This window comes from Sturnira hondurensis, unplaced genomic scaffold (genome assembly GCF_014824575.4).
Source record: "Sturnira hondurensis isolate 20B ecotype Veracruz unplaced genomic scaffold, ASM1482457v3 Scaffold0024805, whole genome shotgun sequence".
In the NCBI taxonomy this organism is placed as follows: Eukaryota; Metazoa; Chordata; class Mammalia; order Chiroptera; family Phyllostomidae; genus Sturnira; species Sturnira hondurensis.
The window spans coordinates 800,708-922,603 of record NW_028097436.1 but is presented as its reverse complement, the minus strand read 5'-3'; the positions used below and the strand labels follow the sequence as shown (position 1 = coordinate 922,603).

The following is a 121,896-nucleotide window of genomic DNA, read 5'->3' as shown; positions in this document are numbered from 1 at the left end:
GGGTTGTAGTCCAATGACTATAAAATGAACATTGACTGGTTGCACACTTCTCTAAAAAGCTAGACAACGTAGCAACCGGCTGGCCTCCATGTCTAAGAGCAGTTGCAGCCACAGCCATGTTAATCAAGGAAGCTGCTAAATTAACTCTCAGGAAAAAGTTAGAGGTCTTAACTCCACATCAGGTACAGAGTATTAGAAATAAAAGGGTACCTCTGGCTAAAAGGAGGTAGATTGACCAGATATCAGGCCCTTCTGGACAATTCTGAAGTAAGTGTAAAAACCTGTAATACCTTAAATCCAACCTCCTTAATGCCTATAGAATCACCTCCAAACTTGGCCCATTCCTGTTCAGAGATGATTAATTTTACCTATTCCATCAGGACTGACTTACTGGGCCAACCCTTAGAAAACTCTGAGAATAGTGGTTCACTGATGGAAGCCACTTTGTATAGAATGGACAGTGAAAGGCGGGATGTGCGGTAGTTAGTTTACATGACACCATTGAGGCACAACCTCTTCCATCCTTGATCTCAGCTCAAAGGCTGAAATTATAGCCCTTATGCAACCTTTCATTCTAGGACAAGGAAAAAGAATGAGTATGTATATGGATCCCAAATATTCCTTCCTTGCTTTGTGCACTCATGCTACTATATATAGAGAAAGGAGGCTCCTTACTGTTAGGAATTCCCCCATTAGACATGGACCAGAAATCCTAAATCTATTAGAAGCAGTTAAGCTTCATGAACAAGTGACAATCATACATTGAAAAGGTCACCAGAAGGATATATCCCTTATCTCCCTGGGAAATAGAAGGGCACACTAAGAGGCTAACAATTGTTGGGTTTGCTATTGCCAACCACAATACAGTGGGTCAGGTCTACCCTTAACAGTACTTATGGGCCAATAATGTTTTGCCCTTGTATCTTTAACCTATTTGTTAAATTTATATCTTCCAGACTCAAACCAGGATGCCACACCAAGATGATGATGCTCCAGGGTTTTCAACCAATCCCTAAGGAATCTGATGCCAACACCTTACATGCAGCATCCACGCTGGTCTCAGGAATTCCTCCTGAACAAGTGATGAGATAGGGTCAGAGTTTCACGGTTCTCAGAGGGCAAGGTCTACTTGCCTGTTCCAGCAGGAAGTAGATATAGAAGATTGGCCACCCTCCCTCAGCAACCCCAAAAAATAATTTTTGAGAACTCTGTCTCTCAGAGGGAAGTTGAGGCAGGAGATGGAATAGGAAACCCTGAGACACTACAACTGTCAGCATCCTGGTTTCTGAAAATTGCCTTGTGACAACTGATAATTATCATTGTGGTTTCCCTCCTGAATGGGCAGTCAAGGATTGTGGGAAATCATATATGCAGAGGCTTAAATAAAACCCCTATAAAGTCTGTAGTTGTTCAGTAGAAGAGAGCCATTCTCTGGCCAGGGAATGCCTGTTTCCATGTCTCAGGAAGTGTACTTTTCTTAATAAATTTCTGCTTGCTTTCCTTTACAATATCTGTGTGGTCAGTCTGTTTCTTTGTGATTGCCAAGAACTTGGACCCCATCTCCATCTGCAGCAGCAGCAGCAGCAGCAGCAGCAGCAGCAGCACAGTAGGTATGTTTACACCCAGATCACCACATACACACCAGGTGACATGTTGCACTGTGGTGCTATGACAGCTATGATGTCCCTATGTGATAGGAACCTTTCAGCTTCATTATAATCTCATGGGACCACCACCACATATGTGGTCTGTTGTTGACCAACATGTCATTATGTGCACATGACTGCAATAAAATAAGAACACAGATTAATAAAATAATGTTAGAGATGAAACAAATCCCAAAACAGACTCTTTGAAAAACATCAGTGAAATAGCTAGAATTCTCAGAATATTAACCCAGAAAGAGAAAAAAATCCCCACAACTAATTAATATTAGGAATAAAAAAAGACATAATGATAGCAACATTGATCATTTAAAACGTCTGAAGGGAACACTAACAAATGTGCTTATGTATTTGAAAAACTTAAATAAAATGAAAAAAATTAGAAAATCTGACCTGCTAAAATTGATGCCAGAAGAAAATTGAAAACCTAAATGTTCCCATTAACATTGAAGAAAGCCAGTCAATAGTCAGACGTTTCTCACCAGTTGCCCCAACCACCCACATTGCTAGCCACCTCCAAACATTTTCCAGGTTCAGATGATTTTAAAAGCAAATTTTTACTAAACCTTGGCCAAACAATCCCTATTTATCCAGTGGTTTAAAGATATTATTGCCATTTTTGACCTCTGTATTTTCTTATGGTAAGTCAGCAGTAATTCCTATCATTTCTCTGCATGTAATATGCCTTTTTTTCCCCTATGGCTGGTTTCAAGATTTTCTTAGTCTAGAGCAATTCATCTTTAGTTACAGCAGTTTGAGTATGATGTGCCTCTATGTAATTTTCTTCATATGTAATTCACTCTGTTTGGGATTGTTGTTACTCTGCTGGGTTTTGTTCCACTCCTTGCCTGTTTCTAGGTTTTAACTTCTGTTGCTCTGTCCTTTGTTTCAGACATAGGTTGGAAATTGAAGGAGTGGGGGTAGATAGGTAGGAGGCACCCATGGGCTCCTCTACATCTCTCCTTATTCCTTAGTATGTATCAGTTGCCAACCCCATGCCTATGATGCCTTTATCTACTTCATAAGCAGATGCCCAGTTCAAGTTAATCTGCCCATTCTTGGCAAACACCCAGCCCACCTGGAAACAGAGAAGGAGATGCACCCAGAACTTATCCTTCGCGTTACAACTTTAGTGGATTCCTAAACTGAGCCTAAAATATTCTAGTTACCAGTGGAACGCATTTCAGATCCATGCCATCACACATTCTGAAGTGGCAAAGAACTTTTGGAGGGACAGCTCCCAAGTACTTCTGCTGCTGATAAACACAGTGTCCTGGTGAGGAAGTATGACCCAGAGATTCTGCAGTTCTGCCACGTTGCCCCTTTACAGATCTGCTGAAAGCCTATCTGAAGCCCTCACCCCACATTGCCACATGTTGACCATAAAACCAAGCCAGTGACAGGGCTTGGGAGTCCAAATAATGACTGCCTCAGTTGTAGACCCATCCATCAGGCTGATGTTGGAAGTGGCCCTGACAGCCCCAGGTTGGTAGCTGTTTCTCTCAAGCTGCAGTGCACCTGGCCCTGGATGTCCACAGTTGCCTTAGGCTTCTAGCCTTAGGCTTCTATATCCACATAAAAGCCTTTTCTAGTTAAAACTTTGAAGTGTCCACTTGCCTCTGTTTGCAACGGCAGGGTCCCCAAGCTCAACAAGTGTCACCAGGGGCCAATATGTCATATGGGATGTTGCCAGGGACGGCAACATGATGGCCAGTTAGCTGAACTCAGTTCCCTTATTCACCAACCTGGCTTCCACTGACTTACCTGTGTTCACTGACAGTATAAAGTTGACTTTTGTAGAAGGAAATCCCGCCATTTGTGACAACATGGATGAGTTTAGAGGGCATTATGCCAAGGGAAGTAAGCTAGACACAGGAAAATAAATCCTGTATGATTTCACTTACATGTGGAATGCAAAAACATCACATTAATAAAAGCAGAGGGTAGAATGGTGGTCGCTAGGGGCAGGGGTTGTGTGGGAGAAGTGGGAAATGTTGGCCAAGGCTAACAAACTCACTCATGCAGTATGAGCGAGTTCTGGAGATGTGATGCACAGCACGGTGACTATAGTCAACAGTACTGCGTTGTGTACTTGAAACTTGCTTAGAGAATAAGTGATAAGGATTCTCAACCCTTCTCTGCTCCCCATTCAACACACACAAAATGGTAACTATGTGAGGTGATGGGTATGTGAATTAGCTTGATTGTGGAGATCATTTCACAATGCATACGTACATCAAAACATCACATTTACTTTTAAATATATATACTTTCATTTCAAGGAAGCCTATTTCAGTAATTGAGTTTGTTGGCCAAGCTGTTGTACCAGGAAGCTAGGAAAGGCTTTCATTGGCTCTGCCGTCAGGCTGTGCAGAGCAGGGGCAGGCCTGTGACGGGATGGGGTGGGGGGAGCATCCCCTGTCTCCCTGGGACTTCCTGCAGTGGCTCTCAGCACCACCACACCATCTGAGAGACTCCTCTTTTTGGTAACCTGTCCCTTCAAGGGCAGGTGGGGGAGGGCATATTGGAAAAAGTCTCAGCTGTTGCTTGAAACAGTCCAGACAATTAGTGGGCAGCTCCAGCTGGTGTCCTGAGAGACTGACATTCTATACCTTTTTTTTTATTCTGATGGAATTGATTTTTAAGAAAATGTCTATTAGACGTGTCAAGAACCACATGGGCACGCCAGAGAGGTGAGTGGATGCAGCTCTGGATGAGGGACAACCCAAGCCTGCTGCAGCGGGTGGCTGGCTCCGGAGAAGCCCATCTGGAGGCAAGTCTTCTACCCAAGAGAGCTTCTCCCTGGGGAACCCAAGGAGCCCAGCCCACCCTGACAAAATCGGATGCGAGAGATGTCTCCCATGATCCTGGGCCTTTACACTATCCCAAGACTACGTGGGTGGTCAACAAAAACAAACCTTTGGCATGTTGGACAATCTGTCTCAGATCCTTACTTCATGTCGATGTTTCATTATCAGGCACCACCCCTTCAAAAGTCTGACTTCTGACCCTTTGCTCTCTGTCTTGACTTGCAGAACTCTTGAACATGCTTTATATTCTTTATCTTTTTCTTCCTACTCTTTATTGCTTTAGATGACCCCAGCCAGATTCAATTCTTTATGGGCCCCTCATTCACTGTTGCTAATGCTCTATTAAGGCTTGTTGGGACTGGCCCACAGTGAGGGGTGGTTCTGAGCAGATAGGCATGTGCCAGGAAGGAGTGACTGTTTGCAAACGGGGAGGTAATGATGGTGGCCCCAAAGAAATGCTACTGTCACCCCCTCCATCTCTCCTGACACGGGGAGACTGAGTAGCTTCCATTCAAGGGACGTGAAGGCAGCAGACAACCAGGAGAACCAACAGTCCATTAAGGAATATGAGGGCAGGATATTCTGCTCACTGAAGTCATAGGCTAGTTTGTTTAGGGCATTTGGACTATCCGGTAGGCATGTTGGAGGTTCTCATAGGCCAGCACTGGTGAGTAAGCACAGGGTAGCATGAATATGCCAGGGAAGTGAGAACTGATGACCAGAGTCTTGCATTTAGGATGGACAGCAAAAGGAAACAGGAAGGGAGGCTTGGCAGGACTGGCTGTTGCAGGTGGAGATGTTAGGTGACACCTGAGGCCTCTTCGAAGAGGCTGATGGTCCTGGTGAGAAGTTACTGCAATAGTGGGCTGTGTAACCCTAGGGGCCTCCCAAGGGTTGGGGCTGGAGATGTTCAGTACAAGGTGAGTCCAATGTCCCAGGAGGTTTTTGCTCAAATCATTGGGAGAGAATATTGGGTATTCCTCAGGACACTCGTCTTGTAATGGGTCAATTGCCACTGTGTGCTGCCAATTGAGGAATGCTCCCCCACCGTACTGTAGAAAAGACGAAGGGAAACAATTTCAAGGGGGCCAAAGGCAAAGAGAAATTTTTCACCCTGCACATCTATGTAGTAGAAAATGACTTCATCCAAGAAACACATTATTTCAGCCTTTGATCATTTCACTGCTGGCCGAACACAGGCTGGTGAGTTTGTCTGCACAGGTCCTTGTGTAAGCGAACGAATTGAAGGTTTCTGAGGGACCTGGCCTCCATCTGTCATTTCTTGTATTTTAAAAGAGAAATTGATGATGGGGGGACTGAGGCCTCTGTCATCCCTGGAGACAAAGCCCAAGTGTTCTTATTACAGCATTTTGCTCTCAGGTTTTCATGTCTACCAGAGTTCAAGATCTTTTGGCACTGGAGTGATTTTCTAACTTTGCCTACAGAATTATTATTTTTTTTTACTAATAAGACCCCTGAAAAGTAATAGCTTAGACAAAATCACACTGCATGAAACAGAAAAAAGCTCAGACTTTTATTGTCATGTATTTATTTTATAACTTCACACTTATAATTTTATCCACAGTATACTTTATTTCATATACTGTGGATAAATGGAAACAATGAGGGCACTTCCATGAACACAAAAACACATCAAGCGAGGGTGCACTGGATGATAACTCTATCACTGTGGTTGAACAGTACTGAAAAATGTAACTTAGAAAGATAAATAATCACAATGATACCTTTTAAAAAATACCTTTCTTACAATCTCAGGATATTCTTCAATTAAAATTATCCATGATCAGAAAGAATAATATATTGTTTCAAAGTTGAATTACTAGGAATAGGCAGCCATGGCTGGAATATTTGTTACGGAATAACAAACATGAAATATTCAAACTTACCATAAGAGCTAAACTGGTTCCTAATGCAAAGTTGTCACATTTGACTGACAGATTATATATTTACTTGTTACGGCACAACTGTTAGAACAACGAAGAGAGACTGCATTGGGCTGACAGTACGCATCAAGAAAATAATGTCTCAATGTATTGAGGGCTTTCTGTATTCTACACATCATGCTAAGCACTTAAAATATATTTGATCTTAATGTAACGACCCTATTCTATTACCTTACAGTTCTGATGAGGAAACTGATGTTCAGAGGAGCTAAGCAACTTGGATGTACACACAAAGCTCTCATGATGTGCTGCACCAGCCAGCACTTTGATGAACGGTGCTGACTCCTCTACTTGCACACTTGACATCAAGGTCGCTTATGAGCCCAATTAAACCCCCTTGAGGAGCTATAGGCCCCTTAATCTACGGCCTTCAAGAGAAGGTCTGCTGCCTGCTCCCATAGTGCCAGGGCACCTTTTCCCAAGGTCTGCAAACCGCGAGTCAGTCCAAAAACAAAAGTGAGCCTGCTGGGGAATGCCTAGGTGTTCAGCAGTGACTGTCACATTTGCCTCTACCTGTTATTCATTAAAGATATAAAGGGTTTGAAATACATTTTAAAGATGGAACTGCTGAAAAAATCTCTGCACAATTTGAAAACCATGACTGTGGTGGAGGGCAGATTAGCAAGAATCTGAGAGTGCTTGACCCCTGCCTTGGCCCTGCCATGTGTTAGCAACTTGATACAGAGGAGACCACTGAACTTGAAGCATCCGTTTTTTTCAAAGAGCAAAATTATACTGCACTGGGGTTGCTGTACACAGTAAATGAGACTTGGACTGTAGACCTGACGCCTAGCAGAGAAGTAAGGAGGAAAGAAACCTGCAGATAAAGATGGCTGTCCTAGTTGGGCAGTGACACTTTTAGGGGCATCATGAACTGATTTATGCAGAAGGTTCTGCAGCTCCTCCAGAGGCTGTGGCTCTCTGAGAGTGGCCAGGCTCCTGTGACTGCTGCCTCCTTGAGTGGTGCCTCAAGCCGCTTCGAGCGCAAAGAATTGGCTGATTTGACAAAGGAAACACCTGACAAGTCAAAAAGCTTGAGGTTTTAGGTCAATTACAAAAGATACTTTTTCTCATGTCAATTCTTTCTTCTTTGGTGTGGGTAAACTTTGGTCTATTGGGGGTATTTACAGGAAACCTGAAGTTTCCTTTCACATTTAAAATCTAATCTTTTAGAAAAGATTTTATTCATTTATTTGTACAGAGTAGAGAAGGGAGGGAGAAAGAGGGACAGAGACATTGATGTGCAAGAGATACATCTATTGGTTGCCTCACCCACCCCCGACTGGGGACCCAGCCTGCAACCCAGGCATGTGCCCTGACTGGGAATTGAACTGGCGGTCTTTCAGTTTGCAGGCTGGCGCTCAATCCACTGAGCCACACCAGCCAGGGCAAAAATTTTTTTTTATCTTTTGTTAATTAGTAGTCTAGGTAGGGTTCAAGAAACTCTGATAATTTTTTCTTAGGAAGAAGAATCAAGGCCTGGCTTGAATGCCTTGACCTCTATTGCATTCATTAGAGAAAATAATATGGAAAAAGTCTTCACCTGGTAAAACGAATGTCCCTAGATCACTGCGGTAGGTCCCACTCTGGGTCAGCTTTTAGTCATATGTCTCATTGTCCCAGTGGCCCCAGCTGTCGCTTGCATCCAGCTCTTCAATGGTCTCAGTTTCAAAAGAGGTCTCTTCCTCCTCCTCCTCCCCGCCATCACCTTCATGAACTCAAGGAAGTTGAGGGGGGGGGGCCCTGGTCTTTGAGCTCCCTCAGCCTGCACCACAAGACCACGCTGGGGCTCGCGCCGGCCATGACCTTCTCCAGGCGGACCTGATCTGCAATATTCCTGGGAATGGCTCGTTTCTCCACCGCCCTCCGGAGCAGGGTCTCCAACCGCAGCATGTAGACCGAGATTTTCTCACCTTCTTCCTGATAGGTCTTCAGACACCTCACCTGGGAGGTCCTGCGGCTCTCCAGGCTTCCGAACGCTAGCTTAAATGCCTCCATACACTTCTCCACGTTTACAGACTGGTCGTCCGCCTGCTCTACAGGGCAGGGCCCCGCAGGCTTTCCATCAGCCACCTTTTCTTTTCTGCCTCTGCCACTGGCCACTCTTTAACTATCTCCGTGGACTTTTCCCTCCAGATTTCAAAGGGCTCTTCTCTGGGCCGGGCACGGCGCTCCCCGAGATCACTGTCAGCTTCCGGAACCTCACGGGGAGCAGGGCCTGAGGGGTGCGGGCGGGCGACTGCCAGTTCCAACATGTGGGCCAGGAACTCCAGGGACACGTAGGGCGCTGCGTCTGGAGACACTCCCTCATGCCCAAGGGCTCAGAACATACCTGGGGCTGTCCTCCCCTCCTTTTCTAGAAAGAGGTTCAGTCTTTCAATAAATTCAGTGTCCTGGTTAGGAGTCTTAAAGTTATCACTTTCAGACATCCCCCCTTCCGTGAACCTCACTGGGGATCACTGAGACGTCGGTGATCTCCGGGAGCCGCAGCAGGACAGCACTGGCATTCTCCTGCTTCTGGAATATCTTGCCCAGCAGCCTGCACCCGCCCAGAGGCTGCAGCGTCTCCTGGAGCACCTGCTGAACCTCAGCCCTGTCACGCTCCACGGGGATGCCGGTCACCATCAGTGACTTGCGGTCATCTGTGCTCATGATCCGGCACCAGTCCTCCAGCAGCGCCAGTGCCAGCGCCAGCATCATGAGACTATATTTACTCTAACTCTATGGGTACAATTAGTTCGTGGGGCAGGTAGGTGTTCCCTGAGGATTTCGAGTGTCCTGGATAAACTCCTGAACTTATAACTCAGGAAGTAATGGGTTTCAGGTCAGCTCATGCCAACTGCAGTCACAAAGTCTTCTGGTCCAGTTACCCTTTGGGTCAGTGTACAGACGCCTCCACTCTTGCCCCCAGATGTCCTGGAGGGAAGTCTCAAGGCAGAGTGGCTGGTCCTCCTAGTGAAATAAGGGGCAGTTACCACACTGACCTCTCCTTCCCAGGAAGCACCCACACTCTAGTTAGTCTGGGTAGACTGGGGTTCTACCCTACATTGTAGCTGTGCCTCTCTCACTATATCAGATCTCTCTGCCTAGAGTGACCTTTTTTCCTATTGGGTCACTGCAATCTGGCTTCCCTACCATTCCCTCATCGGACATATCAATTGATGTCCAGCCCAGCTGTGGCCAGGGCTCAAGGTCCACCCCATGTGAAGCATGAAATCAGGACATGTGGCTACTTACCTGTTTCTGTGCTCCCAAATGTTCTGGAGAGTCAAGGAGCTTGTTTATTCAGCTTGTAGTGCAGGCAGAAATCACCCAATTCCACACAATGGCCATGCCTGGGTCCTCCTTAGCTCCACCAAGCCACACTGCCTCGTTATATATAAATAATAATGGTGTGTTTTTATGGCTCAATAATATCCAGTAATGAAGACTGTTAGTGCGCTTATTCAAAAAATATGACAATCCTTCACAATTTAATTAAATCTACTAAAAATATAATTGCTTCAGTTCTTTGATTAAAAAACTTTTAGAAATTATTCAAACATTTACACCCACTTTAATATCAGTGTAACAATATAACATATACTTTAACGTAATAATGTAGGCACAATAATTTAATAGAAGGTTAGCTATTTTTTAAAATCTCAGGGCCAAATAAACTTGAAATTCTGAATTCATTCTCTTGTTATGTCTGGGCAAGCTTCGCAAATGTACAAGGTGTTTCCTTTGTTACAAATGTTAAGTTACTAACGTGACACCTTCTTCGTAGCATTTGAACTTGAGCAGGGTCATTTGAAGAAAAAGGAACCGAGAGGTAGGGCCAGTGGAGGACGGGTCAGGTACACAGGGAAGAGTGCTGACATCCCAAGCTACTGCTGTGGAGTGGGGTCCACATGCCCCAGATGCAGACCTGCAGCCACACAAGCAACTACTCCTACAGCAGGTCTCCAGTCCTTCTGGAAGCTTCTCAAGGTGTGGCATGTGCCAAGGGCCAGGAGGGCAAAATGATGGGTTGTGCCCTGGCGCAGCAGCCCTAGGAATCTAAGCCCAGTGATCTCTCCATGCCTCACTTTCCCCTTCTGAAGACCGTTACAGGGTGGGGGGGAGAGTTTGGCGGGGGCAACCTTCTTCTTCCTTATAATATTTTGAGGAAACATGAGACATAAAAAGGCATCAAATGCCCAGGAAGAAATATCTCCAAGGTCCAAGTAATGACCGCTATGCTGAGGTTAGGCTACTTTTAGATGGTTTCTTCCTCCAAAGACAATCCCTCCCTGCAAGGCAACCTTCAGATACAACGATGGTAAGTGATCTACAGCCCTTGATACCCTAAGTCTATGGATTGAAATATTTGGATAAGAAAAAAAAAGTATTTTCTAACATAAAGATTGGTAAAAAAAAAAAAAAAAAAAGAACTAGCCCTGGCTGGTGTGGCTCAGTGGATTGAGTGCTGGCCTGTGAACCAGAGGGTCACTAGTTTGATTCCCTGTCAGGGCACATGCCTGGGTTGTGGGCCACAACCCTAGTGCGGGGAATGCAAGAGGCAACCACACATTGACCACACATTAACCACACATTGGTGTTTCTCTCTCTCTTTCTCCCCCCTTTCCCCTCTCTCTAAATATAAATAAATAAATAAATCTAAAAACAAAAAAAAAATATCAAGGATTGGTTGGACAAGGAACCAGATTTTCACATGGGGATTGGAAGATTCCCACTGGGTTTGCTGGATCCTTTCATAAGATAGTGACCTTGGAAAAAGCTTCTGGATCTCTCATTCTCAGATTCCTACCCCGGAAAGAGGTGATGGTAAAGCACTCATCTCCACCAGCAGCGGAAATGATGCAATTCGTGTGGAAGCACTTGCTTCAAATGCAAAGCATAAAAGGTTCCGGTCTAAGTCTTCCACCCACCTCTGGTTCTCTCAGCCCCAACACGTGCATTTCTCTTCCTCCTCCTTCTCCCCATCTTGTTTGGAGACTCTCCTGCCTCCAGCCCCCAACCTATTGTGGCGGGCTCATCTGAAACTGTGACTGATTGTCCCCCAAATTTAACTCCATTTACCAAACTACCACTCACAATTGCGGGAGGGAAGAGTACCCGAACTCAATCCTTCAAGGGGCAAGGACTGACAATGGGACAACATCTTTGATCACACTGTCTGGAGCAACTGCCCAGCACTAAGCAGCCTTTTAGCCCCAAACCCTCCTGTTACTGAGCATGCCCAGACCTCCCTCTTGAGAGGCCAAAGGATGGGCATCATCTCTGCAGAGTTTCGCCACTGTGGGAAAAGGGGTGTGGCTGTAACCAAGAGGAAGGAGGGACTGATCCAAGGAAAAACGTGGGGACGCGAGTAAGCAGCGGAGGACCCTCAAGGTCCACGTTGCAGGCACAAGTCAAAATGCTTCCTGGATGCCCAGCAACCCTGTGGCAATACTGATCTAAGCGCACATACAAAACAAAGCCCCACAATTTTGCCTGCTTTGCCACACACAATTCAAAGCACCCGATCACAGCCTGCACTCCATCTCCTACCCCACATTGGACACGTGCGCCCGCACTTAACGCCTCTGCCACGCGGCTCTGGCGCAGTGCGCAACTGTGGGGAGGGAGCACCAGACCGAGAAGGGCTGGAGATTTGGGGATTGAGCTTTTTCTCTCCTCTTTTTTAGGGGGGTGGTGGAGAAGACACCAAATCGAAACATTCTCTACGCCCTTCTTGGGGCAGAGGCGCAGTTCACGGTACGTAGCGCCCTCCAACACTATGTCTGCACCCTCACCCACTGTACGTATGTATTAGTGGTCGTGCTCCGCCGGGCTCTGCAGGCTGTACTCTTGGCCACACTCCCGCGGGCCGGGCCGCAGACCTGTGTCTCTCTCGCCCACTCCACACCCATCATTTGCTATGCCCCTCTGCATTTCTCCCTGCCATGCTGTGGGCCCCCCACCTCTGTGGATGAACTTATTAGAGCCTTCCTGTTTCAATCTCTGCTCCCAGGAGCCCACCAAAGCCAGTAGGTAGACCGAAGCTTTGGTGTCTTGCGCGAGATACGGCCCCCACCTCTCTGCGAAGCCTGCTTCATCCCTTCCCCATCCTCAGCAGGGCCCCTTCCTCTCTCCTCGGGTGTCCTGGCACCAGCCAGTTTGCCCCCCTTTCCCCATCCATCACCCCACGCTCCGGTCAAGGGAAGGAGCCTTTCGGCCCACCTCCAAAATGCTGTAGGGAAGAGGCGCCAGGGCCGGACAGGTGGGAGAGAAGGGCGCTGGGCCCGGGGCTGCGCCCTCGAATCCCCGCCCCCGCGTGCCTGCCGCGCACTCACCCTGGAACTGACTTCGGCCAGCGGCCCCTCGGCTCCACACCCCTTAGTCGGTGGTCTGGCCGCTTCACTTCCGGAGCGCGGGGCTCTGGGCGGTGCGGCCCGCCCTCCCTCTCCCGCGCCCAGGCCCCTCCTGGGCGCCCCGCCCACACCCCGCCCGCCGCTGCCGGGAACTAGCAGCCTCGCGCTCCCGCTGCCGCAGCGGCCGCCCTTCCAGACCCAACTTTGCAGCTGCCGGGAGCTCGCGCGGCAGCGGGGGGCGTGAGCAGGGAGGGGAGATAGCGGGGTCAGGGGGAGGGACTGGGAGGGAGGGTCGCCCACTCGCCAGCTCTGCTTCCTCTCTGTGCACCTTGCGGTAGGCAGAGAGCGGCAGCTGCCAGGGGGTTGTGCACAGAGGAAGGCGGACTTAGGGACCGCAGACGGAAGGACGGACGGAGGGAACCCTCCCCGAGCCCCCGCACCATGGCCGAGAAGAAGCAGTCTGGGAAGGCGGCAGAGGACGAAGAGGTCCCTGCCTTTTTTAAAAACCTGGGTTCAGGCAGCCCCAAGCCTCGGCAGAAATTCTGTGGCATGTTCTGCCCAGTGGAAGGGTCCTCGGAGAACAAGACCATCGACTTCGATTCGCTCTCGGTGGGCCGGGGCTCGGGGCAGGTGGTGGCTCAGCAGCGGGACATCGCCCACTTGGGCCCCGACCCGCAGCCGCCGTACTCCCGGCAGGGCCGGCGCGCCGGCGGGGAGCCATCTGTTGAATCGGGCCGGAAGGTGGAGATTCGAAGGGCCTCGGGCAAGGAAGCCCTGCAGAACATCTACGACCAGGTTGGTTATGGGGGGAGGGGAAGACTTGAGAAGGAGGAAAGGGCAGGGGAATCGCCCCTCCCTCGCATCCCAGCCTGCCCACCGCCCTGCCCCTCCCCACATCTGTACGAGCACTCCACCCTAACCTGCCCTTCTTCGAGCAGGGTGCCGAGACGCTTGGGCTCGGCGGTGGACGGCTGTGTGCCCACAAAGGCTGCCCGCGCCTCCCCGGGCCTGGGAGGTGGAGGATGGTGGGGAAAAGATGGGCCGATCCCGGGCGGGAGGTCGCATGGTGGGGGGTGGGGATGGGCGGCGGTTCCATTCTTCTTAAATCCTCCCGGGCGGTTTCCGATTGCAGCTACGGCTGTGTCCCACCCTTTTTTTGATGCAGCTCGGAGCGTGCGGTGGAGGGCTCGCATAAGGGCCTTTGGGCTCCCTGGGGGTCTGGAGGGCGGGGGGGGGGGCTCCGACGGCTGCTCCCCTCCTCGCGCTGCGAGTCCTGAGCGCTCTATACTATCTCGCTTCCCACGCGCTCCGCGCTCGCGTCCGGAGCTGGAGGCCAGTACCATGGTCAGCTCCTCCTAGAGCATCTCACCACCCTGACTCTGGCTCACAAAGTGAGAAGAACCAGGGAGGCGGTGGAGTCACCCGAGGAAACCCAGATTCTCCTAAATAGCCCATGTGGAGAACAAAGTTCCGCTAAGTATCTCTCTCAGCAAGGGCTTCCCAGAGCGCGCCCGCCCTATTTGGGAGGTGCTTTGGAGATGGGGACTAAGTGGATTATCTTCAAAGGGTAAAAAGAAAAGGAAAGAAAAGGGGAAAACCCTTCACATTTGAATAGATTGGTAAAAATGGATGGGACTCCCAGTACTGGGTTGATGGGTAACAAAGGGGATCAACTTGGTAAACCTTGATTTTAGAAAATGCTCTTCACCTCTGGCAAATATGAATAGTGTGCATTTCAAGTGCAGTTGTCTTCTCACACCACAGTCTTTATTCTTTATCAAAGAGACCCTCATACTTGTGCAATGCCCACCCCCCACACCCTTAATTTTTTCAACTGATGAATTGCAGTACACAATGTTTCATCACTTGTTTGCTGTTTCTCTCCCAGGGCCATTGCTGAAGATGAGAAATCAGATTATTCATTGAATACCTATTGTGTGCCTTGCCTTGCAGGGCTGGGGGAAGGTTAGCTATATGAAAAGTTTAAGGCAATATCTTCCTAAGGGGCCTCCAGAGTAGTAGGGAGTGGTCTAGTGATGCCACAAGCATTTTGTGGCTCAGCGGTCAGGCTGTGTGCTCACAATGAACACAGCAGAAAACCGTGAACAATTGGCGATTGATGGCCCAAACGTGTTTCCTGATGTGGCAGAGGGTTTTGCAGCTTTTCACTCTTACAGAGTCAATTCTAGGAAAGGTAAGCCACTTGCTGTCATGCTCAAAGATGGGGCAACCGATTACTTAATTGATTCCTCTTCCCTAGCCCTGTCCTGAGATTTGTTTACGTAGGGGCTACCTGATATTCATATTTCACGCAGAGTCAACCAGAAAAACCTTAATCCAAAAAAACTCACTTTGCTCCAAGTGATTAGACAAACTTTTACAATTGAAGTAAAAGTTTCTAACAATGTAACTAATACTGAAAGCAGAGTGAGGGTGAGATAACCTCCCTACAGGAGTAGGTAGGGTGAGGCCACACCACGATCATATATGTGATCATATATATAGCATCACTGTTGTGAGTACTCTCACCAACACGCTGTGCTTGCTGGTGATTCTAAGGACTGCAAGGGAGTGGGAAATGCTGTGAGATAAGCAAGAGATCCTTTAAAACATGGCCACTCGGGCAGAGATGAAAAGTGGCCACCTCAGTAATGATGGCAGTAAATTAAAACTCAAGTTGGAGAGGCAAATTTCACTGGGTTGAATCCCACATCTTTTTTTTCTGTTCATTTAGAATCTTAGTCATGGTCATCAGAGCCAGTTGCTTGAACACACTCTGAATTTCATAGAAATTCTGAATTGTAAGTCTGGGGCACATGGAAGAAGAAACTTTATTTTTTAAAAGATTTTATTTTATTTTTATTTATTTTTTAAAAGATTTTATTTATTTATCTTTAGAGGGAAAGGGGAGGGAAGGAGAGAAATATCAATGTATGGTTGCCTCTCCTGAGTCCCCTGCTGGGAACTGGCCTGCAACTCAGGCATATGCCATGATTGGGAACCTTTCGGTTCACAGGCCCCATTCAATTCACCGAGCCACACCAGCCAGGGCTCTCTCTCTCTCTCTTTTTTTTAAAAATTGAGGTAAAATTTATGTAATGTAAAATTCTTGTTTTAACCATTTTAGTTGACAATTCAGTGACTTTAGTACCTCACAGTGTTGTGTAGCCATTGTCTACGGTCTCATTTCAGAACATTTTCATCACTCCAGAAGGGAACTCCATGTCTGTGAAGCAGTCATGTCCTGTTGCCCTCCATCCCTCACCCCCACCTTTGGCAACCACGATTCTGCTTTCTGCCCTGCCCCCCCGCCCCCCCCTCCCCCCCGCCCCGCCGCGGAGGTGCCGGTTCCGGACATTTTGCGTAAATGGAATCATACCTTACATAGCCTTTTCTGTCTGGCTTCTGTTGTGTAGCGACATGCTTTCAAGGTCCATTCACATTGCAGCTGTGTCAGTCCTTCCTTCCTCTTTATCCTGGGATGGTATGCATTGTTCGCATACGGCACATTTATTTACCATGCACCAGTTGATGGACATTTAGATTGGTTTCACTTTTGGGCTGTTATGAATAATACTGCTATTAGCATTCTTTGAAAAGCTTTTGTTTAAACTAGTGTCTTTAGTTCACTCAGCTATATACTAAGGAGGGGAATTGCTGGGTCATATGACAATTCTGTGTTTACCTTTTGGAACAAGTGCCAAACTGTTTTCCACAATTTTGCCACTATTTTCCATCCCTGCCAACAAAAGTTTCCAATGTCTGCATATCCTCCACAACACTGGTTATTTTCTCCTTTCAATCATTATACACATCCTAGCGAGTGGGAAACGGTGTCTCATTGTGGTTTGAATTTGTATTTCCTTAATGACCAGTGCTGTTGAGCATCTTTTCATGTGCTTGTTGGCCGTATATTTTCTTTGGAAAAATATCTGTTCAAGTCCCTTGTGAATTTTTAAAATTCAGTTGTTTGTTTCTTCTTGAGTTATAGGAGTTCTTTATGTATTTTGAATACTAGCCCCTTATCAGATACTTTATCTGCAAATAATGTTATCCCATTCCATGGGGTCTCTTTTTGCTCTCTAGAGTATCCTTTGATCCACAGAAGTTTTTAATTTTGGTGAAGTCCAGTTTCCCTATATTTTCTTTTAATGCGTGTGCTTTTGATGTTAGTTATTCCTGGCTGTTCGAGGACTGCTGGATCATCTATCAGGGAAGTTCCAGAACTTCATTTCCTAAAATGATGTTCATGTAACTAAATTCTATTGTTTTATGGAGACTTAAATTTATTAGGAATAGCACTTGTAGTAGGTCGGTGTTCTCGAGTGCTTTGGGTACTGCGTAGGTCTGTTTTTTCTGTGTCAGGAGCCTATTCACGCAAAGAGAATGCAATCCCTCCGCGTGTGTATGCATTCACACATATCTGTGGTATTATATAGTGGCACATGTATAATATTTACAGGGCAGTGATTAACAAGCTGAATTTAGGAAAATAAATCTAAGAAACTAATTGAATTCAGTTTTTCATTTTGTTTTATAATGTTTAGAGGTAACACGACAAAGTACCATGTTTACTGTGGGTTATCCTGATAAGCAAATTTTTTTAAAAGAAAGAAATCGCCGATGATCTTATTATCTAGAAATGACTCGTGGTAGCATTTTGCCGTGTTGTTTTTTCCAGTCTCTGTAATTCCACCAAAAGTTAGTGCTTTTTCACATCCCTGACATCACTGGGTATTGATAGTCTTACAGATATTTCCCAAATTTGTAGATGACAAATGGCATCCTTCTTTTTGCCCATTTCCTATTGATGTATTCATACATTACACATTGATTCATAAAATTGTATATTAAAATGTATCCACTTGAATGTCACTTGTTATAGAGTTTTTTAGTTTGCTTCTAATTTTGTATGGCCTTTTTCTTTTAACATCCACATTTAAATTTTACACACAGTTAAGTCAATTTATGTTTTCTGACTTTTTTTGCCTTTCAAGATTATTACTTATATATATATTTTAAATATATTTTATTGATTATATCATTACATTTGTTCTATTCCCCCTCTTCATTCCCCTCCACCCTGCACACCCCTCCCCCACCATTCCTCCCCTTTAGTTTATGACCACGTGTCTCGAGTTCTTTAGATTCTATATTTTCCCTACTATTCTTGCCCTCCCCCTGTCTATTTTGTACCTACTGTCTATGCTATTTTCTGTACTTTCTCCCCCCTTCTCCTCCTCCCACTCCCCTGTTGCTAACCCTCCATGTGTTCTTCATTTCTATGGTTCCACTCCTGATCTAGCTGTCCTCTTGGTTTGCTTTTGTTTTAGGTGTGGTTGTTAATAACTGTGAGTTTGCTGTCCTTTCACTGTTCATATTTTTCATCTTCTTTTTCTTATATAAGTCCCTTTAGCATTTCATATAATAAGGGCTTGGTGATGATGAACTCCTTGAACTTGACCTTATCTGAGAAGCACTTTATCTGTCCTTCCATTCTAAATGAAAGCTTTGCTGGATAAAGCAATCTTGGCTGTAGGTCTTTGGATTTCATGACTTGGAATACTTCTTTCCAGCCCCTTCTTGCCTGTAAGGTCTCTTTTGAGAAATCAGCTGACAGTCTGATGGGAACTCCTTTGTAGGTGACTGTCCCCTTATCTCTTGCTGCTTCTAGGAGTCTCTCCTTCATTTTAATCTTGGCTAATGTAATTATGATGTGCCTTGGTGTGTTCCTTCTTGGGTCCAACTTCTTTGGGACTCTCTGAGCTTCCTGGACTTCTTGGAAGTCTATTTCCTTTGCCAGATTGGGGAAGTTCTCCTTTACTATTTGTTCAAATAAGTTTTCCACTCATGGCTGTTCCTTTTCCCCTTCTGGTACCCCTATAATCCGGATGTTGGAATGTTTAAAAATGTCCTGAAGGTTCCTAAGCCTCTCCTCAATTTTTTGAATTCTTGTTTCTTCATTCTTTTCTGGTTGGATGTTTCGTTCTTCCTTCTGGTCCACTCCATTGATTTGAGTCCCAGTTTCCTTTCCTTCCTTTCCATATTGATTTCCTGTGCATTTCCCTTCATTTCGATTAGTTTAGCCTTCATATGTTCCTCTAATTTGTGACTATAATCAACCAGTTCTGTGAGCATCCTGATCACCAGTATTTTGAACTGTGCATCTTGAGAGGTTCGCTATTTCTTTTTCGCTTAGAGTTATTGGCTCTGGGGCTTTGAGTTCTTCTTGAACCGTATTTTGGACTGTTAGTGCCTGTTAGGTATGAGGAGTGGAGTCCTAGGTGTTCACCAGGGCGGGGCAACTAAGTCACTGGGTTGTGACGCTGTATGTGGGGGCGGGGTCAAAGAGGAGCAATGGCGGTCCTCATCCGTCTCACTGCTCCCTCCTTCGCTGGGTTTATCTGCACGCGGGAATGTGCAGTCATGCTCAACCTGCCCCGCATCCTCACCGGGTCCATGATGCTACCCCGGCTGCCTGCGCGCCTGGGTTGCCTGTCTTGCCTGGGTCGCCTGGGTCGTCTGGGTTGGGGGATTCTTCCTGCCCGACCCTGCTCTGCTGCTGGCTCCACCCCTCTTACCCGTCCTGGTTGAACAGTTCCTTGTGGTCGGACTTCCATATAGTTCAATTTTTTGTTCTTTGGCTGTGTCTTTGTTTACTAAACCTTTGTTGTATTCAAACTTGGTTGTGGGAGAGGGCACAGTGTTTCCACTTATGCCTCCATCTTGGCGGAAGTCCATTACTTATATTTTTTTAAAACTTTTTTTGGTTCTATGTTTATATTTAAATTTGGCAAGTAATTTTGGTTATAATTTGAAGTGAGGTATAACATTTTTTCAAGTAGTTAGCTAGTTGCCCTAATGGTTCATTGAATAATTGGTGTTTCTTATTTCTTATGTACTCCACTGTCTACAAACGTCTGGATGTGTTTGGCTTCCTGCTCTCCTCCATTGAGCTGCCTTACTAATTTCATAATTGTTCAATACCACTTTAGTTACTGTCATTTTTAAATATCTTTGCTCTTCTTCATTTTTTCCATCATTCACCTGCATTTTCCATGAAAGATATATTCAATTATAGAAACCTGATGTGATTTTTACCAGATTATATTCAATTTATAAACTGAATTATAGGAAATATTTTTTAAGATAGTGAGCCTTTCTACCTAACTTTGTACTATATCTCCTTTTCTCAGGTACCTAGTTCTAGTCTTCTAAATTGTTTTGTTACATTTATTCCTAGATGTTTTGTTGGTATTGCGAATGGGAAATTTCCCCATTATATTTTGAAATTTCCATTCTGGCTGACTCTTGCATTTTATATCAATTAATAATAGATTGCTTTATGGAACTACTCTTGGTTCTAATGATTATCAATATATTCTCTTTTTAATTTATTATCTAGTGTTACTTTTATATCTTTCCCCCAATTCCTTTATTCATTATTTCTCTTCCTTGGCTTATTACATTGGCTAGACCTTCTAGAAATGTATTGGATGCTGGTGGTAATATGAGGTTCCTTGTTTGATTTCTGACTTTAATGAAGTCTCTCTGCTTTCATTATTGTTTGAGAGTGACACTCTCAGTCCTGTCAGATAATCATTCAGTTCCTACCTGTGCACAGTGCCAAGGCCGCCAGGACTACCAATGCGGATGGACAAGTTGGGCTCGTGACTTGCTGCACCGAGGGAGGAACCATGTGGGGGAATGGGGGCTGTCTCTGTGGGAGGGTAGGTTCTACAGAGAGGCCTGAGCTGTGGTGACTTTGGGGAGGGTCTGAGGAAGGGAGGGTTTCCTCTGCACTGGGTGTTGTCGTGATGTAGGGGACCTTCTGTGACTGGCTATCTGGAGAGGCCTGTCCAAAAAGGGTAATTAGACTGCAGCCCAGGCTGTGACTGGCAGAAGCAGTGGACACTCATGTGAGTGAGGACGGGCAGCATTCAGTACTTTGTGTTTATATTTTATTGGACATGGCCATGGAGTGGTCTCATCTCTGTCCTGATGCACTCTGGTGGCCACTGAGCGGTCTTGTCTGGTGCTGATGGGCTGTGACACTTAGTGTCAACAGGAGAAAGCCAGGCGTGCTCTTGGCAGCGATTTCCTGTTTCTCACTGCACTCTGAAAATCAGGGGTTGATGTGAAAAGATTATATGCTGTATTGTCTTATATCTGTTTCTGCCACACTGAAGATGTCAAATAGTTTTCTGAACTCCACCCCCACCCTTACCCCCACCCCAGGGATAGTATCTCCTATCCCTTGTTCTGTAATTGTTGTTCCTAAGCTTGCTACTGTCTCCTGTGTATTTACTTTCAGTTCAGGTGAGATCCCTTCAGAAGCCACGTTTTGGGCGGAGAAACGTGTGATTGCCATTTTCCTGGCTCTCTGACGCACAGCTGAGCCTTATTTATTAGGCTCACCTTTGAGGATTGATTCAAACACCAGCTCCTGTCCAAGTCTCATCGCTTGGTGCCAGGTTGCAGACTTTGGCTGCACTTAAGTTAAATTTCAAAAATACATTTGGGGAATAACTTCAGGGTTGCCGAAATTTTCTTTGTTACCAAAATAGGGACACTGAAAAGAAATGACTACGTAATATGATCTCATAAAATGAAAAATGCTTTATCACCAAAACTGTTAAAGAGAAAATAACTCTAGAATTGAAAAATATGCTTAAGTTGAACTTTATGAAAAATTAAATGCATTGACATAAGCTTCTCATTGTGACCTACATCTGTGAACACTTTGCCCAGGCGGCTGCCAGATTAGCCTCAGTGCAGCGGCCTCTTTCTGAGCTCCCCTCGTCCGCCCTGCTGCACAGCCTCTTTCCAGGAGTTGATGTCTCTGTGGGACAAAGAGATATGACCCCGCCCAGGCCAGCAGGAGCAGCCTGGTGTGGGTTTCAAGCAGGTATGTGAAGACACACAGACTGGAAATAACTGTCGTGAGGGAGGAAGTTTTTGTACTCACAGATGCCTAGAAACGGGAGAGAAGATCACTGGCCAAGATGGAGGTGTAGATAGATACACTTTTCCTCCTTGCACAACCAAAAGAAGAACATTAACAAGTTTAAAAACAAAAAACAACCAGAACTGCCAGAAAATTGAACTGTAAGAGAGCCCGACAACCAAGGAGTTCGAGAAGAAACATCATCCAGACGGCACCACAATTGATCGACGAGGGTTGCCCCACCCTGGCAAATACCTAAGGCTCCGCACCTTACATTGTAACAGGTGTGTTGAGGCAAAGAAATGTGGCCCAAATTGAGACCAGATCAAAACTCCAGAAAAAGAACTGAGTGATAAGGAGATAGCCAAACTATCAGATGCAGAGTTCAAAACACTGGTGATCAGGATGCTCACAGAAATGGTTGAGTATGGTTGCTAAATAGATGAAGAAGTGAGGCTATGAAAATTGAAATAAAGAAAAATATACAGGGAACTTAGAGTAAAGGGAAGGAAACTGGGACTCAAGTCAACAATCTGAAACAGAAGGAAGAAATAAACATTCAACTGGAACAGAATGGAGAAATAATTCAAAAAAATGAGGAGAGGCTTAGAAACCTCTGGGACAACTTTAAATGTTTCAACATCCAAATCTTAGGGGTGCCAAAAAGAGAAGAGGAAGAGCAAGAAATTGAAAACTTATTTGAAAAAATAATCAAGGAAAACTTCTCTAATCTGGCAAAGGAAATAGACTTCCAGGAAGTCCAGGAAGCTCAGAGAGTCCCAAGGAAGTTGGACCCAAGGAGGAGCACACCAAGGCACATCATAATTACATTACCCAAGATTAAAAATAAGGAGAGAATATTAGAAGCAGCAAGAGATAAGGAGACAGTTACCTACAAAGGAGTTCCCATCAGACTGCCAGCTGATTTCTCCAAAGAAACCTTGCAGGCAAAAAGGGGCTGGAAAGACGTACTCAAAGTCATGAAAGGCAAGGACCAACATTCAAAATTACTCTATCCAGCAAAGCTATCATTTAGAATGGAAGGGTAGATAAAGTGCTTCTCAGATAAGGTAAATATTAAAGAGCTTTATCCAAGAAAATGAAGATCAAAACTATGAACAGTAAAATGACAACAAACTCACAACTGTGAACAACTGAAAAGACAAAAACAAAAACAAACTAAGTGAACAAGTAGAATAGGAACAGAATCACAGAAATGGAGATCATATGGAGGGTTATCAGCAGGGAGGGGGAGGGAGGAGAATAGAGGAAAAGGTACAGGGAATAAGAAGCATAAAGGCTGGTACAAAACAGACAGGGAGGTTAAGAATAGTATAGGGAATGGAGAAGCCAAAGAACGTATATATGAGCCATGGACATGAGCTAATGGGGGCAATGCTGGTGGAAGGGGGGCCTCAGGGAGGAGGGGGGTCAAGGGGAGAAAAAACACGGGACAATTGTAATAGCATAGTCAATAACATATACTTAAAAGAAATAGAAGACAGACCAAGCATGCAGGACCACATGGAAGCACCAGGGTTGGCCAGGAGGCAGAGGGAACGAAGGGATTACCAGGAAAGAGCCTTTCCTGTGGATTCTGGGAAGGAACAGGCAAGGCAGGGGCCACAGTTTCAGGACTGGCTTGTTTGGGTAATTTCAGTGGGCTCTGGGGCATAGGGGCCCTCCCTGGTTGTCTGGTACCTAACCCTGGGGTGTTTAGGGCTGGGGGTCGTGACCCTAAGTGTAAGAGCTTCAACAAGGAAGTAGATGGGGTTGTGGGCTCTGCCTTGATTGGTTTGCATAGGAATGATGCACTCCCAGGAGAGTTTAGCAGCAGAGCAATTGACTGGCCCTGGGAGGGGCAGTCTGTCCAGAGTCCGTGGAGCCTCAGATGTCCAGTGCCAGAATTACAGAACATAAAAAGGCACAGGTAACATTCCAAAGCTAGCTGGTGACAGTAGACCCACGATTCTTACGAGAGTCTGGCCTTAGATGTCTGCTGGTCTTAGGTTTTCAGATGTATCGGGCACTTTTTGTATTTGTATGCGCTTCGTGAGTATTTTCTTTGGGATATTCTATCTGGGGTCTTTGGCCTAACACCTTTACAAAGCTAGAAATCCATAATCTGACTTTAAAAAACTTGATACATATTCAGACTTACAGTCATAGTCTCTAAAAGCAACAGAGCCAAAGCATGTCCGTTACACTGCTGGGCCTTTTTATTTATTTATGTAAATGAACTACATTTCTTACATGACATATGATTGTGCCAAAGCTGGTAGGAAAGATGGGTAGAAAAAAATCAACTGCAAAAAAATGATCCTCAGCAGCTCGGCCCACAAATTCTCCTTCAACTTCAGTGACGGAATTAGCAACAGTGGGATTTCTGGGAACCCTGACCGTGAACTCATCCACTAACATGAAGCACTCTACTCTCACTATGCTGGTGTAGCGGCCTTGGTAATAGCAGTACATGAAGTATGGCTCTGAAATGATCATGCAGGGTTTAGTCATTAAGCCCTGATATGCATGGTAATTCCATAAATATCTAAGTTTGGAACCAGATAAAGCCACGCAGAAACATTCCATGAACTTCTCAGGCTCATAGGACTGGGCTGTCCGTAGAACCTTCGATGTTTGACGCTTTCACCAGTCTGTTCTTTGTCCTTCCTGTGGGCTGTTTCCTTAGGGAAGAAGATGTGCTTCTGGAGAAAACCAGTCCAGTGTTGTGTTTCACACCCAGTTCTCCAGGCTCCCTGGAATGCCACTGGAGGACTTGGGCTTATAGAGAGCTTGTTGATTATACCAGGTGGTGACTTGAGCAAATCACCTCTTTCTTCTAGATCTGCGTCCTCACTGGGAAAGTGGGCTTCAGGACCGTGAGGACTGAGTGGGAAGTTGTCTGGTGAACGCAGGGCTCAGCAACCTGAGCTGCTCACATTGTAAAATGAGTAGGAGATGGATGTGTGTGTGAGTCAGCGATTTTCACCTGGTGTATTGTGAGAATTTTTAAAACACACACCTGACCATGTAATCAGGGGAACTGACCTCTTTTCCCTTAGATGGGCAAATAGAAAAAATAATAACAGCAACCCAACAATAGCTTCCTGGGGTGAATGAATCAATATTATACCTTTATTTTTGGTCTGCAAAAAATCTAGTATATTCTTTTGCTGTGCCACGCCAAACAGTAATTAGTTTCTGTGTGCCCAGAGATGGAAAAGGTTGAAAATCGCTGGTCTAAGTAACTGGAGCACGATTTGGTGAGGTTTGTGGCAAAGTTATGGGAGCATTTCTGTGGGAGTGCTGAGCTGGGATGAATTGATTTTCTTCTACTGATGGCCACAAAGTACAAATGGACATGTAGCCCTTTCTAGAATGAAGACAAATGCTCCACATATTCTTTCCACTAAAATTTCACACACCCTTCCCATCTACCTTCTCTCGTTGGAAGATTCACTGTGTTCCCAGCCAGGCAGCCTGGGAGGTTGTGGGGGTGGGGAAGCAAGTCTCCAGACAGGAGCTCCCTTCTCACCTCCCGGATTACCGTCTTCCCTCCCAGGTACTGCCTTCCCCTCCTTGTGCTCACAGCGGAAGGAAGGGCCCCACTCTGCCTGTGCTGTCCCCTCACTGTGCCCTGAATCCCCTGCTTTCTTGCACTGGACACTGTGCACCACCAGCTCCCTCATCTCCTAGCCCAGGGGTGTCCAACCCCCAGCCTGCAGGCTGTGTGTGGCCCAGGATGGCCGTGAATGCGGGCCAACACAAATACATTTACTTAAAACACTGTGAACTTTTTTTGTGATCACACATTGCAATGTATTTCATGTGTGGTCCAAGACGACTCTTCTTCCCGTGTGGCCCAGAGGTGCCAAAAGGTTGGACACCCCTAAGTCCTAGACCATTTCTGTCAGCACACCAAGGTCCTTGAGCATCCCCGTTAGAAAACATCACAGAACAACAGCAACAAGGAAACTCACAAATTCCTTTCTTAACCCCACAATCCATATTTCCATCTACATTTCTTCTCCCATTCACTGCTTTAAGAAATGAACTTTATATATGTCACAGAGGATTATGTTATTAAACAGAGATATGGCTAAAGCTCACTTTGACCCCTCTCCTCACCCTGGTCCCCTCCCATGACCAGAGGTAACCTGGGTCACCTGTTCTTTGGTATCCTTCCAGCCCCTTTTATGTTTTAACACGTGTGTACATCCTGGGAGGAAATGTGCAGTATTATTTGTGTGCATGCCTGTGTGCACACGTGCATTTATATGCTTTACCTACAAAGGGTCACTCTGCATCAGCAGCTTGGTCCTTCTCCCTCTCGGTGCTTCCAAGGTTTATGTTAGTGTACAGAAATTACATTAGTTCATATAAACTTACATTCTCTGAGCTGCAGATACTAATTGCTAATATTTATTGTGTGTTAAATATGTCCCAAGTGCAATTCTAATTGTTTTACATGTAGTTACTCATTTAGGCCTGTCAATGACCCCATGAAGTAGGTCTTGTTCTCTCAATTTTAATGAAGAAACTGAGGCAGAAAGACAGCAAGTACCTGCTTAAGGTTGTGTGCTCTGTAAGTGACATAGTCAGGATATAAAATCATGCATTTGCCTCCACAGTATGGGCTGCTACTCAGTCCATTGTTCTATAGCTTGCATATCTAATGGTCATATTTAGCCATTTTTTGTTATTTCTCATTTTTGTTGAGAATAAACAAAACTTCAGGAAGCCTCTTGTACATGCACGCCTGCTGGCAGGATGTGAGTGTTTCTCTTGGGAGACACTGGAAAGTGGAACATCTAACACGTTTAACATTATTATAGATATTGTCAAGTCTCCCTGGGAAAAGCCTGGCCATCCTATATTCCTACTGGCCAAATAGAGGCATACCTGTTTCCCAGACCTTCACCAACACTTGACAGCAAATTCTAAAAATTTTCTGGTTACGTAGGCTAAGAATGGTACCTCATAATTTCTGTTTGCCTTTGAGTGTTTGTGGATGGAGCATCTTCTCCTGGCATCGCTGGTCATTTACAGTGTTTCTTTTGTGAGCTGCCTGTTAATCATCTTGACCCATTTTTCTGTCGGGATGTTTGTCTTTTTCTTTTGGTTTGTAAGAGTTGTTTATATATTTTGGAAACCACAGCTTACACTCGATATGGCTTCTATCTCTACGGAATCTTTCAGGGTCATAGCATCCTTCCTGCGGTGGGTTCCCGGGATCCTTCCCTGTCAGTATCTCACTATATTACAATCTCCACCATGGCCCTGAGGCTCACAGGCTCACACAGAAAAACCACGGCCACTAGATGGCAGTAGCACACAGCCGACTTGACCTGAGCAGCACTTTGACAGTCGCCCGAGTGCAGAAAGTCTCTGAGGGTGGTAGGCCTTACAGGGACGGAGGTGTGGGCCGCCACTCAGGAGGGAAAGAGGGCAAGGGGTCTCCTGGTGGAGAGAGACATCATACAGGGTGGCGATTTGGGGCTTGTGTGTCTAGGTGACCGTTGCTCTGCAGCACAGTAGGTGATCTTGGGTGAGGAAGGCAGGCCCAGGGAAGGCCCTTGTGCGTTTGTAGTTCATTTGCTTTTGACAAAGATGGGGAGCCCTGGTCATGTCTGTGCACTGCGAGGAAGGCCTGGTGGGAGAGCAGGGCTGGTGGAAGTGGAGTGTGGATCCCCACAGGACAGAGGGACTGGCTTTAGGTGCAGAGGGGCACGCGGTTGCTTGGGAAGGTCTGAGCTTCCTCTAATAGGTGGGAAGACTACGTGACCCCAGGGGTGAGGTGGAAGGTGAAGGGAGGACATTTCAGGGAGTTGATGGCAGGTGGCCTTTCTTTTGAGGTGAAAGAGGAGGGGAGTGTATCTGCCAAGGATAAGCAGGGCCAGGGTAGGATTCAAGAGAAGGGTGAGTTTGGGTAAAGCCTTTTTTTTAATTGGACTAATTCAACATACCATAAACTCTCACCCTTTTAAAGTCTTTGAAGTGTGCAATTCAGAGGTTTTAGTTTATTCATAAGGTGTGCAATGATCACACTGTCTACTTTCAACATACTGTCATCATCCAAGTGACCCTCATTAGTCAGTCACTTTCCTAGTCCTCCACTTCCAGGCACAGGAGCCACTAACTTTCTTTTGCTACGATTTGCCTCTTCTCAATATTGAATCATATTGTATGAAGCCTTCTGTGACTGGTGTCTTTCCCTTAATTTTATGGATTGCATGATTGTGTCCCCCCAGGTTCATAGTTTGAAACCCTAACCCCCAGTGGCATTCCAGTAGGAGGGTGGGGACTTTGAGGTGATTAGGTCAAGAGGGTGGAGCCCTGTGACGCTCTCAGTGTCCTTATGAAGGAGAAAAAGAGCTGGTGCTGTCTGTCCACCACATGAGGATGCAGCGGGTAAGTGGCGCCCTGCCAGCCTGGAGACCCCTCACCAGAGCCCAGCCGCACTGGCACCCTGCTCTCAGACTTCCAGCCTTCAGAACTGTGAGAAATAGATGTGTGTATGCCTTCCAGACTAGCATCCTCCTAGAGCAGCCTGAACTAAGATACTTTGTGGAGTGTTTTCAAAGTTCAGCCGTGTTGCAATATGTTTTAGAACCTTTTTTTTTTTATGGCTGGATGGTATTTCATTGTGTGGATGAACCACTTCATCTATTCACCAACTGATAGACATTGGGTTGTTTCCACTTTTTGGCTAGTATAAATAATGTTGCTATGAATATTTATGTACAGATTTTTGTGGACATATGTTTTCAATTTTTTTAGGTATATATTTAGGAATGGAGTTGCTAACTCTATGTTTAAGGAATCATCAAACTGTTCTCCACAGTGGCAGCCCCAGTTGACATCCCCACTGGCGTTGTACAAGGGCTCGTTTCTGTGCGTCTCACCAGCGTTTGTTATTGTCTTTGTGGTTATCACCATCCTAGTGTGCACGGAGTGCTGTCTCACTGTGGTTTGGATTTGCATTTCTCTAATGACTAACTACCTCAGTTTTTCCATGGGCTTGCTGGCCATCTGTTTATCTTCCTTGGAAAAATGTCTATTCAAATCCTTTGCCAATTAAAAAAATGAGTAGTTTGTTTTCTTGTTTTGGAGTTGTTGGAGTTCTTTATATCTCTTGGATACTAGTTCCTTATCAGATGTAGGATTTGTACATATTTTTTCCGTTCTGTGGGTTGTTTCTTTACTTTCTTGATCGTGTCCTTTCGAGTTGAAGATCCCCGGACTAACACCAGCAACAGCACTGGTTGTTGTTGTTAACAATCAGCATTTGAGTCCTTACTGGGTGCTAGACACCAGGCTAAGCCACTTGTGTGTATGAGCTCATTTAGTCCCTACAAAGGTCCATGAGGAAAAGTGTGAGCTTCCTGGCTTTGGATCTGCAGCTGCCACTGCTTCCCCGCTGCTGGACGCTGGCCGACTTACCCACCCTTTCTGTGTAGGGTCTCCAGTGTGAGCGAGGAACATGTAGGGCACCCAGTGAATTTTAAAGTTGAGATAAACCTCAAATCACTTTAACTTGGTTTAGGATAAGTATGTCCCATGCCATATTTGGGATATACTTATACTGAAATAATTATTCCTTGTTTATCTGAAATTCATATTTAACTGGGCACTCAGTATTTTATCTGGTAATAATATTTCTGTGACTGTTTCTTTACTGCCTACATTAGAATGAGGACAGTGCCTAGGTCTTTAGGTATCTCAGTTTGGGCTGCTATAGCAGATTATCATAGACTGGGTGACTTTGAAACAAATATTTATTTCTCCCAGTTCTGGAGGGTGGAAGTCTGTGATTGGGGGTCAGCTTGGTCGGGTTCCAGCAAGAGCTCTCTTCCCAGGTGCTGACAGCCGATCTCTGTGTGCGCTCACGTGGCAGGGAGGACCAGGGAGCTCTCTGGCCTTTCCTCAGGGCACTGACCCCGTTCAGGAGGGCTCTACCCTCGGGACCTAATCACCCCCCAAAGGCCCACCTCCTGATACCATTGCAGTGGGGCTTACGATTGCAACATGTATTTGGGGGGTGAGGTATAAGCATTTAGCCCATAACATTATGGTTGGTTAGGGGAATCAGATAACTAACACATACGCAGCTTTTAGAGTATGATGTGGCACAAAGGAAAACCCAAAATCTTAACCTCTGTTGTAGTGTTACTTTGTCTAGTTTGCAGCCTGAATTTATTTCTCAGAATGCAGATATAGAGATTGTGTTGGTAAATGAAAGGAAATGATAATGATGTTTCAGGCTTGTTGGTGCAAAATCGAATTCTGAGATTCGTGTTCTTTTCAGGGCAGGGGTCGTGTAGGTCAATATTACGAATTGGGATGTGAACTAATTATTTGCCTAGCTGAGCTGGTTATGACGAGGTGGTTAACATGCTGACCTCACCTTGGGATAAGTGTGCCGGGACACCGGACCTGTGCAGGCCTCTCCTGCAGGGACGGGAACCTCACCTCAGCACACAGTGTTCTTCCCTGGATTGTTGCAAGTTCAGAAAGCTTTCTCCCAACCTTGGCAGCAAGTGCTCTGCCGGTAACATTTGTAAAAAGTAAATTATTAAGTGAGCAAGATGTAAAGAGTGGACTTGCAAAGGGGAGTTAAATTTGTATTTGGATCCAGAGGAATCTGGTAATAAGCCTAAAAGAAGCAAAGCAGACACAAAAGAGAAACATTTGTGCATAATCCGAGGTGGGGAAGGTTTGCATGTGGCTTTGCTGACCGGCAAGGCAATGGGAAAATGTTGAGGAAGATGTGACGCCTGACTCCGGCCACCAAGCAGCTCTGTGCAGCAGTGGTGAGAAAATGTCCTTTCATGGCTGGAAGGCTTGTACGTGGAGGTCATGATAGATAATAAGGGTGTGTTTATTTGATAGAAAACTCTTAAAATTGATTTTCTGATGAGTGACTTGAATGGATTTGTTCACAGCTGTGGGAATGAGAATAATTCCTGCAGAAAGGATTAGGTAATAGTTTCCTCACTACTGAGTAAATATCTGGGTAATTAGGGCAAAATCAGGTGTTGCAGGAGAAGCCAAGGAACGGCCTTGATTCCGCACTTGCCTGTGAGCGGAATGCGGCTGGGCTAGGCCGCCCACCCCGGCTTCGCAAAGGCACGGCAAGCTCAGGAGCACGTAGGGTGGCTCAGTGTTGGGCCCCTAAATCCAGTCACTAGCTTTTGCCGTATCTGTACCCAGTCTTTCCCAGTATGTGTTTCATATTTTAGAAAAATCTGCTTCTGCTTTTTAAGCTTATTTTTAACCTTACATTTTAAAGTAAATTAAAATTCAGTTGCAAAAATAGTACAGATTTTCTGTATACTTTTTACTCAGTGGTCTTATTTGGGTATTTTACTACATGTCTCTCTCTCAACATACACACAACTGCATATTTTTTCTGCGTTGCTGAGAATAAGTTGCAGATAATGATGCTTCATTTGCCCTTAATACTTAAGTGTGTATTTCCCAGAAGAGGAGGACACTTCTCTCCAGAACCAAAGTGTAACCATGAACTTGGTTACAGTTCTAACCATGAACATTGATGCAGAGCTACCACCTCACCCTCAGACTCCATTCAGATTTTGCCAGTTGTCCGGTAATATCATTCTTCAGTCCAGCATCCAAGTCAGATTTCCATTTGGTTTTCATGTCTCTTTAATATCCTTCAATCTGAGACAGTTCATCTTGCCTTGACTTTGATAACCCTGGCACTTAATGAAGATTACAGAGTACTTATTTTGTCTCTCAGTTTGAATTTGTCTGGTGATTTTTTTTTCTTTTTATGCTACATGGCTTTTTTTTTTTTTTTGACATGACTACCTGCATTGGGAATTAGAATTTAACACATGACTTTTCCAGAGTTACAACCACTCAGTCCATAATATTTAGCTCCTGACTCCCCCAAAGTCATGTCCTTTTTACATGTAAAAATACATTTGTTCATCTCAAAAGTCCCCAAAGTCTTAATTTATTCTAGCATCAATGCTGAAGTCTAAAGTCCAAAATCTCATCTCAGTCGTGTATGGGTGGGGCTTGAGGTGCTAGCTGCACTCATTGCCTCTGAGTGGTCTGTGTTTCTAGGCCCCCTCCTTGCACAGGACTGGGAAGTATATGTGCACATGGAAATACTGACCAACATACAGACACACATCCATATGGATTTATCTTTTGTGTCTCTATATATTAAAAAGCAAGCCCTCAATTCCAACTCAACACTAGAGAATTTATTCTAGCTTCCTCTTCCTTTTTTGACAGTAAGAAACATGATTTCCCTTATGCTCAATATTCTTACNAATCGTGTATGGGTGGGGCTTGAGGTGCTAGCTGCACTCATTGCCTCTGAGTGGTCTGTGTTTCTAGGCCCCCTCCTTGCACAGGACTGGGAAGTATATGTGCACATGGAAATACTGACCAACATACAGACACACATCCATATGGATTTATCTTTTGTGTCTCTATATATTAAAAAGCAAGCCCTCAATTCCAGCTCAACACTAGAGAATTTATTCTAGCTTCCTCTTCCTTTTTTGACAGTCAGAAACATGATTTCCCTTATGCTCAATATTCTTACTTATTGTCTGTAGCTTATTTCCTGGTCAGGGGAGCCATCTCCTCAGCTTGGGCCTCGCCCCACCTTCCCACCTCCTCTCCTGCTTGTGCACAGACTGCGTGCTCACCAGGGATGTGTCCTGAATGAGGGGAGGAAGAGGACGGGGAAGTAATTTGCATGTATATAACTTTTACACAGTTCTGGTCTAAGCAACAATGTCTGTAAAAAAATATGGGGCTGACATGCAAGTTGTTTTTCCTCACGCATAATACACGTATAACTATTCAAACAAAAGTGTTTGTTTGGGCGCTGCCCTGGGCATGTCCACGCTGGGTAACAGTGGTCCAGGGGTCTGCCCAGGCTTAGCGTCCTTCATTATGAAACCACTTCACAGAATTAAGGGCACAGGTCATGTCAAGGGCTTCCAAAGAGGCCAAGTCAGCATCGCCTGGGAACTTTTGAAAAATACGTAGATTTCTGGCCTCAAACTCTTGCCACTTCACCAAAATAGTTGCTAATTTGAAAAACCCCCATTGGCTCTTCCCATGTTGAAAAACCCTTATTTCCAAGGCTAATAGTAATAATTTTTTAAAATAAGAGTGTTTTTTAAAAAGATTTTATTTATTTATCTTTAGAGAGAAAAGGAAGGAGAGAAGGAGAGAAATATCTATGTGTGGTTGCCTCTTGTGAGTCCCCTGCTGGGAACTGGCCTGCAACCCAGGCATGTGCCCTGACTGGGAATCAAACCGCGATTGTGTGGTTCGCAGGCCCGTGCTCAATCCCCTGAGCTACACCAGCCAGGGCTTAATAGTAATAATTTTTTTTTAAAGTTTTATTTATTTATTTATTTATTTATTTATTTATTTATTTTAGAGAGAGGGGAAGGGAAGGAGAAAGAGAGGGAGGGAAACATCAATGTGTGATTGCCTTTCATGTGTCCCCTACTGGGGACCTGGCCTGCAACCCAGGCATGTGCCCTGACTGGGAACCAAACCGGCAACTCCCTGCTTCACAGGCCCGCGCTCAATCCACTGAGCCACACCAGCCAGGACAATAGTAATAATTTTTATATTTCATGTTTTTACCCTACTACTGCTATTATTAATAATAATGTGTTGATTATCTGTTGGTGCATCCAAAATTACCTCAAAACTTAGTGGCTTGGCCCTGGCCAGTGTGGCTCAGTGGACTGAGTGCTGGCCTGAGAACCAGAGGGTCGCCAGTTGATTCCCAGACAGGACACATGCCTGGGTTGCGGGCCAGGTCTCCAGTTCGGGGTGTGTGAAAGGCAACCACACATTGATGTTTCTCTCCCTCTTCTTTCTCCTTCCCTTCCCCTGTCTCTAAAAGTAAGTAAATAAAATCTTAAAAAAAACCAACTTAGTGGCTTAAAACACTTTTTATCGCACAGTTTTAAGGGGTCTGGACTCCAGACACAGCTTGGCTGAGTTTCTGCCTGGAGATCTCTTGCAAAGCTGGGTGATCAAGGTGCCAGCATGGGTTGCAGCCATCTCTCGGTTTTTCCCGGGGAAGGATCTGCTTCCAAGCTCCCTGACATGGTCGTTAGAAGGGTGATTGGACTGCATGTCTCACTTCCTCACTGGCTGTCCCAGCATGGCAGCTTGCTCCGTCAAAGCGTGCACGCAGAGGAGGCTATTGAAAGAGGATGCTAGTAAAACAGAAGTCAGAATCCTTGTAACTTAGTCACTTGATTGGTCAGGGTTCTCCAGAGAAACAGAACCAATGCGATGTGCACATACAGAGAGAAAGACTTATGTTACAGGACTCATGTTACAGGGCTCGTGGTACCATAGAGGCTGGCAAGTCCAGCCACCATCTGCTGAAGACTGGAGACCTAGGGAAGAGCCTGATGTTGCAGTTCATGTCTGAGGTGGTCTGGGGCAGAGTTCCCTCCTCTTCCTCAGGGGGAGGCTAGTTCTTCACTCTGAAAGCCTTCAATGGATTGGACGAGGCCTGCTCACATGATGGAGGCTGCTTCACTCAAAATGTACTGACTTAACTGTTACTCTCATCTCAAATGCCGTCACAGAAACATCTAGACTGATATTTGATCAGATATCTGGGTACCGTGACCCAGCAAGTTGACACATCGAACTAACCAGTCCTGGGAGCTGGTGAGCTTTGCAGTGGTTGCCTGCTGCGCAGCAGACTTCCAGACTTCCAAAGGCCCTGCGCTCTCCCCAGTTTTGGGCAGTGGCCGCCTGAGGAGTGCGAGTGTGAGGGTTGTGGCGGGGTTGTGAAGTCAAAACGTATGTGCGGAGTAACGCCCTAAACTCCCGACACCAAGTTTTGTTAAAAGTCAGGGAGAGGTGCCCGGCTGGTCTGGCTCAGTGGATCGAGTGCCAACCTATGAACCAAAAGGACACTTTTAATGCCCAGTTAAGGCACATGCCTGGGTTGTAGGCCAGGTCCCCAGTTCAGGGTGTGTGAGAGGCAACCACAAATTGATGTCTCTCTCCCTCTCTTGCTCTCTCTCTAAAAGTAAGTAAATAAAATCTTTAAAAAAAACTCAGGGAGCGGGACTTACAGTCACATCATCAATCAATCATACCAACGATTGCTCGGTCATAGTTATCTAAGCTAATGAGGGGGGAGAACGCTGTAGTGGGTTGTGACCAATTTTCAAAAAAGGAGATATTTTGTCTTATTCCAGTTGTATGGACACATGTATTCCAGGTCATGATGTAACGTATATTGTTTTTACTAAGGAACCTAGCGTGTCTGTGAAACACTGGTCTGAAGTCCCTGCTAGTTACAGTGTAGGGGACACAGCCCTTCGTGGAGACGACAGGGGTGCGAGGCTGCAAGAGCAGTTTGAATTTGACTTTGAAATGCTTTCTGTGATTTTATCCCCTGGCTGTTGTGCATTCCTACCAGTTTTTCTTAAAGGCGGCATCTTGGTTTATTTGTGTTATTACAGGAGTGGTGTATACTCGTGGGAAACCCGGACATTGCAGAAAAGTGTAGAGGTGGCCTTTGCCTCCATCCCTCCCCAACAATAACACTGTTACCCTTCTGTCACGTGTGCAGGTGGATGCTGCCGACGTTGCCAAGGTCCAAACTCACTTAGGCGAGTGACTTGACCTCGCTGTGCCTCAGTTTCTTCAACTGTTAATAAAACCAACGATCTCTAGGATAGTTGGGGAAATAAATGAAGTGTTTATTTATGTAAGCAGCTATTTAATGGAATGCCTATTTAAACAGTTACTTAAATTATTAAGCAAATTACTTACATCAATTATGATCAATAATTATGCAGTAATGTATTATAACAATAATGTAATAACTACTGTAAACAGCTTGAGACATCTGACAGTAACTGCTCATTAATATTACTACTGCTAATATTTTGGTACACATCCTTCTACAGGATATGGAGAAGGATATTATATATATATACATTTAAAATTATGATATATATTAATTTATTTACATTTATTGCACATATACCCTGTGAACATTACATTTGAATAAATGGGATAAGAAGGCTCTCTGTTTCTGATCTGACTTGTGAGGAGCTGGGCAGTCATGACTCCTGGTCTCACAAGAAAAAAACTGAATAAACTGAAAATCAACAGCTCTTCTCAGATCCATTAGATAAGTAAGGTCACAGGGCAGACTGCTTCCCCTACAGTGGAGAGACTGGCTGATAGGGAGCCTCAGAGTTCACTTGGAGCAGCAGTCTACCACGTGAGCAAGGACTGGGCACTTTTTACTCAGAACATCACAGCCAGCTCTCAGCAAATTTGCAAAGCATAGTCTGTCTCCACTAAAGACTAAAAACCACAGTTCGAAGATGCAGGGCATGACCAGACTCATATCCAGCATCAGATATGACAGAATTTCTGAAATTATCGAACAGGAAACTTAAAATAACTGATTAATATACTAAGTGCTGTAATGGAAAAAGTGGAAACAGGGGAGAAAAGATGGATACTGTTACCAGAGAGATGGAAATTGTAAGAAAGAATGAGAGAAATTGTAGAAAACTAAAACACGGTTACAGAAATGTGAAATGTCTTTGGTTGCCTTACAAATTAGCTCAACACAACCAAGGAAAGAATCATTGAACTTGGAGAAGAGTCAGTAGAAGCTTTCAATACTGAAATGCAGAGAGAGAAGCAAAATGGAAATGTAGAAAGAATGAAATACAGTTCCCTACTGCCCTTCTCCGTTCTGACTTGGAGGTCGTCATACAAATACACAGACCTGGCCTCCCCAGCAGACAAGGACACAGGACAGCATCCGCATGAGTCTTGCCCTTTGTCTCAGCTTTGGCCTTGACCCCAAGGTGGCCAAAGGGAAAGGGCTCACACTGTTGGCTCCCCAGGGGTCACCTGCAGTTTTGGTGACAACTTTGGTCATTCACTGGACCATGACTGTCTTGGGCATCCTGTAGCCTAAATGGCCAGATGACTTGATATAGCCAAAGAAAGAGGAAAAATACTGGGAGGGGCAAGGTAGGGAACCATTATCTCCAACACTGGATTGAAAGAACATTGTCCAAGGTGAACTCGATCATCTTGCCTTCGCTGAGCTGAACTCCTCCCATACCAACCCAGATGGATATTTGTCGCCCTGGAGGATGCTTGCGCTGTAAAGATGTCCTTTGTTCCAGCTGTCCTGCCCCAACGAGGAGGAGTGGCTGGAGATACTTCTGCAGATTCTAGCAGTTTCTGTAGCACAGAAAGTCAGGGCCTAATCCATCTATGGCTACAAGGTGGTGCTGGTAGCAAGTGAGAAGCGCCCAGACCTTAATGATGTTTCTACACGCTGCTCTGGTAGGACAGAATGGTTGTCATCGGTGCCCATTGATCCTCCTGGGAACTTTTGCTAAATGGACGGATCCTACAACACCCTGGTTGTGAATTTTATGCTCTGAAAGATCATTTTGGACTCAAATCCCAGTGTAAATATATTTGTAACTATAACTTTTGTTCAAGGATCTTACTCATTTATTCATCTATGCATTTATCCACCCACCCACCAATCCATCCATCCATTCGTCAATCCATCCCTCGTTCATTCTTTTAGAATTTGTCATGTGCCTACTGTCTATGAGGCTTTCTGATCTCATAAAGCTTGTGGTCTGGGAGAAGGAAAGGATGTATAAAGAAAGAGTGCAGGGAATGGTGTCAGGTGTTTTTCTAGAAGTGTATACAGGGCCCATGGTCCCTAACAGAAGGAGTGGTCAGCTCCACCTGCAGGCTTAGGATTGGCTGCACCCAGGAGGGGATGCATGAGGGGTCAGTGAGGATCAGTGAGGAGATAGGGGTGCTGGGACAGGCGGAGATGTGATTATAGACATAGGTTACAAGCAGCTGACACATCCAGGGAACTGGGAGGCTGATGTGGCTGGAGCTTGGGGTGAGACACAGGCACGCAGAGAGCACTTGAAGAAGGCAAGAGATTTCACAGAGGCTGGACTATTCACAAAGCCTGGATACCCTGCTCAGGATTGGGACTTCATGACGTAGGTGTCGCGGGGTCTGTAAAACATGAGCAGGAGAGTTACAAGGTCAGATTTGCACTATTGAAAAGTGCCCTGACTTCAGGACCGAGTAAGTCCCAGAAGCAGGGGCCCAGTCAATTAACTGGGAAAGATAGAGACCCCTCAGACAAAGGCAGTGGCCTGGGGCCAGGAGGGGTGTGGGGCAAGGTTGAGGGGTGGGGAAGAAAAAAGGAAGGGCACTATGTCCCCCTTCTCTTCTTAATTCCTGAGAAACAGCAGGGTGCCTTGAACCTTGTAATGGGTGCAGGCGGGTGGACTCCTCCCACGATTTGACTGCCATCGTTGGCCAAACGCTGCCATCAAGGTGGAATCCAGTTTAAAGACCCACATGTATGATGGACAGTTCACTTCCAGCTCCACCCCAGTTGACTCTTTATCCTTCTGGTGACTTCCTTATCCTCATGTTCTCATGAGGTCCTGCTCCGTTTCGTTGGGTGGGTGGGTGAATCTGGGCCACAGAACCCCCAGCCCAGGTCCAGAGGAGCACAGCTTCTCCAGATCCAGTGATGGATTCAGCATGCACCTGTCCCCACCCTGTGGCCATGGCTTTGCTATGCACAGCACCCTGTCGCACACGTGGAGGGGCCCCACGGGGAGCTTGTGAGCTCACCTCTGGATTACCCCTTGGTCTCCTCGGGCTGGCACTCAGTGGATAAAAGGCTCTCACTAACTTGAAAACAAATGGAGGGTGGGCAGGGAAGAGGGGAGTGGGGAAGTAGGGGGAAGATCAAGATCAATATGATTAAGGGAAAAGTCAGCGTTTTAAATCTTTACAATATCCAAACAGGACCACTGCTCTAAGAGTTCAGTGATGAAGATAGTAAATCACTTCAATGAGGTCTCTAGGGAACCTGTCTGAACAAATAGACAAGAGGCATGGAGTGTTTTTTGTTTTTTTTTTGTTTTTTTTTGATATATTTTATTGATTATACCATTACAGTTGTTCTATTCCCCCCCTTCATTCCCTTCCACTCTCACACTCCCTCCCCCACCATTCTCCCCCCCCTTAGTTTATAACCACATGTCTCAACTTCTTTAGATTCTATATTTCCCCCACTATTCTCGCCCTCCCCCCTATCTATTTTCTACCTACCATCTATGCTATTTTCTGTACCTTCTCCCCCCTTCTCCTCCTCCCACTCCCCTGTTGCTAACCCTCCATGTGTTCTTCATTTCTATGGTTCCACTCCTGATCTAGCTGTCCTCTAGGTTTGCTTTTGTTTTAGGTGTGGTTGTTAATAACTGTGAGTTTGCTGTCCTTTCACTGTTCATATTTTTCATCATCTTTTTCTTAGGTAAGTCCCTTTAGCATTTCATATAATAAGGGCTTGGTGATGATGAACTCCTTGAACTTGCCCTTATCTGAGAAGCACTTTATCTGTCCTTCCATTCTAAATGAAAGTTTTGCTGGATAAAGCAATCTTGGCTGTAGGTCTTTGGATTTCATGACTTGGAATACTTCTTTCCAGCCCCTTCTTGCCTGTAAGGTCTCTTTTGAGAAATCTGCTGACAGTCTGATGGGAACTCCTTTGTAGGTGACTGTCCCCTTATCTCTTCCTGCTTCTAGGATTCTCTTCGTCATTTTAATTTTGGCTAATGTAATTATGATGTGCCTTGGTGTGTTCCTTCTTGGGTCCAACTTGTTTGGCACTCTCTGAGCTTCCTGGATTTCCTGGAAGTCTATTTCCTTTGCCAGACTGGGGAAGTTCTCCTCTATTATTTGTTCAAATAAGTTTTCCACTCGTGGCTGTTCCTTTTCCCCTTCTGGTACCTCTATAATCCGGATGTTGGAACGTTTAAAGATGTCCTGGAGGTTCCTAAACCTCTCCTCATTTTTTTGAATTCTCGTTTCTTCATTCCTTTCTGGTTGGATGTTTTGTTCTTCCTTCTGGTCCATTCCATTGATTTGAGTCCCAGTTTCCTTTCCATCACTATTGGTTTCCTGTGCATCTCCCTTCATTTCAATTAGTTTAGCCTTCATATGTTCCTCTAATTTGTGACTATAATCAACTAGTTCTGTGAGCATCCTGATTACCAGTGTTTTGAACTGTGCATCTGAGAGGTTCGCTATTTCTTTTTTGCTTAGAGTTATCGGCTCTGGGACTTTGATTTCTTCTTGAGCCATATTTTGGATTGTTTGTGCCTGTTACGTGTGAGGAGTGGAGCCCTAGGTGTTCACCAGGGCGGGGCAAGTCAGTCGCTGGGTTGTGATGCTGTATGTTGGGGCGGGGGTCAAAGGAAAGCAATGGCGGTCCCCTCTGCTGCCTCCGGCGCAGTCTGTCCCACTGTGTGTGAATGTGTGACCATGGTCAGCCTGCTGCCTTGGGCCCTCACTGGGTCCGCCGCTGGGGCCTGCGCCGCCCATCTCACTACTCATTCTTCTGCTGGTTTATCTGCGTGCGAATGTGTGACCAAGGTCAGCCTGCCCTGCACCCTCACTGGGTCCACGATGCAACCCCGGCTGCCTGCGTGCCTGGGTCGGGGGTCTTTCCTGCCGGACCCTGCTTGGCTGCTGGCTCCGCCCCTCTTACCAGTTCTGGTTGAAGGGTTCATTGTTGTTGGACTTCCGTATAGTTCAATTTTCTGTTCTTTGGCTGCATCTTTGTTTACTAAACCTTTGTTGTATTCAAACTTGGCTGTGGGAGAAGGCACAGTATTTCCACCTATGCCTCCATCTTGGCGGAAATCGAGTTTTGTAAGTTCTTTATAAATTTTGGATATTAACCTCATATCAGATGTATTGGCAGATATGCCGTCCTATTCTATGGGTTGTCTTTTTATTTTGTTGATGTTTTCCTTTGGTGTGTAAGTGGTTGATTCTTTTAAGAGACAAACTCCTGAAGTATCATTGACTTACTCTCTGAGCACATGGTTCTCACATTTTCTTGGCTCTTTTTGGAATGGACACAGCTTCTGAATTAAGATGGGTCCAGATTGGCAAGGACTTGCTATATTTTCTGGGTGTGGTGCAGCTCCAGCCTGAAAAGGGGACCCCAACTGCAGTTGCCAGACTGGATCAGCAGGGGGCACTGAACTTTGTGGTGGTCAGGCTTGATGCTTTGGGGGCAGGTCCCAATGAGAAAGGATCCTGGGTGCTCTGCAGTGGGTAATTGGACCACAAGCTGGGTGACCTAATCTGATGAGGCAAATTCTTGCCACCTGGCATTTTGAAAATCTGGGAGGAAAAGATGGAAGGTGAGCTCCTGGTCACCTTGGCAGCAGGTTGGCTCAGGGTGGCAGGGCCAGGAGGAAACCTGCCTGTGGTCACTGGAGAGACCCTGCCTGCCGTTGGTTTGCTTACTCAACTTGTGCTTATTGAGTGTCCTGGGGGCGTTGCTAAGTAGAGTGGAGAAGAGGGTGACTTTGGGACTTTGCAATTGAGAGGTAGAGACTAAAATTACCCAGGTAAACAGATGCACAAAAATACTTTCAACTTGTGATCATTGCTGTTGAGGAGACAGTGCTGAGATGGGGTGAGTGGAGAATCTGCTAGCCAACTTCAGATGGGGCGGTCAGGGCAGGTTTCCCTAGGAGGGTGCAGGTTGCGAAGGAGCCAGCCCTGCAGTGAATGGGAGAAGAGGAGGCAGCAGCAGGGGCCACTGCAAGAAAATTGAAGGAGAGCAGTTCTGGAGGAAAACAGGTTTGCTGTGTTTGGGGGAAAGCCTAGAATGAGGCTGGGGAGGAAGGCAGTCTTGGTAACCGGTTTCCATTTGATTCCTGCAAGCAGCCTGCTTCGTTATCTGAAATTCTGCCAGTCAGGGTCTTCCCCTTTAAGCGCAGTCTTTGCTCTTTTAAACTTGGGCGTTAGTCTACCATGTTTCTAATGAGAGGAGCACTGGGCCACTGGAAAAAACTGAGTCCTGTTGAGTGATAAGGAGAGACAGACACAGAGCATTAATTTGGGGACAAGGGGGAGCATCTAAGGTACTCATGCAGGTGTTAGGGGACCGATGGAAGTTCTAGGAGCCTCAAGTGACAGGCAGGGATTTTGAAAAGGGTAAAGAAAGAGACAGCAGACCACCTAGGCCCACTGCCTTTCCCAGGGTGGGTCCTGGGTTTGGCTAAACAAGTATTTTATCATTTAAAGAACTAGCCCCGCCCTGGCTGGTGTAGCTCAGTGGATTGAGCACGGGCCTGCGAACCAGAGGATTGTGGTTCGATTCCCAGTCAGGGCACATGCCTGGGTTGCAGGCCAGTTCCTTGCAGGCTAACTACCAGCAGGGGATGCACGAAAGGCAACCATACATTGATGTTTCTCTCCCTCTTTCCTTCCCCTCTAAATATAAATAAATAAATAAAATCTTAAAAAAAAAAAAAGAACTAGCCCCTTGGGCTTGAGGCTGTCACACAGGCCTGAATTAGAACCCAGCTCTTGTTTTTGCATGAACTTGGACCTCAAACAAGAGGTTTCTTTGAGCTTTACTCTCCTGTCTATAAAATGAGGACATGAAGACTTACCTAGTAAGATCTGGGGAGGATTAAATAAGATGTATTCAAAGTACCAGTGGTATACTGAGACTGGGGTAGGTGCTCTGTAAATGTTAGTTCCCTCCTTATTGATTACATAACAGTGTTTAACTGGAAGACAGACGAGTGGAAGTGCCCTGATGATAGTATTTATCACTCTTTCATAAGATCTTCCCATTGGGTAAAGAGCAGAGCTCTGATGTACTTTGGGGAGTTGGAAGAGTCCTAGGTGGGGAGTGAGAGTGTTCTCCTTGCTTCCTCTTCTGCAAGAGGAGGCTGGGCTGGTCTAGTGGCCAGAGGTGGATGAGTTAACCTTCCTGGGCTTTATCCCTGGAGATTCCAATCAGGATGTCTGAGCTGAGGACCCAAGGGATTCCAATACACAGGCAAAATCACTCCAGGTGATTCAGACCCAGGCACAGTGGAACAAGGCCCTGTCCTAGTCCCAAGTCACCAACCAGTGGGACAAGGACAGAAAGGATCACAGTGCACTTTCCTCATTTGCTACCAGGGAACAGGACTGGGGCATGCTGGCCATAGCAAGATGCTGTCTATCTCATGCTGGGTAGGAAAGCCTCAGGAAGAATCTGCGGTCACACAGAGGATGGACAGTGTGCAAGGTAGGAAATGCAAGGGTCATTTGGGAGGATTCTGTGTTAACCGGAGACAGCCTTGGAGGAGAAAGCCAAGTTTACTGGATTCTGTGAACTGCACACCTTCCTTTGAGCTCTGATGCACATGGACAGATAAGCCTCACACCTTCGTGCAGTGAGAACTCCTTCAGGACCCTTGCCCAGCCTCCACTGAGTTGACAAAAGTCTATCCAGTTCTAGCAAAACCAGCATCTAGAGGGCCAGTCACTCCTGACCATTATCAGCCACCACTCTGCCCCCTAGGTAAAGGATGCACCAGCAGGGAGATGTTGGTCGGGCGTGGACCCGTCTGCCCTTGGCTGCCCCTCTGCAGACACTGCCCCTTCAGAGTTAGTTACATGCTCAAAGAAACTGATCGTTGTGGCCTGGTTCCATCTGCAGGAAGGAACAAAGACATCACTTTCCGTTCAAGTGTCCTAATTGATGCCTGCAGCTTTTGGCAAAGAATTCTGGTACCTTCTCTTGACCACCGTGTTAATTTTAACTTCTCTGCAGGCTGCATCTGAGGCCACAGCCCTTGGCGTCAGTACTGCATCAGTGTGGGGACTCAGGGTTTCTTTCCTTTGCCATATCTAGGCTCCGTTCCTTCTGTCAGCAATTTCTGTTTTGGAGTTTCTCTGCTCTGTGACATCCTGCTCGTTACACTTCTGCAGAGGCCCAGGCAGGGCCACAGAAGCAGAAATGGTTGCTTCTGCTTCCCAAAGGGGGAAGATGAAACCTAGTGCAGTGGCTGGCTTGGTCTCCGGTGGGACACACACTGTGCAGGGCGCTGAGGAACTGAAAGCAGTCGCCAGCCAGCACCACCCAAGTGACAGCACTCCATCTTCCTACCCCCAGTTCCTGGCAGGTTGCATGGTGCAAACTTCTTAATAATAGTGACTAGATGCCCTCACTCAGACACCCATCCATGTGGCCCATTCTTCTTGGATCCTCACCCCTATCTGAGGGTGAGACATGAGTGAGACTTTGACCAGACTTCCTGTCTCTGTGAATTCCAACTTTAAATGGAAGGAAAGTCATGCTCGCTTAGTGATAGTGTAGGTGAGGACAGTATATTCCAGGTGGTATTATATGGTAAATGGTAGGATCCAGGCATGCACAAGGAGTATGGGAGGGTGGAGAGAGGAGGCTTTAAAAAATAGGTGCTGAGAAAAGCATTACTGGAGATGCCCCAGATGATTCTGGAGCTCATTTTAGGATTGGAGGCTCTCTGTGTTTTCTCGGGCTTATGGTACATGGCAGTTCGCTTAGGGAAGGTGTAGCTGAAAATGCAGGCAGCTACAGCTATGCAAGGAAGAACAAGCTGCATGATAACGTGCAGTTTCAGGGACTTGTAGGAGAGGAGCTGGGTTGCCAGGAAGCAAGACCCAGCAAAGCAACAGTGCTAAGAGAAATGCTGGAGTTGGGGATGCTGTTAACATCAAAGCCCACCATGATGGTGATGTGGAGGAACCTGCTTTTCTTGTCTTAGCAATGGGAGCATTTATTTATTCACCAAATATTGGGCGTCCCCTCCAGGATCAGGCAGTGTGCTGGTTCCTGGAAAAAAGAGGAATGCTAACTTTCAGCTCCTTGGAGTCAGGCTTCAATAGCAATAGCTTACAATATGGTGAAATGTATGTTAATAGTGAATACAGGAGGTTGTACCAAAGACTTTATTTAGCAGGTAGGATGGGCGCAGACTTTATCCAGGAGGTGATATTTAAGCTCACATAAAAAAATTTTTTTAATTCATTTATCTTTAGAGGGAAAGGGAAGGAGATAAGTATCAGTGTGTGAGCCCCCTGCTGGGAACTGGCCTACAACCCAGGCATGTGCCCCTCCTGGGAATCGGACCATGATTGTATGGTTTGCAGGCCTGCGCTCAATCCACTGAGCTACACCAGCCAGGGCTAAGCTCACTGTTAAAGGAAGGAAAGAGAGGGAGGTGAAGGGGATGGCACAGGACAGGGCACAGATTTGAGAAGGGTCAGTGTGTGCTGGTGTGCATCTGCATGCCCCATGAACTTGGTGATGAAAGTGTGGGCATCTGGGATGGGAAGTGAAGCTGCAGAGGAGGCTGTGGTCAGAGCCTGACAGGCTCCTGGGTAGAACTCACTCCGTGTGCTCACAGATCTGTTTAGGCAGGTTCTCCCTGCCACAGACCACTCAATGCCAAGCAGAGAACCATTTCATGAAATGACTGTCATTTAGTCACAAAACCTTGCTCCTTCTGGGTGCTGGGGGACAAGAAAGGGAAGGCAGGGGCTTTGGGAGAGGTCATAATGTGGAATAGGCCATCTTACAATGCTTTTTCATATTTGACATGCATTTAATTTTTAAAAAATTCAGAAAACTCAAACCTGCAAAGAGGTTTGTGTATTTGGTAGAGGGATAATGATCTGAAACTACAGAAAATTTTCATGGGATGTTTGTTTAAAGGCAGTGTAAAAAGTAGAGTATATGAACAAGTTTATTGGTGTAAAGTAGGTGGAAAATTCTCCCATCCCCTCCTGTACTTTACTGCATTGCATTGATCTGTAAGCATGGCAAGAAATGCAGATTGCAGGCAGTTCTTTTCCTGGGTCCATTAAAATTATTTGCTATCTCCTAGGTGCCAAATACTCTTAGGCTCTTTCTAGTCAGAGCAGACCAATCAATTTAAACCTTATATCTTTGGATATTTATGAGTGGAAATGTCAGTTATGGACTAAGCACCTCATATCAATGGCTATAGAAATAAATCCGACAAGCTCTTGGGAGTTTTCATTGCAAAGCAAAATATTCAATGGCAAATTAGCAATTAGCAAGATACAGTTAAAACCATTAAGATGAAACAATTCAGCAGCAGGAAAACATAACACAAATATAAACAAACAATATAATTAGAGGTTATTTTGTTTTAAATTGATTTGAATCTCTTTATTTACTTGCTTGCCAAGTGGTATTTTTCTTATGATTTCATAGGACACATGACCCCCTGCTGCCCTACTCTCATTCCCACCCCCTCACCTCCCACAAGTTGGAACCTACTGTTGGGTGTCACAGTTCGGAAGGCCCATTTTGTGTGTTTTCAGGTTTGGCTTGAACCCCTACGTGCCTCACATGCCTCACAGCCCCTTTCTGGGACTCACATGCCTCACAGCCCCTTTCTGGGACTTCAGAATTTACCTGAAAAGGAGTGAAAATGTACATTTCACACTTTCTGGACAGATAACCAGCTGAAGTGACCAGATGCAGAAGGACATTAGAAGGTGGACCCATAGTAGACCTAGGATTATTTTGTATTCATCTGGCTAATCTTTGATGAGCAAGTGTGAGCCAATTAAATAGAGCTTTTTTTTGTTGTTGTTGCTGGTTGGCTTAGATTATGTAGGAACTCTAGCTATTGCTTGATCTCGAGCAGAGAAGCACTCCCCCCCCCCCAAAAAAAAAAAAAAAACCCATGGCTGCCTTTGGTTTTAGCCTTTGTACCTGCCTGGGCAACCTTCCAAAGAGATGATCTCTGGTAGGCTGCTTGGGATCAACTGGACCAGCGCTTTTTTCACAGGGATTCTAAAGCAAGAGCATCACAGCATTACTTGGACTGCAAAGGCAAGGGTCCCAGGCCCATTCAGGCCCATTCAATCGTACTCGCCAAGAAGAGAGGCCTTGAATGCCCACTGTAAGAGTGAGAAGACTCTCTGATGGGGGAGTCAAGACTCCCCTGTATTTATAAGTGATTCCAGGAGGCTTTCTCCACGACTCAGTTTCCCCTTCTTTGGGGACATAAGCTTTTTCTTTCATTCCTCCTGCTTCTCCAGTTCACTTTGCTTTCTGCTTCATTACGTAGTGTGGAGGCCCGTATTTTGTGCTGTGAATTCTCTGGGCTCTTTGGGTGCTGTGATTCCAACAGATTTTTCTCAACAGATCTGCAGGCACTAGCGAAATACAACCCCTAAATGTGTCTAGATGGGAGTGACTATTAAAGAGAACGGGGCCCTAGATTGGGCCATTTTCGCCTCGACAAGCGGCTGCTGAGGTCCCTGCCCCAAGTTCCTTGCAGGCCTCAGGCTCAAGGGCAGGGCCGGGGCAGGGCCGGGGCAGGGCCGTCCATCCCAGCGTCGGATGCTTGCAGTCCGTCGCCTGCCCTCGGGCTACATTTCCAGCCTCGCTTGGGGCTCCTCCTCCGCCCCCACCCCCGGGAGCCCTGCAGAGCTCCGATCTGCACGGCTGGCAGGCTGAGGTCCAGCCGCCCCTCCGTAGGGCTGGGCGGTGCCACGGCAAGCCCTCTCTGCCCCTCTCCCTACCCTCAACTCGCTGCCATTTGAATTCCCCTGTCGACTCCTGGGTGGAGGCCGCAGGAGGAGGGCTCCGGCGCCCCTCTCGGGCGGTGCGGCGCGGCACGGCGCCGGCCGGCGGTGCAGTCGCGTGCTCGCCGCTAGCGAAGCCATTGGCTCGGCGCAGTCACCCCACGCGGGGCTGCTGCTGCGGCCTCCGCGGATTGGCGCGCGGGCGGGCACCCACCGGGGCGCGCGCGGACGGGTGCGTGCTGCCCGGGCTGCACGGAAGCCCACCGACTCTAGGGTGGGCTCTCCCTCTTCTTCCTGATCACCCCTCCCCCTATCCCTGCGATGCCAGTGTTGCTTTGGCTGCCGCAGCCAGCCACAGTCCCCGATACCCAGGACCAAAGAAAGGGCGCGAAAGGCGCGCTCCCTGCTCGGGCGCCCGCCCCGACCGCCGCCCTTCGCCTCACACTGCAGCATTTCGCGCTCTCGCGCCGCTCGTGCTCCCTCCTGCATCATTTGCATGTCCCAGGATTTTGGCCAATCAGGACTCGTCTCTCCCGAAGCGGATGGTTCTTGCCTGAGAGGAAAGGGAGTGGCTGGCGGCGCATGCGCCGCGTTGGCCGACTTGAACCGAGGCTTTTATTGCTGTAGTTTATTTCCACCCCCTTCCCTCCTGTTCTCTCCCTCTCTTTCTTTTTTTTCCGCCCTAGCTGGGGCTGTGTTGGAGGAGAGGAAGAAAGAGAGACGGAGGATTGCATTTATTCCTTACGCTTCTGGAACTTGCTATCAGCAAGACTAGTTAAGCTGTTGCACCTTTTTAAATCCTGCAAAAAATTCCAACTCTTTCCTGGCAATTTTTGATTAAAAGCTGCCTTCTTGAAATTAATTTTTTCCCAGGAGAGAGATGTCTTATCAGGGGAAGAAAAATATTCCACGCATCACGGTGAGTTTGGTACTTGGGAAATTGCGGTCGGCCAGCAACCTTTTGTGGCACAGAACATCTCAGCATTTTTTTTTTCAAAGGAGGGGGAGGAAAAGGGACCCAACTTTTTCCCCCCTGTTGCTGAAGACGGCGATTGTGGTGGTGGGAGATGCAATCATATAGAAATATAAGCCACATGATTTGTGAGGCATTAAAATAGGAGCGTGGGTGCACTCCGGTCTTCCAGGGTAGCGCGCCAGAGCCTCTGTATCCTTTTATTGTCAGTGAGATGCTGCAGTGCTGGCCTGCGGGGTGTAGTAAGCAAATGGATGCCAGATTGAATATGCATGGTTGAAGCTGGGATATTGTTCTTTGGGCTTTGTGCTGCGAGGCTGGACTCCAGGAGCTGGATGGAGAGATGGGAAATGGATTCATCTTGTGTGTCCCCCCCCCAATAAAGCGCTTTCTGGAGCTTTCCTCCGGTTCCTTAGAAAAAGGAGCGGGTTTCAGCCTGGCCGTGTAATGACAGCGGCGGGATGCTGAAAGGGCAGGATGTACCAGGATGTTGTGGAAACGGGAAGGAAAAACGGATGCGGTGATGAGCAGAGAAGGGTGGGGGCCAGGCGTGGGCTTTTTGTTGATCATGGACCGGTTTTTGGTGGCGCTTTTCGCTTCCTCGCCCTCCGGTTCCGGGCTGGAATCCTGGCAGGGCTCTGCGCTCGCTTTCTTGTGTCTTTCTGCCCCTTCTGCAGCCAGGGAGGCGTCCGTGTTGGCGCATACAAAGCGGTCTGGGAGGGTAGGCGTTGGGGACAGCGCCGAGCTCCGGGAGGTAATGGCGCTGTGCGTCGCGCGGAGCAGATGGCCTGTCCCGGCCTCGGCCAGACAATGATCACGGCGGCCGGAGGTGTCCGTGCAGTTATGGGATTTGGGGCGGTTAGTTTGTAAATCAGTAGAAAAACATCTCCGCGATGAACTGGCGATGCTTAAGCCATGAACGCAGGTTCTTACTTCCACCGCGCCCATCCTCGCTCCATCTATTCCTGGAAAAAATTTCGCCAGTCGTAGTTCTGTACTTCCCCAAATGAAATCCTGGGGAGGGAGGGTGGAACGCGAGGGAAATTCATTGTTATATAATGATGTGCAATTGCAATTGGTCAGCTGATTGCTGGGTAGAACCCAGGGCTGAGGTAGAGAGCGAAGGAATCTGATGAAAAGTGTAGATGTGCGGGACTGGATGTGAGGGCGCGCTTTTGCTCTGGTTTCCTCCTTAGCCGGGGGCACCTCGGCTTCCCCTGGATGCACCAGGGCACACCCATCCGCAAGAGCGAGATGTGGAAACAAATGCCCAGGGGAGGGAGCGTGTGCTGAAGAGGAATTTATAGGCTGAACAGGGCTGCTCTACAGCGAGGGTGGGTACTAGTTTTCTCTAGAAGGCCAAAGACCCAACCGAGATCCCAAAGGGCCGCGCGCCGGGACCCAACGTTCTGTGTTCTCTGGTGGGAGGAAGGAGTCTGGAGAGTAGGGGTGGAGAGCAGATTTGCTGCCAGCCTCAAGAAATCTGCTGTCTTTGTGAATGAAAAAGGCAGTTTCGGTTTGACAGTGTGGGGAGGAAAAAAAAAGCAAACAAGACCGATTTTTAAAAGAGCGCCCCCTCTACCCTTAAAAAAAATCGGGTCGCATTGTGGAGGGACCTGTATAGCATGGTTTTCCTCCTTCCATCATCAGGGCCAGCCTCTTATGTAAGGAGCCTTTTGGAAGGCACTGGAATGAACAGGGCTGTGATGTTTTATTTTTTTCTTGGTGTGATGTTGGCTGAGGAATTCGCAGTGATGGCTGGGACAGGTACTGCAGTGAATGAGCAGGTCTTCTCCTTGCCTCCTTGGCAGGATTTATCCTGTCAAAGCTGCATCCTGAGGGGGAGATCTATGTAGATAGGAAAGTGTACTGGGCCAGGTGACCTTGGGCAAGTGACTTAACTGCTCTGTGCCTCGGTTTCTCTATGTGTCAGGGGGTTATGAATCTGGCTCCATCCACCTCACTGATTTGTTTTGAGGCTTTGGTGACATGGTGTACGAGATGGGGTTTTGTAAAGGTTCTTACCTTTACCTTATACAAGTGCAAAAATCGTTGACTGTTTTAGTCCCATTAACTTTCCAAAGTCTACAGCAGGATGAAGTGTATAGAATTTAAATGACCTTAATGTTTTTTTAAAAAATTTATGTTAAAGAAACAATGAATACGTTGTAAATCCACAGGTGTACTTTTGTGTAAAAAAAAACCCTTCCTGGGACTCTTGTAGTTTATATATTTTTAATTACTGATTTGTTAAAATATTTTCTTTGGTAGGTGCTAAATATAAATAGCACTTACTGAGAGTGTTGTTTTGTAACAATTTTGAGTTAATCATTATCAAGATGAATGCCATTCCTTTGAAATATTTTGCTTGTTAAGAGGGCAATCTATGGCTTAGCTTGGAACATTTCAAACCATTATGGAATAGCACAGGTGTGTAACCGTCAACCGTATGACTTGAACATTCTATTCCATCAGCAGCCTTTAGGATAGAGATAACTCACAATGTAACATTTTCATTGCATTCCTGGCCCTCATGTGCTGCTTATCATGTATATATTTTCTCACTAATTGTATTTTAAGTGTATCAATACTTTATGATGGTCACAGATTTTAGGACTTGCCATCTCCTCTACTTTATCGTAACAGTTTACCTTTTCCTTAACAGACTAATAGTTAACAGAGTGCATACTTGAAGTGTTTTTTTCTCTCTTTGCTACAATCACCATGATTTACCTCAAAATGAAGTGCAGATATAATGAACATGCTGAACTGAAAACTTGTGGAACCAAGCGTGTTTGTTTTGCATTTGCCATGACAACAGACTTTTGGTTAATTTTTCCCGACACAAAGCTTGCCAAAAATTGACTTCCCTAAATGTGGGTGTATTTTTTTAAAATTAAGTTTAGCCTAAAGCCATTTAAAAATTATTGTCTTTTGAAAAGAGGGTTTGGGGTTGGTTGGTTTTTAAAATCTGTGATAAGCTTTGAGCTTTACCAGTATGTTCTGACTCAGGTGATGAATAGGTTACCATAGACAGGCTCACCAAGGTCACTGAACCTTTCCAAAATTGGCTGATTTTGAGCATCACTGGAATAGTGAAAATGTGTCCCTTAGCTCATTTGTCTTAGCACCAGAGTTCCTCATGGGTCAGGAATGCATGGTGACTGTATTACGTTTTTGTTTCAGAGTGATCGTCTTCTGATCAAAGGAGGTAAAATTGTTAATGATGACCAGTCATTCTATGCAGACATATACATGGAAGATGGGTTGATCAAGTAAGTGTAACTCATTATATAGAAGAATTCGTGAACTTTCCAGTGTCCCCAAGCATTTCCTACAATTCACACACATACTAAACTTCAGTGACATCAAAGAGTGACTTAGTATCTGTTTAAACCCATTTTGATTGGTAGTAATTAGTGAATTTGAAAACTCAGATTTAGAGAATTCGAAGCCACAATTAAATGCACACCCATTTCCTTACGCATTATGTAATTTACTATTTTTAACTCAGGTGACACAACATGTTCTTGTTGCCAGCTCAAATGCTTAAGGATCTATGGAGTAGATTAAAGGTTTTCCTAGAATGTAGTTGTTTCCACGGCTTGCCCAAATGAAGGACACAAATGTGAATTATATCCTCTTCCATAAAGATAGCACATCTGCTTTATGAATCAAGAATCTAAGTGGTTGGGGCCAAAGGACAACAAATTAATTACCAAGTAATAGGCAAATGACTGCCTCATCTGGGAGAATTTCAGGTTTTGCTTTCTTAAGTGCCAACAAACACCAGTAAGGCGGCCCTTGCGTTTATTGAGTATCATGTCACTAACGACAGGGTGGTTGCTTCAGTAGGGCATTTTGGATTCTGGAGGGTTAAGTGAGCTGAGTACATGCCAGGATCCTTGTGCCCTTACGCCTGGGACCGCTTGGAGGGCTCCAGAGGAGTAGCACATCTGTTTAAAGACAAACACCACTGTAAATGATACCTTTTGAATAAGCAGCATTCATCAAGTACTGCAGCAAACTGGTCCTGAGGAGAGGAAAACTGCAGTGGATGTGTCTGTTGCTTGGAAACTCACTCCCTGATTTATGAACCTAAACTAGGTCGTACCATTTCCACACTTAATGTTTTTTCCATGTGTGTTTGCCTATGATAGTCTTGCTCCAGGGGCTCACATACCATGACTTGCCTGTCCCGTTTTCCCTCGGTTAGACAGCAGCGTGATCTGGTCCAGCAAAGGACACTGGCCTAGAAGTGATCAGGCCTGGGTGCTATATTTATTGTCACTAATTTGTTTTTGAACTTTATTAACTTCTTGATTACTTTTCCCTTAAAAAAACTGGTAGAAAGATGTAGCAGAGATTAAAAAAATAAAATTGGAAATGAATTCGTGTCTCTCAACACAATGACTATTACTTTTCTGTCTTGTGTCTGAGCTGCTAATGCCATGCTTCCAAATTTTTGAATCATTTTAATCATAGTGTTCACTTTTATTTGTTTTTTTCCTTCCCCCCTATTTTCTCTATCTTACAAAGGATCCGATCAAGAGTGCATGTTTGTAAAGTACAACCAGGTCTGGAGGAAATTGCTGTAGGATAATGATTTCAACTGTGTGTTTATAGAGAAAGTATAATGGCACTTGATGTGAATTTCTTGGGGCCTCATTATCACTTGATCTTAGGGGTTTTGATTGGGCCTCTGAGGCCTTATTTGACTTATTTTCTAGTAAGTGCCTCGTTGCTCTTAGTTAAGGGTATGGAGTGGGGAGTGCACATATATTGTGAATAATTACGGTAACTGGAAAAGACTAGGGAACATAGGGAAGGATGGGTTAGGGCCTGTGGACGTGTCTTTCAGATTTCATTCAATTTGGGGGCATTTCATTGACCACCATTGTCCCATCTTCTCCCTTTATTTAGGCAAATAGGAGAAAACCTGATTGTGCCAGGAGGCGTGAAGACCATTGAGGCCCATTCCAGGATGGTGATTCCCGGTGGGATTGACGTCCATACCCGCTTCCAGATGCCCGAGCAGGGAATGACTTCGGCTGACGACTTCTTTCAAGGCACCAAGGCAGCCCTGGCTGGTGGAACCACCATGATCAGTAAGACAGCTTAAAATAACAATATTAGCGCTTGGGAATCTTCCTCATGGGCAAATGAGTCTGTGTTGTTTGACTCTCTCCTTCTAGAAGCTGCTGAACTGAGCAGTGGATTGATCTGTCGCCTGAGGCAGCAGGGGGTGGGAGGACCAGGCAGTTGTCCTGTGTTCTCACTTGCATTTTCTGTGCAGCTCTGATTTCTGCGGTGGAACTTGAGAATACGCATCCAGAGAACTGTGGTAGGGTAACAGGAGTGGCTTCTGGCTTTCTCTGCTTGAGAACTTTTAGGCAGAAGTCAACTTGAAAATGGGATTTGATTGTGGCCACTTTGCAAACACAGCATTTGGAATAATCTTCAAAGCTATCAGTTTTGAGCTTTTGCTCAAAAGTATTTGATTCTGGTTTCTCAAGAATTCCTGGGGGCTCATCTTCTCAGAAAGAGGATGGGGTGCAGCAGATGTCGAACCAGGAATCTCTATTCCACTGATAAGAAAATCAGATGGGGGTGATTCTTCCTGGCCTGGATTTGACATAAATGGAATTGGGCAGTCTTGCTTGGAGAAGAACCCATAGATAATATTGATTGTTGTTTGGGTGAAGTTGCTCCCACCAACAGCCAGTTGCTCTTCATATTTTGCTTTGAAGGATTTATGCTTTTCATTCCGCCAAATCTGAAGTATATTTCCTGGGGTCATAACACACTTTAGGAGTTTGGTTGTGAGTGGTTGGTTTCCAACGTGTTTACTGATTGTCCCTTTGACAAATAGCATCGTGTTTTTCAGGAGGTAGGCGAGCTACACAGTGGGCCAGCTGGGACATATTTAAGAAAAAAAGCAAGAGTGAAAGTCAACATACAATCTGTCTTAAAAACTAACAGGTCAATTCAGAAAGGGGTCAAAGTCAAAAGAACTTAGCTATTTATGCTTTAGAGAAACCTGTTTTAACTGGTTGTTTTTCAGAATGATGGTCTCTTTACCTGTGACTACAGGGTCTCTTTTCCATCTCCCACCTGGAAGAACGTTGCCCTGCCATCCTCGCCTCGCCTGAACTCCCCTCCCCTTTGAATCCCATACCCACCTCCGAGTGCGGGTTGTCTCAGCCCTGGTCTTTCATGTGTCTGAAGGATCAGGGACTGCGGTCCTGTTTCAGCTTTCTCATCCCTGCCCTTCTAAAGAGCTTCCATGTGGAAGCCTTAGTATTTCTTTCTTGCTGCACATACTGCTTTCTAACCTTGTAGGGGAGTTCTCAAGGGGGCCTCACTTGCATCTTGGGACGCTGGCCTAGTGGGAAAGCCTGCTGTTTAGTCAGCACTGTCTGTAAGGATGCACTTATCACCCCTGTACATTTCTGTCCCTCCTCTGAGCCAACTGGGGAGGCACACTAGAAAAGCACTGAGTGTCAACCTGCAAGGTCAAGTCAAGGTTCTAGTCTCCCTCTGGTGTGGAGTTCAGATGAGGTCCCTGTAGGCCCCTACATTGGTCACGGAGTGTTCATAAGCCACAGGTGACATTTCCTGAATGAGTGGTCAGCAAGGTCTGCTGTGGGGGGGAGTTGCTGGGCCGGAGCTTCTGTGGCAGAAATGTCCCCAGCCAGGAGCTGGCAGTCCTGGTCTCTCTCCATCACCAACTTGCTGTGTGAGCTTGGCAAGTCACCTCAGTTCCTTGGGCGTTAGCTGCTCATTGGCACAATGAAGGATTTGCATTAGATGACCCTGGATGTCCTTTCCAGCTCTCACTTTGACGAGTCACTGAGCCCTGAGGCAGAGTTTGTTTACCTCTAATAAAATGCATTCTGTTTAACGGGTACAGAAAGGCCCTGTTTTTTCTTGGATGCACGTGAAAGACCCCTTAGTCTGTTCTCTCTGTCATTCTGGAATGTGCTTCTGCTTCTCACACTTGACCCATTCTTTACCTCCTTCCTGCTTCTTGTTCCTTTGTGCCTTCCCTTCCCTTCCCTTCCCTTCCACCTTCACCAGGTGGGCACATCCCTCCTTGCTGATGCTGTGACTTTCTCTTTGGCCTTCTTTCTCAGTGGCTGTGTGCTTCTTTTCCTTCATTCCAGGGTGTTCCTTCTGGGCAAGGACTAGGGACATCCCCACAAGTCCAGCACCTAGCCCAGGGACTGGAATAGTCAGCAGATGGCCTAATGGCAGATGGGAATGAAGGAGAAGAGAAAACTCAGGCTCCCTGCCCTGCTCAGTCAGGCCGAATACGATTGCATGCAGTCAGTTGGGCTAAAGAGTAGGGGGATTGAATGAGCAAACTCTGAACAATGAAAGTCATCAAGGGTGGCAGGGACCGTGGTCGTAGTGGTCATCCTAAACTCCACTGCCTTTACAACCAGAGAAAAATGTTGACTGCTCTTACAAATGACCCCCGTGGTTACTGGCCTCTATAGAATTCCTACTAATCTGCCCTCCCCTCGGGAGCTAAGTGGTAATAATGCAGATGAGGAAATCAGAGTTTTTCTCGGCTGGCTGGTTATACTTTGTGCATTGCTGTAAGTGAGTGTGTGGCCTGGGCACGCTTTTCAGAGAGGGAGCGTTGCAAAGAGGAAGAGCTAGCTTAAGGTGACTTCATTGGTATCTACGGTCTGTTCTATCTGCTCTTGCGATGAAATCGGAGGTTCTCTAATGAGTATTGAAGCCACAGGTGCAAACTTGCAGAAACAAGCCATTGAAGTCAATTGGTATAACAAAGCCTGCACCTCCTTCCATTTTTCTGGGTTTCTCCAAGCCTTGTATGTCACCTGCCCCCTGCTATGTGTTTCTCAGGTCATAGGACCTGGAGGCTACATTTCTGTCTGAAATGACCCCGTCTTTCAGAGGAAAATGCAGCCGAATGTTCCCAGTTTAAAAATGGAGGTGACATGCCAGCAGCAGAAAATAATATTATTGCCGTTAAACAGAGCCTTCCACTGGGACTTGCATACGAGATCTTTGTGTGAGGCACTCAGCGTGGGCGGAAGGAACGCCCTCTGCCCTTTCCGTCCAGCGAGGGGTGGGCACAGGCTCCACATGAGCTCTGCAGGCACCATCCAGCCTGGCTGAAGGGTCCTGAGGTGGCAGGGGTGCTGCTTGCGGAAACCTCTGCTGGCTTCCCAGCGGTGTTGTGATCATTTTTGTTAAGACCCCAGAGTCTCTGGGAAGCAGATAGGAACAGCTCTCTCCATGTGAGAGAGGGGAAGACCGAGGCCAGAGGGAAGGGCCCAACTCGCCAACGTGTACCCTGTGTTTCAGTGTGGAACACTGCTGCTCCGGCCCCCCCACCAGGAGCTGGACGACTTACTCGACTTTACACCTCAGTTGCCTCGACTGCAAGATGCGGGACGTCATTTCAGATAGTGACGTGGAGGCATCAGAGCAGCACCAGCCATAGTAATGAGCACTCAGATGTGGTCTTTCGTGTCATTCATATAACCTGATGTGCCAGCAACCTCTCTTCTCTGCAGACACCCCCTGCCACTGGATCTCTACCGAGCCAAAGAAAAGAGACTCCAGCTGCAGGAGGGTCTGACCTGAACATTTGCTGGGAGCAGGGCTTCTCTGAGCACCATCAGCAGGCTGTACCACGTGTCACCTGGGTGTATCCAGAAATATTCAGCTTCCTGGGCCCCACCCAACCCGTCAAAGTAGAAAGAGAGAGTCTGCTGGAGGGACCTGTGATTTTGCATTTGAATCTGGTGATTGTTTGAAAGTACAGACCCTGGGGGTCCACACCAGCTCTTTGGAGCCCTGGGCCAGAGGCAAGAGCCTGTCATTTCTGCTAACCCAAATTCAAGGCTTTCCCTCAGAGGTACGGAACCCCAGGCACAGCAGACTGAGGGGGCTTCTTCTCCCCTTGGGTGTGACCCAGCAGGGATCAGGATGGGCCTGGAACCCAAAGAAGATGAGGACAGATTGCTGTTGCCACGCTGGAAAGGGCCCTTGTTCCTCCTGACCTCTGGACTTGTTATTCCCTCACTGGGTGTGGTTCCTGGGTGTGCCTCAGGCCTTCCTGCAGCCCTCCCGGGCGAACTCGCCATTCTTCCCACTCCTGCCTCTCTCTGGTGCACAAGCACCGGGAGGCAGCATTGCCTTGGCAGCTTGATCCCACAGAGTCACCCTTGGCTCAACTGGATCAGTTCGTCTCTGTGTTCTCTCTTGCACCCATTTCTTTACTGCCCCTGATTCAGACCTCTGTCTTCTCCTCATCTTCTGAGCAGTCTCACCAGTGCCCCCATATCCGGCCTCTGCTGCCTGGGCTCTTTCTCGGGTGCAGCATGTCTGTCTGTCCTCGGAGGCCCCTGACCCCCGTGGTTCCTCTTGCTCAGAGAATACAGCCCAGTGCAGAGCCCTCCGTCACGTGCCCCAGTCCTGCTGCTCAGCCTGTACGCACACTGTCACCTCGGTCAGGCACGCCCTGCCGTTCTTTCCTCTGTCCAGCCTGGGTATCCCCTCTGTCCTTAAGCCCCTGCTCAGCTCCTTTCACTGAAGTGTACTGTTACTTCTTGGCACCTTGGCAAACATTGGGCTCTTATCCCATGACCCTTGTGACATTCTTCCGGTGTTACAGTTTGATCAAGTCTCTTCTGTCTCTTTGGTTTCAATATTCCCCTCCCACCCAGCCATGCCACCCGCGAGTTGCCCCATTACTGCCTGCTGTTGGACAGGGGGATGGACAGATAGATACCTACACTAACAAGGACTTGGTTTTCTGCTTCATCTGACTGATGCCAGAAGACATCAGAAGACTGAGACTCCTGGGGCTGGAGGAGGATGTACAGTCTGGTGTGCTAATTGTGTTTGCTGTCTCTTCACCAGTAGCCTCGTTTCTGTTGCAGCAGCTGGGGGAGAGAGGCAGGAGGGGAAAGCCCAGATCCCAAGCATCAGCTTGAGGCTGGGGATGGGAACTGCTCCCTCCATCTGGATTGTCTTGGAAGGCGGTGGGGATAGCAGCTCTTGCCCTGAGTGCACAGGGTCAGATCCATTGGAGAGTGGCCCTGAGCATGGGGGCAGACTCAGTGGTCATTCCCAGACCCTTGGGGCTTATCCCAGCTTCTCTGGAGAGCCTTGCCCGGAGGCAGGCAGCCTGAGCCCAGGCGAGGTCATGCCCGGGTGCCCTGCTGGCTGGGCTGCCCTGAGAGACGTGGCTCCATGTCCCTGTGGCACAGCCACTGCTCCTCATTTTCCATCCATGTGGCATTTGTGTTTGCTGCCTGCTTCTGACGAGTACACGTGTGTGAACACACACACACACTATAATATGAATGTGTCTGTAATTGATACTTTGATTATTCCCTTCGCATCATTCATTTGACTCGGGTTAGAAAATGTTTACAAAATAGCCCGACCACATCAGACTACAGTTTCAAAGTCCAGGACCAGAGTTGTCACCACAAAATCTACCCGTGGCCTGGCGATTAGAAAGCCACGCTATATCCGATGGCTCTTGGTGTAGGCTCTCTGTCTCCTCCTGGGCCCTCTCCCTGGGCTCCACGTGGGTGGGGCCACACATGATTTGACGTGTGTCAAATCCTCAAAGGATTTGACAGTCCTTTGAGGGCCTGCTGCGAGCCAGGGGACACCATGGGACTTGGGATGACAGGGCCCGCTCAGGTGTTTCTGTCCAAATGGCAACCACAAGTGGCTGGCCTGGGAGAATCTGTCTACTCCCTGGGACACTTTGGGCTGGTCTCCTAACACCTGGTGCCAAGCAGAATGCAGGAAGAAAGTGATAAAATGGTGCAGCTGGAGAAATAGCACAGCTGTTCCAGAGGCCCAGCGTGCGCATGTCCTAAGTGCCTTTCTCAGGATGGAGGCTGCTGCCGTGGGCTCTACACACCAGCCTCCTAGCCGGTAGCACTGAAGGTCTGCTAGGCCCTCCCAGAGGAGGAACAGTCCTGTGTGGGTTGCTCGTCCCTGCCTATGTCGTGGATATTGTAGCAGTTACCCCAATCTCCCCAGGGTTTCTCGCCTGGCTTCTGGCAGTGAGAGAGCCGGTAGTGCAGAGAACCACCTGGCCCCAGAGGGGGTGAGCCCGTTCTCTCGGCAGATGGTATCTGCATGCCCCCTTCTCCAGTTCTGACTCAGCCCTGAGGGGTGGGCACAGAGGCTGGGGTACCGGCATGCGCCCAGAGACCGTCCTGACCTTCTAGTGAGTGGGATGTGCAGACTGTTGGGATCTTCCTGCCGGTCCTGTTGCCCAGAGTGGCAGCCGGAGCCAGGAGAGGCTGTGAGGGAAGGGGAGTCGTGGGGCTCCACAGAGTCTTCAGGCATGAGGGGCGGTCTTTCGGTGGTTAGCATTCCACGGGCTCAGGAGTCCGAGTGGCTACATAAGAGCTTGCATGACACACAGACATCCAGGGATGCTCACATTCTGGGTCCTGGCTGAGTGTGTTGGGCAGAGACTTCTGGATTTCCATGTTTATAGGCCTCCTGAGCACGTGGAAGCCACCCACGCTGGCTGCCTGAGAAGCAGCTGCATGAGCCTCGACTGGACCTCATCCCTGTTGCTCCTACTTTCGATGGCTTTCACGTCGTTCTGGGGCCACTCTTTCACATGAAATCTTGGGGCCCCTCTACCTGGCAGGGAAGACTGGTGAAGGCAGAGCGGCTCTGCCTGCGGTGTGGGCTGCAGCAAGCCCGGAGCATTGCTCCCTCTCTCCCCATCTTCCCGTCTGGCAGTACTTCCTGGGATTCCTAGGGCTTGGGGAAGCACCGCCGCTGGGAAGCCCCCATCCCCTCCCTCCCTGCCCCCCCCCCTTGCTTCCCATCCCTCCAAGCAGCCGTCCTGCCTGACTCTGGGTTGAGTGGTAGGAAAAGGGTGTTGAGTAAGGAGGAGCTCACCCACGTAGTCACTTAAGAAAACTCCTCACAACCACACTGTAACTTCCGTGGTTTTGTTTAACATACCTCCTTTTGTCCAAGACAGGAACCAGGACAGAACACTCTTTTCACTTCCCCTGCCTGGGTTTGCTTTGCTTTTCGTGAAAGCCCGTAGCAGCTGAATATTCTTTCTTTAAAAAATCAAAGGTTATGAATTTTTCAAGGAAAATGACTGTCTTGGGAGTGGTTGGCGAGGCCGCTTGCATTTTCCACCCCCTCCATTTGAGGCTCTCTCTCCTTCTTCCCTTTCTCCCTCTTTGAGCTGATCTCCCTGTTTCTTCCCTGGAAAATGATTATTTATTTCTTTGGGTTTTGAGGGCTCTGTCTCTGACTTGCTGCTGCTGTTGGGTGAAGCCATTAACCCAAATTCCTTGCTTTTAGTGTGTCTTAACTGCCATGGTAATGATACAGGGGCACTGTAGTGAGTAGAAATTAGAGTTCCTTCTGGTTAACCCCATTTGGGAGGCAGCTTGCTTTGAATGTGACTAAATGTTCCCCTAATGACAGAGAGGGTGCGGTGGGGGCTGGGTCTCTGTGGCTGAGGCTGACCCTGGTAGAAGGGATTTTGCAATGAGCCAGGGCAGTAGTTACAAACCTCAAGTGCACACTAAAATCCCCAGGGGAGTTTTCATAAAACACCAAGACCAGAGCTTTTGACTTCATTGTTCATTGTGGGCCTGGGCTCTGGTAGCTGTAAGCTTCTTGGGTAGGGGTCCCCAACTTCCAGGCCATGGACTGGTCTGGGCCGGGCCTGTTAGGAATTGGGCCGCACAGCACAAGGTGAGCTTGAATGTAATGCTCTTGAATTATCCAGAACCTCCTCCCCCCTCCCCCCCAGCTCATGGAAACATTATCTTCCTTGAAACCGGTCTCTGGTGCCGAAAAGGTTGGGGACTGCTGTAGGGGACAGCCAGGGTTACGAGCTGTGGGTCTAGATGTTAGTTTCCCCAGGTGGACTTCTGCTGGAGCTGAGTGGATGTCTGCCGAGGTTTTCGAAAATGCCTTCCATCCCCTGCTGTGTCTGGTCCTCTTTTTGAAGGGAAGGGGACTGATTCCCTGGTTCTGACCTGGGCCCGTGGATTCTGCCCCCAGGTGCCCTCCAGAAGCTGTGAAGCAGGGTGGGTAGAGCTAATGCCACCGAAAAGGGGCTCCTCCCTCAGTTGCTGTTTTTGGTGTCCTGAGGTTTCACTTGGCCAGAGTGCACTTTGGTTAGGACTTGGAGTTCGTGGGATGAGAGGTGGTGAGCAGGAAGAGAGTGAGAGGGGCCCAGTGCAGCCGGGGTGGGAGTGCGTCCCTGCCCTGTGGGCCACCTGCTGTGCGGGCTTCCCTGAGAGAACCCACTGGCCTTTAGGTTGAAGCGACAGTGTTTATGACCTAATCTCCCACTAATGATAGGTCAGAACTGGAGCCCTTCCTTGTGGGGAGCCTGTGAGGGAATATCAAAAGAGCCTGGTAATCACACAGAATCGCAGGCTCTTCGGGCAGCCCGTGCTTGGATCTTCTGTCCGGCTTCTGTCCCAGCTGGGAGAAAGTCACCGGCTGTGCTTCGTGGCCAAGGAGCACTCCAAGGCTCAGGAGATGTATGTTTAGTTTCTCTTTCTAGTACTTTTTGCCCAAGTGGGACCATGTGATATATTTCTAGGTGGAGAGTTCCACATTATAAAATGGAGACAATAGGTTTCTATTTCTTAGGGTTGGGTGAAGAGTAAGTGACCTTGTTTGTACCATGCTGTGTAAAAATGATTATTGCGACTCTTCTGGTGCTTGTGTGAATCTATCTGCATATCTGTCTGTCTCAATTATTATTCGGTCTATTACCTATATCTAATTTATCACCTATCTTACCAATCTGTACATTTAGCTATCTAAGCTACTCTGTTGTATATCCAAAAATATGTCTTTCTGACCTAGTATCTGTCTGTCTGTCTGTCTGTCTAGTTGTTCATTTATCTCCTGATCCAAGGGCACAGCACAGGCTGATCCAAACAGCTTTTCTCCCTTCGCCGCCGCTTGGCGAGGCCAGGAAGGGGGTTCCGGGTGCGCTCCATCTTCAGTGCCCTGTAACGGTGTTTGTGGTTTGAACTCAGCAGGAAAAGCAGCTCTGTCTGAGAAGGTTCTTAACACACAAAAATAAAAATTTTACTTTTCACTGTTTTCCCTCCCATTAATCACTGGAGAATTTGAGGCCTAAATTTCTTGACTGTGTACCCAGTGCTGCAGATGCAAAGCGATGTCACCGGGAAACCGCTCATCAAGTGAATCACTTGTTCTAGATTTGGGTTTTCCGCCAGAAAATGAATTCAGATGAGACCAGCCAACTTTATCATTGGTCACTGGCATGCCGCGGAGGGCCCAGCCCCTCTGGTTCTCCTAGGGGGTTCACTGTGGTCCCTTTAAAGAGGCCTGCCTTCCTCTGGGAGCCTGTCCCAGCATTTCCCCTGGCCGGGGCTCATTTCTCTGGCAGCACTGGTGACAAATTCTTCCCTGAGGGTATGTAAGCTGGGAAGCGTTCAGTCCTCCAGGGCCCAGCACTCAGAAGCTGTGGGGACAGTGCTGGCGGAATGCAGGATGAGGGTCTCTTTCCTCTGGCCAGGGTGAGTTCCTCATCCCTGGCTGTGTGGGACGTCTTGGAGGGGAAAGGCCTGGCCCCTGACCTGTTCTTGACAGCCTGGCAGGGACACACGGCTGGCTGCTTGTACTTTGACGTTCACATCCCCTGCTCTTCTATTCAGCCGCAGTTGCTATTATCCTGTGGTTGTGCCCTGGTGTAGTAGCTATACAGATGGGGGGGTGGAGGGAGGGTGTGAAGACGCAGGCAGAGCACACCCATCATCCTTAAGGCAAGGAGATGGTCAAGGCAAGGAGACAGTTGAATTAGAAAACTGTGCCCTTCTGGTTGACAGATGTTGGGGGGCCACTCTGAGCCCAGGGAAAGGGGTGGACTTACTCTTTTGGAGCAAATGCAACTTTTGCTTCAGAGTTTTAAGTGAAACCTGAGTGTCACAGCTTGGGCTCAGTATCAGTGGTTTAAAGTGTTATTTTATACCATTAGACAGGGGCTTAGCTCTGTAAGTAGGATGGGTATTTAAGTTCCTCTCAAAAAGTGTCCAGGTGCACTTTTTGAGAGTGAAAACGTGTAGTCCTCATTTTGCTGGCACATCGGGGCTGTCCCAGGGAAGCCCAGTTACTCAGCATTCTTCTTCCTCTCGGGCTTGTGCTGACTTCGCTTGTCCTCTTATGAGCTTAGAAAGGTGGTGGCATAGTGGCTGCTCTCTGGACCCATCCACTGACCTGCAAGAAATCGTAGCAAGGTTCTGCATGACTCCCCTCTGCACGTAGGTGGTCATATGAAAGGTCATTTAAGGGAGAAGGGAATTGATGCTGTGTTTTTGAGGATCTGTGAGCAGCATACGCCCTGGACACACTGCATCTAATCCTGTGTCACTCCTGGAGATAGGTGAGCTTCTCCTTGTGCCACGTGTGAGGAAGTGGGAAACTTGGAGAAGCCAGGTGACTCACCTAAAGCTGCAGAGTTAGCTGTAAGAGTTAGGCCTGGAATTCTGATCCAAGCTCTGGGCCGATGCACGTGCAGATCGTAGGACAAAGGAGCCCTGTTTGCTTTTTAATTAAAAAGTGTGCTTGTGAATGCTGTAGTGTACCCTGCACTGTGCCAGGTGCTTCACAGTCATCCCAGGTGCATCCCAGGTTCCCCACCTGGAATTTGCAATCAGGTGGTGGGCTTAGATGCATGCCCCAGACGCGGAAAGATTTTGGTGTTCGAGCTTTATCCTGCCCTTTGAGCCAACTTTTAACAGAAAAGATGGTTTTCTGTAAGCTAAAGGAAGACAGTGGTCAGAGAGTGGACTTTTTGCTAAGCAGGAGTCTGTGCCCAGTGCGGGAAGGTGCTCACGGAGATGACCATGGTGTTTTGAGCATCTCTGGTCTCCCAGCAGAAGTGTTCCACTGCTGACCTTGTGTCCCTGCCTCCCTGGGGCGTTTGGAGAACAAACATCAGGAGTAGCTGATGTCATGCATTCATCAACTGAACTTAATCTCTCTTCCGGGAGGCCTGGGAGCCCTTTTCCACAAGGGCCAGGTTGTGCCGAGCTCTGTCATGCAAGCGGCTTCAAAGGCCTTCGTGCCTGGGTCTCATCTTTCATCAGGGTTCGTTAGGCTCCATGTCTGGTAGGGGAACACCTCGGGCAGATGGCAGATTTTTGAGGAGGCACAGGGACAGGGAGGAAAATCAGAGTTTCTCAGAGTTGGGTCTGCTCCTCTGTACACTGTTTTTCCCCTGATGGAGATAATCCAAGGGGGAGCATGAGGTGTAACGGAAAGAATTTGAGGCCTGAACTTGTTGACGACACAGCTTTGCAGAGCTGGGAATTGGGAGACCTTAGTCCGCGTCTCTGTTCCGCTGCTCCTTCGCTCAGGCACGGCGCCCCACGTCTCTGTCTTGGTTTTGTCACTTGTCAGGAGGGCTTGGGTCAGCCTTTCTGGCCTAATGAGGTTGCTGTAAGGATTCAGGGAGATGGTAGGTAGGACAGGTTACCTGTGTGGGGTGGGAGGTTTGGGTCCTTCAGCCTAGTTTTCTTCCTGACGGTCAAAACTTTTGTGTCATTTGTGTATTTTGTGTCATTAATTTCACCAACCCTCTCATTTCAGTGCATGCCTTTTTTTCCCTTACCCCTCTTTTATCAAGAAACAACGAAGATGGTCAGCATAGCTCTGAATTTTCATTTTTTATTTTTTGCTGTTACAGAGACACATCCTCACCTGAATATATTTTCTTGCTAAAAGCCTTTGGCTGTTTATTGAAGAGCAAGATTTTATATCTTGCTTAGTGGGAGATTCAAGATAGCTGATCATTTCTCCTTTTATGGTATAGAAAAAGGTACTTTTCAATAATGGTGGGCTCGAAGGGCAGCACCAAGCTTTGACACCGAGATCTTTGTTACAGATGGATGCATGGCAGCCCCACACCTGAGGGCAAGCTCCAGGGGACGGCTGTGTCTGGGGCCTAGGCACTGTTTGTTGCGAGCTCCTCACTTTGCAGTGGGGCGTGCTGGGCCAGGACGTGGTGTGAGCTGTGGGGCGGGACTGTGGCCACTCCTGAGCCCTTTTCCCCGTGGTGCCAGTTTATACACCATCAGTGAGTGCTGGGGATGCAGAGAGCTTTCTGCTGCAAAGCTCATCTCTAAGAAAAAGCTTACCTTCCAGAGAAGAGCTGAAGAAGGTGTTATCATCCCCCTTTGTGGTGACATGTGGAGTTTCATGAAATGGCAGGGCTTTGTGAAAGAGTGGAAAAGCTGAACAAGAAAATAGACTGGAAAAGCTGAACAATAAAAAGCCTTTCATCTCCATCTCTGTCAGGGGATGGAAGGCTCTCACTCCACTGTATTTTCTGGGCCTGCTGGCTTGTGCGTGTGGGATTTGAACGTCCACGTCTCTGTTCTGGAGAGTCAGGTGACCAGAGCCTTGTTCTGTGCAACAGGTCTGCTTCTCTGACATGAATTGCTTATTTCCATTGTCTCTGTACCGGGTAAAGATGGCATCTAGTGACTGAGAGAGGTCTCCACCCAGGATTCTGCCAGGAAATGTGATTTTCCTGATGGTATCCCTCTTCATGTTGGTGCTTGGCCCTTTCTTTTCCTCATTCTCTTCATTCTTGTAGCCTGTTCTTATTGCTTGTTTAAGGAATTTCATAAAAAAAAAGATGCTGAGTAACAGTCTTATTATTTTAGGCTTTATTCATTCATTCATTCATTATTTATTTTGTGTTGGCTTACACAAACTATACTGACTCTTTAAATTTTTTTTTAAGATTTTATTTATTTGTCTTTAGAGAGGAAGGAAAGGAGAGAAGGAGAGAAATATCAATGTATGGTTGCTTCTTGTGAGTCCCCTGCTGGGAACTGGCCTGCAACCCAGGCATGTGCCCTTGACTGGGAATCGAACCCCGATCGTGTGGTTTGCAGGCCTGCACTCAATCCACTGAGCTACACCAGCCAGGCCTAAATTTTTTTTTAAAACTTACGGATAACTTATTTACCATAAAATTCACTTTTAAAGTATTCAGTGGTTTTTAGTATAGTCAGAACTGTGTAACCAACCGTCACTTCTGTCTAATTTCAGAACATTCTTATCCGCCCCAAAGGAAACTCATACCAAGTCACAGCTGCTCCCTGTTCCCCAGCCCGGGCCAAACACTGGTGCACCCTCAGTCTCCATGGCTTTGCCTATTCTGGACAGCTCGTAGATGGAGTCATACGGTGTGTGGCATTTGCTCTCTGCTGCTTTTGCTCAGCACGGTATTCTCAAGGCTGGTGTGTATTGTAGTCTACATCGTTACCGCATTCCTTTTTCTGGCTGATTAGTGTTATGCTGTATAATGTACTTCATTTTGCTTATCTGTTGATCAGTTGATAGCATTTGGATTGCTTCCGGTTTTTGGCTGCTGTGAGTGAATAATGTTCATTCATGGACAAGTTTTTAGGTGTGCATATGCTTTTATTTCTCTTGGAGTGGAGTTGCTGGGTTACAGGGCAGTACTGTCTTTAACATTTTGAGGAACTGCCAAACCGCTCTCCACGGTGGGTGCACCATTTTATGCTCCCACTGGCAGGGTATGGAGGCTCTGTCTCTCCATGCTTGTGCCAGCATGTGACATCTGTCATTTTGCTCACAGCTGTTGCTGGGGCAGTGAGGGTCTCAATGTGGTTTTGACTTTAGGCTTTAAGGCCACTTGTTCACTCACTCTCCATCTTGATCTGTGATGTGAGAACTTGGTTTTGAGTATGTTTTCTTTCTTTCTTTTTTTTTTTTAGGAGAAGGGAGGGAGAAAGACAAGGAGAGAAACATCAGTGTGTGGTTTCCTCTTGTGCACCCCCAACTGGGAACCTGGCCCGCAACCCAGGCATGTGCCTCGACTGGGAATCGAATGAGTGACCTTTTGGTTAACAGGCCGGCACTCAATCCACTGAGCCACACCAGCCAGAGCAGTTTTGAGTATGTTTTCTTAACCTTGCATGGAAACAGCTGATGTGCAAAGTGGAAGGATGTTCATAGTGATGAGAAAGAAAAGTTGAAACCAGGGATGTCCCAGGGGAGCAGGGCCCAGCTCACCAACTCCCCACCCACACACACCCCCTGGAGTTCTCTCTCTGGGGTTCCCCATCCCTGGTTAGCTGGAATGGCTGATTCCATTCCCCCGGACTTGCCTCCCTCCCATCGTGTGGCTCTTTATGACTGTCCTTTGTTCTGCTTTCTGGTGGGGTGGGTGGGTAAATGGGCCGGGCAGGGAGGGAACTTGGCAGAGGCCCTGTAGCCCCTTTGCGCCACTGTCTCTCCTCTGGCAGCACATTGTCTGGGGCCTGCTGGGCCTGGCCGCTGTTGCCGGGTGCTGGGGATCTCCCAGGCCCTACTTGCTGCTCAGATGGTCATGCCTCTCTTCACAGCCCGGAGTCAGAAGACTCATTATATTGCACATTTATAGCTGCTCTCTACAGGGACCCTCTCCATGGAGTAGATAGGGTCAGAAATGTCCCCCACTTTCCATGAGGAAATTGCAGAATAGAAAGGTTAAGTGACTTGCCCAAGGGCAGCACCTAGCCAATAATGAGGCCAAGTGAGGATGGAAACCCTGGTCATCTGGCTCCCTGGCCCGGGCCTGTCCCTCTGGTAATACTGATATCCTCTGTCAACAGGGGACATTGGGCGTGAAGTGTGGGTTCAGTCTGTGCACTTTGAGGTAATTCAGTCGTTGCTTTCTGGATGTTTCTGATGAGGTAACAAACAGCCGGGGGCACCTGGCAGTACTGTGGGCCTAGGGTCTTGTGCCAGAGGGCCAAGGCTGCCGGTGCGGGTGGTGGAGGGTTGTTGCACGGAGAAGGCTGTGGTTGTGTCCCTGGCCAGCACGTGTAGTACTCCGCTGAAACTGAGCTAATCAGCACAGTGGCTTCCACTACTGAGCAAGCCTTGTTCATTCATTCTGTCATTTTGTCCACTCAGTGATGTTTGCCGGGCCACAGGGGAGGTGCTGGTCGGGGCGTTGGCACTGCAGGTATGGTCCCTGGCCTCAAGGGTCTTGCAGGCTATTGAGACCTACATACTAATGATTGCAATAAAATGTGATTTCTGTGCCAAGGTTCAGGGGCCCCAGAAATCCTTGACGCCTGCTGGAGGGAGTAGGGGAGGCCTCCCTGACTGGGTCCCGTGTGAGCCCCTGCCCGGCAGTCAGCAGCAGGACCTGCCAGCCAAGAGAGGTGGTATGGAACTTGTCAATGAGAGTGTGGTATGCTTTGGAATTTACAAGTAAATCATTATTTCTGGGTATTTCTTAAGGAAGGGTTTTTCTGTGAAGAGCTGAGGCGTGAGCAGGGGGCACTGTTCCCCATGGTTGCAGGTCGGTCCTTGGTAACCGTATCTCTGGGCCCCTCTTCAGTCTCCATCCCCCTGTATTTTTCTTTTTTTAAAGAAATCCTCACTGAGGATATATTGATTGATTGTGGAGTGATTTCTGAGCTTCCCAGATAACATCAGGGATTCAAGAGCATGTACCTCAAAGCCTACTGCATCTTTTTTTTTTTAATTTTAATTTTTACATACTTTTAGAGAGAGGGAAAGAGAATGAGAAAGAGGGAACCCAGCCTGCAATCCAGGCCTGTGCCCTGACCAGAATCGAGCCAGCAACCTTTTGGTTTGCAGACCGGCGCTCAGTCCACTGAGTCCCATCAGCCAGGGCATGTGCTCCATCTTAATGAAGCCATTTGTTGATTCTGTTTTTATTGTAAACAAGCAATCAGATGTACCAGATCTTTTCTCCTGCTGAATGGCCCAGTGTTTACCTGAGCTGTTGGGCACCCGAGATCTCCTGGCACAGTGGTGACAGAAGCCATTTTTTCTCTGCTCTGTCCCCTGTTTTTCAGTCCGGGTGGGTGAGGCCATTTGATGGTTCCTTCCTGACCTCCACTGCTGTCTGTCTCCCTTTCCTAATCCTCGCCTGAACACATTTTTTCATTGCATTTTGAGAGAGAGGAGGAAAGAGACAGAGAGGCAACATCGATTGGTTGCCTCCTATCCGTGCCCCGACCAGGGATTAGACCTGCGCCCTAGGCATGTGCCTTGACAAGAAATTGGACCTGTAACCTTTTGGTTCACAGGTTGATGTTCCAACCCACTGAGCCACACCGGCCAGAGCTCAGCCCCTTTTCTTCACCATCACAGCCCAGCCAGCTCTCTCACAGACAGTGCTGAGGGTCTCTTGGCTGCCTGTGGCCTGGCGGGCAAGGGTGGCAGGTGCTGCTGGGACAGTGGGCAGAGGACTCGGCTTTGCTAGAAACTCAGTTCCTGGAGGGCAGGGGCAGGGCACCCACAGCGATGCCTCTGCCTGTGAGGGTAGGTCCTCCGTGTGAGGTGGGGTGGGGGTGCCCTGGAGGGGTCGGGGCATGGACTCCAGGCTTAGCCCTATGGTGGTTGAGTTCTACCTTCAGTGCCTCTAGCTGGGCAGTATTTTTCATCTCTGTGAACCATTGTTTTCTTATTCTTCCTCCCCTTCTCCTTCTTCTTTCTCATCGTTTAACAAGCTGGGGTAATATATACATAACAAAGTTTATCATTTTGACCTTTTTTTATGGCTTTTAGAGAAAAGAGGAAGGGGGAGAGAGAGAAACAGCAATGGGTTGCCTCCCACACTTGCCTGGACTGGGGATTGAACCCACCTCCCTTCGAATACGGGATGATGCTCCAGCCAGCTGAGCCACGCGGCCAGGGCGACCATTTTTCAGTGTACACCTCAGTGGCATTGAGCACATTTGCATCCCTGTGCAACCATCACTCCCATCCATCTCCAGAACTTTTTCATCTTCCTTAACTGAAACTCCGTATCCATTAAATATCAACTCCTGTTCACCCTCCACTGGTAGCCCTTGGCAACCACCATCTTACTGTCTGTTTCTCTGAGTCTGACTGCTCTAGTTACCCAATGTAAATAGAATCAGACAGTTTTTGTCCTTTTGTGTCTGGCTTAGTTCACTTAGCATCATGTCTTCTAGGTCCGTACATGTTGTAGCATGTGTCTGAATTTTCTTTTTAAGGGTGAAAGCTAAGAAAATATTTTACAAAGAGCTTACTAAAGATGGGCAGGAGACCAATCCTGCCCGGATACTTAAAAATTATAAAGATGTAATAATTACAATGATTTGGCACTGGCTGCAGAAAAGACAGCTTTATTAGGATAAAGGAGGAAATCCATTAGGTGGAACCAACTGTATCTAAGTATTTAGTGTGTGAAAAAAGTAACATTTCAAACTGTAGGTGAAATGATTATGCTGGAATAGTTAAACATTTGGAAAACAAAGGTAAACTACCTCACGTCATATATGTGTACCAAAATACATTTCATGTAGTTAATGTTAAATTTAAACAACAAAGTCAAAAGAGAACCAGGAGAAAATAACAATGAGTTGTATAATTTAGCTATTTTATCAAAGATAGCAATCAGGAAAGATGGAGACCCTTGACCACATAGAAATTAAAAACATCAGAGTAAACTAATGAAAAGAAACACAAGAAGTAGGAAAATAGATTTGCAATATATAATAAAGGATGATGCATATAAAATAAGAAATTATAAAATTTTAATAAGAAAATTACCACTTCTCCCTGGCTGGTGTAGCTCAGTGGATTGAGTGTAGGCCCGCGAACCACACGATCGTGGTTCAATTCCCAGTCAGGCCACATGCCTGGGTTGCAGGCTAGTTCCCAGTAGGGGACTCATGAGAGGCAACCATACATTGATATTTCTCTCCTTCTCTCCTTCCCTTCCTCTCTAAAGATAAATAAATAAAATATTTTAAAAAGTTACCACTTCAAGAAGAAGTAGAGGGTACAAAGAAGATATTTGCAAAAGAAGAAGTAATTCTATTAAATTTATGAAAAAGCTTTAACTGAATGAGTAATAGAAGAAATACACATTAAAAGAACAGGGGGCTAAGTTTCTGTCTCCTCACTTTTCAAATATTAAAAGGAGTGATAACGCCAGGTGTGGGCAGACTGCAGGGGAGTGGGCACGCATAAACTGCTGGTGGATGTGCACACCGGTGTGGCCTCTCTGGAGGGTAGAAAGATAATGTCTGATAAGAGCTTTAAAATTTTCCAAACAAAAAATAGTCATACCCGTTGATGAAGAATAATCAGTGTGCAAACATTTAGTTCTAAGGATGTTCATCATAACATTATTTATGATGAGAAAAAAATTAGGAACAACCTACATGACCAAAATAGGTGATTGACTAATTAAACTTTGGCCATCTTTAGGAAAAAATAGTATGTAGTCATTGAAAACCACAGTGGAAAATATTACTATGAACCTGTTCAGATACAGGAGGAAATAAAGCAGGCCATGATCACTATGTCCAGTTTGATAATTTTTCAAAAGAGCTTTATTGAAGTGTTATTTATATACTATACAATTATGATACTACTTTTGTACAGAATATATATGTGTACGAATAAGTGGGTAGGAAAAAAAGTTTGGATAGACATACATCAATATATTAATAGTACTTTTTGGGGGGTGGTGGAATAATGGAAAATTCAGTTTTCTGGTTTTCCAAGTGTTTTTGGCACTTAAGTACTTTTGCACTTAAAGGAATTGTATAAAAAGAAAATCCCTTTAGAGCACTCCTTAGCATCTTAGTTACTGTTTCTTACCCCTGTCGCTGCTGGGAAGGAAGAGAACATAATGTGAGGAAGTGTTTGGATTTGTATCCCATGGTGGGGGGCTGATATTTGCACAGAACCTGAACTCTTCAACTGTCCACACAGTTGGAAATGAAGGCTCCCTGAACAACGGGGGCCCTTCTCAGGCTTAAACCTATTGTCCAGATACATTGGCATTACCTTTTATTCCGTCCTGTTAATCCACTGAGGGGAAGAAGGCCCCCTTGAGCAGGGAGCCCTCCACTGACATGGGGAGCGCGGGGTGGAACAATGGCTGTGCTTTAGACTCCAGAGATGTTGTGCTGTGTTTTTGACTTCAGTCCAGGTTCCTAGGAGGAAACCACCCACCAATTATGTTGGCTGTAGATAGATCCCAGTCAACATATGACATCACCAGCTCTTCCTTTGCTGCCTGACTTTATTTGCAGGGGATGCAAGAAGGAGAATTGTGCAACACTGAGATACACGGAATAGAGACCAGGCTTCTCATGCTTTTTGTTTCTGGGTTGAGCTCCAATCCAATAGCCGGTTTGTTCTTTACCATCCATGCAAATCCAGAGCAGGGCATTAAGAGCCCTTCTTTGTACCGAGTGCAGAGTCCTGTGTGCATGTGACCTAGGCGCTCATGTCTTCGTTAGGATTTGGTGTGTGTCCATAGATGATGTCCTGAAATCCGGTGGGTGTGAGCATCACATCTTCTATTTTGGTCCGAGTTCTCACAGAAGGGTCATTGTCATCAGATCTTAGGCTTTGTTTATGTACTTCAGTAGGAATTGAAATATGACTCTGTTTCATTTATTTGTTCCTTGTTCTTTCCAGTTGTTGACAATGACCTTGGGGCTTTGGCTGGAACAGTTTTGACATAGTTCTACACATTAAGGATGCCAGTGTGTGTGTGTTTCTGTTGATCTCTCGTCAGGAAGCTGCAAGTCCTTCAGTTTGTCACCCACTCCCTTCCCAACAAGGAGCTATCTGGAAAGAAAGTGGAGAGAAACTCAGTCTTTGCGCGTGAAGGTTGTGGTGTGACTTTTATTTTTGTGTGATATTCCACACAGCCCTGGAACCTCTTATTTTTGGCAGGCCCCCACCGAATCTGTGGTCTGGTAGTCCCGGGCAACCAAAAGCTGAGACAAACAGAGGAAATGTCATTACTCACATGTTTCCCCGCCACCTCCTTTGGGTCCTGCACAGCCAGCTGCTGCCCCAGGCCGAGGGGGAGCTCCTCAGAGCCGAGTCTGCCCTCGGCCCATGCGGGGTCCCTGTAGGTTGCTCCCCTTCGGTCACTGCTTCGCTGCCCTCCTCTGTTCATGCGCTCTTTTGGTCCGTGGTCTGAAATTTATTGTTTATGGGAGACTGTATTTCCTTAATGCAGCTTGAAAGTCACAGGAGAGAGTGGGGAGCTCACCCCCTTTGCTCCCGTCGTACTCACAGGCACACATGTGTGCACACATGTACACATGCACATGCATACATGAAACACTCTCTGGTCAGTATTCCGGTGCCCAGGACCTTGTGTGTGGTAGGAGGTGCCGATGAAGGGGTTCTGCTCAGGAAAGCCAGCAACTCTTCGGAGACTCCCGCCCTGCCAGGTGCCCTCCTCCCAGCATAGGCCAGGGGGAGGGGAGAACTAGGTCAGCCTTCCCAGCCTGTGGGGTTGAAGCCCATGTCCCTAAGGATTTTGAAAATACAGTTTTCATATTCTGAAAGGCTGCTGAAGACCAAATAGAAGTGATTTTTTTAAAACATTTTTAAAAGATTTTATTTATTTATCTTTAGAGGGGAAGGGAAGGAGAGAAGGAGAGAAATATCAATGTATGGTTGCCTCTCGTGAGTCCCCTGCTGGGAACTGGCCTGCAACCCAGGCATGTGCCCTGACTGGGAATCGCACTGCGATCGTGTGGTTCTCAGGTCTGCGTTCAATCCACTGAGCTACGCCAGCCAGGGTTAGAAGTGATGTTTTAAGGGTAGGGTCAGGGTTTTTTTTAGCATGAACTCCATTAATGATGGCTCGTTTGGATTTGCGTCCTGACTGGCAGCTCTTTCGTTTGGTTCATAATAACACGGGGGTGAATCAGTTCCTTCCTAGTACCTTCCATTTAATTGGAAAACTGTTTCTGAGATGGTGCCCAAGTTCGGAGGGGTGTGGGAGGAGGGTCTCCAGGAGGTGAAAAGCCTACATTGATGCCTTTTCGCTGGGGGTCTTACCATCTTTTATTTTTCACTAGTGTCTCCTTGCTGTGTAAATTGGACAGATTTGTTCTGCCTCGTTGGTTCTTACTCAGTTTTATGTAGAAGACTGTCCTGCTAGATGGATGGCTTGAAGCCCCAGGCCTTTCTTGTGGCACCAGGAGCTTTGGGCTTCCTCCTCCCAACATACCTTTTGGCAGTCCCTTCCCACACTTGCTGCTCCTTGTGGGTCCTGAGCCAACCCCAGCTGGCCCCGCCCCTCCCACATGGCCCACAGCAGCACTGGAGGGGCCCCCAGCCTCCTAGAATCTGCATCCCTGAAGCCCCCAAGCCCTGACCCCTTTTGCATTGTGCCTCAATGTGAAATTGCACATTTGGCGAAGTCGGACTCCATGCCAGGAATTAGGTCAAGCAGGCGTATATCCTGTAGCAGTCCAACGTGACTTCTAATTTCTTAACGCGTGCTTATGTAGCACCGACCGTGCCAGGCACAGCCCTTCACAAACACCATTTCATAACAGCCTGTGAATGCGTGCTGTTATTATCTCCGTTGTACAAGGACACTGAGGCCCAGAGAGGGCCAAGGATTCCTGAGGGTTACCCAGCCAGTGGGCGGCAGAGCGGGTGTGCTGATGCAGGCCGTCTGACTCCAGAGTTCATACTGCCAGCCCCTCTACTATGAAGTAGGCACTGTTGCTGGGTTTTGGGGTTTTTTTTTGCAGATGGGGAAACTGAGGCACTGGGGGTTAAGTAACTTGTGTGAGGTCCTAGAACTGGCTGGTGGCAGAGCTTGGATTCTCTATCAGCTGGCGAGCTTGGGAGCTGCAGCTGGGACCCTGGGCAGGGTACCTACCCCACATGGGTGCTCAGCCTGCCGTGGCTGGCACAGTCCGAGTGGGCAGTGGACAAGTGGATGGCCACTCTCACATAGCGCTGTTTTTTCTGGTTCTCAGCCATTTCTTTCATGGGCGAGAGTGTCTTTCTGTTTAGCTTCTCAGATGGTGGAGTTCAGGGCCCACTCTGAACCGGGTGTGTGAGAGCCAGCAGGCTTTAAGGGATGTCTAGGAGCGGTCACTCCCAAGGACCCAGAATGCTGGAGGAATTCCAGAATCAAAATGCTTGCTTGGCGCAAACTTCATGTTCCTCCCTCCAGCGTATGGTGTGTGGATATGAGATGCCATAAACTTGGCTTCTTATTAGACTCTGACTCTGATTACAGGAAACAGAACCCTCTCCCAGTTAGCCAAAGATTTCAACATCTCTTGGAGAAGTTCTACAAGGACCTGGAGTTTGAAGCTTTGCATTCTAACGAGTCTGGCTGGGATTTTCACCTTTGGCTCCCATTGCCTTCTTCCCTGCCGTGATTTCATTGTTGTGCTTTGGGGATGACACTTCTTAAGTGAGCCTGCATGCAGCTGAGTCAGAGAGCAGTCTCTGTCTACCTGGGCTGGCCCCGGGCTTTCTTTGTGTCTGTCCTGCCTTGCTTGCATCTTGTCTGCCTAACAAGGTGGCCTTGGTCGGAGTCATCTTAGGGCTCAGGGGGACAAAGCTGGGAGAAGGCTGAGCTGGGTCAGAATTAGGATGTTGGATGTAGCCATTTAATCATGTTGCTGCTAAATTGTCAGCAATTTCTTTGTATAGCTGGTAGATACGATCTTTCAGGGATTGCTCAGTCTCCTATTTGGTCTTGGAAGGTGGCCTACCCTAGTGAAAGGGCTTTGTTTTTTACCCCCCTCCCCTTAAGTGTAAGCTGGGGTGACATCCTGATGCATTGTTGGGAGCAGCATAACTTAGTGACATGTCTGGAATACAATGTGCTGATTTCTATTAAGAACCATAGCTCATCTAGTAATCCTGGATCATGTCTCCAGGATCCTCTTCAGAAAAAAAACAATTAAAATAGGGAGAAAATGATTTGTGTGATTATGTTCATAGAATGTTGTATATAATTAGGGAAAATTGGAAGCAGTCTCTAGGTTCAACATTGGGTAATAGGTAAGGAAGTTATAGTAAATTTCCCCAAGAATATTTCTTATATAAAAATGTTGAATTATGAAGACAACACGGCATTAAGAAAAAAGCTGCAATTAAAAAGGAACATGGCCCTGGTTGGTGTGGTTCAGTGGATTGAGCGCCAGCCTGCAAACCAAAGGGTCGCCGGTTCTGTTCCCAGTCAGGGCGCATGTCTGGGTTGAGGGCCAGGTCCCCAGTGTGGGGTGCATGAAAGGCAACCACCCACTGATGTTTCTCCCCTTCTCTTTCTTCCCCCCCTTCCCCTCTCTCTAAAAATAAATAAGTAAAATCTTTAAAAACGGAACATGCACTGTGATCACACCCACATAAACTATATGCACAAGACAGCAGGAAGATTAATAGTTAAAAGTGATTAATAGGTATTGGTAGGATGGCAGGATTATGGGGGGTATGTCCTTGTATTATTAAAAAAAGTAAAATAAACAGTACAGATATTGGAATCAGATCTGAGGTTAATTCTGATAATGCCCCATCTCATGATGTATCCTTTCTCAACTCTTGAAATTCCCCCAGGAATCAGATGCCTCATCAGTAAAATGACAGAGCAGTTCTTAGGGTCTCTGGGTGTGGACCTGGTTGTAGCCTGAACCGTGTCTTCACGGCGAGCCTGCCCGATTCGGCTTATTGTCAGTACAGGAGACTCCCTCGCCAGCCATCAGTGGCATCGTTGTGCACAGACCACTGGAGTCCTTGAAGCGAGCCCGGTGGTTTGCCAGTGCGCCTCCCCTGCCAGGTGTGACTGCCAGGTGTGACTGCCAGGTGTGACGAGGCCTTCCCTGAGGAACTGCTTGGTCAGTGCACATCTGATCTTAGTGGAGTGGAGGGCAAACAGAGGCTGCTTTTCAAGTAAAGCTGTTTCTGGCGAAGTAGGTAATTTGGGGCTCTCCTTCCCCATGCCCACTGGTCGACTCTGATGGCCCCATCCTGGTAAGGCTGACCTCATGCTGCTTACAGATGGGCTCTCCGCTTCTCCAGTCTCCACCGCTGTTTCTATGAGCCAGGGAAAGGATCTCTTTCTGCTAGGGCGTTTGGTTTGTCACTCTAGGATTTACACATTATAAATGAGCCTTCGTCACCACACACAGATTTCATTAGCCTGGCCTTTGATCTTGCATATAAGCAGGCCATGTGCAAGCTACCCCAAGCCTCAAAGAAAAGGGTTTTATGAGCTGCCAACATTTTGACAAGCTCTTTGGTGCTCCAAATTAACTTCCATGGACTCAACATTAGCTGTTCCCCTCTCTGTCCACTGTGTTAAGTTTATTAGCTGCTCACTTAAGTGCTCCTGCGTACGTGTTTGATGATAGAAAAGGCTGAGGTGTGGAAAGCTGAGGGGAGTGCTGGTCATAGAAAGGCCGAGAAGGTGGTGGTTCGGGGAAAGCTATAGGACAAGGCAGGTGTGGGTTCAGCTGTCAGTCAGGGAGTGCACGCTTCAGGGGAGTCTCGAGGCCCCCAGTTTCCTCATCTGGGACGTGAGCATTGTGCACCTGTCCTGCCTGCTTCGTTTGAGCTTCAAATGACGTAAAGCATGCGATGCCCTTTACAAACTGCCAAAAAGCTATAATGATGTGAGGCTGATAATACTGCTATCAAATGCGAACAGTGGTGTGTGAAGTTATAACATGGTTCAGTCATCCAATTCCCATTAAAAAATATTTCTGGTGGCTCAGTTGGTTAGAGTGTTGTCCCATACACCGATAGCTTGCAGGTTCAATTCCTGGTCAGGGACTCTATGGGAGGTGACCAGTCGATGTTTCTTTCACATCATTGTTTCTCTCTCTCTCCCTTCCTCCCTCTCTAAAATAAATAAACATAGCCTCAGATGAGAATTTAAAAAATATGAAAAAATATATCTCCCTAAAGGGAGAAGCTGTTGTTATGCCTGTGTTAAATTGTGACAGTGGAATTAAAAGTGAAGGTGGCTTTCTGAGGTCGTGTTTAGATCAGAAATAGGACTGGGTTTGAAATCTGAGCCTTCTCTGTGCCCTGTTCCCACCTTCAGTCTCCGCCCCTGACTCCTTGACCCCAGAGTCTTCTTCCAGCTTTCTGGAGGGAGTGAAGGATCAACCTCCAGCATGCCTCCAGCACTGGAAAGGAAACCTGGTGGGCGGGGACATGGGCTGCAGGTGTGGTGGGGGCGGGGGCTGCTGCAGCTGTGGGCAGCTTCCTTCACGCAGCAGGAGCCAGCCCTGGCAGATGCTGCAGCCTGTGGCTACCACCTCCTTCCAGCTGCTTATTATCACAGGGGTCAGCCTGAGACTGAAGAGGGGTCTGGTCCCCAAATCTGTCTGCTGGTGAGTGTGGAGCCCTGACACAATGAGGAAGAAGAGTTCAGGAAGCAGAGGAAAGAGGAAGAGGAGGGGGCAAGAGGCATAAGAGAAGTAAGGTCAGACAAGAGCAGGCAAACAGGAGCCCCAGCTGGGCCAGCTGTGGAAGGACCTGCTGTCCTTCTACTCAGATCCCCAGCTCGGGACCTTTTGAGTAAGTGTCAGAAATGTGAGTGGAATCTAATGGAGCAGAACAGGGTTCCTGGGGACACCAGTATTGAACATGTCGGGGAGAAAGAGAAGCCAGGAAGTACTCAGGGGCGGAGGCAAGACTTCCAGAGTTCTGTGGGGAAGGAGGGGCGGGGTGGATGGCAGAGGCAGCGATGCTGCAGGTGGTCCCCCCCACAGCGTGGACAGTGAGGGGGAGATGGGTGGGATGGACCAGGAGCATTTTGAGGGGGCGTGGAGCCAAGAGGGAATGGGAGATAAGAACTTGGCATCAACAGCATTCAGCTCTTTCTGGAACTTGGTAGAAAGGATAGGCTGGGAAGAGGGCAGAGCCCAGGGATCAAACAGAATAATCTCCTATGTTGCCTATTAATGTGTTTTTTTTTCTAACTAGATTTTAAATATTTTAAGGGTATGGCTTATGTCTCCTACCTCTTTGTTTTCTCCAAAGCTGGCTGCTCATCAGTTCACCTGGAAGTTTGTTTGTTTGGTTTACATATATATTTTGCTGGGTCTTGCCTCAGCCTTGTCCCCGCCAGGTTCTGGCTTAGTGGTTCTAGCAGTGATTGCTGGATGCTGAACAGCTGCTTATGGCTCCACTTGCTTTATATGAATATATCATCTAGTTTCAGAAGCAAGATTACATTAGAGAAAGTTTGGGAAGGAGAAATAGTGGATTATCCAAGTACCTCCAGGTTTGAGTGGTTAGGAGCACGTGTCACTATGCCTGTGACTATTAGGCCAACGACACAGTTTTCCTCTCTGTTTATTTATTGAATTACCGAATTACTTGCTGTAGTTTTAAACACCAAGGAATAAGGCTGCATTCCACTTCTCAATCCCCCATCCTTGCTGTCTTCTGAGCAGGGTGCTTAAGAGTAGCGGCTCTGGAGGCACATGGCACCTCTGTCCCTGAGTAGTGGCCCTGGCTGAGGACACGTTTGTGCCCACCTTCCAGAGTCCCCCGCGTGTCTGCCTTGGCCGAGGCTCGGGTGGTATGAATGCTGCTCACCTCCTGCCGCCGGGCCTGCTGTGGGTGCGTTTTGAGTAACGTGAGCAGGTTACTTAATCTCGCAGTCCCTCGGCTGCTTGGACTGAAAACCGGGGCCAGCCCTAGCTCCGCTGTCAGGGCTTGGTCTGAGGACAAAAGGTCACGCATGGGAGACGCACAGAGTTGTGCCAGACACATGGGGAGTGTTCCATCCACATTAATTATTTTGATTATGATCCCCATCCTGGACGTATATGAACTATACCCTTAGGTTATAGTCAGCCGCCCTTTCTTGGGTGGGTGTTAACCTCAGGCAGTGGGCCCCTGCCAGCATTCGGGAGGGCTGGGGTGTTAAAGCCAGTGCAGTGAGCCTAGGTGGCGGAAGGACGGGATTGCCCCGCGCTCCAAGGCCGTTGGTGGGGCACCAGGGTCCTTAGATGGTGTGTTCAGCTGTGAGGCCCATGTCTGGACCCCCTGGAGGGAGAGGTCTCCTGTAATCTGGGACAAGAGGTGGCCAAGGCCTTGCTTGCCAGAGGCATGTGATGTTTGGTCTCTTCTGTGCTTATCAAGTGCTCTCTGCATGCCAGTCCTCTTGCTTGGTCCTGTGGGGGACACAGAGAAGAGAATAGGAATGATAATTGGTCAGAGTTGGTGAGCACTTAGTAATTTACAAACAGCATCTTATCAAACATCCACAAACATGCTGTGAGGTACGTTTCTGTCGCTGGTTCGTAGATGAAAAATCGGACACAGACGTTCCAGACAGTTCCAGCTTTTAGGAAAACGCTTCTTTGCCTTGTGGGAGAAGCCATAAGCAATCAATTCTGAACAATGGAGGCGCCCATTGTTGGGGCACCCACCACCTCCCACCCCCATATTTAAAAATCCAAATAAAACTTTTGACTCCCCAAAAACTTGACTAAGAGCATACCATTGACTGGAAGCCTTACCAGTAATATAAACAGCTGATTAACACATATTTTCTATGTTCTATGTACTTTATACTGTATTCTTATAATAAAGTAAGCTAAAGACTTAATAAGAAAACGTAGGAAACCACATTTATAGTATTTACTGAAAAAAATCAGCGTACAAGTGGGCCCACACAATTCAAACCATATTGTCCAGGGTCACCAGTGTCTGCACACGGTGGGCAGGGAGCCCCATCTGTGAGCCTTGGAGCCCGAGTCCTTTGCCAAAGGGCCTGTGCACGCTGACTTCTCTCACGAAGTGGACGGCGTTGTCTTCCTGCTGGTGTTGGCTGACCACGTCTTGGGGCGGGCATGCTCCTAAGTGGTTCCCGTGCAAACTCACTTTCACCTCACTGGGACATTCTGAGCGAGGGCCTAGGGTTAGCCCCACTTTACAGGTGAGGAATCCAAAGGCCAGAGAGGTTAGACGTATTGTCCAAAACCACGAGGTGAACAGGCGGCAGCACTGGCCAGGTGCCCGAACTCAGTCAGCTCTTCACCCCCTCTCCTGCGCCTTCCCAGGGACCCGTGCTTTCTCTGCCTTCTCCAGGACAGGACCTTGTTATCCTTGCCAGCAGGCAGGTTCCCAGGGGCTCTTACCTCTCTCTCACCAGCAGAAGCCCCTCCTTGTTGAGTAGGTTGCCCGCATTTTGGGAAGAGGACACCAGCTCAGGAAGCCACAGCCAAGCCAGCCGTGGTGTGTGTTGCTGCCCTGATGGTGTGCTCTTAATTCAGGTCCACTCATTCATCCGAGGTGACAGAGGGCCAGGCTGCTGCCCTCACTGTGAGGGGTGGGCCTGGGGGACCGGGCAGTAGTGATTCTGGGAGGGGAGGCAGGAGCTGGGCGGTTTGGATGTGACACCCCAGGGCGCGAGGGCAGTGTATGTGCTGACTGACAGGTTCTGGAACCATCCACGTGTGACTGTGTGAGGCTTCTGAGTGTGGTGATTGGGGACCCAGCGGAGGGGCTGTTCCCGCCTCCCGCTTTGCACTTCTTTCTGCCCCGCATGTTTAACCCCTGAGAGTGGACGTTCAGACGTCGTTCCTGCAGAGCGACTTTAGTTCCACAGCAGGGACAGTGCTGAGGCCTTTGTTAGCGTCTCTGGGTTTTAAATAAAAAGGGCCTCTTGAGAGCTGCTCAGATGTCCCAACAGCTGGCCTGTGAAAAACCGGGGGTCTTGGGTCATGTCGATGTCGACCTCCTGGTTATTATAAGGTCAGGCACTGTGCTACTCAGGGTGGGCCTTGGGTGGAGGGTCTGAGGATCTCACTGTATCATTTCCTCAAAAAGTTGTAAAAAGCTAGGGTCTTCCACATACTGTCACAGACAGGGTCCTGGCCCTGAGCGGGTCTACCGAGGGTCAGCTGCAGTATGTGGGTTCTTGACTTTGTGTGGGAAGGATTCCACAACACGAGTCCAGGTGGCTGTGAGGGTGCGTTTATTAAAGTTGGGGACAGTGAGACAAGGACGAAGCAACAGAAGAGCCCAGGCTGGGCTGCCTTAGCTCCCTGGGAAGTCAGAGAAGAGGGGGATTTGGGGACAGGTTCAGGGGGTCAGCCTGGGACAGGCTGCCCATTGCCTTAGAGTTTGGGAGNCGTCTCTGGGTTTTAAATAAAAAGGGCCTCTTGAGAGCTGCTCAGATGTCCCAACAGCTGGCCTGTGAAAAACCGGGGGTCTTGGGTCATGTCGATGTCGACCTCCTGGTTATTATAAGGTCAGGCACTGTGCTACTCAGGGTGGGCCTTGGGTGGAGGGTCTGAGGATCTCACTGTATCATTTCCTCAAAAAGTTGTAAAAAGCTAGGGTCTTCCACATACTGTCACAGACAGGGTCCTGACCCTGAGCGGGTCTACCGAGGGTCAGCTGCAGTATGTGGGTTCTTGACTTTGTGTGGGAAGGATTCCACAACACGAGTCCAGGTGGCTGTGAGGGTGTGTTTATTAAAGTTGGGGGCAGTGAGACAAGGAAGGGCTCAGCATACAGGACGCAAAGGAGAGCCCAGGCTGGGCTGCCTTAGCTCCCTGGGAAGTCAGAGAAGAGGCTTTGCCTGGAGGCTTTTATCTCCTGCAGGTGGGAATCTTAGGGGAGGCCTCAGGGGAGAGTTTCAGCAGAATAGTCATCAGTTCTCCAGGTGTGTCCTTTCAGGGTCATGGTCTCCACTGATTGGTCAGTGATGGGCAGGGGGTCACTAGTCATTGCAGCTGGTTCCCACTGTGTTTTGCTGCTTTTCTGGGCCTGGAGCTGAAATACAACTGAGGCCCAGATGTTGTCTCCAAGGAGGAGAGGCCAGGGGAGGAGAGGGTGCCCTGGGGGCAAAGTCCTTGTTTTCCCAGTTTTGATCCCTGCCAGGCACTGAGGCCTTCAGCCCTGGTGACCATCTGACCTGGCTGTTAACTGCTCGGCCACTTTGTTCAGCTCTCTGTCTCAGTTTTCCCATTCTACTTGCCAAGGAATTTTCCTAGCTTCTCACTATCCTGTCTCAATACCACAAATTCCAAAGGAGCAGCCTGTTTACTCTGTGTAGAACACTTAGCTGATATCCAGTAAACACAAAAATAGGATACCAGAGCTACTCAAGGCAATAGAAAGGAATGAAATGAAAAGGAATGAAATGCTGATACTCACTACAATGTGGATAAACCTTGAAAACATTATGCTAAATGAAAGGAGGCGGATAAAAGAGACTGCATCTTGTAAGGTTCCATGTCTGTGAAATGTTCAGAACAGGCAAATCTATAGAGTCACGAAGCAAATTGGTGGCCACCTGGAGCTTGGAGTAGCAGAGCCAGCAGGGGACAGGGAGAGACTGCTCATGGGTCCAGGGTTTCTTTTCTGGAACCCCCCTTTTTGGATAACCTTCCTTTTTTGGGTAGCCCCCCACTGCTGGGTGGTGTTCTACAAATAGATTGTGGTGATGGTTGCACAACTCTGACTAGACCGAAAACCATCGAGTGGTGTAGTATAAATGGATGAACTGTCTAGTGTGGAAATTACATTTCAATAAAGCTATTAAAAAATTTAGGGGCCATTGTCAGTTTTAAGAGAGGTAATAATAGTCTTGGAAATTGCTGGCGACTTATAGATAAAAGCACTCTGGACACTGGCAGTGACTCCCAATAACTGCCAAATTCAGGCTGCCGCCTTGAGCTTGGGGGTGACTCCTCCACACGCCCGCTGCACCACCGTGGTGAGGCTGAGCGCTTGTCCTGTGTGGATCGAAGCCATGTGGCAGCCATTTTGCTAGGTGCTCTTCACATGTGAGGGTTTTTTTTTTTTTTAAGATTTTATTTATTTTATTTTTAGAGAGAGGGTAAGGGAATGAGAGAGGGCAAGAAACATCAGTGTGTGTTTGCCTCTTGCACACCTCATACTGGGGACTGGCCCATGACCCAGACATGTGCCGTGACTGGGAATAGAACCTGCAACCCTCTGGTTTGCAGGCCCGCACTCAGTCCACTGAGCCATACCAGCCAGGACACACACATGAGTTCTTAAACTTATTGTATCCCTGCACACTCTGTAGTTTTGTGCCCACATTGCATACAGGAAGAACTAGTGTTCCCAGAGACAACCTGTGCAGGAAGAGAGTGCTGCAGCAAGACCAGGATCAGAGCTGGGGGCCCATTGAGCCCCAGGTTCCTCTCCCCACTGCCCAGCAGAAGGCTGGGTTGACCCACTGTCCCTCACATCTTGCCCAGTTGGAGAGAAGTTGGCTGCAGGCAAAAGCCAGGCTCCTTCAGCGACAACCTAGGAATGTCACCCAAGGAAAGGCCTGTGAGTTTGTGCAAGTCATTTCAGGCTTGTGTCCTCAGTGGGGAATATCTGCTCCACCGGAAGAGAGTGACATTCTGCCCTGGTCTCTGGGGCAGCTCTTCCCAGGAGAACTTCTGCGGAAAGAGAACTGTGGGAAAACATGTGGGAGCTTTTCTCGGACACATTTCTGAGTGTCACGAGCTCCTGGAGGAAATGTGTTTCTTTCCCTGAAGCCCTCAGCTTTGTCTGTTCCTGAGCTTGCAGCGGTTTGCTGCTGGAGGAGCTGGCTGTGCACATAGAGGGGAGCCTCTGTGGCAGCCAGGGAACCCGACTGATTTTGTAAGTGACCATGGTGTTGTATAGTCTAACAGGCAGAAGTGAATCAAGGTTAGTGATGGTCAAGTGGTCCAAGGCAGACTCATTCATTAGCTTCCAGGGAACTTATTAAAAATGCACATTCTCAGCTCCCAGCCCAGACCTACAGAACCTGAAACTCTGGGGGTGATGGCCAGGGACCTGTGTTTTAGTAAGCTCTTGGGATAACTTTTATATACCCTGAGCTCAAACAGGAGACTCTGCTTGTGTTTCCAGGGGAACACCTCCTTCTGTGCTTGGCTTGGTCTTGCAGGAAGGGGTGAGGCGGAAAAGAAGGTCCTTCATTTGTTGGAAGTATTTAGTGAGCACTTACTGCATGTGGGCACTTACTCCCTGCTGTGAGGGTGTGTACTTCCTAGTGGGGGTGGGACAGTGTATTATGGAAACTGATACCAGAATGACAGCAAGTGAGGGTGCGGCCCTGGGATGGTGATGCTTAGCACCATGAGAAGGAGGCAGAGAAGATGCCAGAGTAAAGAGCCAAGGAAACAGATTTCTGGAGAAAGGATGCTGCTTCTGCAGAGGCCTGGAGGTTGGGAGGGGTTGGGCAGGCCAAAGGCTGAGAACTGACTGGGCAACTTGATGTGGTGAGCTCATTGAGGGGGGCAGGTGGCAGAGAGTACGTGGGGCATTAGCTAGGATTGCACCCACAGGACCTTGGGGGGGGACTTTGATTTTTTCTGTGAAGATGATGGTCAGCTGCCAGAGGATTTAGTCAGGGAATGACAGGCTCTGACGAAAGGTTTAAGGTCCTTCTGGCTGCGTAGGAAGAGTGGTCTGGAGGGGAGAGACAGATGAGGCCAGGGGCATGGGTGTGACTGGGGGGATTCTGTCCAAACTGTGGTTACTCCTGCCCCCCCCCCCCCCAAACAGGGAATACAGCTTCGGAAGAGAAACTGGAATTGTTTTGTGAGGGTTTCTGGGTTAGCGTTTTCCTGACGGATCAGAGAAGTGCACGCATCCTCGCTGCTTTCACTGGACAGCATTGTTATCACAGTGCCAGCTGTGTCTGTACCCATTTAACTGCATATACTGCTACTTACAAAAAGTCAGTTTTGTCCCAAGAAAATTCAGCTTACATGTCCACATTCTTGGGACTTACAGAGCTGAGCTCAGTTGATTCCAGTTTAGCAGCATCTGCAAGATTTGATCCCTTTCAGAAATCCGAGCTCACTAACGTTAACTGAGGACTGCTTACCTGTAGAAAATCAAATATTTTATTTAGAAGAATTGCTTAAGGGCACCAAGAGTCCCTTGGTTTTGTCTTCTTTGATGCACTCGTTTGATTTGACCCTGGATGAGTTATTTCAGTTTGTAATTTAAAGTTTCTATGTGGAAATGAGTAACAACAGTTCTGGTAAACTTCCTGTTGCCATGGTAACTCTGGGAATGCTCTCCATCACCTAGGAGAGAGGACTCCTTCAAGGTCCTGCAAGGAGAAAGGCCCTTGTGCAGAAGGGAGCCGGCTGAGGGTGAGGGGAGGCTGTCCCAGGTAATGTTGCAGAGGTAGCCAGTCAGGGCCCCTGCTGGGCGGGGTAGCCCTTGTCCAGGACTTGAATCTTTATCTGAAGAGGAGGGGAAGCCGCTGGCAGATTTAAATAGGGGAATGACTTAAGATGCTGTCTCTTTTAATCCTCATGGCGAATGTATGTGGTTGGCAGTATCTGTATTTTAAACCAGCACAGAAACTCGGATTGTGGAGATTAAGTACTTTACCAAAACCTCAGGTCAGCCCGACTCCAGAGGAGTCCTCTGTCTCCACATTGGCTGAGCTCAATAATAATGTAACAATGACCACAGTTTTAAAGTGCTTTGAACTCTGAGGACGAAAGCTGCCCATTAATTTACAAAGTGGCATTATGCTGCAGAAATTCGAGTGGCGATGAGAGAGTGGATATGCCGGGAGTCTTTTAAAAGGCCTGGTCTGCGTGGCTAGAGTCCAGCATCTTCAAGTTCCTCGCCATCTGTGGGGAGTGTCTCATAGGCAGCTATCAACTCAGGGAAGGGCTTGGCAGCCCTGACTGGCCATTTGACACGGCCATTGTCCATAATGACTCATTGTCTGAGAAATGCACCCAAGGTGTGTGCTTTCAGGGAGTCTGAGCCCGGAAACCAGATCTGGGCTGGTCCCGCGTGGTTTCACTGGAGCGGCCACGACGAGTTTCTGCTTTCCCCCTCCTGGTGGTCAGCGGCTTTCGGTGGGTGCTTAGAGGCTGGTTGTGCAGATCGGCACCTGGACTTTGAACAGGGAGGCTTGTTCAGGGTTGAAAGGGGAAAGCAGCTGTTGGCCTTGGCCTTGAGGCCATTGTTGATGACAACAAATGTCTCTTCTCCAGTTGACCATGTCGTGCCAGAGCCGGGGACAAGCCTGCTGGCTGCCTTCGACCAGTGGAGGGAATGGGCCGACAGCAAGTCCTGCTGCGACTACTCTCTGCACGTGGACATCACCGAGTGGCACAAGGGCATCCAAGAGGAGATGGAGGCCCTGGTGAAGGACCATGGTAGGTGGTACTGACCCATAGATCCTTTTGGCCTCACCCCGGGCCTGTGAGGAGTGAGGGCCTCCGCTGGGTGGAGATGGCTGACCCAGTGTGGCCATAGAAGCTTTCATTGATAGGAGAACCTGAGCCTTATTCCAGGGACCTCTTCTGATGCCACACCTGCTGCAGCTTATGGCTGGAGGGAACCATGTGCTCCAGCCAGGTTGGGGGGTTAAGGCTGCCTGGGTGACTTGCCCTCAGAGGGCGACAGTGCATATCTCAGTGAGGATCCTGGGCAGTTGTAGGAGAGTTCCTCGGACCCAGAGCAGAGGACTCGGGCAGCTGCTTCCTGCAAACCCGGAAGAACCAGGACAGATTGGAGGGAGAACCTAAGCCGTCTCTTGGCCCATTGGACTGTTTTGAGGAGCTGGATTCCCGGGGTTCCAGAATCTGAAAGATTTCCAGGACAGCTGGAGGAGTCTTGAGGACCTCAAGATGCCTTTGGGACTCTCTTGTCCACAGGAACCTTGGGGGTTGGGGTGGTGTTGCCAAATCACATCATCGTTTAGGGTCCCCTTGAACTTGGCCACAGACTTGACATTACTCCTGGGTCCCATTGGAGACTTCATAGTATCTTAAATCTCAGGGAAGCCCCTGCTGCTTTCAGGTTTGCAGACTTCCAGGTGCAGGAGTCCCATGAGCCGGGAGTGAAGTGGCAGGAAGGGAATTGTGGGGCACAGGTGGGTCCCGCTCTTCCATAAACTTAATCACTTAAATTTTCTGAGTCTCAATTTTTTTTTAAGTCCTTTACAGGAGGGTATGGATTAGATATCCTAAGATTCTTTCTTGAATGAAGGGTTCAACATAAAAGAAAATAGTTAACCCTTGATCTTTCTCACTTTTGAGAATACTGAGATTTAACTTTCCATACTTAAAGTGAATCTACTCTAAATCAGCCTAGGGGGTTACCATAGCAACTGTTGCCTAGCAGTATCGAAGGGCTGAGATGTCTGTCCTGAGGCTTGAATTTAGGTAGCTTTCAGCATCCCCAGTGGCTTGAATTATAAGCTCCAGTGCTGTGAAGTTGTCACTACAATTGTTTATCATTGTGATGAGTGTTGGGCAGAGAGACAGAACTCCGGAATGCCAGGAGGAGGATGGGAGCATATGTTGGTCACACTCATGGACCTTTTCTTAAAAATCAGTGGGGAGGAATGGAAACAAATACAATGAAAAAATGAACTATTAAAAAACACAAATAAAAGATGGAAAAAAATTAGCGTGCAGGGCAGTCTGTTTACCAAAGAAAAGACTTTTATTATAGATCTTCATCAATAGGATCATCTCATCCATTTTCTCATAAAAGTTACAACAGTTGGAGGAAACTTCTGTGTGTTTAATTTTTAACTTTTAATTGTGGTAAACTATAGCATAACATAAAGTTTACCATCTTAACCATTGTAAGTGCGCAGTTCCGTGGCGCTAAACACATTCCCATTGTAGAGCAGCATCCCACGGCCCAGCCCCAGAACTTTCATCTTTCTGAACTGAAACTATGTACCCGTTAAACACTACCCCCCCTTCTCCAGCCCTTAGCCACCCCCATTCTATTTCCTGTCTCTATGCATTTGACATATATGTGGAATCCTACGGTATTTGTCCTTGTGTGACTGGTTTATTTCACTGAGCATGATGTCCTTAGGGTTGATCCACGTCATAGCAGGTGTCAGAATTCCCTTCCTGCTTAAGGCTGAATAATTCATTAGATCGCTCCGCCCCATTTTGTTTATCCATTCATCTGTCATTGGACACTTGGGTTGCTTCCATGCTTTGGTATTGTGAATAAAATAACAGCAACTTTTAATTTCGATATGGTTTTAAACTTAGAAAATTGTATACATACTAAAAAGAACTTTTGCAACCTTTTCCCAGATTTCCCAGTTGTTTATGTTTTACCCCATTTACTTTATCATTGTCTCTGTCTCTATCTGTTTTTCTCTCTCTGTCCAGAACGGGGCAAAAGTAGGTTTATAGTCGTGAGTATGTGAAACAGTTATTAAAGCTCTTATAATAATGAAATAATCATGGTGTGCATATATTTTTCCATACGAACAACTGTAAACCTCTCTTTGCCCCACCCTGTCTACACACACATGCATGGTATTGTACTTCCTTATTCCCTTCCGGATTGTTTGGATTATCTGCTGTAGTCATGCATGTTATAGTTGGTCTATTTTGTCTGTCTTCCAGGGGTAAATTCCTTCCTCGTGTACATGGCTTTCAAAGATCGCTTCCAGCTAACGGATTCCCAGGTGAGAAAGTGCGCTTTTCGGAGCAGGTTTCCTGGCATTTGGGACACTTAGACACTGCCATTGTCTTGAAAGCTGCCTGCAGTGTATGCACACTCCTTACCTTTTGGGGACATGGCTTTCGGAGAAAGTCCTTGGTCTGCCTTTATACTGGGGGAGGCTGTGAGCCCAGTGCCCAGGTGCACCAGGCTCTAGAACCAGCATGCTGCTGGGCTGCATGGCTGAGAGGTATTCTCAGGGCCAGTGTCAACTGTGAGCTTCTTGCTCCCAGTCCATATTCTCTGAGGTTCCCCTGCCTTGGTTAACTTCTGAGAGGTTCTCCTCTGCCACACAGGGCCAGAAACATTGCCCTGAGGGTACATTAAAAAAGCAGCTTGAAGAAGCAGTGAGGAGAGGGTGCCCATTCTGATCCCCCAGGCCACAGGGAGAGGGTTATTCTGTGAACAGGAAGATGGCAGTCCCTGTCTCTGACTCCAACTCCCTCCTATCAGATCTACGAGGTACTGAGCGTGATCCGGGATATCGGTGCGATTGCCCAAGTCCATGCAGAGAACGGCGACATCATCTCGGAGGTACCAACCTTTCTGTCCATCCTCTCCTTCTGCATGTACCACAGGGCGGGAGGCAGGCTCGAGACAGGGGTGCCTTCTGTAACTCAGCTCCAGGTACAAAGGCGGGGGTCCTGATGGGGACCCCCTGGGGTGCTGTGCTGACAGTCTCACGGGCAGCGTGCGACACAGTTACCTCTTGTGTTCTGTAGGACCCACAGCCTGCTCCTTTCTACACAGATGTCTCTCCTCTCGCTGTAGGGATGCAGCCACCTGTGTGGGGTGGGGCATGGACGCCCACACAGGTGGTACCCATTGTGACATCTGGGGGCGCCGCTGTGTGTGTTCGGGAGGCCGTGGTTGATCTGTCATAACCCAGGCAAGACTGGGAACAGGCTGGTGGGCCCTTCTCTCCTGGGGTCTTGGGTAGAGGGCCAAGTGGTCAGTCAGCAGCACCAGTCTCAGGTCTTGTCTAAGGGACTTTAACCCAGGAGGTCTCTAGCAGTCAGAGCCACCTGAAGTCACATCCAGAGACACACACATACATGTGCACACATCACACCGCCGACAGCCTCGCTTTCTTTCACTGTTGTAGGAGCAGCAGCGGATACTGGACCTGGGCATCACGGGCCCCGAGGGACACGTGCTGAGCCGGCCCGAGGAGGTGAGTGCCTGAGGAATGGAGTGCATGTCCCTTGTGTCCCTTGGGCTGCTGAGCCATGCAGAAGCCCCTCCTGTGGATCAAGATGGGGCTTCTCATGCTGATTTAGGTCCCTCTGAGAAGCCACAGGTCGCCTACGTGCAGCTGCTCAGGCAGAGCAAAGGATTAGCCCAAGCTGTGGGGTGCAGCAGTGTGCTCATTTAGCTTGAAGATGCCTCTCTCTGTCTCTAATTCTCCAACCTTTTCTTGGGGTGATGCACCCAAACCGCTTTTTTTTTTTTAAGAGTTTATTCATTTACCTTTAGAGGGGAAGGAAGGAGAGAGGGAGAGAAATATCAATGTATGGTTGCCTCTCGTGTGTCCGCCACTGGGAACTGGCCTGCAACCCAGGCATGTGCCCTGACTGGGAATTGAACTGTGATCCCTTAGCTCACAGGCCCATGCTCAATCCACTGAGCTACACCAGCCAGGGCCCAAACCACTTTTTATCAGCATTCTGCAATCTGGGTTCCATGGTTCCTACCTGGGGGCCTCCAAAATCTCACCAGTCACCAAAACACAGTCACGGGATATAAAAACTCTTCTCAATGTCTAGAAAGCACAGCGGAAGCATACATTTTCCCATGGTAAGACTGCACAGGGTAATCAGCAGGGTTTGGTAGACAAAATCTTTCAAAATGGGGGTGGGAAAATGAAGAACAGGGCCCTTACTGCCACAGAGGTCGGGAATTGCTGCTTGGGGAGGCTTGCGAATTACTGAGGGTGTCCACAGGGTACGTGATGGAGAATCTAAAAGCAGAATTTGAGACCTTTCATTGCTTCTTTAGGAGTTGGCTCTTTAATGAAAGGTTCAAGGTCAGGCATTTGAGGACCTGGTGGCTCTGGACAAAGAGGATGCTGGGGACTCTCTCAGAGACCAACAGACTTTCTCTCTACCGGAAATAAGTGATGGAAAAGGGACAGTGAAGAGAAGGGCAGGTGAAATCATAAAGCAACTGGATATAGGCCTAAAATTAGGATTTTTTTCCCCAGAAACAGGTAGAAAGAGATGCTTGACCAGAGGAGTATGAATGGCAGCAGGGCCCCCTAATCTCAGAACTCTGGAACTGGGGTGTTCCCACTGAATCAGGAGGTGTGCACATTAGGGCCCATGGGGTATAGGGGTCTGCTCCCCGTGAAGAGAGCGGATTCACAAGGGCTGAATCGAAGGTGCAGTCAGCAGGCTGCCTGGGGTTGGTGGGCCGAGGTGGCACTGCATCCACTGCCCTTTTGTTCTCAGGCTTTGGGGCAAGGGTGAGACTGGAAGAGCATGTAAGGCAGGAAAAAGTGGAGATAGAAGCCACTCAGTGTCTTACATTGAGGGCTTACTCTTCCTCATCCTGCCCTTCCTGCTGCAAACTCACCCACACAGTCACACACACGGTCACACACTTAGATAAAGACACACAGACACACACACAGGTGTGGACACACTGAGGCACACACACAGACACATAGACACAGGCACGCAGACACAGACACCTAGATACAGAGATGGACACAGACACACTTGGGTACATGCACAGATGCACAGAGACGCTGGGTCATGCTTACACAGAGTCACAGACACAGAGACACACAGGCACACATGCACCAGGGCACTGTCAGCGCTGTCTGTGGCCCTGGGGACATTTTCCCCTCCCTTCCTTTCAGGACAGAAGCTATTAAAAGTTCAGTGTTGTATGTTCCTCTCCAGGCCATGGGACAGAGTTCCTTTCATGACCCTCCAGCCTCCCCATGCGTGTTACAAAAGCTGGAGGCGTGAGCCAGACCAGCATGAGGGAGAGGGAGGCTGAAGGGGGCTTTGTGTGGTGCCTGCATTAGCTGCAGGGAGCCCCGTGCTGTGCTGGCTGGTGTACAGCGATTTGCGGGAGATGTGTGTGGGAGAGGAGACAGGCTCAATAGCTGATGCTCAGGGAACCCAGGGCTGGTTTTATGCACAGGAGCGTGCATGCATTTACACATGCACACAGGAGCCCCAGCTCAGCATTAGGCCAGTGGGCCCTTGTGACCAGGTGCTGATGCCTGGGCTGGGCTTAATTACAAAGTTTCCTCTCACCTTTCTCCACTTGGTTGGCTGAGGAGCCACCTCCACCTATTCAACTACTGTGCAGGTGGCAGGAAGGTATTGGCTCTGAGAAGGCACGTGCCACTCGCCCTATCACACAGGGCTATTTCTGCACTTGCTTAAATTTAGAGTCTTTGTGGTGCTTGCTTCCTGCTCTCCCCTGCTGCTTGCTCTGTACCCCCAGATCCCTGCAAGCCCCAAAATAGAGTGCAAAGCCCACCTTGGGTTCCCTGAGCAGGCAGGAGCCTGTTCAGAGGACTGCTGTTCCATAGGCGTCAGTCATTTTTTCGTGGTTGACACAGGAGACTCCCAATAGCAGTTGTTGCTTTGAGAATTTCAGAATCCACAGCAGTGGATGACAAAGCCTCCTCAAGGGGCTGGCACATCCTGGAATGCTCCCATGTGGCAGCTCTTGGCTCCTGGGAGGCTCCTCTTCTTTTTTTTTTTTAAGATTTTATTTATTTATCTTAGAGGGGAAGGGAAGGAGAGAGAGAGAGAAACATCAATGTATGGTTGCCTCTCGTGTGTCCCCTGCTAGGAACTGGGAACTGGCCTGCAACCCAGGCATGTGCCCTGACTGGGAATCGAACCGTGATTGTGTGGTTTGCAGGCCCGTGCTCAATCCACTGAGCTACACCAGCCAGGGCCCTGGGAGGCTCCTCTTATCTCACGAGGGACTGCTGGAGGGGGCTTTCTCTCCTGCCTGCCTTCCCAGGTCCTCTTTGTTTAGCTGGGTCCGAGGTTCCTGCCCTCTGCCAGGCACAGGACTTGTGTGCCTGATGGCAGTCTGTCCGCTACCAGGCCCCCAAGGCACCTTCCCCTGGGCTGCTGGTGATGCTTTTCAGTTTGTCGCCAGGGATCTGTTGTGTATTAAGCCCCACGTGAGTGATAAGGAGAACAAAATATGGAGCCATTCTGGGGGAACCCGTGCTTCCCAGTTGAGTTAGGGAGATACTGCCAATAGGACAGAGCTGCTGATAACCTGTAGAAGTCTGGTTCCCCTGCAGTTGGTGGTCTGTTGCCAGGGCCAGGTGGTGTGCCCGTGCTGTAACCACACGGAGCGTTCCCGCCACTCCCTGCTGCTCCCTCTGACCCAGCTGGGAGACTGCCGTCAGGTTTCCCGTGTCTGCCGCTGAGAAGGTGGAGAGGGAGACACAGAGAATGCAGAACTCTGGGAACCACCAACCTATCAGTGGTGCTGGGTGCGTCCATGACAGGCCCTGTGGGGGCAGCGAGGGGAAGGAGAATGTGGCCCCTTCTGAAAGGGGAAAGAGGGACGTAGAAAGTGACTGGGTTGCATCAGGCGGACAGGCTCTGCGTGAATTACAGCCTAAGACCCTGTCTCAGGGAGGAGAGAGGAGACAAGGGATGAGGGTGATGAAGAAGTTCTTTCTCTTCGCTGAGGAAGAACTTCCTGGCGGCCGTGTGGGAAGGAGTGACTGGGCTGCACAGAAGAGGGGCACTGGGTCACAAAGGGCAAGTGGTACACGGGAACTGGGGTGTGTCCTGGTGCTGGTGTGTGTGTGCTGACACTGGTGTGTGTGTAGTGACACTGGGGTGTGTCCCGGTGCTGGTGTGTGTGTGCTGACACTGGGGGGGTGTCCTGATGCTGATGCTGGTGTGTGTATTGGCACTGGTGTGTGAACTGACTCTTTTTGTGTTCTTATGCAGTTTTTTTTCTTCTCTGTATCTTGGGGTACCTCATCTTTAAAATCAGAATGTAGGGCTAGATGATCCCCAAAAGTTCTGAGAGAGCTCTACAGTGAGGTAAATAAATAACTTAATTTTTCAGTTTTTTCAGTGTGCCACCATTTCCACCATGTTTGAATGCTGTAGTTTGAGGCCAAGCCCAGTGTGTGAGACAGTATGTACTGTATGTCACAGGCACAAGCCTACACATATCGATGGGTAAAGTGTGAGCCTTCCGTGGTTCTGGGTGCAGCCCGGAGGGTTGGGGTTTAGCTGTCCTTCTGTCTCCGCAAGGTAACCTTGTAGTGTGGCCTCCGCCCGCACTCCAGGCCGAGCAGGGCTGAGGCAGGCGAGGGGTCAGATGGCACAGGGGGGAGCGAAGCCAGACAGGACCCCGGGACCCGACGCTCCCCGGAGCCGGTCCTCTGAGGTGGGCCCCCCCGGAAGTGGCACTTGTACTCCGTGTGCTCCCTCATTCGGATGATTACACGTTCCAGTCTCTCAGGACAGTCCGGCCCCACTCATCGCTCCCGCAGTTATGGGGACAGTTCCTCTGTTCGCTTTCAAGGCGTCTGGGTTGGGACAGTAAGTTTGGGGGTCACTGGCACCCCTGCGAAGCAACGAGGACTCTAGGGGGTTCTTTTCCCTCTTCACTCTGTGGACCTCTGGGGCGAAAACAGCAGGGATGCAGGACATCTGTCCTGTGCGCTGCCCGGGCCAGAGGCACTTTGGTTGTAACTGGAGCTGAGGAGAGAGAGCTGATGATCATTTAGCTATTCCAGGAATTAAAAACATTTGGATGTTAAATGAACTTTTTCAAGAGCCATTTGGTTTGTCTTTAGGTTTCTAGACATCTCTCTTCACATACTTGATGCCTGGAAGGGCAAATGTGAATGAAGTTGTCTTAGTTTATTAAATTAGATTTACCAGTTAATGCAATTGCAGAACTTCAGCTCTTGGCCAAGCTCCTGCAGAGACTTGGTGGCTCAGATGATTCAGTTGGGGGTGCTGTCATTTCTTGTGAAAAATCACAGCTTTCTGGAACAGCCTAGCCTTACCCATTCACATAAACTGAAGTCATTTACCGGTGCAGTGAACATTTTGAGCACCTGCTGTGTATGGGGCATTACACTGGGGACCATTGAGGGTGGGCAGAGGAGGATGCAGAAAACCAAGTAGGACCCAGCCCCTTGCCTCAGAGTTGTGGCCACAGCCTTTTGGCAGGACTTGGGAGGGGCACAAGCCTTTTTGAGAGTCATCCTTCCGCAGTGTTTCTTGCTTTTCCAGGTGCCCATTCTAAGCACACATGGTTGATTTCCTCTGTAAAATAGAGCTCGTTCTAGGTGGTCTTAACTGATCAGGTATTGAGCCTCACATGGGGTCTTGGAAATCTCATCCATTGACTCATCGGGTTTAAAGAATCCGGTTATTAGTTAGGGCAGTTCTTGCCCGTCTCATGCCGAGGTTGCACCAGCCTGTGGCTGGCCATGCCATACAGAGGGTCTTCGGTTTGCACAAATGCAGCTCCGTCCCAGAGCCCTGCAAGGCCGCATTGTCTCTTGGACTGTGCTGGCTTCCTCTGCGCATGTTGGACAGAAGCCCGTGCAACTGGAGTGAATGCACGCAAATTGGGAGCAGAGTTTTCGTGCATGGTGGTTCTCAAACATTATCAAGCATAAAAACCACCTAGAGTTGTTAGGACCCATAGTTTCTGGGTCCCACCACCGAGAGGTACCGATCCTGTGGGTCTGGGGCAGGGCCTGAGAATCTGTGCTTCTTACAGGCTCCAGGCTGATGCTGCCTTTGCCAGCCTGGTGACCACACTCAAAACCACTCAGAGGGGCCAGGGAGGAATGCTTCCTCACTTCACCTGATACAGAGTGACTCTGGGCTGGGTGCATCCCCCCTGAAGTGCCACTCAGGGTAGAGCCCTGGGGACAAAGGGTCTGCCATCCACCTTAGCCTTTTCTGTGGGGTGGAGGGTAAAGGTTGGAGTGGGGACAGTTTTCATATTCAGATGCTCTTCTGTAGGTCGAGGCGGAAGCAGTGAATCGTTCAATTACCATTGCCAACCAGACCAACTGCCCCCTGTACATCACCAAGGTGATGAGCAAGAGTGCGGCTGAAGTCATCGCCCAGGCCCGGAAAAAGGGTAAGTGCTGCTGGCTGTCTGACTGCGGCGAGTTCAGGAAGGAGGGGGGCTCCTTTTCCAGACCCTCATGCCAAGTGGTCCACTTTCACCATGTTCCAGCATTAACCTAATTACAGCTGAGCAAGAGAGGCAGCTCCAGTTTCTCCCACTGTTCTGCTGTGGCCTTGTTCGCATCTGTTTAAAGCTGTGTACAGCAAAGACTGGGTGGGAGACACAGTCCCCCATGCCCCCTTGTACAGAAAGGTTGGACTTCATTTGATGAAGTCTAAATGAAGTAGGCCTTAGACAGATGACACCAGTTTCTGTCTGCTACAGAATCTTCCTTCTGGGGAACTTTCTGTTGCAAAATGCATTTCCCCTTGTGGCTGGTAGTGATTTCCACTGGGTGAGAGAGCTGGTGGGGGCGCGGACGGGATGCCATGGATGTGTCTTGTCCAGTGCTCCTGATGCACAAGGAGCCCTGTGCACTACATTTGTGTGTTCTGAGCTGAGGCTGGCTTGCCTATTACTAAGAGTCCATTGAGAAGGTTCTTAGGACCTCATTTACTTAAGTGCAGCTTCCAGAGGCTGTTCCACAGGCACCTCATCCATTATGGATGCAACAGAGCCAGCCTGCAACCTGCCCTTGGCAGTGAGTTTGGATAACCGCACCACATGCTCTTGGCTTGGGAGTGTAGCTTCATGCTCAGGGTACCTGATCATGCGTCATGGACGCAGTGGGTGGCTCTCAGCCTGATGGAAAGGAATGTCATCAAGTGTCCTTTGTCTCTCTCACTCTCCCTTCCTCCTTCTTTCTTCTCTGGATCTTTCCAGTGCTGTATTTCTCCATTTTTCTTTACTTCTTGTTCTGTTCCTATCTCCATCTCTGTCTCCATTTCTCTCTTGATTTCTGTCCTGCTTTCTCCTGGTCCCTGTATCTCTACTTGGTCTCTTTCTCAGTCTTCCGTCCCTTTAGCACACTCTCTCTGCATCCCTTTTTCTGTGGACAGGGGAGCCGTTTGACTTCTGGTTTGGTTTCTGCATCTCTGTGGAATGGGATCCACATGCATGAAGACTAGGGTTTCTTCACTGATGGATGACGTGGGCGAGATCTAGATCAGACTGCCCCGTGACTACTGAGTTGGTTGGTCTGAGGGAGGATGGCTTCCAGAGGCCCTGTTCCTCGGAGCTCCCCTGGGGCCCGTGTCCGCCAGCTCTAGAGCAAATGGGTGGCTACATTGCCACCTTCCTGGAAGCAGGGTGGCTGGAAGGACTTGCCTTTTGGAATTAAAACAACGTTCACCCAAAATAACATCATCTGCTCAGAAGCGGCTGTGAGTTTTTCTAGGAGACGTTGTGGATGATGACTGTCAGTGATCCTCATCACCTGGGCCCTCTGTCACACGGGCACCCACGTGTCATAGGCCGGCAGGTGGGAATTAGCCGAGCACCCAGCATTGGTCATAGCCGCTGCTTCCACGCAGCACGGGGACGTAGGCACAGTGTTGGAAAAGGGGAGGGAGGGTGTTGTTTGTTTCCCGGACACCACCACCCCAGATGATCACAAGAAACACAAAGTTAAACGTTTAATGTAGCTTCAGTACACTTAAACGTGCAATTTAATGTCATGTAAACACTGAGGCCTTGTTTTTGCGTTCAGTCTCTGACTTGCCCAAATTGGAGGAGGGAGAAGTCTGGCCTCTGACCAGACCTGGGTCTGAGCAGGTGCAGCTGGCCCTGGCCTTGGTTGCAGAGTGCTGGACTCTGGGCCAGCCTTGCTGGGTGCCCTGGAGATCCTTCTCCTTTCTGTGCCTCAGTTTCCTCCTTTGAAGATGTGGAGCTGGAGTATGTTATTATGGAAATCAGCCCTGTTCTAAGACCCTGGGACTTGGCGCCTGACGACGTCCCTCTGCTGTCTCTGTGACTTCGGTGCCGTGGGAGTATTAGGGCGTGAACGTGAAGAAGGGACTACTTTGGTCTCTGTTCCAGACCCTTCCAGGTGTGAGTCCCAACTGTGCCCGCAGTGTGGTCCCCAGGGTGGCTCTAGCATTCGAGCTTTTGCTCACTCTGGTTCTCCAAAGCCTTTGCTTTAGAGGAGCCTGTGCTATTGGGAAGTTTCTAGTGCTTTCTCGGGTGCTTCCGAGGAAGAGCGAGAAATCCTAGCTGGCTTTGTAGGCCCTGAGACTTGTTGTCTCAGTGGAGCTTCACAACAGCTGTGGGAGGCAGCCCTGGCAAGGACTTTGGTGTTTTGTTTTGCTTGGCAGCCGAGTGCACGGCACCTCAGAGCTGGTGAAGGCTGGAACTGGGCTCTGATCATTGTGCACCTGTCAGGCCAGACTGTCTGTGTGAACATCCGGCTTCGTGTTCTGAGATGATTTTAGTATAAGAAACGTGACCATCTTCTTGTCGGTGTCTGTTGGGGTTCCTCAACAAAGCTGGTAAAACTGAAGTCTGACCCCCAGCACAGTCATGGACAGTGTGGACCGAGAGGAAAAGCGCTATGAGGCCTTATTGAGTGTTTGCACTCTGGGATTGATATCCTGTCCTGGATCCAATGTCAGGTCTGCTGTGTGCTCACACCTGAGGCTGGGCAGGTCAGGTGTCCTCCCGGTGTCCTTTTCGCATCTGCAAGGGGAGGGCAGTAGCAGTGACTCGTCACACAGGGTGATGGCATTGCGTAAAATGAGGTGTATATGTACACCTTTTCACACCGGTGTGTGTAATAACTATTCCTGCTGCCGCTGTGGTTCACGTCTGCAGGGATGGGTAGAAAAGCACAGGAGAGATGCCTCCTGACCTGGTCAAGGGTTTTCTGCTACAAGTTCTTTTCTCAGTGGATTCTTCTGGTCCCTGGAGGCATATGTGAGGCCATCTTCCTGCTCTCCATTTCTTCATCTATAAATAAATGGAAGAGATTTTTTATTCATTCAAGACCTTTTACTGTTTACTTTTACTGTGTGATACTCCAGGCCTCTGTGCCACTGATCAGACATGGTCCCAGCCCGTTGCTCCATCAGTAGCAGGGGAAGCACACGGGCAGAAAGTCACCATGGATAGGGTCAGCGTCACCCAACTGACCCTTCCCGTGGTGCAGCCAGGTGTGGCCCACACATGGAGGGAGGCACCGGTGCTCACAGACACACTCGCCAGTCCCAGGCTGTGTGAGAGGACTCGCCCTGGCTCTGCAAATAGGGGCTGAGGGAAAGTTGTAGCCCTGCGTCTTCTTCCCCTATTGAATCAGCTGTAGGCCCCCACCCAGAGACTGTGGGTCCTCAGTCTAATATCTAATGGGGTGCTTGGATGTGTGAGGATGTGAGATGAAACATACTTAAAGGAGAACTATCATCACGTGCCTGCCAGACCCACCACCACCTTGGGTCTTCCACAGACACAGCCTGGAGCATGCTGCCTCCTCCAGTGGCACTGTCCGCAGTGCAGCCGGGCAGCAGCTCCATTCTTCAGAGAAGGAACTGAGAACACAGCCAGGACGACCCTGAGTGGTTTACTCGTCATAGGACTTAAACATGGGTCGAAGTCATAGGCTCACATGAAAGGCTCGCATGGAAGAGAACCTGAAATGTGGGGATTGAGTCTCTTGCCTGTTAGATCATTAAGCCCATGAGAAAGAGCACCCAGGGTTCGAGACTCACTTTCCACCAAGGGTACCGTTGGGGGTGAGGTTCTCTGGACCATCTCTCTTAGGTTGCATGTTGTCCGTGTGTGAAATCCAGCGTGGCTTCTGCCCCCTTCCTTGTGGGGGTGGTAGCGCATAGGCAGTGAATGGCCTGACCTAATCCAGTGGACAACCTTCTCTGCCCTCCTGTTCCTAGACAGGGGCCTGGCCCTGAGCAGGTCTGCGAGGGCCACCTGCAGGGCTCTTGACTTTGTGTGGGAAAGATCTCACAACGTGAGTCCAGGTGACTGTGAGGATATGTTTATTAAAACTGGGGACAGTGAGACAAGGAAGGGCTCAGTGTAGAGGAAGCAAAGGAGAGCCCAGGCTGGGCTGCCTCAGCTCCCTGGGAAGTCAGAGAAGAGGAGCCCTTGGGGACGGGTTCAGGGGGTCGGCCCTGGACAAGCTGCCAGCTGCCCATTGCCTTTGAGTTTAGGAGACTCAAAAAAGAAGTGAGGGGAGAAGAAGGGAATGAATGGCTCAGGCTGCTCCCCAGAGGGAGAGCCTGTGTGCCCTGGGTCCTCTGCCTTGAGGCTTTTATCTGCTGGAATCTCAGGGGAATTCTCAGGGGAGGGTTTCAGCAGAATATTCATCAGTTCCCCAAGTGCACCCTTTCAGGGTCCTGGTCTCCACTGATCGGTCAGTGGCGGGGCAGGGGTCCACTGGTCATTGCAGTTGATTCTGGCTTTGCCCACCTGGTTTTGTGCCTTTCCTGGTCCTGAAGCTGAAACACGACAGAGGCCCAGATGTCCTTTCCAGGAGGACAGGTTACCCTGGGGGCCAGGCCCCTGTTTTCTCAGTTTTGCCCCCTGCCAGGCACTCAGGGCCTTCCGCCCTGGTGGCTGGTGACCATATGCACCTGGCTGTAAAGTGCTCAGCCAGTTTGTTCAGCTTTCTGTCTCAGTTTCCCCAGGCTGCTCGCCAAAGAATTTCCCTAGCTTCTCACTGTCCTGTCTCACTCCTCCTCACCCACCCCCTCACCCAGATGCAGAATGTTCAAAACATCTGGTGGCTACTGAGGGACATGAAGCCCTGGGAACCCAAACCCGAGACCAGAGTTCCTTTGCCCTGCGGGTCAGTAGGAACGACTCAAGCAGAATGAGAAGCATGACGTCATGGGGCCCTGAGGACCACACCAACTTGAGGGGGAATCCTCTGTGTTAAGCTAATGTATAGCCTAGCAGCCTTGGACCCCAAGAGTGGCACATGGATTGGCTTGCGCATGTCCTAAGATCTCACCAAAACCTGGGCCCTGGCAGGTCTGAAATGGCAGGGTGGGCCTGGAGGCTCAGGTGTTGCAGCTGGAGCCCGAGGCTGTCTGGAGGCAGAAATCCTTGCCTCCATGCCCTCACTTTAATAGCAAACTCTGAGGTCTCCAGAACTCAGCCTGCCCTTTAACCCAGCTGCAGCCGTGGGCTGGATGAGTCTGGGTTCATTCCCAGGCACAGGAACCGGAAGCCGTGGCAGATAAGGATCTCCCTCGGCCGCAGAAACTCTGGGGTTGCTGATGTAGCACTTGGCCTGGGGGTTTGAATCCCTGAGCCCATCTTTCCTTCTCCTACTTTGTCCAGCGCAATTAGGAACAACCAGCCAATCTCCTATTACTCAGTTTGACAAAAATGTTCTAAGGTATCAAGTACATGGTCAACCCAAATGTGGCTTCTTAAAGCAGTAAGAGTATCCGGTGGTGGGGCTGGTTTGTGCATGTCTGTTGTCCCTGCGGGACAGGGGTACTCCCTTTACTCCGGGAAATGAGTCACTAGTGCCTAGAAATCCAGTCAGGTTAGAGTCCATTCCAGAAGCCCAGGCTCACTCAGAGAACTTGGACTCTCTTTTTCTGGAAACATTCTTGCTACCAAAATCTGACAGGATTGATTACCCACTGGTAGGCCTGGCTGTTGGGTTCTGTTGGGCACAGACTTCTTGAGGGAGGGAGAGAGAGATGGACAGACAAACTGACTGATTTAGAGAGAGACCCAGTCAGTGATGTTGTGGTTGTGTGTTGAAATACATGTGCCTGATTTTCCGTTGTTTTGGCTCTGCACATGGCCTCTGCTTCTCATTTACCGGTGCTATCTGACACTTCTCAGCCCCAGCGTCTAGCCCTTCTTCTCGAATGCACTCCACCCTGGCCCCTGGTTAACAGACAGCAACCTGTAGTCGAGCAGTCCTGGAGAGTCTGCCGGCGTCCGGCCCGGGGCACAACCTGCAGTTTAGACTTTCCCCAGAGAAGAAGATCATGAAGGTCTAAGTTCTGCCAAGAACACACCGGCAGTGTGTTTAGAGGAGTGTGGAGAGGCCAAATGAGCCTATTCCTTGGTTTATTATTATTAGTGGTAATTGTTTCTGGCACGCAGGCCCCTGGCCCCTGGCCCAGCCGAGGTTCGGAAGCTCATCCCCGCTCGCTCAGGCGCAGTGTGAATAAGACGGGGACAGGCGTCCTTGGGGGCTGGGAGCCACTGGTGCTGGGAGACCTGCACTTCCCCGGAGGCGGGGGTCTCCCACGGGGTGGTGACTCTTGTCCTGCCTTGGGGACTGAAGAAGAGAAATAAACTGAAAGACAGCAAGCACTTCAAATCCTTGGAATCTGAGCAGGGCAAGGCAGAAACGAGCCCCAAGAGGCCTCTCTCCTTCTCCAAGTGCCCTGTCTCCACTTGGCCCAGCTCAGGAGTCCCGGCTCAGCTTGGGTCTAAGGAAGCTGGTCTAGTCAGCAGTGGCCTTGAAGCTGACCCACTTCTAGTTTTCCAGAGGCTGAAGGCCGTGTTCATTCCTTTGTGGTGAGGTGCGTGTTCTGTGTGTGCCAGCTCCTCTCTCGACTGCAGTTGTGTTTCACGTGTTGAGATGAAGACCACCATCAGGGGCATTCCCACAGGTGGGAGCCAGGAGTCCTGAGCCAGCCCCTCCTTGTCCTCAGCTTTCCTGAGCAGGACTGAAGAGCAGAGTCAGGCTGAGGATGAGCAAGAGTAGCAAGTTACAGGAAAATCAGGGAACTCCCGATGTTTGTCCAAGGATTTTCAAAGACCCTCAAGCAGCCCTTTTTTCTCCAAGCAGTTCTGTTCTCTTGAACGTGTTCATGTCAACAAAACCAGGAAACCTTTAGGGTTTATGAGTCCTGAGCCCTTTGTTTTCCTAATGACTTACACCAGCCCCACCCACTTTTGTGCTGTGACAATAGCCAGTGGGCCCTGCAGAGCTGGCTAGGCAGCAGAGCTGCTGACCAGAAGCTGGGAGCAGGGGTCTTGGAAAACCACGCGGGGCTGGGTCTGCTCAGCCACTTGCATTTCATAAATGGACCTGGCAGCTGCCAAGGCCTTCTCGTTACTCGGTGCTTTTCCACGTTGGGATGGGCTAGAGCAGTTTGTGCAGCCACCCAGCTGGCTCCTCAGTCCGAGATCCACCCAGGAGGCTGTGAGTGGGTTTGGAAGCCAGGGGACCTTCCTGGTGATTCTTAGCAGTGGCCTATGTTCTCCTGGGGGCTTCCTTTGGTGAGGCTCCCCCGAGTGTGGGGACCCCCCTCCTGCTTCTGCATTGTTATAATGTCTCCAAGTGAGCTCCCTGCCTGGCCGCTAACAGTCTCTGGCTGAACAGGGACTCCTTTGTGACATTCCTGAGGCTGGAGGGGACAGCTGGAAGGAGCCAGCTCTCAGAGTGGCAACTGCAACATAGAGGGTGTTGTGGTTTAATATCTAGAGATAAGGCCTTGCAAAGGCTGTGAAGAAGAAAGGAGACACATTCCTGACCGAGCAGCACTTGGCCCCAAGGACTCTGTGTGTGGAGAGCAGGACCACTGTGGGGGAGGGGGAGCCCTGTGGGTGGGGGGGGCGGGCGGGGGAGGGTGAAGTCCTGGTGGTGTGTGGCTGGCCTGCCGTCCCGTTCTAGCTGATACCTTTCATCAATAAAAGCTTACACCCTTTAATCAATTCAACACGCATTTGTCGAGTCCTACTATGCGCAGGCAGATTCGTTGTCTCCACCTAGTGGAGAATCAAACACTTCCAGACAGGGTGGTTATTGGGTTATTAGAGTGGAGGCTGGGATTGAGTTTTGAATGATGTTCAGCGGGAGGTCAGTGAGGTTAGGCAGCTGGACGCTGGAGGGCATCCGGTGACAGGGAGGAGTTTGTTTTTGTCTTTGGAGGCAGGATGCTCCTTGGGAGGACTCTCACTGGGGAACAGCCTGGGGGGATCATGCCGTAGGGGGAACATCCTTTGCGGGTCACAGAGAGTGAAGGGAGAGGTGGTGAAGGAGGTTGGGAAAGCAAAAGCAAATCTGAACTCTGGCTGGTGGGCTCTATTGGAACGAGGTGGGGACAAATAAGAAAGGCCAGACTTCAGGGACGGTATGTGGTGGGAGGAGTGTGCTGCATTTCAGGCTTTAAAGCGTCGGTACTTGTGGAGAGAAGCGACTCCCACCTCTGTGGCCTGTGTGTGAATGGACAGAGAAGTGGGCGTGATGTAAGCATCAGAACACACGTTCTTTCTTGATGCATGCTAGTTAAGTCAGAGTAGGCTCTGGAAGCCCTCGTGTCTGAGTCGTGTAACTGTGCAAGTCCTTTATTTCTCACTCGGCTGGGAGTCGGTAGAGCTAGAGGCCCCTCCCTTCAGGGGTGACTCCAGGACCCAGTTGCTGCTTGGGCTGATCTATATTTGCTCTCAAATGCTTCAGCCCCTTGTTATCATGTCTGATTTCCTCTCTTCAGCTCGTTAACCAGACAAGACACTCAGAAGAGGGCCGGGAAGTGTTGGGAGGGCATGGGGAGGATTTGCGGAGCAGGAAGGTTGAGTTTGAAACACCAGGGATCACCCCAAAACTGGAGTCTCCACGGCCACCAGAACTACTGGGTCCTGGAGAGCGGTCCGGGAGTGGCGATGGGCTTGGGGGGCGGCATGGCGGATCCCCTGGGAGAATGGCTGAGTTAGAGGAACAGGGTCCCAGGGGCACTCTTTGGGAACACACCAGGGATGGGTAGCTTTGGTGGCTGTGGTGTTTGACGTCCTGGGGCATCTGCATCCTCACCCGTGAGGTGAGGCTGAAGGGACGGTGAGAGTCCTGGACACGCTGCCTGGGAGGTGGCTACTCCTAGCAAGGGTGGCTTCCTTTTTCTCTTGTGGTGTGGCACTCAGCTTTGTCATCCGTTCATCAGGAACCGTCGTGTACGGCGAGCCCATCACTGCCAGCTTGGGAACCGACGGCTCCCACTATTGGAGCAAGAACTGGGCCAAGGCTGCGGCTTTTGTCACCTCCCCACCCCTGAGCCCTGACCCGACCACCCCGGATTTTCTGAACTCCTTGCTGTCCTGGTGAGTCTTGGCGACTTGTTCACACTTCACATTCTCAGTCGTTGCTCAGACCCAACATGACCTGGTGGGTCATCCCAGGAGCAAGAGCAGGCTTGCAGACAGACTCGCACTCTGCAGACTCAGATCGCTGAACACGAATGGGGGTTGTCGCCTTGGTGCCGTTAGGTGGGGGAGGGGAGATTCAGAATGAAAACCATCTTGGAAGTCAACCAGAGGGGATGAGTGAGGGGTCAGAAAGATCCCCCCATACTGCAGTGACACCCCTAGATGCCTCAGGGAACAGATTCTCCTCAGGATTGTATCTTCCCAAATTTCCTGTCTCCCAAGGGGAGGATGGGTTATTTCAAACACCATCCTGGGCCTGGCACATTGAAGAAATGCCACCAGCTTTGACAGTTTACTGTTGCTGCCTGCAGCGGAGACCTGCAGGTGACTGGCAGTGCCCACTGCACTTTCAACACCGCCCAGAAGGCTGTCGGGAAGGACAACTTCACCCTGATCCCGGAGGGCACCAGTGGCACCGAGGAGCGCATGTCTGTCGTCTGGGATAAGGCCGTGGTAAGCAGCCGCCTTCCCCCCCCTGCCAGGTCTCTGCCCCCCTGCCGCCTCCTCTGAGGGCCGCGGGTCTCACGTCGCTTTGCCTTGAAATGGCAGTTGAGAAAATTCTAGAAGCTGGTACTTGTGTGATGATATTTCTTAGGTTTGGGAATCTAAGACCACTCCTTATAGAGGTCAGTTCATATATATTTTTTAAATTATCATCTGTGGTCAGTGGATACTGAAAAAAAAAAACACACGCAACTCCACGAAGTTAAAATGAAACTCTTTTGATCAGGCAAGAAAAATTTTCCTTAAGGATGTGGTGACTTTTTCAGTTAATCTTTTGTTCTTAGAAACACAATTCAGTTTCCTTAAAAGTGTTTTTAGGGCTCTCTGGGCTTAGCATTTCTGCCGCCCACAACTGCAGGCTTCTGTCAGGCCTGCTGGGCACAGACCCTGACCCTGAAGGATCTGGTGGCTTTTCCATTTTCAGTGGTTTAAAACAAGAACTGGACAGGTTTTGTTTCTTAGATGAAGGTTTTAGATTATGCAGAAAATACAGCCTTATTCCAGAGACAATGTAAGTGACTAAAAACTACTCGTAACACCATCTTCCAGATTTAATGACAACTCACATGTCAGCCAGATGTCTCTTCATCTTTTGCCAGTGCAAGAACACACGTGTGTGCATATAATATGCATGTGTGTGAGTGTGTAAATAACATGGCCTCATACATACTATTCTGTGGCCTGTTTCAACAAAATGAGACATAATGCGAGGGTCCCCACATCCTTAAATATAGTTGAAAGTCTTGGGTTTTTTTTTTTTTTTTTTTGAGATTTCCATGTTAATGCTGAACTCTAATTCATTTCCAATTCTTCAAACATTTATGTTGTTTTTGATGTTTTTTCGTGCAGGAAAAGTTGTTTGTTTCGGTTTCGATGGTAGTTTGGTGTTAACTGCATAAATGATCTTGAAACTGATCGTTAATTGCATGTTTGTACGGTGAGGGGTTGGATGTGCCCTTTNATACAGCCTTATTCCAGAGACAATGTAAGTGACTAAAAACTACTCGTAACACCATCTTCCAGATTTAATGACAACTCACATGTCAGCCAGATGTCTCTTCATCTTTTGCCAGTGCAAGAACACACGTGTGTGCATATAATATGCATGTGTGTGAGTGTGTAAATAACATGGCCTCATACATACTATTCTGTGGCCTGTTTCAACAAAATGAGACATAATGCGAGGGTCCCCACATCCTTAAATATAGTTGAAAGTCTTGGGGTTTTTTTTTTTTTTTGAGATTTCCATGTTAATGCTGAACTCTAATTCATTTCCAATTCTTCAAACATTTATGTTGTTTTTGATGTTTTTTTCATGCAGGAAAAGTTGTTTGTTTCGGTTTCGATGGTAGTTTGGTGTTAACTGCATAAATGATCTTGAAACGGATCGTTAATTGCATGTTTGTACGGTGAGGGGTTGGATGTGCCCTTTAAGTGTAAATTATTTTTCCCATGACTGAGAGGTCACGCCTGCAGTGGAGTTTTATTTTTCTTATGCAGAATCCAAAGAACCGGATTGGGGAAGCCTCAGAGCACGTGAAAGCGGAAGCAGTAGGCAGTTCTAATGCTGTCATGCACCTTTATGTCTTAACATTACCAAGCAGAATTTTCTTTCTTGGCGGTGTCTGTGAACAGTGAGATAGAGTTTCAGAATGGCACTGAATTGTACTTAGACAAAATAGCCACTTCCCACCCCGGGGACAAAGGAACAGCCCCTCTGGGCAGGTTGGCACAGTCCACCGACCGATCCAGTCTTGGTCCCCACGTGGAGCCTCGCCTAGTTCTTCCTGATTTTGTTACGGGATGTACATCCCAGACACGTCTGTCACTGTGCTCCTAGGAGAAATTCTAGAAATGGTGTTGCTGGGACAAAGGATGTGTATATTTTTTAGGTCTTGCCATATACAGGGTCAAAGTCACTTCCAGAAAGATTGCGTTGAGTTGCGTGTTGCTAGCAGCATATGACAACCCCCAGTTACTTCTCCCAGGTTCACATTGGGGTTATTCACACCCCCAAAATAGAACTGATCTGACTGATGAGTTTTGTTATTCAGTCCCCTCAATGACTGATTGGAGTGACTGCTTTTTTCATGTGCTCATGGGCCATTGCTGTTTTTCTCTTTCTCTGAATACCAGCTCTCATTTCCTTTGCTCGGTTTTCTATGAGCTTTAGAGTGGGTTTCCTAACTCAGAAATACACCGTCACACCCTCAAGTTTTGTCCGTGGAGGGATGTGGGTCATACGTGGTAGAGATGAGAAAGCACAGGAGGGACGTGAGGAGGTGTGATGGGCACCTGCAGCTGCAGAGACCCGGGGTGGAGCTGAGACTGTAGGTTGGCCGGACAGAAGCCTGGGTCTGTGCCCGTGTCTTTGGAAAGACCAGCCAGCACTCAGGCTCGCCCGGGGATGCTTCCTGAAGAGATGTGGCGACTCTGGCAGCTTTATTTTATTTTGTTTTTTATTAGATAAGACCCATTTTGCCCCATAGTTGCATTTCACATAATTATAGTCAGATATCAAGACCTGGAGATCGATGATGGTGTGTGTGTGTGTGTCTGTGTGATGGTGTCCTACGTAGATTCACATCACCACCACCACAGACAAGATACCGATGACCTCTGTCACCACAGAGGCCCTCCTCATGCCGCCCCTTACAGTCACAGCCCCGCCCCCCTGGACAGATCTCCACATCCCTCCTGGCCTGTCCTCCGTCTCTGTGACTTTGTTATTTTGAGAATGTTTGTTTAATGAAATGTACTATGTGACCAGTTGAGATGGGTTCACTCAGCATAATGCCCTCATGTCTATCTAGGTTGTAGGTGTCAAAAGTGTGCTCACTTTCAGCACACTTCGTGTTCCAGCCTTCTGCTCTCTGACCTGCCTATGGTGTGTGTGTGTGTGTGTGTGTGTGTGTGTGTGTGTGTGTATTGTGCCCTTCAGGTCACTGGGAAGATGGACGAGAACCAGTTTGTGGCCGTGACCAGCACCAATGCAGCCAAAGTCTTCAACCTTTACCCCCGGAAGGGCCGCATCGCTGTGGGATCCGACGCTGACCTGGTCATCTGGGACCCTGACAGCGTGAAAACCATCTCTGCCAAGACCCACAACAGCGTAAGGCCTGTTACCTGTGTGGGCTGATTCCCACCAAATCGGTCACAGAGCGGGACCAAGGCCCGGAGAGTCCCTGGGGTTTGTGAAAAGAACTCACTGTGATAGGAATGAACTTTTCCCCAGGATACATTATAACTCGAAATTTGCTGAGAAAAAATAACTTTTTCTTTAGGGAGGTCAGTAAGACAGACAGTAAGGTACTCTTATCATTTTGGATACCACAGCTTCTCTTAGAGACAGAGGATTCTGTGTAGACATTCAGAGCCTCCAAAGTCATGCCAGGACCTTAGAAGCTTCTAGGAGTCAGGCAGCATTCCGTTTTTATAGTGTGGTGCAGCACCTTTTATGAGTGCTTGGTGCAGGGGACCTAAATACACACTCACTGCGCATGCCTATTCTTTTAAGTTGTTGTTTTCTCCTGTCGTTGTTGTGACAGTTGCACTCAGTGTCCTTGAGGAGCTCAATGACTTTGACTTCTTCCCAAAGAGAAGATAAATACCCCGCAGCCATTCTGACAAGACTTCAGGGTCTGGAGTTGTGCGGTATCTCGTCTCTTAGTCCAGACTGCAGGGTTTGGGTTGCCCTGCCAGGTTACTGGGACCCTGGGCCAGTGACTCCATGTCATGTCTCTCCACATCAGTTGAGAAGGAGGGCTGTTGGCGAGGTCTCTGAAGGTCTGCAGTTCAGTGAGAGCAGGGGCATTGGTGGAGAGGTTAGGTGCCATTGGCGCTCCATAGAAAAGTTCCATGTGTGTTTATGTAAAGCTACATCTGTGCATCTGTCTGTGTAGATATAATATGGAAAGAATATTGACAGAGGGGGAGCTTTAGAATAGAAATGGGCATAAGACCCAAGGGTTTTGTCAGAAACTCATGAATCTTGAAGTGAATTCTTAGTAACTGAAGAGGATAGTCTAGATCGAGTTCTGAATTGAAAGCTGGCCCAACAGGGAGCCTGAGTCTAGCTGCCCACCCCAGCTGGCTGGGGCCAGCAGAGAGGCCGTCTCCCCGGTGCCAGGGCAGCTTGGGGCTGGGCCTCTGGCGCTGCTCCAGGGTGGCCTGGGCCCTCACGGCGCCCCGCCCTCCCCCAGCTCTCTCTCACGGGGCCCAGGGGGTGGAAGTGTGGGGCTCGCCACTGGTGGGTGCCTTCTGGGGGTGCTGCTCAACTCTCAGTGTTTGTCTAGAGCTGACTTTTTCTCTCCTCTCCTGCTGGACCACAACCTCATGGGGTCCAGGATGGCTTCTTTATAGGCCGAGATCCTGGGGTCCTGCCCAGCAAACCCCCCTCTATTCACACACATTGAACATCATACTCCCTCGCATGCTGCACTCTTTCATTCGGCCTTTCAATAAAGGGATGGTATTATTATCCCAGCTGGGAGGATGAATAAACCCAGGCTTCGAGAGCGAAGTCTAATGTTACATAGCTATTTTGCGGTAGAGCCAGAATTAGAACCGGGAATTGCCCAGCGCTCTGTCCCTGCAGATTGTGTGTGCAGCTTTAGGGTCAGGGCCAGGTGGGGAGAGCGCAGAACCCTTTCCACGGAGGGGGAACTGGGCTCGTTGTTTCCGTTGGAGACGACTGAGTGAGGGAGCTGGAGTTTGGAGCCCTGACCTGGCAGAGGAGAGACTGGGTGGGGGCCGTGATGGGAGAAGGCAGCGTCTGCCTTGCAGGCTGCGCACCCCGACCTTTCTAGGTTTTACCCTCCTTTTCCCTTCAAGCAGCCCCGTTGAAGACATGCTGACTTCTAAAAGTCCCTCTCCAGCCTCACCTGTTTAGAAGAGCGCACAGTGAGCACGCCTGTGCAGCATACAAGGGGGGGGGGGGTGCTGTCCCGTGTAGCACAGTGTTTCTACCATGGGGCTAATGAGCTTTATTTTGGAGCATTTAGCTGATTATTACTGAAAGCCAGTTGCTAAGTCTCTGCTTGGCTTTTCCAGGCATCCTCTCGGATGAGTAATTTTAGGGGCCCATGTAGATGTAGGTTAAAAATGTCTCTACCTGGTGAGTGATAGAGCCTGGCCACCTCATGGTGTGACAGAGGGTGAGCTCTGAACCAGAGGAGCTGTGATCTGACCACTGGATTGGCCCATTTAAGTCACTTGAGTCGCAGGGTTGGTGCGTCCATCTTTTCACAATGGGGGCCGACCCGAAGCTCTTGCCGGGGTTTGTGATCCTTCACAGGCACTTAAACTCAGCATGTGTGTCTTACGACGTCTTTGACACTACAGGGCTTCGATCTTGTTGGGAAGGGGCAGTGAAAAAGCAGACAGTGAGTGAGTGAATGCTTTCTAAATGCCTGCTTTCGTTTCTCGTGGTCCTACTGCCATTCCTGGGAGTGGGCCATTTCCTGTCGTGGATGGGGAAGCTGAGGCTCTGAGGGGTGGAAGGAACTTGTCCAGAGTCACACAGGTGGCTGTGCCAGGGCTGGGAGGTGAGCCCAAGGCAGATGGCACCAGGTCCAAGGTTGTCTCCATGCTCAGGAGGGTGCCAGGCAGTGTGTGCGAGAGAGTGCAGACAGCTGTGCAGTGATGTGGCAGCGGTGCGGCTTGGTCCAGCTCCTAAGGGGTGGCATGTGCCCTTTCAAAGGTCACTGCAGAGCTGACAGAATTCTCTTACTGGATTGACACACAGAGGATGCTTTTTGTGTTGTAATCGTTACAAAGCCTTGTGAGGGAGGCAGTTGAAGACACTGAAGTTCTGAGGCAGAACTAAAGGGATCTGATTATAGCTCTGGTTTCACCAAATCTGAGATGCCCTCAATGTTCAGATATTCATTGATTTCTGTGCCACCATGAAGGGGAACCACAGCCAAGATGAGGAAGGTAAGAGGAGACCCTGTAAAGATCTGCTGTGCCACCAAGAGGGCCAGACATACTCTGAGTAGGATAAGTGAGCGGTGCATCTGTCATGGAGGATGGGTGGCAAATAGCTTGTGAGCCTTGACTTTGGCTTTGGGTACAGAGGGCAAAGTGTCCCCTTGGAGAATATGAACTGGAAGCTAGTATTCATGCAAGTTGGAGGCTGGAGTTCCTGTTGCCAGCAGGGTCCTGGAGCCGAGAATTGAGTATCGAGTGAATTCAGTGTGGTCGCCTTCTAGGCTGGAGGGAACCTCATACCCAAGGAAGTTCGCCCCTCTGGAAGCACTCGGTTCCGTCCGCCCTGACAGCGGTTGACTGTGCAGATCCATCTGCTGTAAGACACATCCTGACTTCAGGGAAGAGTATCTTAGAATCGATGAAAGACTTGGGGACACACACTGGTCCCAGGTTTCCCTTGTAAAGTCCCCTCCCTCCTCCCAGATGCCTCTCTGCCTTGCTCCTTTGGTAGCTTCCACATGAACCCCCAGAGGCACAGCAATACCAGCAGTTCCTCAGTGCTGTTTTCCATCAGCACCGCTGCATTTTGGCACTGCATGTGCCGTAGGAGCTGGCCAGGGCTTCTCTGTGTTTACCCACCAGGGCACTGAGCAGAGATGCTCTCTGTTCACTCATCAGAATGCCCCAGAGGCCCAAGCTGCTTTTTGCCATTGGAGCTGCCAGTTAACACTCCATTCCTGGGCTCAGCACCAACATTGGCTCGTGAACAGGCTGACAGGAGGGAGCAGGAGGCCTCTGGGAATCCGGGGATCGCTCTGGGTAGGCCGGAGTGACAAGTGAGCCTGACACATGGAGTTTTTATGCTGAGCACAGAGCCCCTGCCTTCTGTTGCCTTGCTCTCAGGCATATTTTCTAAGAGGGCACACAGATACACCACTCTTTCACCCTGAAAAGCTTGAAAATGAAAGGTCTGCTGCATGGTTGGGAAATTACTAAACCTCAAACATCTTAGGAAGGTAAGCCTCTTAAATTACCACGGTCCTCTCATTGAGGGACTTCAGTTTAACCACATCGCTAACAGATGTGAAAGCCAGGCAAACCAGGGGAAACCTACTTGTGGATGGCCTGTTTCAAGGTGAAAGTCAGAGCTTGGTCACAGGAGGCCTTTGCACTTGAGCCTGGTGGGAGCTCGAGTTAGAACAAAGTCACTGCTGACATGCGGAATCCTTCCTCATCTTTGTGTGGATTTACAAATCCTCACGCTTTCCAGTGGTAAAGGACAATTCCATGCTCTGCAGGTGTGGTCAGTGGGACAGGGACTCTGTTCTGGGCCTTCCTTGCGTCTGTGTGATGTCGGGCAGTGGGCACTGCCAGGCTGGGTGACTCTAGCCAGGGTGGCAGGGCATATCCTAACGCAGCCTGTGTCCCTTCCTCTAGGCTCTCGAGTACAACATCTTCGAAGGCATGGAGTGCCGTGGCTCTCCCCTGGTGGTCATCAGCCAGGGGAAGATTGTCCTAGAAGACGGCACCCTTCACGTCACCGAAGGCTCTGGGCGCTACATCCCCCGAAAGCCCTTCCCTGATTTTGTTTACAAGCGTATCAAGGCAAGGAGCAGGGTGAGTTGCTCTGGTCTTACGAACTGTTTTGTCATGGATTCCATTTGATTTCGTAAATCCTTCGAAGCCCTTTGGGTGCGAACATTGAGATGAATGTGGAGGAGTCAGAGGAAAAGGAAACGTGGCGTTTTTATTCCTGGGTCCAGAATGCCAGCGGGGGAGTCAGGTAGGTCCACAGTTGGGCAGAATGAAGTGAGACCACACCGTGTGCTGCAATGAGGTTCAGAGGAGGGAACCGCTAGCCCTGGGGGAAAGGGATGTGGGTGGAGGGCATTTTGAGTTGGGTTTTGGAGGGTGAGTAGAAATTTGACAGGTCAAAGAAGGAAGACAAGGGAATTACATAGAATGTCACAAGCATGGAAAGTGTATGGTGTGTTCAGTGCGTGGGGACTAGTCTCCTGCCCTGGGGGGCTGTGAGGCCGGGATGAGTGCAGTTGTCAGGGAATCCCAGGGAGAGAGATTGGAAATCTGGAGCCAGATCTCAAACACGAGACCAGATCCTGTTCATAATACATTTGGGATTCCTGTAGGTTTAAGTGGGTTTAAGTGGAAGTGCTTTGGGGATGACTGCTTACTTCTATAGAATAACCAGTTCCTCACGACCCACCTTGGCGGACCGTGGGCCTGGAGTCATGGGGCTGACCCATGCTGACATCTGTCCCAGCGGCACCCTACTCCCCTGAGGGTCTCACAGGCCTCTGTTCCTTCCCCATCGGGAGGTCCCCAGGGAGGCATCCTCTGTGCACGTGGCATGACTAAGGGGCTCTTGTGTCCTGCAGCTGGCAGAGCTGAGAGGAGTTCCTCGTGGCTTGTACGATGGGCCTGTGTGCGAGGTGTCTGTGACACCCAAGACAGTCACCCCAGCCTCATCCGCCAAGACGTCTCCAGCCAAGCAGCAGGCCCCACCTGTCCGGAACCTGCACCAGTCTGGATTCAGCTTGTCTGGTACGGTTATGGTTTGGGGAGGGCCCAGTTCTGCGGGGTCTGGTAAATCGGGAATCACTTTTGTAGAAGGAGACAAAGCAGAAATGAATGCTATCCCCATTTTTCCCAAAGTGGGAAACAGTAACACCACCAGAGACGTAATGCACCGCCAGTGGCCAGTTGGGTTTCAGGATCCTGACATCAGTTTATATCACATGTAATACCCCATATATTGCATTAAGATATTATGTAATCCTTTTCCATCCTAAAAAGGTTGTGGTGGTATTTCAGTGCAGGTGACCCTCGAACAACGTGGGTTTGAACTGTGCAGCTCCACTTACATGTGGCAGTAAGTGCAGTTGGCCCTTCCCATCTGTATATTCAACCAAACGCGGATCAAAAACAGTATTTTGTCATTCCCAAATGATAATCGAAGATAACATTTTTGGTCCACGTTTGGTTGAATCCACAGATGTGAAGGGCAAGCTGTAATTAAGTTTGGGGGTGGGTCAGGATTACATGCAGACTTGTCTACGTGGGTGGTTGGCACCCCAGCCCCTGTGTTGTTTAGGGGTCAGCTGTGTGCTGTGGTAGTTCAGTGTATGGAGCTTTAACAGAGTAACTTTGTAGTCTGGGTGCTTGCTGGCTGTGCCTCAGTCTTTTCATCTATAGGATGGGTACAATAGTAGTAGCTGCCTTCCAGGGTTGTTGTGCGGATGAACTGAGTTAGTAAGCATGTAAAGTGCTTAGGATAGAGCCAATTGAGAATCGTAGGATAACATATGTGGTGTCAGGGATGAGGAGAGGACGGTCAAGATTCTAGAGCTTCCTCACTTTAAGTGTCCCCCTTCATTTGGCCCATGGCCAGAACAGAGCTCCCCGAGCTGGACACGTGGATCTGTAGCTGGGTTATTAAAACAGTCTGACCGTTTTTATTCTTGTCAGATGTGCTGGTTTTTAGAACACTGCCGTATATGCCATATACAGATTCCCCATGTTTAGAAAACTTAAAAATAGCAAGCCGTACTTTTGTCGTAAAGTAGAATGGGCACAATGATGTCTGTGCTGTCATGGGGTCACCAGGCCATTCAGTTGTGGGGAGCCATCATGACTCCTCCTTTTGGTGGGATGAGTGATGTGTGGTGTTGGGGGGGTGTGGTGCCAGACGGGCCGCAGTGTCGTGAGGCCACCCCCTGACTATCACACAGCACGGACAGGCCACAGGTCAAGTTTGTAGAAAGCCTAAAATGCAGTGTGATTTCATACATAGTTTCACGTTTTCAGATGATGGACCCGACTGGCTTCTGTAGGGCCTGTGTTAACACTGCTGTCTTTGGTCACCTCAAACCCATCCCTTCTCTGTGCTTGAAGCTCTCAGTGAGGTCTTGACAGGATGAGAGTGGGCCTGGCCCTTTTGCCCCCAAACTGTGTTATTTCAGTGGAAAGCAGGAACTTCTGAAATTGTGTGTTTGACCTTCACCCCTCTCTCTCCCCAGGGGCTCAGATTGATGACAACGTTCCCCGCCGTACCACCCAGCGCATTGTGGCGCCTCCTGGTGGCCGTGCCAACATCACCAGCCTGGGCTAGAGCTCCAGGGCCCATTCCACTGGGGTTGGGCAATGGGACACCCGAGGACATTCTGAGACTTCCTTCTCTCCTTCCCCCCCCTTTTTTAAGAGCCTGTGATAGTTACTGTGGGGCAGCCAGTTCACGGGGCTCCCTCCTGGGCCCCACACTCCATCCCTCACCCAGAGTCACTGATTTTGCTCACCTACTTCCCCGCACATCTACAAATGTCACACCAAGTCTCTCCATCAGCCCCATCCGTGAGACCATATCCAACACTCAGACATGCAAAACAGAGCAAATCACTCTGAGGGTGTGTTCCACCTCAACCTCTATTGTACCTGTCATCTTCCTTTCCATATCGAGGGAAGATAAAGTGAAATGCCCAGAGCTGCCTATTTCCTTTGAAATTTAAAAAGACAAAAAACATTTTCTTTGTGGGATTGGGTGGGGGTGGGTAGGGGAGGGAGGAGATTTCTTTTTTTTAAATACTAAATTGGAAAGCCTAATTCACTGTTAATACAAGGGTTTGAACTGGACATCCTAATGATGCAATTACGCAGCCACCAAGCTGATTCAGGACGGTTGGCCAACTCACTGCATCCCTCTGGGGGTTCCGGAGTGTCCTCCCCACCAGCTGTAGTCTTTTGGGTCAGCTGGTGATAAAGGGCAGGTGTTCTTTTTGGCCTGGATTTTGCTGCAGATTAAATCTTTGGAGGATGCTCTTTTCCTCCACACCCCCCCACCCCCCCGCCCTCTCTCTCTCTCTCTTTCACTTTTAGTTTATTTCACGACTATCTCTTTGTGTTTCTCTGGTCCTTGTCTCTGAGATACTATTTTCTCTCCTTTCCCCACTGCCTTTCGAATAACCAGGTCTACCCGTCCACTGTGGTTGCAGAACCTCCCTGGGAGGATGTGAGCTTTGTCACCACAACTGTAGTAATCTGCTGTCCTTGTCCCCGTGAGACTGGTGCTCCCCCCACTGTTACAAGGATATGCATGTGAGTTTGAGCCACCGCCCAGGTGCAGGGAAGGCCAAGGTGTCCACCCCACCATCCCACGTGGGCCCAGAAAGACCCTGATTCAGTGCCGAGATGTGGCAGGAGTCTACAGAATGTGAGAGTTCTTCCTTCGAGCAGTGCTGACGTGTCAGACACATTCAAACCTGGAGATGGAGCCCCAAAGCCCAAGTGGGCCCACCAGCCCTTCAGGCCAGCTGCCAGCTCAGAATTCTTGAGCCGGTGGAGTCTGGCCTCAAGAACCTGTTTGCCGGCTTAAGTATCTGTTGGGGTTCCAGAATATACTGGGGCTTCTCACTTTTGGGGGGGAAATATATTTTTTGTCCTGTTATTTTGAAAGACATCACACAATGTAGGGAGGGCTTTTAAACTCAGAAAATTCTTGGGTTATTGGACTTGAAGTCCATTTTACTTTGCAAGAGGAAACATCTGTTTAGTGAACTATACATCACATCAGAGCTTTTGTTAAGAGGAAACCTTGCAAATTCAACATGGGCCCCTTAGAGACTGAAGGTGATCTGTGTCAGCTTCGTCCCCTCCTTGTCTCGTGACCCTTTCCACGAGCTGCCTTTGTGACTGTCCCTGTCTTTGCCGATCTGTGTTGCGTTTCCTTCGGGCGCGTTTACAGGCTTTCCTTGAGCAGTGTTCTGTCTGCAGGCTTTTATGAAACCGAATCTGCTTTCATAATGTGCAGCACAGAAAAGTAGGCCATCCAGTCATTCCACTCGTCTCTACACACATTTTGCCTCTGGGGTTATGGTTCGGGTTTATTTTTTGTTGTTGTTTATTTGTTATTTGAGAAAGAAATTGCACTTGTAAAGAATAATTGGTTAACTTAATATATTTGCTTTTTTTTTTCACCTGCACTTAAAAGAAATTTGAACCAGTTGGAAAAAAAGAATTTGTTTCAATTCTAAGAAACACTCGCAGCTCTTCAGTGTTCACTTGAGTCTTCCTGCCTTTCCTGGGCCAGGTCATGGTCATTTCGGTTACTTGGATTGTTTTCTTAAAACGACCTACAAGCTGAAGCTCTCCGCAGGCTGTGTAAGCATGTTTCCCCGTTGGCTTGCTTTGTGTGTCTGTTCAATGAGTGTCATACGTAAACGCTAAACTAAATCGACAGTGCTCAGAACTGAATAACTCCAGTGACTTGATGCTCTAAAACCACGTAGGCTTTAATAATAGATGGTTCTAACCCCTGGGATTGTGATTGTGACCCGTGAGTGGAGGAGCTCTCGTTGCTAAGGCCGACTCATCGTCGTGTGTGTAGCCAGAAGAGTACCTTTGTTTTGTAACCACTGTCTTAATGGCAAAATAATGATGGTTAAAAAAAAAAAAGAAAAACCAAGTCTCGTGTTTATTATTCCTTAAGAACGCTGTGTTATATTACCATGGAACGCCTAATAAAGCAAAATGTGGTTGTTTCACGGCAGTGTCTGTTGAGATGTTCAAGAGGCAGCTGCTGGCTGGGCCTTCCCACAAAACCACCCGTCCCGAAGCATTCATGGGTGACTCTCCCAACTCAAGAGTTTTCAGTGCATGTCCAGGTTGTAACGTTCAGGCCACTGAGGTATCATTCCCAGCAGAGCTCTTTGGGCCGCTGTATCCTGGAGAGGCCACAGGGCCACGGAGTCCAGCTATGACCTTAATGCTGCTCTGGGAAGTGCCTGGGGCCATCTGGGTTAGTGTGGGTCACCTCTGGGCTCCTTGTATCCTCACAATTGGGACATCCTTGAGCTCCCTGGGGTGTGTTGGTTTGCATCCAAAGCCCAGTCTAGGAGCTTGACGGAGACCCAGACAGACACACCACTCATCCTTCTGTCCCCAGGTGCATGTTGGGATGGTAGCGGCTGGGTGCCCCGTCCCACAGTCCCTGCAGCTGGCCCCAGCATTGCAGGTTCTGAAAACAGGACCAAGAGTGTGGGTGCTGGGGGCTCCTGGCCTAGCCCAGGGCTGATGTTGGTGCTCACTCTTCCTTTCTCTTTTTGTTTTCTGTCCCTCCCTGTCCAAACAGGGTATCAGGTGATTCACAAAAATATGTATACTGTACCAAGCTTGGATAAGCAGCATTTGGGCAAAGGGAAAATGAGAGTAGGAAAAACAAGATAAGGCCTGACTGGGTTAGTGCACACGTCTGCAGTGAGGTGGGGACCAGAGGCCTAAATGCCCCGGCAACAAACACACAACGGAAATGTGGCCTGAGCTGGCAGAGCCTTCACAGTGACCAGGAGATAAATGCATCCTTCAGGAGAAATGCAGATTTCTGGTCCTCAGCCCCAAGGACAAGTGTGGGGACCCTGGTCACCAATGTTTCGGGTCTAGGGCTGGCTCTTACACTACCTTCGTGTGCCTGGGACAGAGCTTTGTGGTCAAGGAAAATCAAAGCTGCTAGAGGGTGGGGGCAGAAAGGCTCCTGTGCCCAGGCCCACAGCACCCCTCCTAGTTCCCCTCTGGCTTCACCCCACACCAAGACCAGCTCCTGCGCTTACCTGTGGTCACTCCAGGTCACATCCAGGTTTTGCCCACCCCTGGCAGAAGCTCTTGAGGCCTGCCCTCCGGAAGACGACCAGCAGAGAGGCTGAGGGGCACTGGCTGCAGACTTGGGCCCATTTGAGCTGGGAATTGCAGGGGAATGGCCAGAGAGGGAGGCCATGGGCTGAGCAGTGGGGCCGAATATGACTAGTCTGATGTAACCCGAAAACATTTAAGAGCATCCAGGAAAGGTGAGTGGGATATGCATTCTTCGGGAAGGGTCTCTGTCTCATGTCACCTCAAGTCTGATTCTGTGGGCAGAGGTCGATCTAGCCTTTTCCCATCGACTGAGAGGCAGAATTCTCTTCTGCTGGTGAGGTGTGTGTCTCTGAGCTCTTGGACATCTCTGGGCCCTATTCTCCCTGAAACACAGAGATGGCATTATTGCTTGGCCCACCTCCTGGCTTAGGTCTGAGTCAGATTTGTGGAGTAGGGGATGGGAAGGAGTGGTAGGTGCCGTTGGAAGTGTTGTGCAGAGTATCTCTAAAGCAGCAATAGGTGAAGACTCGGGTCTGCAGAGGTTGCCAGTTGACTGCTGGGACCCTGGAACTGAGACCCCAGCTGGTGTTGACAGATAAAACAGTCTGTAGGTGAAGATCACACTGATACCAGCTAACATTATTACGTGCCAGGTGCTGCTCTAAGGACATGTCACATAGGAACTCAGTGTATCTGCAGCAACCCAGGAAAGGTGTTGCTCCTGTGCAATGTGACAGAAGAACAGAGTGAAGCAACTTGCTCAGATCCAGGCTTAGAACCTGCTCAGTCTGGGGCCCGTGGCCATCGTTCTAATCGCTATTATCCTACCATTAATGAGAAGGCTCCCCTTGGGAGGGTGTGGGAAAGAGGTGGAAAGTGCCAGAGGCAGACTCACGGGCAAAACTGGACAGATGCGCTTTGCAGAAAAGAATGCAGTGATCTTATGAAGCCAACACAAATTTGGAGACACATGGGCTCTGGGGAAGATGAAATGAGGGATCTAAGAAACATACAACCAGGAGAAAAGTGACTTAGATAAGGACAAAAAGTGCAAAGGAAGACTGTAATCATCAGAGTGCACTAAGTTTTATATAAAAGATTTGGGGAAATTGTGTTACCTCGTGAAAAATTTCATGTCATATGTGCACATAGACAATTTTTTCAAGAATATTGCAAATGTGAAGAAAATAATGCCTATTGAGAATATTTTGAGAAGCAAAGGGACCTAGACATTGACCGGTATGTTGTCATTTCACGAAGACTTGATGTCAGGACAGGCCTGGTGCTGTTGGGAAAGGGACAGGCAGGTGTTGGGTTGGGTCCTTGCCAAGCTGGACACAATGTGAGGGGCATATAAAGATTTATTTTGCAGTCCTGGCTGGTGTGGCTCAGTGGATTGAGCACCGGCCTATGAACTGAGAGTTCGTTGGTTCGATTCCTGGTCAGGGCACATGTCTGGGTTGTGGGCCAGGTCCTCAGTTGGGTGTGTGTGACAGACAACCAGTTGATGTATCTCACACATCATGTTTCTCTCCCTTCCCCTCTCTAAAAATAAATAAAATCTTTTAAAGAAGATTTATGGTTTAAATAATGTATTACCTTGAGATTGTGTGTGTGATGAATTCTGGCAGCTAAGCTGTGCCATGGTTACGCAAACAGTCCTCACCCTAATAACTTCATCCTGCAGCACAGAACCATCAGGCACACTGGAGCTGTGATGGGAACCGCACGGCCGAGAGAGAGGGGCTGTGCTCCCACCATGATGGCCTGGCCAGGACCCGCTGTTTTCAGATTAGTCTGCTGACTGGGGACACTAGGAAACCTTGACTGGAGTCAAACGTGGACCTCTCAGAGAGGAAGGGGCTGAAGGAGGGAACTTACTGATGCGCTCTTCACAGCTTTTTAGAGTCCATCCTTCCTTGGAGAAGACTGAACGACATCCATTTCTGCTGGTTCCTTCTCCCAATTTTTTGTATCACTCCCTGGGTTCGCCATACTCCCCCATCATGCCAGTTCAGGTGTCCTCCGTGTTCAGCCAGCCTATCTCAGGAGGCCAGCGGACTCTCGGGGATTGTACACCCTCTGCTGGAGACACAACTTTTCTCTTTTCCTACTGAGCTATGAGTTAGGTGAGGAAG

At 48.5% G+C, this 121,896-nt stretch overlaps 2 protein-coding genes across 3 annotated transcripts; one reads left to right on the top strand and one right to left on the bottom strand.

Moving 5' to 3' along the window:
• Positions 1-7,842: 7,842 nt before the first annotated feature.
• PNMA2 (PNMA family member 2) lies at positions 7,843-9,782 on the bottom strand. The gene is given in 8 exon segments (XM_037038655.1): positions 7,843-8,135; positions 8,138-8,164; positions 8,167-8,477; positions 8,480-8,599; positions 8,602-8,686; positions 8,688-8,855; positions 8,857-9,390; positions 9,676-9,782. Coding segments are annotated over 7 exon segments (1,092 nt in total). The 5' UTR covers positions 9,139-9,390; positions 9,676-9,782; the 3' UTR covers positions 7,843-8,036.
• Positions 9,783-13,179: 3,397 nt separating this feature from the next.
• DPYSL2 (dihydropyrimidinase like 2) lies at positions 13,180-118,674 on the top strand. Of its 2 annotated transcripts, none has more exons than XM_037038642.1 (14): positions 13,180-13,571; positions 51,371-51,459; positions 53,108-53,292; positions 87,019-87,183; positions 89,413-89,474; positions 89,963-90,043; positions 90,615-90,683; positions 96,508-96,628; positions 105,424-105,580; positions 105,997-106,138; positions 109,131-109,301; positions 113,558-113,737; positions 114,517-114,682; positions 116,158-118,674. In XM_037038642.1, exons 1-14 carry the CDS (start codon positions 13,218-13,220, stop codon positions 116,247-116,249), a joined length of 2,034 nt encoding a protein of 677 aa, XP_036894537.1. In that variant the 5' UTR covers positions 13,180-13,217; the 3' UTR covers positions 116,250-118,674. The 2 variants fall into 2 exon arrangements, with proteins under 2 accessions (XP_036894537.1, XP_036894538.1); XM_037038643.1 differs by lacking the exon at positions 13,180-13,571 and adding an exon at positions 47,791-48,130.
• Positions 118,675-121,896: the final 3,222 nt, after the last annotated feature.

Coding starts and splice junctions, on each gene's coding strand:
- DPYSL2 (XM_037038642.1), top strand. CDS start 13,218: ATGGCCGAGAAGAAGCAGTCTGGGAAGGCGGCAGAGGACGAAGAGGTC. Junction 109,302..113,557: donor CTGCCAAGACCCACAACAGC/GTAAGGCCTGTT, acceptor CCCTTCCTCTAG/GCTCTCGAGTACAACATCTT. Junction 113,738..114,516: donor GTATCAAGGCAAGGAGCAGG/GTGAGTTGCTCT, acceptor TGTGTCCTGCAG/CTGGCAGAGCTGAGAGGAGT.